General features: G+C 40.4%; 1 protein-coding gene across 1 annotated transcript; it reads left to right on the top strand.

Annotated features, from left to right (window-relative positions):
• The first annotated feature begins 23,235 nt into the window (after window positions 1-23,235).
• On the top strand, window positions 23,236-138,486 carry MAOB (monoamine oxidase B). The gene is made up of 15 exons (XM_020878856.2): window positions 23,236-23,393; window positions 66,148-66,242; window positions 67,865-68,002; window positions 108,288-108,392; window positions 109,085-109,176; window positions 115,763-115,904; window positions 117,336-117,485; window positions 118,486-118,645; window positions 123,889-123,985; window positions 125,138-125,191; window positions 128,428-128,485; window positions 131,817-131,914; window positions 135,294-135,405; window positions 136,191-136,253; window positions 137,466-138,486. Exons 1-15 carry the CDS (start codon window positions 23,348-23,350, stop codon window positions 137,616-137,618), a joined length of 1,563 nt encoding a protein of 520 aa, XP_020734515.1. The 5' UTR covers window positions 23,236-23,347; the 3' UTR covers window positions 137,619-138,486.
• The last annotated feature ends 5,693 nt before the right edge of the window (window positions 138,487-144,179 follow it).

Genomic DNA, 144,179 nt, shown 5'->3' with positions numbered 1-144,179 from the left:
TAACTGCAACCTGCTGTTACAGTTTTTTCAGAAAGAAACTTTTTTCCCCACATTCACATCCCAAGCTGAGATAAGTTCTTTTGCCTTTCATGCAGTTGGCTTGTTTTCAATGAATCCTTTCATTGAACCATTCTTTTCAGTGTTGTGGCTTCATCCAGTGGTCTCACCTGATGCAGCATGTATCCAAAGCACTGCCTCCTGCCTTGTGCTGCCCTTAAAAGTCCCCTTCTTCAGGAAAATCATATAGCCCCACTAGAGCTATAGTTTCATATGATCAGTTGCATTTCCATCTGCCTCTTAAGTTTTAGCCCCTCATGATTTCTACCACTTTATTATTAACCTGGCCACACATTTAAAAAGACGTTTGTTATGTCTCTCTCTGTTTTGTATTGAGAGAAATTCCACATAACATGAAATTAACTATTTTGAAGTGTTCAGTTTAGTGATATTTAGTACACTCACAGTGTTGTGCAATCACCACCTCTGTCTATTTCTACAAATTTTTATCACCCCCAAGGGAAACCCTGAACCCATCCAGCGGTTAATTCCCTGTTTTCCACCCCTCAGGCCCTGGCAATTGCTATACTGCCTTTTGTACTTATGGATTTACCTATTGCTTATATTTCATATAAATAGTATCATTCTATCTGTGACCTTTTGTATCAGCCTTCTTTTGTTTTGTATTATGTGATGTCTGTTATATTTTATCTGGCATTTTTTAGCTGTTTTGTATTGGAAAAAATTTCAGGGCATCTACTATATACATCATGTTGCTGGAAATAGAAGTCCTATATCCGATTATTATCATGAGTAGGAAATTAAGGGACTTTACTGAAAATCCCTTTGACTGATTATCTCTTGGAGTTCCAAAACTTTCACTCAGTGTTTTACTTTTTAAAGAAAGCAAGGATAAGAGAGTTTCTTCTAATATTTGGTCAATGATTCCCTAAAACAGTGTGCATTCAAAGTATACATTCATTTTATACATATCTTGAATCCATTAATCCATTGCACTTAATAAATTCCTAGAAAAAGTGATTTTTTTTCTAACTTCAATAAAGGGGAAATGTCTTGAATCAGGAAAAGTGTGCTATGAATACATCTTACTTATCTCTCCTATAGAGATCAATTCTTAATGAGCTTCCAAATAGCAGTGTGCTGTGTTGTTGTTTAGTTGCTAAGTCGTCTCTGACTCCTTCGCTACCCCAGGCTCTTCAGTCCATTGGATTCTCCAGGCAAGAATACTGGAGTGGGTAGCCATTCCCTTCTCCAGGGACTCTTCCTGACTCAGGGATCAAACTCATCTCCTGCGCTGGTAGGCAGATTTTTCAACACCGAGCCACCAGGGAAGCTCCAAATAGTAGTTAGAAGTAGCAATTGTTTCTCAGAGCGAAGAAATGAACTCTCTAGGATAAGATAGCCAGAGATGAACAATATGACAACTACCTGTTTTGGTAGGATAATTTTGAATATGCAAAATTTTCAAGCATTTTTGAATTAACAGAAGTGTTTATCAGCTAAAGAGATATGCCTCTTGGGAGGGCCTCCAGATTTTCAAGGGTTTTTCTTTTTTTCCTTTATCATGGGCAATTTTTCTTCTCCCCCCAAATTGTAGATATAGAAGAATTTATTAAAGGTAATCATCTCTATAATTAGCCAGTAATGATTTCCCTTTCATTTTCAAATACACTTATTTTAATGAGCAAGTCTGATGAGGTCAACCCAGGACCACTGAAGTCAAGATCTTTGAAGTGAATGTGTGTGATCTTAATGGATATGATTCATCATTTGCCTTTTCATCATAATGTATTCAAGTCTGGCAGCACCTTTATTCATCTTAGAAATGAGCTTTCCAAATGCATAGGCTTTATTTGCTCAAATTGTCCCTTATTTGTCTCAGCTGGATAGGAAAAGAATTATGTTAGAGACTGGTTAGACATCTAATTCAATCAGTACAAGGTGCTTTCATCTAGACCAATGGTTCTCAACGGGGGCTGCCCCCTCCCCCGCCCCACCAGGGGACATTTGGCAATGTCTAGAGGCATTTTTGTTTGTTGCATGCAAATGGTGGGGAAGGGGAGAGCAGTGGTGGTGCTACTGGTATCCAGTGGGTAGAAGCCTGGTGTATCATTTAGGGTTCTCCAGAGGAACAGAACCAGTAGGATGGAGATATATAGATGATGAGGAATTGGCTCACACCATTGTGAAGGGTGAGAAGTCCCACAGTCTGATCTGCCAGATTGCAAATCATCTTGATTTGCAAGATGGCAACCCAGGAAAGCCAAAAGATGTGATTCAGTCCAAATCGGAAAGCCTGAGAAACATAAGAATCAATCAATGGTTTAAATTCCAGTCTGAGGGCTGGTAAAGATCAGACGAGATGTTCAAAGTCAAGCAGGCAGGCAGGAAACAAGAGGGGAAAATTCCTCCTGCCTTCACCTTTTGTTCTATTAGGCCAATGGATTGCACGATGCCCACTTACATTGGAGAGAGCAATCTGCCTTACTGAGTCCAGAGATTCACATGCTAATCTCATTCAAAAACATTCTCATAGACACACCCAGAAATAATGTTTAATCTGGGCACTCTGTGGCCAGTCAGTTTGACACAGAACATTGACCATGACACCAGGAGTCCTGCCAAGCATCCTGCAATGCTCAGGACAGCCCCTATAACAAAGAATCTTTCTGGACAAAGGGTCAACTGGGCAGAGGTTGGGAAACCCTGATCTAGCCTGAAGCAATTTCAGAATTTAAATCATGTTCCTTTTTGGTCTCAGATGATTTTAAAAGACTTATAAAAATGCATTTGAAGTCTGCCAGGCCAGAGAGTATGCTGTTCTATTAACACTTTCATATCAAAATATTAGAGATCTAAGATTTAGTTTCTCACTTTTCAGTGTTCCAGCTCAAGAAACTTAACACCTATATTCTAGTTGGACATTTCCCAAAATACAATCCTTAAGCCACTAATGAGTGACAAGGGTTCCCTGCAAAGCTGTAAAAATACCTAAAAATGTAAAATTTTAGTGTTTCTGATCACATATAATCCCATAGACTTTTACTGAATCTTGTTGCACTAGTTCTTTTCCCACTGGAAAGTGCAATGAGTAGTTTCATCAACAGTTATGAAATGTTTTTCTCTGCTGAAATCTTTCTCAGTCAAAAAATGATTGAGAACCACTGCTATAAAAAATTTTCTTTTGAACAGCTCCTCCCACTCAGACTTCTGCCAAGGTTAGTTCACTCCTTCTCTCTGCTACTTTTTACCAATAGATCTTGGTCTTCCTTCAAGACCCACCTCAAGTCCCCTAACACTCATGGATGTATTCATTTACTTGCTCATTCATTACACACACTGAGAATCTAGTAAACACCTCTACCACTATGCCAAGGGCTGGAGACATCGAAAAACTCCCTAAAGACAGAGTTCCTTGAGTAACTCATTGCTGGAGGAATACTAACCTCTGCTAACACTTCCCTTTCATTACAACCCACAATTTAAGAATTATATCTTGCTATTTATTACCTTCAAATTGACTTTTTTGGTATTGATTTCTCCTTCTGAATCATAACAAAATATCTTTTTTGAGCTAGGGTTGCCAGATAAAGTATGGGCCATCCAGTTAAATTTGAATTTTGGATAAACACCGTCTAATGTTTTCAGTATGAGTATGTTACAAATGTCATATGGAACACCTTTGGGGGATTTTCCAGGCAAGAATACTGGTGTGGGTTGCCATGCCCTCCTCCAGGGGATCTTCCCAAACCAGAGATTGAATCCTGGTCTCCCACACTGTAGGCTCTTTACCCTGAGCCACCAGGGATGTTTTACCCTTATATTTTAAAAGTTTATTCAGACAACAAGGTTCTACTGTATAGCACAGGGAACTATATTCAATATCCTGTGATAAGCCATATTGCAAAAGAATATGAAGAGGAATTTATATATATATATGTATATATATATATATACACACATACACACACATTGTATATTGCTGTACAGTAGAAATTGACACAACATTGTAAATCAACTATACTTCAATAAAATAATTTTTTGAAAGACTGTTCAAATGTAACTGAACATCTTGTATTTTTATTTGCCAAATGTGGCAATCCCATTTACAGCAAGAGTTCTCTAGTATTTTTCCTACATCTCCAAGTATATATGAAAGAGGCCTGGAATGTGCAGTCAGGACTCAAATGAGCACTCCTATTAGCAGTTGTCTCATTCCTTTGAGGAACACAGAAGGTTAAAATATTTTTTCCTCAAAGGTAGGGACAGTGAGTAATTTGTTCTAGTTGATAGTGACATCATAGTTAAATCAGTTGTGATCTGAAGCAGGAGCAGGCTGCCAGGAAATCATGGGGTTTAGGATGTAACTTCTAAAATATCAAAGTAGGAGAGAAGAAAATTCAGGCTCTAAGGATTTTTTTTTCTCCCCCATAAGGATAGGGTGGGTGACAGTCTGTCTTTTAGTCCCATCCATTCCAGGGTGAGTTTCACACAGGGCATTGGTAATATTGATAATGCAGGGAAACAACTTGTTTCAGTCTCAATTATTTGGATAATCAATCATGGAAATTTAACCACAAATAGTATTTTTTTTTAATCTAACACTTTGAAGTCAAAGAACACTATGCTTTTTCTACAGTCAACATTGTAACTGAAAATACCCAGAGCTTCTCCTGAAATCTCAGCATCGATGAAATGACTTGACTTAAATGCCCAGAAGGCATAAACAGCCATTGCTAAACAGCATCTATTTTGAGCCCAGCAGGTTTCTATTTGCAATCCCAACTACAAGTATTGCTTTTTGGAGCCTGAAAATGCCCTGCTACATGGAGTGTGTTGGTAAGTGTCACACACACACAGATAGCCCAAGTATTATATAAACAGGAATTACTGTCACACAAAATTACTGCCACGACAACTTCACGATGTGAGCTCTTTAATACTTGATTTTCATCGCCAGGAGTCCTGCACTCTAATCTTGGCTACATAAACGGGTGCTGCTGTTTTTAGGAGAAAGGGGTGTCTGAGATGATATTGCTTCCTGTTCCTATTTAGAACCTTCTTTCTGTCCCACTTCCTCACTATTAGGGCCTACCTGACTCAGACCTTGGTCTGAGCCTTGGTCCCCAGGCTTACTTGTGGAGATGTAGACCAAATAACTCCAAATGTCTTTTCTAGCTCTGTGGCCCACATCATCAGTCCTCTTTAGTTGGAAAAGTATTAACTTATCTGTCTTGAGGAGATGAAAATTTCATCTGAATTTGTTTCACATTATTCCAGGTGGAAAAGCAAGTAACTGAATGATTTACAAGAGTAGGAAGTAAGGAGGTTGGAGAGGAAACTATTTCCTTTGAAATGCAGCAAATCCTCTATTATCCAACGTGACTGAGCAGCATTTTTCAGATTAACACAAATTTATCAACCAATTACCAGTTTTTAAATCTTTTGAGCATAATGAAATATGCTTAACAAAATATAGTCAACAGATTTTTAAAACACTTAATTCTGAAAGTTTTCATGAATGTACATAAGTAGAAATGTACACAAGTGAAGTAAGTCAGAGAAAGACAAATACCATATGACATCACTTATATGTGGAATGTAAAAAATGATACAAATGAACTTATTTACAAAGCACAAGCAGACTCACAGACATAGAAAACAAACTTGTGGTTACTAAAGGGGAAAGAGGGGGAGAGATAAATTAGGGGTTTGGGATTACCAGATACAAACTACTATATCTAAAATAGATAAGCAACAAGGACCTGCTGTATAGCACAGGGAACTATACTCAATAGTTTGCAATAAATTATATGGAAAAAGAATCTGAAAAGGGTATATATATTATATATATATATGCAGCTGAATCATTCTGCAGTATGCCTAGAATATTGTAAATCAACTATATTTCAACTTAAAAATATAGAAAATAGTATAACTTTTTCTTCATGCACCTATCACCTAATTTCAATATCTGTCACCACTTTGCCAGCCTTATTTTATTTACATCAGTCACTATCTTCTATTTTCTCCTAGTGTATTTTAAAGCAAATCTTAAATATTACATTGTTTTACATTCTAAATATTTAGTATACATCTCTAACTGATAAGGTATTTTTATATAACCACTGTGTCCTTATCGCGTACATCAAAATGAACAATAATTGCTTAATATAATCTAGCAGCCAATCCATAGTCAAATTTCTCCATCCATCCCCTAGATATAATTGGTTTACTCTAATTAAGATCCAAACAAGTTAACACATTGCATTTGGTTGAGTCTCTTAAGTTTCTTTTATAGTGAGCACAATTTAATCTCTTCACTGGACAATTTAGAAAACATTCCAGAATTTCAGAGACTTCTGGGATTCATAGTATAATAATAATTATAGTGCATTTGGCTGGATATCTGTGAGTAAGTGGTTAATAATATGCAGAATATGAGACTGTGCTTTAGGACTTTGGGATAGAGAGCTTCTTCCAAGTGATACACAAAGAACCAAAGAGAGATCATGGTCTTTGTCAAGTAGTTTCTTTCAGAAAATGTGTAAAGGACTTAGTTGAGCTTTGTTGGCTTTGTCATACAAATGCTTTAGCTAACATTTTCCAATTTAAAGCAAACACCCCCAAAATATCTACCTAAAGTCAAGCCTTTTTATTAGAGAAATCGCAGTATTAGTAAAATTTGAAGAAGTTTCTACTGCAAAGTTTTTTATGGGTGTAAGGTATGTCAAGGAAGAGCTAATGGGTCATTTGGTTTGCTGAAAGAGAAAATACACTGTGTCCAGTAGGATAAGAGACTTCATCAAAGCAGCTAGCTAGGTTCAGGAAATTGGGGAAACCACATGGCAGTGGACCAAGAGGGGAAAAAAATCAAGCAGCAGTAACACAGAAGGTACATGGGGCTTCAGCCAAATTACTCAGAAGAAGGTACCTGAAAAGGGCTAAGAGTAGAGGAGAAAGAAAAATCCTGACATTGTGCATTAATCTGCCATAACAAAGTATCATACACTCAGTGGCTAAAACAACAGAATTTTCTCATTTTTGGAGGCTTGGAAATCTGAGATCAGCATGCCAACCTGGTCGGGTTGTGGTGAGGCTTCTTGCCTTGTACTTGGCCACCTTCTCACTCCCTCTGCCTTCTCACTTGGCAAAGGGAGTGGGCAGAGGAGAGTGGGAGAGAGAGGAGAGGGAGAGAGCACTAGAGGGTTTTGGTGTCTCTTTCCAGTGAAGGCACTAATCCTATCATTAGGGCCCCACCCTCATGACCTCATCTAAACCTAAAGAAAGAAAGTGAAAGTGAAGTCGCTCAGTTGTGTCGACTCTTTGCATAACTACCTTCCAAAAACCCTACATTTAAATATCATCACAATGAAGAAAGGGCTTCAACATAGGACATTTTCCCATCTTTTCTCTTAATATTTCTGTATTTGAGTTATTGTTAGAAAAGTTTTCCCTACTCCTAGTTTGTAAAGTATTTCTTTGAGCACTTGTATAGTCTAATCTTCTACATTTAAATTGCTGATCTATTTAGAATGTATCCTGGTATATAATGTGAGATATGGATTCAATTTTATCTTTTGCTTTATGGCTATCTAGTTATTTAAGTGTCATTTATTAATAGCTCCATCTTTGGGGTGACATATCAGAAAGGCAAAGAAGTCAGCTTGAAGTGGCACCCCAATTCACAGACAATTTGAACATCAAAATAAATACAGTGTGGATTAGAATCTATTGAATAAAATAAGAATCCATGAGTTCATCCTGTTGTACATAATAAGGGAAATACATTGACTATTTGATGAGGAATAAGATACAGGGTTTCTCAGATGACTCAGTGGTAAAGAATCCTCCTGCCAATGCAGGAGATACAGGAGATGCAGGTTCAAATCCTTGGGCTGGAAAAAACCCCTGGAGGAGGGCATGGCAACCCACTCCAGTATTCTTGCCTGAAGAATCCCCATGGACAGAGGATCCTGGTGGGTTACAGTTCATGGGGTTGCAAAGAGTCAACTAAGCACAGCACATAGTAGAGGTGAGAGCTTCCCAGGCGGCTCAGTGGTAAAGAATCTGCCTGCTAGTGCAGGAGATGCAGGTTCAACCCCTGGGCTGGAAAGAACCCCTGGAGGAGGGCATGGCAACCCACTCCAGTATTCTTGCCTGGAGAATCTCATGGATGAGGAGCCTGGTGGGCTATAGTTCACGGGGTCTCAAAGAGTTGGACATGACTGAGCACACATGCATGCAAAATACAAGATATTTGTGTAGTCTCAAAGTAATTCTCCACTAAATAGTTATTAACTACAAAATAAAAAGTAACTTTATAAAAGAAGTCTGGAAGATACCACCTTAACCAAGAGACCAAAATTGACATCACTAGGAATGGGATCAATTGAAATTGTACCTGATAGGATGTAATTAGGAGAACACAGACAGGTTTCTGTGAAATTTCTGTCAAAGATGCATAAAATGAATCTAATCACAAGGGAATATTAGACAAATCCAAATTGAGGGACAGCCTACAAAATTCTTTGACTAGGGTCTTCTAAGGTGTCAAGGTCATGAATATCAAAGCAAGATTGAGAAGTGTTCCAAGTTAAAAGAGTCTAAAGAGACAGCACAACTAAATGCAATGTATGATTCAGGACTGGGTCATTTTTCTAGAAAGGACATTATTGGGACAACTGGAAAAATTTGAATGGAGTCTGAAGATTAGATTATAGTTGTGAGACAATATTAATTTTCTAATTTTGAGAGCTGTATTGTGGTTTTATAGGAGAATGACTTTGTTCCTAGGAAATACACACTAAAGTATTTGGGGGTTGTAGTAATGGAACATTGTGTCAACAGTTTATTCTCAAAAGCTTCAAGGAATAAAAGGATCTTTATACCATACTTGCAACTTTTCTGTAAGCTTAAGACTGTGTAAAACAACATAATTACAGGGAAAAAATAGTCTCCATCTTTTCCTGATGTGAGATTCACCCTTTTTTCACATATAAATTTCCATATACAACTAAATCAATTTCTACAATTCTATTACATGGAGCTGTCTACTCATGAATTAATGCCCTCTGTTTTAATCACTGAAGGTTTTCTGTTAAAAAAAAGCAAAATTCAACTAAGTTTTTAAAGATCAACTTGGCTTTATTCAATGATTTATGAATTGTACAGCATTTCATCTAGCAGGAAGGAGCTCTGTACAAAATAGAAGGCTTTTAAAGCCAGGAAGGGGGTGGGGCAAGTAACTCATGAACAAAAGAATGGGGTTATTTCAGGCAAGGTCATCTTCCTTTGAGTGAAGGCGGGTCTCTTAGGCAGATTATCTCTCTGGTGCTCCCAGAAAATTCTAGACTGACTAGTTATGGTTACCTTCCTGAAGAAGGTTGAAACTGCAATTAGGTAAGGTATTAATTCTTGATTTGGTGATATGGGTTAGCATATGTGACTCCATTTTGGGCATGTTGTTTCTTTTCTTTTTTTTTTTTTTACCAATACCTAGTAAGTTCAACCCTCTACTTCCCTTTTTCTTCCTTCTTTTTAAAAATTTTCCTAGCTATTCTAAGGTATTTGTCTCCATTTCACATCCTTTTTGCAAAGCTCAACTCAATAGGAAAAAACTGCAAATGAGAGATTCTTTTTACTACATATTTAAGTATAGTTGATTTACAATATCCTATTAGTTTTAGGTGTAGAACATAGTGATCTAATATTTTTATAGATTATACTTTCCTTAAAGTTATTATGAAATATTGGCTATATTTTTTGTACTATACAGTTTATCACTGTAGACAGATTTTAATAAAATAATAGGTTATAGAATAAATATACAAAAATGAGATTCCTCCATTTAAAATAAAGACATTATATTCAAAGATATAATGAGGACTTCCTAGGTGGCACTAATGGGAAAGAACCTGCATGACAATACAGGACACATAAGAGAGGTGAGTTCGATCCTTGGGTTGGGAAGATCCCCTGGAGTAGGGCATGGCAACCCACTCCAGTATTATTGCCTGGAGAATCCCACTGACAGAGGAGCCCGGCAGGCTACAGTCCATAGGGTCGCCAAGAGTCGGACATGACAAGCGACTTAGTACACATGCAAAAGCTCAATAATACAATAGAAATGGAATATTCAAAGATATAATAAAACCAAAGACCTCATTCACAGTAGAAAAAAATCTAGGCATAAAATTAACATCATACATTAAAAACCTATGTGAAAAAAATTACAAAACAGTTTGGAAATACTTGATTGAGTAGAAAAATATTTCATGTGCTTGGATAAAAAGAGTCAATGTCATGGAAACATTGGTTTTTCCCAAGTTAATTTTATAAATTTAACAGATCTCAGTAAAATCTGTCAGCCTCCTTTAGGGGTTGCCTCGGCTGTTAAAAGTCATGTCACCATCCCCAAGCAGCCCAAAACCAATGGAGGATCAAGGCAAGAGTTCAAAGGCCTAGCCCCTGCTCCAAGGAGACACAAGTCTATAGGGGCAGTCCAGTTCCAGAATTCCCTGTGCAGTTGGCCAAACCTTCCAGTGGGATTGAATTACAGGTCAACTTCTTCAGCTTCCTGCTCCCTTCCTTTCCTTTTGGGGATCCTAGATCCTGAGAGAACTCCCTAAAAAAATCTCCTGCTCACTAACCTCGGTCAAATTGATTAAACACTCTGATGCTTTGCTAGCCTATGTGTGCAAACTGATACCTAACCCAGTTCATGCACATGTATCTGAGAAATGGAAACTTAGAAAGAACCAGTCACAAACAGCCAACTAGGTTTTCCCAGATAGGCAACTGCTTAATCTCTAGCTAATTGAATGATTTCCTTGCTTTGCTTTCTTCTCTGCTGTGTAAAAAAGCCTTGCCTTTAGCACTGAATGCCTACAATCACTTTCAGTTTGGCTTCCCTGGTGGCTCAGATGGTAAAGAATCCGTCTGCAATCCAGGAGACCTGGGTTCGATCCCTGGGTCAGGAAGATCCCCCGGAGGAGGAAATGGCAACCCACTCCAGTATTCTGGCCTGGAGAATTTCCATGGACAGAGGAGCCTGGGGGGCTGCAGTCCACGGGGTCACAAAGAGACATGACTGAGTGACTAAGCACACCATTGGAAAAGATTTTTGCTCAAATAAACCCCTGAAACTTTAAATGTTCCTCAGTTTATCTTTGAACACCTCTATTTCAGAGTTTGTTTCCTTAGTAATCTAGGCCATGACCCAGGCTGTAGGATTTGACTTGGTCTGTGAGCACAGACTCCTCAATCCTGTGAGATTAGACATGGTACCCTCAGCCTCATGCTTTACTCTCTGTCCTTGAAGAAAATTATCTCGGTCTCAGTATGATACCATTATGTTCCTGAGGGACAGTAACTTCCTGCAGTGTCTCTTCCCTCTCATGTGGAATATTTTTCTTCCTTATGAACGTGGGTGCCTGAATTTAAAAACATGATGGTGTTATGTACATCTTCCAAAGAGCTCAGCTTTGCCTTCACATCCTCAGCTGCAGCTCTGCAGTCTGCCACAGACAAGAGGATTTTGTGAGCTGTCAAACACCCATTTTAATTACTTGTGTTATATCTACTTAAGATGTATTATTGTGTGTGAATAGTTATAATACATAATTAATTAATATAGACCACATTAACATGTATAAGTAATATATAGCTCTGGGCTTCCCAGGTGGCTCAGCAGTAAAGAATCTGCCTGCTAACACAGGAGACTCAAGGGATGTGAGTTTGATCCCTGGGTCAGGAAGACCCCCTGGAGATGGAACTGGCAACCCACTCCAGTATTCTTGCCTGGAGAAATCCCATGGACAGAGGAACCTGGTGGGCTACAGCCCATGGGGTTGCAAAAGAGTCAGACATGACTGAGCGACTAAAACAGCAATATGTAGTTCTATTATTATATTCAATATATTACTATAGGTTATATATCAGAGGTATGCTCAGGTTTTCTACCTTTTGTAATACATTTCAGGTTTTTGCAGTAGATTGCCCAATTCCTGCTTCACTTATTTTTGCAGTTATTAGTAGTTTAAATCCCTAAAAGTCACAACATCCATAGTGAAGAATAATTTTTTCCTTCTTTAATACCTTGATTTCAATCATTTCATACAAAGTGAATGTCTACTACTGAGAAGAGTTCAAGTCAATGTAAACTTCAGGTATTAACATCATTTTGTAATGTGTAACCCTCCCCACCAGGGACATGTCTTGCTGTGGTAGCCATTCATAAGGGGAGCTCCTCTTCTCATCTAATTACCATGGTTGCCAGACTTGATTGCAATCATCCTCTGGAGTCCATTTCTTATAAGTAACACAAACGTCTATTTATAAGAAAACATGGCGGAGTTTCCTGGTGGCCCAGTGGCTTATACTCTGCACTCCCAATGCAGGGGGCCTGGGTTCGATCCCTGGTCAGGGAGCTAGATCCCACATGCCACCCACAACTAAAGATCCCGTATGTTGCAACTAAGAGCTGGTGCGGTCAAATAAGTACATATTAAAAAAAAAGAAAAAGAAAAGAAAAGAAAGGATGGAGAGATTACTTAGTGCAGCACTACATAAAGATAGCCAAAGGGTTCATTCTGCATCCATGACCTCACAGTATGAAATGAGAATCATAGAAAGAATAATTAATTGAAAATAACTTTATTGAATAACCAATAGCTAGCATATATAACGGAGAAGGCAATGGCACGCCACTCCAGTAACTTGCCTGGAAAATCCCATGGAAGGGGGAAGCCTGGTGGGCTGCAGTCCATGGGGTCGCGAAGGGTCAGACACGACTGAGCGACTTCACTTACACTTTTCATTTTCATGCATTGGAAAAGGAAATGTCAACCCACTCCAGTGTTCTTGCCTGGAGAATCTCAGGGATGGGGGAGCCTGGTGGGCTGCCGTCTATGGGATTGCACAGAGTCGGACACGACTGAAGCGACTTAGCAGCAGCAGCTTCCCCCAAAGAATTGGCGAAAACGCTTAACACAGTGTTCTTGGGAAATGTTCTGAGCTTCTCTTCTTCTTGAGCTGGATATTTTGCAGTTTTTTCTTCATCTGTGGGTCCCCTACAATCCTTGTCTTCTGATAATCACCCTTGTTTAGGAAACTTTATTATGATTTCTGGAAATAGTCTCGACATACAGTCACTGTTAAAAAAAAAATCACTTTGGTCCAGTTGGTTTAGCACTTAGGTTGCAGATAAGAGTTGTTTTTCTTCGTCAGACTCTGTAACATGTCTAGGTATGGCCTCTGTCTTTCTGAAGCCTTGTTGCTTTGTAGTTTTGGCTTGAGGCCACATGTTCTGGGGCCTGCCTCTGTCTGTTGTGCCCCTTTGTCCCATCCTTCTCTGTTGTGGCACTAAGGTCATGGAGGAAAGAGCCATACTTCTGTTCTTTGAGCAGGAAGAGTCTTTTCTATTCCCTCTCAATCTTGTGTCAATGAGCCAGCTCAGAGCATCTATCTTGCTGCCAGCCTGTTAAGGGAAGTCATGCAGACCCACCTGTTTTCTGCCTTGTACCCTGCCAACTGTACTTTGATCCAGTTCATGACCAGTCCCTTGGCCTTTGGCATCTTAAACCAGTGTTTGGACTTTTGAGTTGGATCTCAAGCTTGTAGCCCAGTGCCCCATGAAGGGCTTTGATTTGGATTGCAGCTGGGCTCCCTCAACTCTCTGGCTGTTTGAGGATATGATTCCCTTCTAAAGTAAATCCTTGAAGCCAAAAGATCTTGGTCCAGTGAAAGTTCCCCTACTGCCTTTTTGTTGTCCCCAAGGAGAGGATTTGGACACTCTCAGATTAGGATCCAAACTGATGACAGATTTTTTACTGGGCAGAACCAGAGGTCCTATAACATTTAACCATTGCTAAAAGTTGTTAAAATTCATATTTAACTTTGTTACAGAGAAGGCATGACTGAGACCCTTTCATCATTTGATCCTTCCATCTATGTTTCAAAAAAAGATTAACAGAGAAGTTGGGGAAAAGAAACTGGTAGAGAATCTAATTTTTAAACAAATTTTCTATCCCCTGTCAAGCTTTCAGCATTCAAAAAAAAAAAAGTGAAATGTACAACTTAGATAACATCTGGTGAACTCTGTTCTGCAGTCTGCCTCTTTATTGAAACCTCCTGTAGTATCATAGGAGACTCACTGAGATATGTGTTAATGAAAAGTCAGACAGCAAGAAAGAAGTAATAAGGACAGTTTATCTCTTTGGCAGGCTTCTAATAAAAAAAATGAAAAGAAAGTAAGTTCATTTTAATTGATGAAAGAAACACGGATTTCATCAAGTTGGAAAAGGCAGATAAACACTGCTAAGGGCAAACAGCATTCCTCTGTGCTTCTTGGTTAAAGATGCTGAGCGTCGCTCTATTGGAACATGAATTAGTTTCATGGTAATTAAAATTACCATGGAAATTGAAATATGAAAATATTTGGTTTTGCCTAGGATTAGCATAGCTTCTTATTGATAAGGGCATATTTCCAATGATGAGCACAGTGACTGACAGAAAGTTGGTGCTCAACAAATCATTTTGGAATGGATGAATAAAAGATAATGCAATCTCTTCCTGCAGGAATTTATTATCTACTTGGGAAGAGAAACATGCTTGCACACACACATACACACAATGCTTCCCACAATTTTATTCCTTGTTAATATTTCACTGTTGTTATTGATGCTTTCAAACTGTGGTGCTGGAGAAGACTCTTGAGAGTCTCTTGGACAGCAAGGAGATCAAACCAGTCCATCCTAAAGGAAATCAACCCTGAATATTCATTCATATCAGAAAGGACTGATGCTGAAGTTGAAGCTCCAATACTTTAGCCACCTGATGTGAAGAGCTGACTCATTTAAAAAGACCCTGATGCTGGAAAGATTGAGGGCAGGAGGAGAAGGGGACGACAGAGGATGAGATGGCTGGATGGCATCACCAACTCAATGGACATAAGTTTGAGCAAACTCCGGGGGTTACTGAAAGACAGGGAAGCCTGGTGTGCTGGAGTCCATGGGGTCACAAAGAGACACACGACTGAGTGAATGAACAACAGCAAGTCTGAGGGCAGAAGAAACTCAGGGTTCTTTGGCAGCAAGTGGATATAGGGACTGGGGTGTGATAAGATGTGGGCTCACTTCAAGCTCTCATCAATTCACCAGACCTGGAGCCAGCCCCTTACCAGGTCCCCGGCTTCCCTATTTTGAACAGAAGAACTTTTGAATTAGTTCTTGAAAAGCCACCCTACATTGCTTCTTTCTGTTTTTGGTTCTGAGAGGTGGCTTTCCGAGTGGTCTGAAGAAATACACCTCTATTTTACTACTTCAGCTTAAACACCTGTCATCCTGCTGAATCAACCTACTTTGGCAAAGCCCATATCCCAGGCTTATAGCTAATTCCCCCTTGCTGCTTCAGGGTGGGCTCTGAATTCCACTCTGCCCCTCCAAAGTCTTGCCTGGACATCACCAGTTTCCTGGGCTCCTGTCTTAGCAGCTCCCAGAGGGGACACACTGGGTTGCTCCAGGGGCAATTGTCTGCTTTGATCACTTGCAAACATGAGACTTTTTAAGACAACTTTTAGGTGTTGCATTTGCAACACTAGGGAAGAGCCTGCTTGAGTTCACTGGGGGCTTCAGGGCAGGGAGAATGGGGACAGAGTGCGTATCCAAAAGGAGGATGAGCGGGGCTTGTGCCATGCTCAGTTGCTTCAGTTGTGTCCGACTCTTTGCAGCCCCATGGACTGTATCCCGCCAGACTCCTCTGTCCATGGGATTCTCCAGGAGAGAATGCTGGAGTGGGTTGCCATTTCCTTTTCCAGGGGATCTTCCCAACCCAGGGATCAAACCCACATCTCATGTGTCTCCTGCACTGGCAGGTGGATTCTTTTCCACTGAACCACCTGAGAAGCTCATGAGCGGGATTAAGGATCCCATTCAAGTACAGCTCAGTTCAGTTCTGTCACTCAGTCATGTCTGACTCTTTGCAACCCCCATGGAATGCAGCATTCCAGGCTTGCCTGTCTGTCACCAATTCCCGGAGCTTACTCAAACTCATGTCCATCCAGTTGGTGATGCCATCCAACCATCGCATTCTCTGTCATCCCCTTCTCCTCCTGCCCTCAATCTTTCCCAGCATCAGTGTCTTTTCCAGTGAGTCAGGTCTTTGCATCAGGTGGCCAAAGTACTGGAGTTTCAGCTTCAGCATTAGTCCTTCAAATGAATATTCAGGACTGATTTCCTTTAGGACGGACTGGTTGGCTCTCCTTGCAGTCCAAGGGACTCTCAAGAGTCTTCTCCAACACCACAGTTCAAAAGCATCAATTTGGGGCACTCTCTGTCCCCCTTCTGATGTCTATGTCAGAAGCTTTCTCTGTCCCTTTTTATACTTTAATAAAACTCTGCTACACAAAAGCTCTTGAGTGATCAAGCCTGGTCCCTTGTCCAGAAGTTAAATCTTCTTCTTCGGAAATCACAAATCTGAAACCATTCACTGTAAGCTATCTTGGGGGCTCATCTTGGGGGCTCATCTGGGATCTTCAGGACAAGGTAAGAACACTCAGAGCTCTAGCCTTTCTGCTTTCTCAGTATATGCATTTTTTCTGCTTTACTTTACTAACTCTACAGTGTGCTTGTATGAATGAATGACACGCCCTGCACGAAGCAAGTGATGAGTCCTGCTCTGTGGTTTTGCAGTGCCTCCTAATGACTAAAGGCAGTCCCAAAAAGGGGAGCCTTGTCAGGGGTTTATATGGACATGCCAATGCCAAGAGACACCAAACATCCCTGTGAGGGGAGCAGCCAGAAATGGGCAAAGCAAGTGGATTGAACTTTCCTTTCTTGGTCATTTTTTCCTGGTCTCTTTGACCATTTCATAATTATGTGGGGAATTAGAAGTACTAACTGAATCTGTCAGATCATAGATTTCTGAGGAACTTGTGATCCATGCCATTACTGTGTACTTTTTGTTAGACCCCAAGCTTGGAATAGTCATGTGACACCCAGACTTGCTAGGAGCACATTTGGGAATGAGGTGGAATTCTAGCTTCAGCAGCATCTCTCTTGGCTGCCTGCCTCAGGGGGCAGTGACCTGAAAGTGAGTCCTTGTCATAGCTGTGCCTCCAAACTATATGGATGGAAGCACTGTTAGCTAGCATGAGGTTTCTAAGAACATAGGTCAAGAATCCCAGCTTGGAAGTACAGCTGGCTTCTTCCTTTGGTAGTGCTCTTAGGGGTCAGAGGAGGCTGTCTGGTGGCTTTTGTCTCAACTCCTTAGATAACCCTTTTGTGGAATCTGTGGAATTGAACTGGAAGGATTAGCACTAATAATTTGAGGATGAAAAATCACTTTTTCCTCGCTGGGTGACCCTTCACTACCTCTTTTGCTATCACATATACTTGTGTGGCAACTCTCAGAGAAGGGACATCTTGGTTGTTGTTCATCTCCTTATGACTCACTGCTTCTACTGTGGCCAGGACTGTACTCAGAAATGTACACAGACACATGTAAAGATGGATGCTTCCCCTAGTAGGCCTAGTTCAGGAAACATTTCTGGGAAAGCTACTCTGTTACACTTTGGGTGGCATCAGAGAAAAGGACAAATCAAGTCAAAGGTCTTGGTGATATGAAACTAAATCAACTTGGGATGCCATCAGGTCTACCTCTGGTGCATCTTCACCTCGCCTTGATGGTAGAACCGAGAGGGACAAGTAAGACACCTGCATTGGTAAGGGACAGACTGAGTCCAACCAGGGAGGAAAGCTTCAGTGGAAAGTTTGTCTCCACCCCCATCTAAAGCAGGGAAGGATGTCTCCAGTGGAAAGAAGCCACATCTGTGGAGGCCACTTTTTTCTTTCTTACAGATGGGAGCTAACAGTCTCAGAACCACTCCTTTACAATGTATTTTTTAAAAACTGGGACAAGTTTGATCCCCAGAATTTAAAAAGACACACCTGATCTTCTGTGATACTGAATGGCCACAGTATCCTTTGGAAGATGGGGAATGCTGACCTGTTGAAGGATCTCAATTATTACTGTTTTACAACTGGACCAGTTCTTTAGAAAACAAGAGAAATGGGTAGAAGTGCCATATGTGTGGTTCTTTATTTCTCTGTGAGACATGCCAAACTTATGTCCTAAGGGTGAAGATTTGGGTGTAAAACCTTCAGCTGCCTCCTGTTCTCTTACTTTGTCCCTGTATCTGGGGCTCCTGACTGAAAAAACTGAGAATAAGGGCACTCTTCCAGGAGGAGTTGCCTCAGTCTCAGTAGAAATATTGCAGTTGAGACTATCGAGAGGATCCAAAAAGTACATAGAAGACTTTACGGTACTAACTTTACGTTATGACCTTACTTAGAGAGATACTTACTTGGGACAGACACTCACTCCTGACTCGAAAACTTGAGTTTTGGGAGAAGCTACTACTTTTGGAGATGAATGGCTTGAATGTGAGATACACGAAATAGCCCTCCTCACTACTGGGAGCCAAGCAGTTCCTATAACAGAGCCAATTTGTTGGGTGTAGTCTTGAAGGACTCAAGTGAGCACACATCCTGAGACTTTAGACTATGCTAAGTTGGTTAACATAAAACAGGGAGAGAAGAAACTTCTGGTAAATTCCTAGATAGACTACAGGAGGCTCTCTGCAAGTTTACTGATGCTGATCCTGAAAGTTCAGAGGGAGAAATGATCTTAAAAGATAGATCACTCAGTTGGCTCCAGATACTTGCTGTACATTACAAAAACAGGAGTTTGGACCAAATCAGTCTTTTAAAAAACTATTACAGCTGACTCAGACAGTATATTATGGTAGAGAATACAAGGAGAAAAAAAGAACCAGACAAAAGACTGAATCCCCAACAATGACAGTTAGATCTGCTCTGAAACAGCCTGAGGAAAAATGTCCAGAGGAACCCAGGTGAAAAGGGATGGACTTGTTATTACTGTGGAAAAAAGGGGCATCTCAAGCAAGATTGCCCTCAGGCATCTAAGCTGCCCCTGGCTCCATGTCCAGTCTGCAAAGGACCATACTGGAGAAGAGACTGCCCTCAAGGTGTAGGCCCCAGAGGTGGAATCTCAAAACAATTGGGACTGAAGGTGCCCAGGGGTCCCCACACAAGCCCATATTCTAATAACACCTGAGGAACTCCAGGTATTAATAACTGTGGAGGGCCTATCAGGGCCCTGTCGATATTCTTTTGGACACTGGGGCAATTTTCTGCTCACTAAAGCCCCTGGTCTGCTTTTCTCCTGATCCACTACTATAATGAGGCTGTCTGGACAACCCAAATGCTATTATTTCAGTCATCCTTTAACCTGAAACTGGGACTCTGTGCCATTTTCTCGAGTTTCTAACCTTGCTAGAGTCTCCCTCACCCCTTCTGGGTAGGGATATACTGAGCAAGGTCCCACCTCTGTTTTCATAAATATGGAACCTGCCCTTTTAATTGAACAAAATGTAAATCCTAAAGTGTGGGCTGATGGAAAAACTGTGGGTCGAGCACAAAATACTGTTTCTGTAGTCATCAAGCTCAATGACCCTAACCTATTTTCACATTAAAGCAGTATCCATTAAAGCCTGAGGTGTTAAGGAAAGGTTAAAACCCATCATTGAAGATTTAAAGGAACAGGGGTTATTAATTCCCTGTAACAGTCCATACAACACTCTTATTTTGGGTGTAAAAAAGTCAAATGATAAATGAACACTTGTTCAAGATATATAAATAATAAGTGTCAAATCCTTATACTTTATTGTCTGATATTCCTAAACAAGCCAAATATTTTTCAATCATTTATTTGAAGGATGCTTTCTAGAGTTAAACCTATATTAGATCATCCTCTACCTACGATTTTAAGCCAATTGAGAGGATTCTTAGGCACTATAGGCTACTGCCACATTTGGATTCTGGGTTATAGGGACTTAGCCTTTATATAAACTTATAACTGAGACTCAGCATGTGCAAACTTACCAGCTGGTTTGGTCCCCAGAGACTCAAAAGACTTTTAAGGCTCTTCAAACTGCTCTCTTGCAGGCTCCCATTTTGAGCTTGCCCACAGGATCAGAGTTTGTTTGTTACTGAAAAAAAAAAAATAGGCTATGGCCACATTGCTTAAGGGTAATTGTTACTATTGTTTTGCTAATGCCTAAAGCTCATAAGTTTACTAATGGGTGAAATTTTACTGTACTGACTTCTCATGATGTAAGTGGGATCTTGTTGTTGTTGTTGTTGTTGTTGTTCTTCATGGCTGTTTTTTTTAAATTATTTTTCCCAATTATTTTTATTAGTTGGAGGTTAATTACTTTACAATATTGTAGTGGGTTTTGTCATACATTGAAATGAATTAGCCATGGATTTACATGTATTCACCATCCTGATCCCCCCTTCCACCTCCCTCTTCACCTGATTCCTCTGGGTCTTCCCAGTGCACCAGGCCTGAGCACTTGTCTCATGCATCCAGCCTGGGCTGGTGATCTGTTTCACCCTAGATAATATACATGTTTCAGTGCTGTTCTCTCGAAACATCCCACCCTCGCCTTCTCCCACAGAGTCCAAAATTCTGTTCTGTACATCTGTGTCTCTTTTTCTGTTTTGCATATAGGGTTATCGTTACCATCTTTCTAAATTCCATATATATGCATTAGTATACTGTATTGGTCTTTATCTTTCTGGCTTACTTCACTCTGTATGATGGGCTCCAGTTTCATCCATCTCATTAGAACTGATTCAAATGAATTCTTTTTAATGACTGAGTAATATTCCATGGTGTATATGTACCACAGCTTCCTTATCCATTCGTCTGCTGATGGGCATCTAGGTTGTTTCCATGTCCTGGAAATAATAATAAACAGTGCTGTGATGAACACTGGGGTGCACGTGTCTCTTTCAGATCTAGTTTCCTTGGTGTGTATGCCCAGAAGTGGGATTGCTGGGTCATATGGCAGTTCTAATTCCAGTTTTTAAAGAAATCTCCACACTGTTCTCCATAGTGGCTGTATTAGTTTGCATTCCCACCATGTAAGTGGGATCTTAAACTCTAAAGTTCAGAGCAAAGATGCTCCACCTTTAAAGCTGCTGTAATTCAAGGGGTATCGAAAGCTCTAGGAATAGAATATCACTTACACTGTTCCTGGAAACCCCAATCTTCAGAAAAAGTTGAAAAGCCTAATGATATTATTAAAAGACATCCATGTAAGCTAATTCAGGAAACACAAGGCAGTTTAAAGCTTTACCCATAGCTTTAATGAGGGCTTGAACTGCCCCTAAGAAGAAGGGACTGTCCTAAAGCCTTAAAACTAACTATTTGACTCAGCTTTCAGCTTTTCAACCTCCTCATCAATTGAAGGCTTCCCATGGTGGGTTTCTCCACTTCAAGGAAAGGACTTTCTTCAACTCTGTGAATAACTTTACCAACAACAATCATATGTGACACCTCTTCTTGATCTGATGTCATCTAGCAATCCTAAGATGGACTGATGTAATATAGACATAATGTAGCTTTTAATTTTGATTAAGTTGTAACTTGATTTAATGATTATTTTGCCTTACATCTGAAACTACATAATGGGATTTGTTTCTAACCATGTGAAGGCTTTTATGGTTGTCCAGGCTCCTATGAGTGTCATAATCTCCTCCAACTCTTACTTGGGGCCTCTGGATCAGAAACCCTCAATATGAGGGTTAGGAGAAAATGTTGCCTCAACAATTTAGGGATGATGCCCTTCAACAGCAGGAAGTAGTTATGGAATGAGAATGATGCCCCTTTCCCTTTTCAACATAATTCTCTTAAAAGAAAAGGGGGAAATGAGAGAGTCAGTTCCTAGGCAGGTTGATAAGAAGTCCAGGGTCCTCAAGGAGAAAGGGGTCTGGGGCTCTCGAGGAGGAGATAGGGGTCTGGAATTCTCAAGGAGGAGGAAAGGACAATCTTTTTTTCCCCTCTACATTCCTTAGTCTTAGTCACATAAAATGTTTTTTTCCTTAAGCCCAGAACTGATGATTACACAATAAATAACTCAGTTTGAACTCTGTACTAAGGATTATATAACAACAACATAATCCTGCTTGAGGACAGTTTCTCCTCCTGAAAACCTCTGGCTAATCCTGTTATCTTAAAATGTAAATTATGAGAGTGGATCCAGTAAAGATCAAGATCTTTACAACTTTGAGACATTCTTTTGATTTATTGTAATAATTAATTAAAAAGTATATAACTCCCTTGCTAAAGACTAGCAGGGAGACACTCTCTGTCCCCCTTCTGATGTCTATGTCAGAAGCTTTCTCTGTCCATTTTTATACTTTAATAAAACTCTGCTATAGAAAAAAAAAGCATCAATTCTTCAGCACTCAGCTTTATGGTCTAACTCTTACATCCATACATGACTACTGGAAAAACCATAGCTTTGACTATATGGACCGTTGTCAGCAAAGTAATGTCTCTGCTTTTTAATATGCTGTCTAGGCTGATCATAGCTTTTCTTCCAAGGAGCAAGCATCTTTTAATCTCATGGCTTCAGTCACCATCTGCAGTGACTTTCAAGCCCAGGAAAATAAAGTCTGTCACTGTTTTCGTTGTCTCCCCATCTATTTCCCATTCAAGTACAGTGCCAAGATAATGGCAATCCTGGGTAGCAGATCAAGGTAGGGCTTGGAATTTTCCTGGCTCTCAGGAAATTGTTATTTCTGACTCTTTCTCTTGTCTTAGCCCCTCCTTAACGACTTTATCTCACTTACTTCATCCATAAAATGGGTTGTTGTAAGGTTTAACTGGAATTATGCGTGTAAAATGCCGAGTACGGTGCCTGGTAGCAGAAAAGCCTTCACACTAGTGAAGCAGGATATGTTGTTGTTATATAATCCTTAGTACAGAGTTCAAACTGAGTTATTTGTTGTAATTTGTTTGCCCTTCTCTACTGCTCCATTCCAGGGAGTAATTTGAGGTGCTGGAGGAGGACATCCCGATCTGCCATCCTCCCAGCCCCCGAGCTGAACAGTGCACCAGGAAAGCTGATGGGAAAATACCCTGCAGTGCATAAGGCCAACGGGGGAGTGGTGGCCCCAGGGATGGACTCTTGGAGGCCCTGGGTGACCTCTCTGCCCTGGCGTCCACCCTCCCCAGATTTAAGCTGCAGACCTCCGGGCGGAACGGGGGCGGTGCGCTCCAGCCCCGCCGGCGCGTAGGCGGGCGGGCGGGCGGGGCTCCGCAACCTGAAGCCCTGGGCCTCCAATATAGGCGCTCAGCGGAGGCGCTAGTACGCGGGGGCAGCGCTGCGGGCGGGGGCCGAGATCCAGACACCGAAGCAGCTGGCGCCCAGGTGGCCCGGAGAGAGGCGAGCAACATGAGCAACAAATGCGACGTGGTCGTGGTGGGGGGCGGCATTTCAGGTCAGTGGCGGCTGCGCGCCCTCCTTCCCCCTCCCCGGGCTCCGACAAGTGGCCGCCCCGGGAGGCACGCGGGGCGGCCGTGCGGCGGGGTGTCCCCTGGAGCCCCTAGACAATCCGTGCGCTGGAGGGGATCTAGACGGTCCCAAGCGTCGTACACGGAATCCTCCCTCGGGGGGAGAAGGATTTGGTGGCCCCCTTCCCTCCCCGGACAGAAGCCGGAGGATGTCTTTTGAAGGTCTGGGGCTAGACTTTGAAATTCTGCCCCGGACAGCTGCCAAGCCTGAGACTGCTGGAATTTTCAAAGCGCTGAGGGGCGGGGAGAGAGGGTGGTGGTGGCGAGAAAACGGGCAGGGGAGAGACTCTTACTAGGGGGTGGCATAAAGGTCAGTCCCTTGCCCCCAAGCAAAGGTCAGTCCTTTTGCTCCAGCCCGACCTGGACACTCTACACCTTCACTCCGAGCAGGCATGGACCACGACGTGTTGTTATTCTGGAACCAGGAAAACGACTTTGAACAGCTTCCTGTTCAAAAAGAAGGGATTGGACCCTGGGGCATCGACCTTCCTGACCCCGATTTTTTCTGATTCCACGATTGCCATGGGTCTACCTGCAGCTGCAGGGCCTTCTTGTCAAATGTCTCCTCTCCTTCTGCCCCTTCTTCTCCTCTCCCTCACACTCAGTGGAGGGTGGCCAAAAAGCTTAGAAGGGATGGGGGACAGAAAGTACCCTCATAGACACGGGGGAAGGAGGTGGGACTGGGCCTCAGGAAACAGATGCCAGAAGATGGATGGGGTCAGCGGGGGAACCCCCCCTGAAGAGAGTCAGGCAGATCCTATGAGGTGGGGTCAGTGGAATATTAATCGATGCTTCCAGAACAGCCTGTCTCACAGACCCCTGAGAATGCTTTGGTCCAACCCCCAGGACCTCGTGGTGCTTGAGCAATAATGAGGACACCTCCAAAATCCACCACTGTGTTGTCTAAGACGTGCCCTAATCAGACGTCAGGAGCCGGCCTCCAACTTGCTCCCTGGGGGGCAGGCAGGGCAGAAGCACTCAGATTCTCTTGTGGCAGGTGAAGAAAGCAAGGTGCTAGATGTTGGATGCCATGCCTCCATTCCAGCCTTCCTCACCTTTGAGTCAGATCTCAGGCTATCCCTTCTGTTTGCCTGGTCCCCCCACCCCCTCCCCGAGCTCACCCATGCCAGGCTCTGTGCATGGTGCTACAGATGCTTTAAGTACAGCAGCATGCTGTGGTGGACTCTGGCTATATAGATTTCATTTTCATTCAGTATTTTTGGCATCATCTCTCCTAGAGGAACTCAGTGTGTCCGTGCTGCCTTGCATAGCACTCGCATCTTATGGAAGAGGAAACCTCTCTTTCTAGGCCTTCAAAGTCATTTTCTTACCCAAACTATGTCTAACGTGTTCCAATTCTTCATCTCCCCCTTTATTTTGTTTTTTCTAATTCATTCTCCAAAACTTCACGCTCACTCGTTATTCATGTAAGACTTGTACTGGAAGGATAGATAAGGGTTTAGCTATTTTTAATAGCAGTGGTGAATCTCTGCTTTTGACTCCCAAACTCTCCAAACAAGGGACTGGTGAGTAGATCTACCTTTTCTCAAGAATGTCACATGGAATAGGCATTGTTCTAAAAACTGAGAAAGCAGGGTTCCAAGGCCTTACTCAATTGCTTTATCTGCTACGTGAAGATAACACCAACTAGTCATAGCTAGATTGCAAGGTCATTATAAAAGGTAGGTGAAGCAATGTGTGTGAAAATGGCTTTGCAAAGTCTGACATATGTATGACACAAGGGATTACAAGAGTTTTGTTCATTTATTCAAACAGTACACATTAGGGCAGGCTGTGGTTGAGGATGCAAAACTAGATCACGTTTTTCTTGCCCCGGAAGATTTGTCAGTCTAGGAAAAGAGACGAAGTATCCAGATAAAGGCAATACAAGGTAGAAAGTGGTAGGTGCCACAAGAGAGGTCTATTCATTAGTTCATTATCCATTCATTCAAGGAACATTTGCTTCCTGTCCCGCATCCTATCCCAAAGGGAAGGAAAGATGAATTAGGCAGAGCCATTGCCCCTGGGGTACTCACAAGCTGATGTGGGAGGCAGAGTCGTGAACGAGTGATACTAATGACCTATGATATATGCCTTTTCCTAGGACCTCCTACTGAAGGTTATAGGAAAGGTGAATGTTGAACTCTAGGTGAATGTTGAACTCCGCCTGAGACTATCCAGGCAGACTTCACAGGGGTGGTGAAGTAGATCTTAAGGAATGGATATGAATTCACCGGGAGACTGGATGAAGAAAGTATCTGAAGTTAAAGAATAGCTTAAATAAAATCACAAATATATGAGATATTCTCATGCTTAGGAAAGACAAGAACTTTAGCACAGGGACTTTCTTGGTGTTTCAATGGTTTAAGACTTGGCCTTCCAATGCAGGGGGTTGTGGGTTCAATCCCTGGTTGGGGAGCTAAGATCCCACATGCCTCAAGGCAAAAAAATCCCAAAACATAAAACAGAAGCAATGTTGTAACAAATTCAATTAAGACTTTAAAAATGGTCCATAGGAAAAAAAATCTTTAAAAAAAAAAGAACTTCAGTGTGGAGATCTGAAGGGGACTTGTGGGAGACCAAGCTACAAAGGTGGGTTGGGATGAGTTGTAGGTAGCCTTGTATGTCATCACCCAAAGATTTAGCTCCCTAGTGGCTCAGATGGTACAAAATCCACCTACAATGCAGGAGACCCAGGTTCAATCCCTGGGTCAGGAAGATCCCCCGGAGAAGGGAATGGCTTCCCTCTCTAGTATTCTTACCTAGGAAATCCTATGGACAGAGGAGCCTGGTGGGCTACAGTCCAGTTGGTCGCAAAGAGTTAGACATGACTGAGTGGCTAATTTGGGGGGCTTCCCAGGTAGCACTAGTGGTAAAGAACCCACCTGCCAATGCAGGAGACATAAGAGATGCTGGTTTGATCCCTGGGTTAGGAAGATCTCCTGGAGGAGAGCATGGCAACCCACTCCAGCATTCTTGCCTAGAGAATCCCATGGACAGAGAAGCCTGGTGAGCCACAGTCCATAGGGTCACAAAGAGTCAGACATGACTGAGTGACTTAGCACACACGTGGTCAATGAATAGCCACTAATGATTTTTTATTCACAAAGTGATATGTCAACTGACAGGAATATGATGATACAAAAAGAGGAATGTGCAGAAGAGCAGGTTTGAGGAAAGATGAAACATCTAGAGTTGAAGGTGCTGATAGAACACCCAAGGAGAGATGTCTAGCAGCTGGAAGTGCAAAGAACAGGTTGGGCTAACAGATTTGTGTGACAGAGACGTTTTAGTTGAAGCCCCTAAAGTCCGTGAAATGACCCAAACCAAGAGTGGAGAGAGAAGAGAAGATGCCTAGGACGGAACTGGTTGAGGGGGTGCTCACGTCCTCCACTGGGAGGAAGATATTTCAGTCTTTACAGTTTGATGAGAGAGATGAGGAAACTGGGAAACTGAAAAACACTTGGTTAATCTCAGATCTTAGCTCTTATGTCATTTACTGGGGGCAGCCTTCCCAAATCCCTCCAAATGGGTTGAGATGCCTTTGTTTAACTCTCTTCTGCCATCTTGTTCTTTTCCTTGAGTTTTTAATTGTTCACGTATTAGTGTCATTTCTTGTTCAATCACTTTCTCCTCCACTAGGCTGTAAGCCCCTGGAGCCCTGGGTAGTGTTTCTATGTCTCCTGGAGAACCCCCAAACTCCAGCTCCAGAGCTCTGCCTGGCCTAGTTAGGACTCAACAAATGTGTTGAGTTTAATATTATCCCCACAAAGCAGCAGTTGATTGCATCTGAAATTCACATCCACTTAACTCCTGACCCTTTTGCATGTCCTGCCAAATCTTATTGAGTAAGGGAAAAATGGTAAAATCAGAATTTTAGGATTAGTTGGTGACTGACGCAGTTAACTTTGTTAATTATTAAACTCGGGCCATTCTGGTAGTTCTCTGATAGTTTTTGAAGCTGTCAGCAAATTTTAATCACTCCCTTTGGCATAAGCAAAGATGGACTGGGGGTATGGATGGTTAATATATAACCTTCTTTTTTAATGTTTGAAAAATTCCAAGGCGACTGTAGAACAGCTTTTTGTTTTGGGAAATGCATGTGGTATATAAATGCGCACCTGCTGACATTTCTTTCACCCAAGGAGCAGGTCATCTCTGGGGACTTGGCAGAGTAATGGCATTTCCCACATGGAGCTGGACAACAGCATATGGCTTCTGTTCCGAGTCTCGATTTTAATGTTTGGTTTGGTAGAACCATGGAAACTATCTTTTGCAATTCTGGAATGACTCTTGCTCGAGCTTCAAAATAAAAGCTAAAAAAGGGAAACTTGAAACAGAAAGGAGAATTTTTTTTCCAGGCTTGAGAGAAGCGATCTGGCTATCTGAGGGTGGCAGGCACTCGGCTAACAGCCTGGAAGAGTCAAAGTCAGCCTTCCAAGTGGCAATCAACACCTGGAAGGTGACCTCTGCATCCAGGAGGGCCAGAGGGCAAGGCTGCTGCAGGCTGGAGGGACTGGCCCAGACAGGGTGCATCAAAGAGGGCCCACAGGGGATCATGAGTTGAGGGATGTGATAGGCAGACAAGGCCTGTGTGTTAATGGTAAAGCCCCCGCCTCACCTTTGATGAAGAAAGATGGAGAACTTCCCTGGACACCTATAGCCCACCTGAATGTTCTAAAAAATGGTAATTGGATGGAAGTGCTTGGAAATGTGTATATCCCAGTCAAAGACAGGATATAAAGAGGCAGTATGCAATGTTAAAAGTGCATACGTCAGACGTCAAACAGACTCGTTATGAATTCCATTTCCTATACTTAGCTATTGTGTCACCTTAAAATTTCCCTCACCTCTCTGTTCTTCAGCTGCCTTTTAAAATGAGACTCCCAGTGCCGTTATTGGCAGAGACCTTGTTGCTAGGATTAGAAAGAATGCACATAAAGGACTGTACACAGTGGCCATTATGGTGACAGCTTGTACCAAAAAGACAGCTTGTCTTTTTGGAAAAGACATCCTTTTTTTTAGCTTCTAGGGTTTTTTAATCTGTGGGAGCAGAGGCAGGCATCTCTGTAATCATGTCTTCCTCTTTACTGACCAATCATTTTTCTTGCTGTGAGGCATTTATAAGGTGACTACAGGATCCATACAGGCATCATTCCGACCTCATCCTGCCCCGCCCCCATCCCTTCAGTCCCTCCAGTGAGGAGCCTGAGAAGCTCAGGCTTACCCTGGGCTTCAGGGCCACCAAACCCATTGTGTTCCTTATCAGAAGAAATTTTCAAATTCCTTGATCTGTATTTCATCACTACCCCAGCCTGGCTGCTATTGCTCTTCTGATCTGGTCTCCATTTCAGCCACTTGACACCCATCTTAATTATAAGAAATAATAAATGGGACTATTATTTCTCTCTTGAATAATATTAATTATTTAACAAATAATAGAAGAATCAGCATTTTGAGTGCTGTCTATATGTTAAATTGAGTAACAGTGAGGTGATCTTAATATTAGCATCTTCCAGGCACCAAATGAATTCAAAATCTTAGTGTAGAAATCTGTTCTGTGTTTAGAACTCCTGACATATTTATCTCTTAACTATATACAAAAAATAATTAGAATTTCAGATTTTTCTTTCAGTTTAGCTGCTACGTTTCTTACATCATCTGTGTTGGTAAATCATATACAAGCCAAGAAAGTAGGTCTGTGAAACAGCAGCCCTGTTATAAGACAATATTCCATGAGTGTGTGTGTGTATGTGTGTGTGTGTGTGTTGGCACATGTACATGCACAGCCACTAAGCCACTAGCCACCTCCTCCAGCCAAAGTTTGACAGTGGAGTTGGCCGGCACACTGACGCTTCACATCCACTAGTGGTTAGAGGCCATTTTGTCGGCCTGATTAGCAATAATAGCAAGGTCTACTGTATGCTTGCTAGATCCTAAGCCCCATTCCAAGCATTTTACATGCATTTTCTCCTTTAACCCTCTAGACCACTTTATGAAGTAGATACCTTTATTAGCCCTACTCTCCAGATGAGAAAACTAAGGCACCGAAAGGTTACCATTTTTGCTTAAGGTGACACAGCTACTGAGTGGTGAAACCACAATAAATGCCATGCTCTTAACCTCTGTACTCTACCACTGCTGATTTCTTCTGTTCCCAGTGATAATGTCACTACAGGAAGAGTTCCTTCCAGTCTGTAGCAATAACTTAGGATTTGTTTTGATATAATTTGTTCACATTGGAACAGTGGAAAAGACATATATATTGAGTAATGTGAGTGTTATGTATGTCATCAGTTTGAAAAATCAGTTGTTTTACAGCTCATACACCTTTAATATAAAAAAAAGTCTCAGTCAAAAAATGGGCAGAAGAGCTAGATAGACTTTTCTCCAAAGATAGGTGACCAATATGCACATGAAAAATGCTGAATATGCTGATTGTTAGAGGAATGCAACAGAGAAGACAATGGCAACCCGCTCCAGTATTCTTGCCTGGAAAATCCCATGGATAGAGGAGCCTGGTGGGCTGCAGTCCATGGGGTTACTAAGAGTTGGACATGACTTAGCGCCTTCACTTTCACTTTTCACTTTCATGCATTGGAGAAGGAAATGGCAACCCACTCCAGTGTTCTTGCCTGGAGAATCCCAGGGATGGGGGAGCCTGGTGGGCTGCCGTCTCTGGGGTCGCACAGAGTTGGACACGACTGAAGTGACTTAGCAGCAGCAGCAGAGGAATGCAAATCAAAACCACAATGAGTAGTTGATCTTACACCAGCCAGAATGCCCATCATTAAAAAGTCTACGAATAATAAATGCTGGAGAGGGTGTGGAGAAAAAGGAACCCTCCTACACTGTTGGTGGGAATGTAAATTGGTGCAGCCACTATGGAGAACAGAATGGAGGTTCCTTAAAAAGCTAAAAATTGAGTTGCCATATCATCCTGAAATCCTGCTCCTATACCCAGAAAAACTCTAATTCAAAAAGATAAATGCACACCAATGTGCACAGCACTATTTACAATAGCCAAGACGTGGAAGTAACCTAAATGTCCATCAACAGATGAATGGATTTAAGATGTGGATTTAAGATATATATATATATATATATGGGCTCCCTTGATGGCTCAGTGGGTAAAGAATCCACCTGCCAATTCAGGAGATGTAAGAGACATGAGTTCAATCCCTGGGTCATGAAGATCCCTTGGAAATACTACCCACTCCAGTATTCTTGCCTGGAGAATCCCATGGACAGAGGCACCTGGAAGACTACAGTCCATAGGGTCACAAAGAGTTGGACACAAGTGAAGTGACTGAGCACACACATGTATATTCAGCCATAAAAAAAGAATAAAAATACCATTTGCAACAACCTGGATGGACCTAAGTATTATCATACTAAGTGAAGTAAGTCAGACAGAGAAAGAAAAATTTATGTGATGTCACTTATATGTGGAATATAAAAAATGATACAAGTGAATTTATTTACAAAACAGAAATAGACTCACAGACATAGAAAATAAATTTATGGTTACCAAAGGGGATAGTGATGGGGGAGAGATAAATTAGTTGTTTGGTATTAACAGATACACACTACTATATATAAAATAAATGAACAATAAGGACCTACTGTATAGCACAGGGAGCCATATTCAATATCTTGTAATAACCTGTAATGGAAAAGAATCTGAAAAAGAACATGTATATATATATATATATATATATACACACACATACATATCTGAATCACTTTGATGTACACCTAAAACTAACACAGCATTGTACATTAAATATACTTCAACTTTAAAATGGTTAAGAGATAAAGAAAGGAAGAATATACAGATTACTGGATTATCACTGGAAAAAAAAATCTGCTTTTAAATGCAACCAATAGGGCAAAAGAAAAAGAAAAAAGAAAAAATCAGCTGCTTTGTTGATTTCTACATTTTTGTCAATAAATATACAGATGGGCTCTGACTCAAATTTATCCTGTGAACTTGATGAGATAATTTAGTTTCTAACTTATTTCTCTAACATTTTGGGCTTCAGTGGCATTTTCATGCTCTAGTGATACAATAAAGTCAATAAAATGTTCCAGTATCAAGCATTTCTCCAGATATCAGTAATGACAACAAATGTTGCTATCACTGAATTCAAATGTTTGTACATTTCTTTATTCTTGTCAAGATTCAAAGTCTATATACACATGCCCTTAACTGATGTACACTGAATTAGAACTTCTGCATTTTAAATAACATTTAAAATTAGGTAATATTGAATTATTACAGGTGGCAAGGTTATATAGTATAATGTCACCTGGGACACCTGGGATGAATGAAATGTGTACAGTAGCATGTCACTCTGAATTGGGGCTCACACTAACTGTAGTTTCATCTTTGGATTTGATGACCATTATACATATAGTCTTAGCAGTGTTCCATGTGTGTGTTTATTACTGGATCTCACTTACCATGTTTAAATTACTTGTTTAACCATCCGTGAACCTTCACCTGATCATAGGCTGCTGAAAATCAAAGACTTCGTACAATGTATCTCCCTATCTCTGGTGTTTAGCAAAGAACCCAGCTCACCTTAGCCCTCAGAAATTGAATTAAATTGATAGAATCCCTTGATCAAAATTGTGGGTCTTCTCAGGCTTTGGGCTCAGAGAAGGTAAGCCTTACAACCAGAGATCTGTTGGAAGGATGGGACTAACCTTTTACCTCTTGGGGGAAGCAGGATAACACAGAAGTTAAATGCAAGAACCCTAGGAGCCTAACACTTGGGTTCAGATCCTACCTGTGTCCCTAACTGTATAGCTTCGGTTATTTACCTACTTCCTCAGCCTCCAGATATTCACTTATTAAGCGGAGTGATGTTTCTGGGGCTAACTTCTGGGATGCTCAATCAGTGTTAACTCTGCTATTTTTAGAAGTCAACAGGCAGTGCTTAACTGAGGGGATCTTGGAAATGTACAAGGTTGAATACACTTCTAGGTCCCCAAAACAGAGCCAAATGGAGAGGCCATATCCAGGATGAGGGTTTTTGTCCCTATAACAGAATACTTTGGAAATTTCCTCATGTGAAAAGTACAGCATTATCAGTTTGCAAGGACCCCAAGCTTCTTGGGCTTAGCTTTTTAGGGATGTCTTCAGTAGCTCAGCTGGTAAAGAATCCGCCTGCAGTGCAGGAGACCTGGGTTCGATCCCTGGATTGGGAAGATCCCCTGGAGAAAGGAATGGCTACCCATGCCAGTATTCTGGCTTGGAGAATTCCATGGACTATTCCATGGGGTCACAAAGAGTCAGACACGATTGAGTGACTTTCACTGACTAGAAGTCAGTAATTCCCTTGATAATGGTATAAAATTTTTTCTTGACTTTAACCATCCAAATCCCATAAATTTCTTCTACTAAAAACATATTCTAAGGAATTCCCTGGTAGCCCAGTGGTTAGGACTCTGTGCTTTCACTTCAGCAGGGCATGGCTCCAATCCCTGGTAGGGGAACAGAAATCCTGCCTGCCACATGGTGCAGAGAAAAGATTTTTGCTCTAATAGAGTCATTGGTGACTGAAGATGGAAGCATCTTTAGTTTTATCTACTAGTGACAGCACCTGGTTTTCCAGTGAATAAAGTCCCTGTTCTGGAGGATGAACCCTCAGCTTTAGGAGAAAGGGCAGTTGGAACAAGAACCTGACCAAATATTGCTATGTGGAAGATAAAAATGACTAACATTTCGAATGCACTGTTTTTACTTTCAAGTTTACAAAACGGATCCATGTTCAGTCTCTTTGGTTAATTCAGTAAACAAAGGTACTACAGAAAACGAAGAACAGTAAGCCATGATCTCAAGTCGTCATCTGTCAGCTTACTTAAGGGGGGTACAGAAAGTCTTCTGTAAGACCAAGTTCTTACTCTCAGAAAACTTAAAATGCAATTGGAGACGCAAGATCAGCACATATAGGCAATAAGAAATGACTAGAAATAATAAATAATTGAGTTCTGTACTGTGGGACCCAAGTAAATCACAGAAGACCCCAGGAATTGGAGAAGTTCTTCTTAGAGATGTGAAATTGGAACAGTTCCTGAAGAACAGTCAAAGTTTGGGGTTGGTAGAGAAGGAGAGGCTTTAAAGATGGGAAAGTGAAAGTGAAGTCATTCAGTAGTGTCCGACTCTTTGCGACCCCGTGGATTGTAGCCCACCAGGCTCCTCCATCCATGGGATTCTCCAGGCAAGAATACTGGAATGGGTTACCATTTCCTTCTCCAGGGGATCTTCCTGACCCAGGGATCGAACCCAGGTCTCCCGCATTGGAGGCAGACGCTTTAACCTTATAAGGCCATAGACTCCAGTTTGCAGGTGATATTTTTATTTATAGGAAGGTAGAAAGTGTAATAAGTCTAGGATAGTAGGATAGGGAGATATGGGTGATAAATTTGGAAGGAGGAGGGCAGGCAATGATCAAGCAATGAAATGTTGAAAAGCAAAGTGAGTTCGTTATGTTTTTCAGTGACTGGAACTAAAGAAGCATTGACAGTTTTTGCTAAAAAGATAAGATGGGCAGTTGTGAAAGTGGGCAATCCTAGAGCCAAAGAAACAAAGAGATGGGTAGTAATTCAGGAATAGGTTGAAAGGTGATTAGCTGATTATAATAGAGTTATCCTGAAGCTCAAAGCAGATTGCAAGAGAAAGTGAAGGGAGGCAAGAATGGGGAGAAGTTCTGTTTTACTGAGAAAACACCTAGAAAAGAGGTATCACAAAAAGTAATTAGTATTTTCCCCCTGAAGTTTTACAGTTGAAATGGAAGGACTTGATTGTATTTAAAATTTTCCTTTTTCGAAAAAATAAGATCAAAGAGATTTTCTCCCTAAGGGTTGTGACCCAGCTTACTAAATGACAAACACACATCTTGAGCAATCTCAAACACAAAGTGAATAGTTCATCCTATTTGTAATGTAAGAGTTTTCATTGAAACCTGTTGTTTTGTGAGAGAGAGGGCAAAATCAGAAAGTAGGGTCAAAGTTTGACCTTTCAAATGTTATGTTACCAGAGTCTCTGTTTAATGGCATCTTAAATGTCATATTCTGGTTAATTTCCATTTTAAGTCAGAAGTTTACATTCTTGATCTTATGTTAGTCATCTCTTACCTGGGTCATTTTTCACTCTAGACTCATCATCAGCATCAATATTTAATCTAAAAACAAGATGCAAATGAACATATTTATAAAGTGGAAGCAGACTCCCAAACTTAGAAAAGGAAACTAGTGGTGCTAGTGGTGAAGAATCCACTTGCTAATGCAGGAGATGCAAGAGAAACAGGTTTGATCCCTGGTTCGGGAAGATTCCCTGGAGTAGGGAATGGCAACTCACTCCAGTGATATTCCATGGAGAGAGGAGTCTGGTGGGCTATAGTCCGTGGGACCACAAAGAATTGGACACAACTGAGCGACTAAACACACACAGGGGAAAGTTTGGAGGAAAAGGATAGTTAGGGAGTTTGGGATTGACATGTATATACTGCTTTTAATATATATCATGATTTGTATGTTCATTCATTTTGAGAAGCATCCATTTGCACCTTGTACCTCAAGCAGTCTTAAAACCTTGTTATAAATTTAAAAAAACACATTTGTCAGAATTGTACAATGCTGAAAGTGTCCTTCTAGGTCCTTAGTTTTATTTGCTCTCTTTCCAACCCAAATAATACCCCCCTTTTTTATTTATCTTGCAGACATTTCCAGTGATTCATTTATAGTGAATTCAGAATCCTGACCTCATCTTTTGTTTTTTTTTTTTTTATTCCTGTGATCCCAGTTGTGTTTCTGTCTTAAATTGTGTCTATATGCTCATGTTTAATTCTATCTCACTTTTTTGGGTTATTCTCCAGTATTTTACATTAAAGCAACAAATTCTTTGGAAAAATTTTGTTATCCAACACAGCCCCCTTTCAGATAACTTCAGTTAAAGAGTTAATAATCAAATTAATAACCAAAGTTCCCTCGAAAATTTTTAGGAAGACAGGCCACTGATGTAAATGAAAGATGAAATCACATTCCTTCTTGGTTATTTACAGCTTAAGGAGTTTTTTTTGGAGAGGTAGGAATGTTTTTTAATAGGGTGAATTGAGGAATAATACATACTTATTGTGAAAATGTGTAAATTAAAGAAAGGAGCAGAAAGAAAATGAAAATAGTCTATAATTGATTCCTACAAAAAAGCCACTGTTACAATTGTCACCTGTATTTTCTCTTTGCAAACCATCTACTGGATTTACCATACCCACTGGTAGTCCTTTTAACATAAATAACAACATATTATGAATGTTTAACAATGTCTTAAATGCTCTTCTATACAATATTGATAACTTTATATTATTTCATCTGATTGTATTTATATACCAGTCTTCTATTACTGAACATTTGTGTTGTTTCCAAATTTCTATTTTAAACAAAGCTATTGTGAATATCCTATACCTAAACCTTTGTGCATAATTCTGATTTCTTCTTTAGGAAATTCCTAGACATAGTGTTGGGAATCATTTTAAGCCTTTTCTTAATGATTAAAAAATTGTTACTCTAAGAAAGTTTTGTCAGTTTAAGGTGGAATTTTAATAATGGGCTTCTTAGTTACTTCTCTAGGAAGCCAGTATTTTTCCGTTTTTGACGCAACACAAAGAAAATCAGGGATCTTCACCTGTTCAGAGTTGTAATTTAATGAAGTTGTAGGTACTAGTTTTTGTAAACGTTCTTTAGTTTTGTAAAATTTCAGTGGTGGCATATAATTCTTGCTCTTTTTGCTCTCTATAACGTGCAAAGCAAACCACTTTTGCAATTAATGCTTTACGCCTACCACTATTTACTAGGTATTTATATATTATACAGTGCTTTAAAATTTTTTGAATACTGTTATCCTGTGCTTCTACAAGTTTGATATCATTAATTAGATCATTCTGTGTGTTTCAGTGCAGAAAAGAAAAAAGAATAGTCCTGTGGCAAACCATTTTCTATGATTATTTTTGCCCATCTATATAAGACATGAATATTGCCTATGTCCACAGTCTGTTGTAAAAGCTGATCAAACAGCTGTTTCATGTTTTACATTTTAATTTCCTCTCCAGTTTGCATTCAAATCCTGTGATAGATTTTGGTTTGTTTAGGAGTCCTGTAAGATACAGTTGGCTGTTTCAGAATAGCCCTTTTATGCTATGCCAGTTAAAATGAAATAGCCCTTGTTAAGTAGTGATGATAAGCACCCATAAACGCATACGCTCAGATAAGTTATCCTCATTTCATCAAACATGTTTTATTTTGTTGTTTCTGCAGGGGAGGAAAAAAAGTCAAGTTTGTTCATTCAGTGATTCATCCATTCATCCAATAAACCCTTATCGAGGGCCCTATTTACCAAGCATGGGGCTAGACATGGAAATATACAGATGGGTAATCCATGTTTCTTTCTTCGAAGCATACACCAAGCAGAGGGAGGCACATTCAGCTACATACAGGTGAATTCTCTGAGCGGTGGTGGGCGCTGAGAAAGATAAATTCATCTGGTTCAGGTGATACAGAAGAGAGGAATATGGCAGCTTCACCTTGGGGCCTCAGAGGACCCAAAGGAAGATTTGGTGATAGGATTTATTGGAGAGATAGTTAGCCAATTCAAATATTCTTTCATCAAATAGAGTGTTATGTGCTTGACATTTAAATCTACATTGGCATCTACCTCTATTCTTCCCCTAATCTACAATCATTTTATGCAGCTTCCTGTAGGATTTCGCACAAGGAATCAGAGATACTGAAAGTGATTACAGAAATGGGTGATGGAATCCCAGATGAACAAGAGAGAAAGTGACACTGTGAGGGAAACATTGATAGGATTTAAGTGGAAAGGTTAATAGACTGAGGATCTTGGGTTAAAGGGCATTCATATTCGATGGATTTGAACAAGTGAACTAGAAAGATAGACGATCAGGATTGCAAGGGAGAGTGCTATAGTGTTTTAACAGACAACCTTTTGATTGTACTTCTCAGAAATGACCATTAATAGCATTTATATGAACTGCAACATTTTGAATCAGCATATCCAGAGATGGGATTCTCTGTGTGATTCAACAAATGGTTTAAAGGCCAGAAAAATGAGTGCTGTAAAAAAAGTAATTAATCTGATATTTTACAGTTGGGCAGAGGAGACAACTAGTCATTTAGTCTAAGTTTAGAGATGTCTGGAAGGCCCCTCTGCTGGACTGAGAAATGCAAGAATCTTGAAGATGATTGGAAAAGCATAGAAAAAGGCAAGGACTATATATAATTCAGCATTATGAAAAGTCCAGTAGGAGCAACCCATTGTCCCATTCCATGGCAAAACAGAGGAGAGAAAAAGAGAAAGTCCATTCTTGCCATGCCCCACCAGATCAGACATTTTAGAGCTAGACTATTAATATTATAATGACATGACAATTGGAGGATTCTGTTCTCTGATTGAAAAAGATGAAGCCCATGACTTATGGAAATGTCTGTAAGAGGAAATTGTGGTCTAGTTTTTAATCCTGTGATTAAGCCTCTTTTGTTTACAATCTATCAAAAAAATCTTAGCTGGCAGCATGCCAATCTGTCTCCATCCATCTGCTGCTAGTCTTCGATTGGGAAAACATTAAGTGAGAACCTTTTTCACTCTCCTCTTTCACTTTCATCAAGAGGCTTTTTAGTTCCTCTTCACTTTCTGCCATAAGGGTGGTGTCATCTGCATATCTGAGGTTATTGAAATTTCTCCCAGCAATCTTGATTCCAGCTTGTGCTTCCTCCAGCCCAGCATTTCGCATGATATAGTTTGCATATAAGTTGAATAAGCAGGGTGACAATGTACAGTCTTGACGTACTCCTTTCCTGATTTGGAACCAGTCTGTTGTTCCATGTCCAGTTCTAACTGTTGCTTCTTGACCTTCATACAAACTTCTCAGGAGGCAAGTAAGGTGGTCTGGTATTCCCATCTCTTGAAGAATTTTCCACAGTTTGTTGTGATAAACACAGTCAAAGGCTTTGGCATAGTCAATAAAGCAGAAGTAGATGTTTTTCTGAAACTCTCTTGCTTTTTTAATGATCCAGTGGATGCTGGCAGTTTGATCTCTGGTTCCTCTGCCTTTTCTAAATCCAGCTTGAACATCTGGAAGTTCACCGTTCATGTACTGTTGAAGCCTGGTTTGGAGAAATTTGAGCCTTACTTTGCTAGGGTGTGAGATGATTACAATTGTGCGGTAGTTTGAGCATTCTTTGGCATTTCCTTTCTTTGGGATTGGAATGAAAACTGACCTTTTCCAGTCCTGTGGCCACTGCTGAGTTTTCCAAATTTGCTGGCATATGGAGTGCAGCACTTTCACTGCATCATCTTTTAGGATTTGAAATAGCTCAACTGGTATTCCATCACCTCCACTAGCTTTGTTCATCGTGATGCTTCCTAAGGCCCACTTGACTTCACATTCCAGGATGTCTGGCTGTAGGTGAGTGATCACACCTTTGTGGTTATCTGGCTCATGAAGATCTTTTTTGTACAGTTCTTCTGTGTATTCTTGCCACCTCTTCTTAATATCTTCTGCTTCTGTCCTTTATTGTGGCCATCTTTTCATGAAATGTTCCCTTGGTATCTCTAATTTTCTTGAAGAAATCTCTAGTCTTTCCCATTCTATTGTTTTCCTCTATTTCTTTGCATTGATCGCTGAGGAAGACTTTCTTATCTCTCCTTGCTATTCTTTGGAACTCTGCATTCAAATGCGTTTATCTTTCCTTTTCTCTTTTGCCTTTTGCTTCTCTTCTTTTCTCAGCTATTTGTAAGGCATCCTCAGACAACCATTTTGCCTTTTGCATTTCTTTTTCTTAGGGATAGTCTTGATCACTGCCTCCTGTACAATGTCATGAACCTCCGTCCATAGTTCTTCAGGCACTCTATGAGATCTAATCCCTTGAATCTATTTGTCACTTCCACTGTATCAATAGTAAGGTATTTGATTTAGGTCATACCTGAATGGCCTAGTGGTTTTCCCTACTTTCTTCAATTTAAGTCTGAATTTGGCATAAGGAGTTGCCAAAATGATCTGAGCCACAGTCAGCTCCCAGTCTTGTTTTTACTGACTGCATAGAGCTTTTCCATCTTTGGCTACAAAGAATATAATGAATCTGATTTCAGTATTGACCATCTGGTGATGTCCATGTGTAGAGTCTTCTTTTGTGTTGTTGGAAGACGGTATTTGCTATGACCAGTGCATTCTCTTGGCAAAACTCTGTTAGCCTTTGCCTGCTTCATTTTGTACTCCAAGGCCAAATTTGCCTGTTACTCCAGCTATCTCTTGACTTCCTACTTTTGCATTCCAGTCCCCTGTAATGAAAAGGACATCTTTTTTGGGTATTAGTTCTAGAAGATCTTGTAGGTGTTTATAGAACCATTCATCTTCAGCCTCTTCAGCATTGCTGGCCAGGGCACAGACTTGGATTATTGTGATATTGAATGGTTTGCCTTGGAAATGAACAGAGATCATTCTGTCATTTTTGAGATTGCACCCAAGTACTGCATCTCGGACTCTTTTGTTTACTATGATGGCTACTCTATTTTTTGATAAAAGTGAAAGAGGAGAGTGAAAAAGTTGGCTTAAAACTCCACATTCAGAAAACGAAGATCATGGCATCTGGTCCCATCACTTTATGGCAAATACATGGGGAAACAATGGAAAGAGTAGGAGAGTTGTTTTTTTTTTTTTTTTTTTTTGTCTCCAAAGTCACCACAGATGGTGATTGTAGCCAGGAAATTAAAAGATGCTTACTCCTTGGAAGAAAAGTTAAGAGCAACCTAGACAGCATATTAAAAAGAAGAGACATTACTTCGCCAACAAAGGCCCATCTTGTCAAAGCTATGGCTTTTCCAGTGTCATGTATGATGTGAGAGTTAGACTATAAAGAAAACTGCTGAAGAACTGATGCTTTTGAACTGTTGTGTTGGAGAAGACTCTTGAGAGTCCCTTGGACTGCAAGGAGATCCAATCAGTCAATCCTAAAGAAAATCAGTCCTGAATATTCATTGAAATGACTGATGCTAAAGCTGAAACTCCAATATTTTGGCCTCCTGATGTGAAGACCTAACTCATTGGAAAAGACCCTGATGCCGGGAAAGATTGAAGGCAGGAGGAGAATGGACAGAGGATGAGATGGTTGGATGGCATCACCAACTTGATGGACATGAGTTTGAGTAAGCTCTGGGAGTTGGTGATGGACAGGGAAGCCTGGTGTGCTGCAGTCCATGGGGTCACAGAGTTGGACAGGGCTGGGTGACTGAACTGAACTGAAGTGAGAGCCTTCTACATGCCAGGTGCTAGGAACAAGCAGTCAAGAAACAGTTCCAGTTTAACACAGGTGCACACACAAGGAAAGATGTTAAGTTACATTTCTTGTGCCTATTTATTGTTATTGCATGCACCAAAATGTCCTTTTTTTTGGATGAAAGAAGCTTCTGGGTACCTTTCAAGAGATCACCCTTGGACCAAGTCAAAATAGGTACTAAGATAACTTGGGGTTGAGTTTCCAAGTATTATGCTGGCTTTTTAGTCTAACTCATAGATAGTGTGATATTTCTGGCCTCAGGAGGGGTAAGGAGAACATCACAAATGCCTTTTCTGTCATCAGAAATTGGGTTGCATGCAGGAACAGTCACAATTTGAAAGGAAATCACATGGTCCACCGTAGTTGATAAAAGGCAGAACATCCAAAATACACTGTCTGTTGTCTGCTTTTCTCCCCTTGGTCCTTTCTCTCTGATTTCATGAAGAATATGTCCAAAGGGAAATGAGTTTTCTGTAGATAAATCAGTCTGCTGGCCCACAATATTGCACTTCCAGTGGACAGGTCTGAGAAATGGGGAAAAGTACAAAAAGGTTGAGCTGACTGTTAGATAAGGGAGGCAAAAATATTTTATTTGCAAAAGAAAAATCTTTTGGGTTTATGCTTGCTTTATTTCTGGGTTTTAGTTTGTGAACAGAATAGCATGAGAAGCGATGGAAATGAGACGAGATCGGGCGCGTTCAGGGTGGTATGGCCGTAGACTAGAAGCGATGGAAATGAGAAGGCATTTTCTTCTCCTACTGCATTCTTTTAAAAGGTATATTTCAGTAAACAGGTATCTTTTATTTTTTTATTTTATTTTTTTTAAGAACAGGTATCTTTTAAATCTGGCTTCCTTTCCATTAGGTAAATTTACAGGTTTTAAGATTATGCAAGAGCAAGTTTAAAACCAATCTTTAAAATTCTAAGCATTAGTGAATTATAATTTCCAATCAATGTTTGTGTGTTAGGGATTTTAATTTTTTTCTTAGAAAAATAAGGATTTTAAACAGTATTAGCAACTAGAATTTAAATCAATATTCAAATCATGCATCCTATATATAAACTCTTAGCATTATTTTTCAGTGTTTTTTAGATACAGTGGATGAAGACCTCAATGACAATGAAAAATGATGTCTGCATTTTTCAAATTACAAGTAATTGGTAAAGTGAAAGCTTATTCCATCTTGTGAAACCGTTGGAACGAGATGTGAAGAACAAAGCACATGTGCAAAATATAGTAACAAAAATATCTGCCTGACATTGCTAAAGGACCTTGATTACATACTAATATAAGGACCTTCTGTACATATAAGAACATATAGATAAAAGCAAGTTTAGGATTTTTTTTCCTCCCCAAATACATCCTTCCTATAAGGTGGTATGTGCAATATATTGATTTGTATGATTTTACATATAGTGGAAGGTCAGAAAGAGGTGGAGTGTGGAACTGCATTGGAAGCTTTTATTTCACTCACTGTGGGTTGTCTGGTTGAATAGTGTTTCCTCCATGTTTGACATCTGAGTCTTGTGGTACAGCACAGGATAAGGGTGTTTATTTTATGTATTTAACTAATACTGTGTAGTTTATTTAACTATAACCTTTTATTAAACTAATAACTGTTTTCCAAAAGAGTTCCCACTGTCTGAAAAAAGATTTTTCAGCTTCTTATGCTTTGTATTAACCAAGCATTTTAAAACAGCACTTCTTCTCATCACTCCCACAATCCCACTGTTTCCTGCTTCCCTCCTCCTTCTCCAGCCGCTCCTTCCATCTCCTGTGGCAGCATTGACACCCTTTACCTCCAGTGTCCCCTGTTTTGGGAAACAGAATCACCTTCAGACCAGTTTTCCAGCCAAGACCCTTGACTTTGGTAGCAGACATTGGAGGGGTCCCACTGTCCCCCCTGCACTCCCCTATATGGGGACCTATGGCTTCTGAGTGCTGCAAGTCTTTGCCTGAGGGCTTCCTCTGACCACTGGAAACCATAAGGGGCTTCCATTCAGGACAGGCCAGCAGTGGGGTGGGGTTAATGCCCCCAGGAGTAGCCATCCCCCTAAGACTGACACGATGGCTCACCACTTAGTTGGAATCACGGAGGCATGTTCCACACAGTCTTCAGAGGTCCCAAGCATGATCAGTCATCAGTTGCCCACAGCGACAGTCTGCTGGATACTACACCTTTACTACCTCCCTTCCTTTCTTTGCCTCACCTCCCCTGAGCCCTACCTGGGTTTCCTGAGGTCTCCTTACAAATTAACTAGTGGCATCCAACTCCTTGTTTCACGGTCTGCTTTGGGATATTAGACATTTTCTTCTTTTCTCCTTCCTAAAGCCCTGTTAGTTGCAGTTTCAAAATATAACTTGTATCTGTCCATTTCACTGCCTCTGTGTCCCTGTGAATCTGGGGTTCTGCACGTGGACCGCTCTAGTTCTGAGTCTGCTCGTTTATGTCTGTCATTTGGTCCAGCCCTTCTCCAGGCCATTCTTTTTCTTTCTTTACAGTGATAAAAAATATATATATATAATGTAAAAAATACCATTTTAACCGTTTTAAGTGTACAATTCAGTAGTGTTATGTACATTCGCATTGTACAACCATCATCACCATCCATCTCCAGAATTTTGTCACCACCCTAAATTGAAACTCTGTCCCCGTTTAACACTAACTCCCCATTCCTCACTCCTTTCAGCCCCTGGTAACCTCCATATTACTTCCTGCCTCTATGCAGTCGACTACTCTGGGACTTCATGTAACTGAAGTCATGCAACATTTGTCCTTTTGTGCCTGGTTTATTTCACTTAGCATAATACCCTCAAGATTCCGCCATCCAGTCCATTCTTACACTGAAGGAAGAAGAATAATTTGTTTTTAGTGGGAAAGCACAATTTGATGTTTCTAAGTGACAAAAAAAAATATTTATTGTCAGAAGTGATGTAAACAAAGTTGTTCACAGACAAAGCTACTACCCGTTAGACTTTACCCCATCAGAAGTGACTTGTCTTGACAGTCTGGCATGTATCTTTCCAGACTTTTCCCCTGGAAGGATAATCTTTCTAAAATATAAATTTCATGAGGTTACCCATGTGCTTCAAACCCTTCAGTGGCCTTCCATTACACCCAAGATCAAGTCCAAAATGATGACTCTGGCCCAGACATGCTGCAAACCTGAGCCCTGCCTACAGTGGAAGCCTGATCTCCCATGACCTCTATGGTTCACTCTCTAGCCACATTAGTCCACTTTCAAGTTCTCAGTCTACCACAGTCTCTGGCCATTGCACTTGCTCTTCATGTGGATCTCTTCCTATCTCTTCTCCTTCCTACCTATCATTTTGGCAACTTGATTGTCTTTCAGAGTTTATTTTGAAACTTACTTTTTTGGGAGTCTCCTTATCTGATAACTTTCTGCACACTACCCTGCACCCCCTGCTTCTTCCTTCCTATAGCACCTTGTTTTATACCTTTCCTGCCTTCCCAGTAATCTACTTTCTGTCTCTAGATATTTGCTTGTTCTGGACATTGCATACAGATGCAATCATACCATAAATGGCTTTTGTGTCTGGCTTTTTTTCAGCATAAGGTTTTCAAGGTTCATCTACTTTGTAGCATGTATGAGTACTTGATTCCTTTTTATGACTGACTAATATTTCATTGTATGGATACACCACATTTTTTTTATCTGTTCATTAGTTGATGGGCATTTTGTTTGTTTCCACTTTGGAGTGGTCGTGGATAGTGATAGTGCTGCTATGAACATTCATGCATGTGTGGCCTTATGCTTTCATTTTTTGGGATGGTGGTTAGATGTCTAGACGTGGAATTGCTCTGTTGTATGGTAAATCTATGTGTAACCTTATGAGGATCATCTTCCTAAGATTTTTAAAAATTTTATTGAAGAATAGTTGATTTACAATGTTGTGTTAATTTCCTCTGTACAGCAAAGTGACTCAGTTTATATACATATATGTGTTATATTGTGGTTGTTTAGTTGCTCAGTCACGTCCGACTGTTTGCAACCCCATGAACTGGGGCCCACAAGGCCCCTCTGTCCATAGAATCTCCAGGCAAGAACACTGGAGTGAGTTGCCATTCTCTTCTCCAGGGGATCTTCCCAACACAGGGATAGAACCCACATCTCCTGCATTGCAGGCGGATTCCTTACCACCTAGCCACCTGGGAAGCCCCACATAGGTGTGTGTGTGTGTGTGTGTGTACTTTTCCTTTATGGTTTGTCACAGAATGTTGAATATAGTTCCCTGTGCTATATGGTAGGACCTTACTGTTTATCTGTCCTGTATATAATAGCTTGCCTCTGCTAATACCAAACTCCCGTTCCTTCCCTTGCCTATCCCCCGCCCCCCTCCTGGGAACCACAAATCTGTTTTCTATACCTAAGGTTTTTAAATGTCACCTTCAGTGGTTTTCTGGATACCACATTGTGTGGATGCACATAGAAAGTTGGTATGTTTTGTTGCCTTCTGGGAGTAGAAGTTGACTGTATTAATCCAGGAAATTGGAATGAGACAGAGGGAACTTTACCAGCCAAGCTGCCTGCTTCTCCTAAATGCTTTCCCCAGATGATTGGGACTGAAAGAGATCCTTGGGGAAAAATGTTCCAATATTCACATGAAAACCCTAACCAAAGAAAATACTTACCCATATATTTAAGTATATGCTTATATAGAGAATGTGTATATTTACAGGAGTATATTTATGTGTGTATTTAGATATTGTATTTAACATATAAGAAGTATTTTTCTTAGTTACAATTTTTCTATGAGCATTGGGGAATTTTAGCTGGCCTGTGAGCCTGGAATACAGATCATGATGCCAAATTCAGTCCTTTAATGAGTGAATGATAATTACATTGTATTCATCAGTTTAGAAAGCACAATATAAACAATATTACTAAGTTCCAAATTTTAGAGGGTAATCTAATAAAGATATATTGGTGGTGTTCAAAAAACAATTAAGGGAAGCAGCTCCTGAGCCTTGAAAAAATAATGTACATCCTTTGCTTTTTCCCCCCAATCCCATCATTAGGTTGTAATTGGAGTAAATTTCATAAAATATCAAGGAGTTGAGTTTATTAGATTTGACAGCTTTGGGTAAGCACGTCTATGAATTTACTTGCATGCAATTTTCTTCTGAAATAGGGAGGGTTGGTGTCAATATAAAGGCAGACTATGATTTACAGAGAAGTTTCACAACTATGGGACTCTAAGTGCTTAATTTTAAGTCTCTAAAAAGTATAAATTTATAACAAAAAGTCAATCATTTACACAGTGAATCCTGGAAATAGCCCTATAAACTAAACCACTCATTTGGCATCACAATAATTTTTTTCTTACTATTCCTGGATGAATTATTTTCATAAGTTCATTTTTGAGTCTTACCATCCAAAGACAACCACTCTTAACACTTGGGTGTGTTTTCTTTCAGTCTTTTTTCATGCATTTGTTTGTTTTTTCTGTGTGTGTGTGTGACACATTGATATTTATAGTCATAATCTTATATCTTTTCACCTGATATTAAAACATGAACATTTTCTACATTTTTACAGTCTTTATGAACACAATTTAATATCAAATAAGCTTACCATAGCTTACTTAACTAATACCAGATTATTGGACATTATTATTTTGCATGAGTGTTGTTATTATAAATGACATCAACCTAAAGATCTTTAGGAATAATATTTTTCCGCATTTGATATTATTTCGTGGAATTAAATCATAAAGTAACAATGTCTGATTTAAAGATATGGACAGTTTAAAGGTTTTGATAGATACTGCCAGATTGCTTTTCTCAAATGTTTTACCAATTACTATTCCAACCAGCTTTGTTTCATCACATTGTTGGCAGCCTTTAATACCATCCTTTTTTCCCCAAAATTTCTTAAATTGTGAGTGAAAATGGTATTTCCCTGTTTCTCAAATTGAGAGGTGAACTGGTTGTTTGTAATTTTTACTTACTAAAAAGTTGAACATTTTTCTTGTATCTATTAGTCAACTACATTTTCTGGAAGGGCTACTATAATTTCATTATTTTTCTTAATTTGTGATTAGAATATGGGGTGGAATCTATTCTTTTTTAATAAACCAGTATTTATGTATATGTTTTTGAACTGGTAAGTAACTAATACTAGAAACTTTTTAACCAGGATATTTAAATGCTCTTTGAGAGCCATTATGCATGCATGCATGCAGTCTTCTGTGAGCTTCTCAGCCCCTTTCAGGGTACAGATTTCACACCGATGTGTATGGCCATTAGCCATAAGATGGTTCTGATACTACAATTAAAGTGGTTTAATCCAATAAGTAAACATCCTTGAACATGTTTTCCTTGAGGTATTATTCTATGCAAAATTTGTGCTGTGATTCTCCTGCTTTCACAAAGCACTCCTAGGGGAAAGGAGTGATTTCAAACTTCACCTGTGCTAAGAAGGGTCCCAAATCGCTATGTATTTTCAGCCAAAGTCAACAAATGGGAAAACAAATAAGTAACTATTGGCTTTGTAGTTGGGTCAGTTATCAGAGACAGAAGGAACTGGGGAAGTATGGGATATAGATTGACATAGTAAGACAGAGCTAAGAATGTATCAAATATATGGAGCCTCACACACTTAGAGGAGCCCCAGAAATGGACTCACTAGATCTATAGAAACTCAGGAGGACAGAGGAGCACAGAAAAACAGAATATCACAGTGTAACTTTCCAGATTTAGAATTTTGTTACTGAAGGCTGTTAAATATAATTTTTGCAACTGTGGGTTATGAGTGGCAATGCTGGTATTTTCAGTTCCATTTGCCCCTTCATCTAGAAGGATTTTGTCAAAGATCACAGGATCCCCAGTTCTGGATTCTACCTCTTTTTAACAAGATGAAGTGGCCTTTCCCATTAGAAGTGGTTTCTCCTTTCAATTTGGAATGCAGATTGATATTACAATTTGGGGCTGTGCCCACAGCTTGGGAGTACAGAGAGTTTGTTTAAGGTACTTAAACACACACACACAATTTCAGCTAGAATATATTAAAACACATTTAATGTATAAGAAATTTCTGTAAGTAGGTAGTTCAACATAGGCCAGGTACCTTTCTGTCCCATAATCTCATGGTACAGGCTTAGGATTTAAATGCCCCAGAGGATTTAGTAATTAACAAAGCCTTTAAAATATCAGTAGCTCCAGTGATCTTGATTGAGCTTAGTTTTCTGACCAGTGCCCATATTGTGTTATTGACTAAAAGGAACTCTAAAGACTTTAGATGTGAGGAAGGCAGGCAGGCTATGGAGCTGACATTGTACTGTTAATATTTGGGGGCCTATTTGAATCCTTAACCAGATGGAAGGCTCCATTTCTATATTGATACTTTTTCCCTTGAAAAATTTTAAGTTTGTGATTAAAAAGATATTTGGAACAGGAAATTTGGGGTTGAATATTTTAAAGGGCAGTTGCGATCAAATGGTCACATTTACATTAAAATAAGTTTCATGATACATCAGATTTTGAGTAGAAACGCATTCTGATGAACCCACTAGAGTAAGTTCTTTGCAATATGAGCCCCTCTTCATCTTTCACAGCGGGGCTAACTAACTTGTCTGACTTGTTTCAAGCCAGCAACAAATATTGAGAATGTCTGCATGTCAGATACTCTCCATGGTGCTGGGAATAAAATAGGAAACAAAACAAGTAAGATCCATGCCTTCACAGAGCTTATGATCTAGTAAGGAAATCATACAATAGATAACCAATGAATCAACCAGATAAATTCCTATCTGCCTACATACATCTGTTGTTGTTGTTTAGTCACTCAGTCGTGTCCAACTCTTTTGCGACCCCATGGACTGTAGCCTGCCAGGCTCCTCTGTCCGTGGGATTTTTCCAGGCAAGAATACTGGAGTGAGTTGCTCTTTCCTTCTCTAGAGGATCTTCCCTACCCAGGGATCGAATTGCAGGCAGATTCTTTACTGCTGAGCCGCCTACATACATATATACAAAGTACTACCAGTGGCAAGTAATCCATGAAAAATAAAATAGATGGTGTGATGGAGCAGAGTCAGGGAATATGTCTTCCTTAGACTTGAAGTATAAGTTGAGATCAGAGATGCTTAACATGTAAATGTCAGGGGGGAAAAGTATCACAGGAGGTGGGAACAATTGATCCAAAGCCCCTATGGTGGGAAAACCTTGAAGTGTTCAAGGAAGAGAAGGAAAATCAACAAAGCTAGAGTGGAATAAAGTGGGTAGGAAGGCAGGATACATAGACAAGAGTTCATATGTGGCCCAGTAAGTTAAATAATGAGGTGGGGTTGTCTCTTTGCACCAGAAGTCTTTGGAAGATTTGAAACAGGGAAATGTCATAAATTTGATTTTGCTTTAAAAGATATTCTATGCTATGCAAATAGAAACTTTAGATACGTTAGAGTGGAAGCAGTTGCAAGGCTATTGCAATAGTCCAAAGGAGAGATTCTGTCCTCTTAGATCAAGGTGGTAGTAGTAGTATGTGTGCTAAGAAATGGTTGTATTCAGGTCAAGTTGACTTACTGATGTATTGATTGGAGGGTGGAGTGGCCAGGGAAAAAAGAATCAAAGACAAATTCTGGATTTTGGCCTGAACAACTGGGTGAAAAATGGTACCATTACTGAGATGGAAAAGCATGCACAAGAACTGATTTGGGGGAGGGGACTCACTCAAGACCTCTGTTTGGAATATGTTCAGTTTGAGGTGACTTTTTAAATAGCTGAAGGCATAATTAAGGATCACCCAGAAATGATTTTTTAAAAAGAGGTCCAAGAAACCTAGTCCCGGGATTCTCCAACATTTAGAAGCTGGAAAGGGGAGAAAATCCAGCAAAGGAGTCTGAGAAGGATCAGAGTTAGAGAGGAAGACTCTCAAGGAAGTGTGTAGCCCAAAAACCAGTGAAGACAGTGGGTCAAGAAAGAAGATAAGAGAGTTCCAGGTGGCCTAGTGGTTAGGATTCCAGCCTTTCACTGCCATGGTCTGGGTTTGATCCCCAGTCAGGGAAGTAAGATCCTGAAAGCTGCATGGTGCAGACTAAAAAATAAAGAAATAAATGCAGATCCTACAGATATTTAAAGAGAGAGGGAGAATAAAAAAGGAGGACAAGACCAGAAGCTGCTAAGAGGACAAATAATTTAAGGACCAAGACTGGACTGTGGGATTTGCACTATGAAAATCACTGGCATCCTTGACAAGAGTAGTCTAGGTGGAACAGTAAGGAAGAAAGTCTGATTGCAGTGAAGTGGGGAAGCAGAGGCAATGGCTGAAGATAACTCTTTGTAGTATTATGAAGAGATGCAGAGGGAAGGGATTTTAGCTAAAGGAGATATTGGGCCACAGTTAGGTCTTTTGAAGATGGGAGATACCAGAGCAGGTTTGTGTGCTGATGACAGTGATCCAAGAGAGAGGGAGAAATTGATGTTCAGGAGAGAAAGTATATGATTAGAGGATCAAAGCCCTGGGGGGAATAGGATCCAAAGAGAGTTGCAAAGGTTGACTTCCTTAAAGAAGCCACTTCAAATGAGTTGTAGGAGGTAAAGCAGCACATATAGGCACAGGTGAAGGTATATAGCTGGACTTATTATGAAAAGATGAAAGAGTTATTTTCTCAATAAAAAATGAAGCACAGTCATTAGTTGAAGAGGGCTGGCGTCAGGGGGTTAGTGTCATGGAAGTTTAAGAAGAAAAGGTATGAAATAGCCATTTTGGACAGTGGGATGTGTGAAGAGATCTGTCAAATAGGCTTCCCCAGTGGCTCAACAGTAAAGAATCCGCCTGCTAATGCAGGAGGTGCAGAGGAAGCCGGTTTGATCCTTGGGTCAGGAAGATCCCTGGAGAAGGAAATGGCAACCCATTCCAGTGTTCTTGCCTGGAGAATCCCATGGACAGAGGAGCCTGGTGGGCTACAGTCCATGGGGTCACAAAGAGTCAGACATGACTGAGCGATGAAACAACAATCTGTCAAATACGATGGTCTTAATTTTAGAAAAGAGATTGCAATATTCATTCCAAGAATGACTAATCAAAAGATATTGCTTAGATTGCCCCAAGTCCATGATAAAAATGTTACCAACAGAGAAAAAAATTGCTTTACCTCTTCTCTGCTATGGTCAGTGGGCATTCATACAGTCTATGATACAGTTTATCCATTTGTTTTATATAGGTTAAAAATAATGTGGCTTAAGATCCAGTCATATTTTTTGTTCTATCAACTCTGCCTGCAAGGGACATCCCTGTTTTACAGACTGGAATTACAAGGAGTTCGAAAGTTACTTGCCCAAGATTTCACAGGGCCTAAGGGGCAGAGTGGGATCGGAACCTTATTCTTCCAATTTCAAGGCCAAATACTTCCTAAGATGCTGGATTCGTTCATCCGTCAGTTATTTACTGAGTATACACCATGCAACAGGCAATGTGCTGACAGCCTTATATATTTGGCCTCAATTTCTTTTTACAACTACTTGACGAGGTAGGGAGTAAATAATGGGGTGACAGACGATGAGATGGTTGGATGGTATCACTGACTCAATTGAACATGAGTTTGAGCAAGATCTGGGAGAGAAGGACCTGGTGTGCTGCAGTCCATGGGGTCACAAAAAGTCAGATACAACTGAGCGACTAAACAACAACAAATACTTCCACTCCTTTACAGATCAGGGACTTGACGTTTAAATAAGGAGGATACATTTATTTAAACATCTAACCCTGGTAGACTGTGAATATGAGAGAGGCTGAATTTTTTAGGAAGAACATTTCCTTTTTGAAGTGATACAAAGGCAATTTCACACAAGGAATTAATGAAGAGAATTAGACTGGTAAAAGTTGGGGCCCACTGCTCATTAACCACTGCTTAATGCAGAGTTCCAAAGAATAGCAAGGAGAGATAAGAAAGCCTTCCTCAGTGATCAATGCAAAGAAATAGAGGAAAGCAACAGAGTGGGAAAGACTAGAGATCTCTTCAAGAAAATTAGAGATACCAAGGGAACATTTCATGCAAAGATGGGTTCAATAAAGGACAGAAATGGTATGGACCTAAAAGAAGCAGAAGATATTAAGAAGAGGGGGCAAGAATACACAGAAGAACTATACAAAAAAGATCTTCACGATCCAGATAATCACAATGGCGTGATCACTCACCTAGAGCCAGACATCCTGGAATGTGAAGTCAAGTGGGCCTTGGAAAGCATCACTACGAACAAAGCTAGTGGAGGTGTTGGAATTCCAGTTGAGCTATTTCAAATCCTAAAGGATGATGCTGTGAAAGTGCTGCACACAATATGCCAGCAAATTTGGAAAACTCGGCAGTGGCCACAGGACTGGAAAAGGTCCTTTTTCATTCCAATCCCAAAGAAAGGCAATCCCAAAGAATGCTCAAACTACTGCACAATTGCACTCATCTCACACACTAGTAAAGTAATGCTCAAAATTCTCCAAGCCAGGCTTCGGCAATACGTGAACCGTGAACTTCCAGATGTTCAAGTTGGTTTTAGAAAAGGCAGAGGAACCAGAGATCAAATTGCCAACATTCGATGGATCATCAAAAAAACAAGAGAGTTCCAGAAAAACACCTATTTCTGCTTTATTGACTATGCCAAAGCCTTTGACTGTGTGATCACAATAAACTGTGGAAAATTCTGAAAGAGATGGGCATACCAAACCATCTGACCTGCCTCTTGAGAAACCTATATGCAGGTCAGGAAGCAACAGTTAGAACTGGACATGGACCAACAGACTGGTTCCAAATAGGAAAAGGAGTACGTCAAGGCTGTATATTGTCACCCTGCTTATTTAACTTATATGCAGAGTACATCATGAGAAAAGCTGGGCTAGATGAAGCACAAGGTGGAATCAAGATTGCTGGGAGAAATATCAATAATCTCAGATATGCAGATGACACCACCCTTATGGCAGAAATTGAAGAGGAACTAAAAAGCCTCTTGATGAATGTGAAAGAGGCGAGTGAAAAAATTGGGTTAAAGCTCAACATTCAGAAAACTAAGATCATGGCATCTGGTCCCATCACTTCATAGGAAATAGATGGGGAAACAGTGGAAACAGTGTCAGACTTTATTTTTTGGGGCTCCAAAATCACTGCAGATGGTGATTGCAGCCATGAAATTAAAAGACGCTTACTCCTTGGAAGGAAAGTTATGACCAACCTAGAGAGCATATTAAAAAGCAGAGACATTACTTTGCCAACAAAGGTCTGTCTAGTCAAGGCTATGGTTTTTCCAGTGGTCATGTATAGATGTGAGAGTTGGACTGTGAAGAAAGCTGAGTGCCGAAGAATTGATGCTTTTGAACTGTGGTGTTGGAGAAGACTCTTGAGAGTCCCTTGGACTGCAAGGAGATCCAACCAGTCCATCCTAAGGCAGATCAGTCCTGGGTGTTCATTGGAAGGACTGATGCTGAAGCTGAAACTCCAATACTTTGGCCACCTCATGCAAAGAGTTGACTCATTGGAAAAGACCCTGATGCTGGGAGGGACTAGGGGCAGGAGGAAAAGGGGACGACAGAGGATGAGATGGCTGGATGGCATCACTGACTCAATGGACATGTGTTTGAGTAAACTCCGGGAGTTTGTGATGGACAGGGAGGCCTGGCGTGCTGCGATTCATGGGGTCGCAAGGAGTTGGACAGGACTGAGGGACTGAACTGAACTGAACTGAACTGAATGGTTACAATTAAGACCATTGTATTTGAATACAGTGTATCTAGAATACTAGATATTCTGGCTAAAAGCACCCAAATTTGTTTCTGATTTGGGATAACTGAGTAGATGTCCTAAGGTGAATGAAGAAACTAGATCCCAGCTACAGATACCCCTGAAATAATTTGCCCAGACAGCAGTAGCTACTGTTTTTACCTGTACATTTTGGCACTAATATTCATTTTTGTATGGCAGGCCCTCTTTTGATATTAACCTGACAACTGAGTCCAGGGCCTCTCACTGAGATTTAGAGATTTTTTTTTTTACTTTTTTTTTTTGAGGTATAATCTTCCTTAGGAAGAATTGAACCTAACAAACATGTAAGTAATTTCATCTGAGTTCCATTTGAGGCCTTGTCTTCACAGACATTGCCAGCTCATTTTGGCTTTCTGAAAGCCTTTTATCAAACCACAGGCTGAGTTTTGAACAGACATGGAGCGCTTTCAACCTATCTCTGAACTGTTGATATGAAATAACAGGAAAATCCTCTTTCCAAAAATAACTTGATTGAGAAGTTTAGAATTATAGGACCCTCAAAATAGTCTTGGGGATTTAGATGCAAATTATGCCTCAGCCCCAAATGGCCTCCTCATTCTTATTGTAAGTGATCTAAAAGGGGGTAACATATTCATTGTTATGAAAACCTCGACTCTGGGCTCCTAACCCATCTTGGGGTGGGAGGCTGGTTAGGGCAAATTGTCTAGAGTCTGAGCCAGATTTTTTTGGGGGGAGGAGATGAAACTAAGTGAAATCTTCCCAGTGTAACAAAGGCCTGGAAACACTAAATAGTGTGGGATATGGAAAGAATCATGGGGAGGGGGGTGGGTGGGGTAGGATTTCAATATTGCTGGAGTATAAGGTGCCAGGTAGGGAGCTGAAAGATAAGGATAGAAAAGTTGGCAGGGACGAAGTCATGCTGGATCTTTAGGGCATTAAGGGTAAGATGGGAGAACGGACCAGGAAAATTAAAAGATGAATTCCAGGTTTCATTCCATGGGCTCTTGGGCAAATGACTGGGCCCACATTATGAGTCAGAAAAAAAAATCTGGGAAAATGGATAGGAGTTGATCATTCACCAGTTTCAGGTTTGTCAGTCATCCCTACATTGTAAATATGCTGAAAACTAGGGATTTCCTTACTGATTTGATGAACAGCCCTGCTTTGTAGTTGGAGGGACTGCCATCTTTGAAGCCATGTGAGAAGCTAATGCATCAGTAAAACCCAAGAAAATGGTGTCCTTTGCTGAAGCCATGTCACTGTTAATGAGTTGAGGCCCAGATAGTAGTTTAGAGTAGAGGTTCTAAACTGGTAGCCCATGGGCCTTCCTACTGTAGTACATGTCTTGAAAGAGAAAGAAAGAGGGAAACTTCTAGTTTCATTCTTGGTAGAAGACTTTTTCCTTCTCGTTTCACTATTTTCCACTTGGTGGAACTAAATATACTTTCAGCCCCTCCAGGAAGCTCCTTTTCCAAATACATTACAGTCATCTTCTTCCCACTGCTCTGGTGCCTCTCTTGTTGGGCGTTGTTCTCATCTAGAGGCAAATCATGCTTGAGAATCAACTCCTTGACTATGTGTAGCTTAAGGACAATGGTGTGGTTGAGAATGTTTTACATGCAGTGGGGAAGAAAGGAGGACTCTTTCTGAGAGGGATTTCTGTGACCAATCTGTTGGGGTCCTTTAATGGACCGGAACCTGGTGGTACGGAGTCGACGATAAGAAAGTAAAAGAGAGAGAGAGACAAAAAAAGACCCAGGGACCTAAGCTCTGATGGAGCAAAGGTGCTTTAATGATTTTCCTATGAGTATATATAGGCTGTGGTACAAGAAACTTCTCTCGGGAATGATAGAGATCAGAAAACCAAACGTACAGCAACCGTTACCAAGGGAACAAGGGGTAATGTTAGTCACAAGGTCAGGAGGCAATCCATATCTCAAGAAAGGGGAACGAGACTAAGCAGTTTTGTCCTAAAGAGAATGTTTACTAAAGGAGAACCAAGCCTGCCTCACACAATGACCTCAGTCCCTGGGAGCAGCGTGCTTTTCCGCTTGAAGAGGGACAAAGGACTCATGAGAGACAGCACATAGGAATCCTCCCGTCAAACATTCCCTGACATCAATCTACCACCAGTTGTAGCCACATCGACCAAATGGACCAGTTACTTTAGGATAGTATTCCCCAAAATATATAAGAAGACATTTCTGCCTTTGAGAAAGTCACTTTCATCCCCAGTCACCCAATAGGTTATAGAGACTAAGAAATGATGTAAATAGTACATACAGCACCTGGGGCTTCCCAGGTAGCTCAGTAGATAAAGAATTTGCCTGCAATGCAGGAGATGCAGGAGACATGGGTTTGATCCCTGGGTAGGGAAGATCCCTTGAAGAAGGGCATGGTAACCCACTCCAGTATTCTTGCCTAGAGAATTCCATGGACAGAGGAGCCTGGCGGGCTACAGTCCATAAGGTCGCAAACAGTTAGACATGACTGGAACAACTGAGCATGCACACAAGCACGCATATATAGTATCTGCTGATACAGGTATGCATGTTAGTCACTGAGTCATGTCCAACTCTTTACGACCTCATGAGCTGTAGCCTGGCAAGCTCCTCTGTCCCTGGAATTCTCCAGGCAAGAAGAAGGGAATGGATAGCCATTCCCTTCTCCAGGGGATCTTCCTGATCCAGGGATGGAACCTGAGTCTCCTGAATTGCAGGCAGATTCTTTACTGTCTGAGCCACCAGGGAAACCCTGATGGAGATATGCAGTACATTAATTAAAGACTCTGAAAGTCCATCTGGATGGAAACCAGTTTAACTTGATGTGTGTGTGTGCGTGTGTGTTTATTTTACAGCAGCTTGGTAACATATTACTAACAGTCATTGTTGATACAGAAAATGTCAGCAAATATTTGAATGTTTGTACTTAAACAGCGCTTCACTCATCTTTAAGTTGGGCGAACCTTAAGTATTTTGCAATTAAAGATATACATATATATGTGTGTGTGTATATATGTGTATATATATATATATATATATTCTATGAAAATCCACCTATTTCACACTTTAAATAATCATCCTCATAATTTTGACTTTATAGCCAGTTTTAGCAAATAGAGATATAATTGACAGGTACCATTCATCATATCAGTTTCAGGTACACCACATAAAGTTTCAATATTTGTATATACTATGAAATGATCACCACAATATGTCTAGCTAACATCCATCACCACACAGGTGATGTGTGTGGATGTGTATGGAGAAGGAAATGGGAACCCACTCCAGTATTCTTGCCTGGAAAATCCCATGGATGGAGGAGCTTGGTGGGCTACAGTTCATGGGGTTGCAAAGAATCAGACATGACTGAGCGACTTCACTTTCACCACACAGGTACAAATTTTTTTCTTGTGATGAGGACTCTGAAGATCTACTTTCTTAGCAATTTTCATATGTAAGTGTAGTATTATTAATTATAGTCACCATATGATACATCACATCACAATGACTTAGTTTCTAACTGGAAGTTTGTACCTTTTGACTACTTGATTTAATGGTTTTTTCCCCCAGAATTTTCTTATTGTGAAAATTTTCAAGGAATTATACAGTCAACACTCATATACCTACCAACTAAATTCTGTGGTTAACATTTTTGCTATATTTGCCTTATTTCGTATTGTCTATCTATCCATCCTGCTCTTTATCCATCAATCCTTCTTATTTTGTGATGCATTTCGGAGGAAATCACAGCATCAGGACCTTTTACCTCTAATTACCTTAGCATGCCTATCCTCAACCAGCTTTGTTTGAATATGCATTTCCTTGTTCCAGCATAGCACAAAAATCTCATGTTTTTTATTAACACCTCTGGAGGTCACTCAATTTTCATTCTCCACAGGGCAGGCTTTGGGATAATGCTTTGGGGTTGTGAAGACACCACCTATATCATGAAATCTTGGATTATTTAAAATTGTTGTCTTGTCTCATGTAGTCTAATCACAGGATGGAAAGGGGGTTAATCTAATCATTTTATTCTATAGATGGGGAAAGTGAGGGCCAGACAGGCGAGGACTCATGTCCAAGGTCATACAGTTTATTAGGCCTGTTAGACATGGAGCTTTTCTATAGAATGCCTTGTCCTTGAACAAGGCTCTGTTTTCCCTTCACTCTAGTCCTTGCACACCACTGACTGCCTTGGTCTCTAGGTCACAAGAGTATTTCTGGGGCGAAGTAAAACTCCTGGGCCAGGCTCCAAACTAGACTCCCAAGTGACTGCCTTGTAACTTCATTTCTTCCAGTTACTTGTTAATCTCATCCAGATTTCTTTTCCATAACAATGCCCACATTTTATTCTGTTCTGGAATTCCAAGTTGATCATCTCAGTTTTGGTGAATGGAGCTGTTTAAATGAGAAGTGTTTAAAGTATTCTACAGCAGACTTCTGACCCTTTTCTGGGCATTTGTAACACCCAGCTCTTTCAGAGACTAGGGTGTAGAGAGTGGGTGAGCCGAAGTGGGAATGATATCTCTGCGATTTTATATTCCACCTTGTGATTCTAAAAACCATGTTGGTAAAAAAAAATTTTTTTAATCATGCTGGTAGTCCATAGGAGGGCTGCTATCATGGCAATGAGATATTTCACCTTTAAATCATAGTCAGGGAAATTATGGTGGAATCATATGATTGTTTTTGATACTTCAAAAACAGTATTGCTAAAGGAGTATGTTTATTTATTTATATATATTCCATTGAATTTCCAAAAGATTTCAAGGCAGGTGAATTAAATGATTATAGTTTTATGTGCCAATTTTAAAAATGAAGACTATACCACACATATTTGGGAAAGACCAAGCTGGAATTTCTGGGTTTACCTCCTTTTTTCTTAGGAGATCATATTGAGGTAAGACAAGAACAAATTTTGTCCACCACAATTGTAGAACACAAAAGATAACCCCACTCCTTTCATATAACAAAGACAAGAGCTTGGCTATGAAACAAGACTCATGATGATGGCTGACATTTTAGGAAAATGCAATAATTTACATATAAAGTATGATAAAATGATATGTATGGTTTTAGACATATTCTGAAAGGCCTTGGAAGGCAGTCTCATTATAGTATTTCAGAAGCAGCACATCTGGAGAAAGGTTTCTATGGCAACTCATGAAAGTTTGATTTTTTTTTCTCTCCTTTTCAAGAGCATAAATCATCCTACGGCCTAAGGCTTCAGTAAAGGTCTCCTGTATTTTAGCAGCTATTGCCATTTGTTTTGGGGGTTGTATATTTTGACTGTCTAAGAGAAAACAGAGCAAAGGGCTTCCAAGAAGACTTGGAGTCTTACATTTTTCGTATTTGGGAGCAAGATGTGAATAATCTTATTCTAGACTTTGCTTCTCCGTGATCAAAAGGACGGTGCACATTGGTACGTTTGGTTCATATCATGTGTTATTTCAGTTTTCAAGAAAGTTGTGGGACTTCCTTGGTGGTCCAGTGGTGAAGACTCGGCATTCCCAATGCAGGGGCATGGGTTCAATCCCCAGTCAGGTATCTAAGACCCCACGTGCCATGTGGCACTGCTCAAAAAAAGAAAGAAAGTTGTGATCAGTGTGTTCTCAGGAAAGAGGAGTCAGTCTGGACTTAAGAAGGAGGAACTCTTTGGCCAAAGCATCTCCTAATCAGTAGTTTAGTGGAGGTGTCCTACTGTCTTCACATCTGCCTGTAAATGACATGGTCCTGGGGTTTTGCACACTGATATGCTTAAGGTGGTTTTTTATCAATATATCCTTTCCAAGAAAGTCAATAAAGAAATATTCTATTTTTCTTTTTTGAGATTTATTTTTTTTCTTTTCTTTTTTATTGTAGTGGTTTTTGTCACATTGACATGAATCAGCCATGGATTTACATGTATTCCCCATCCCGATCCTCCATCCGAACACTTTGAGCAATTTTTTTAAACAACTTTGGCCTTTGTATGTTATAGGAAGTCACGTGACTAATGAAAAACACCCAGGACACAGAAACAGAACTAAACTTTAGACCGAGCTCTGTCATCGCTAATTGTGTCACACTGAGCAAGCCCTTGAGAATCTCTATGAGCCTCCATTTTCTAATCTGAAAAATAGGATAAACAATGCGAGTCTCAAAGGCTTATTGTTAAGAACTGAATGTGTGTGAGAATTGGAAACTATAGTGCTGTACCAATGTAAGGTGATTATTATAATTGATTGGCTGGCTTTCTTTCCAGCTCTTTTTCTTTGGTAAAGTCCCTTTACCATTTCTGGTGTGACAAGAAATCAGTTTCAATGTGCATAAAAATTTTAGTTTTCTTATACTATATTAAATATGGTTATATAGACACCACTCTGCAGCCAGTTGTTTATTTCTTGACTAAGTAATTAAATATCAACTTTACTGAAGGCTATTAAATGAATCCAGGTAAGTGCCAACTGTGTACTCACATTGAGGACACAAAGACTAGGTAATTAAATTCTTATCATTCAGGAAATAAGTTCTCTGAGTTTTGAGGCCACAGCATGAGCTATTTGGGCTGATGCAGAGAAAGAGGGGGAATGCAATCCAGCCCACACACTGCTAGCCAAGCATCAATGTGAGCTGTATTCACCTGAAGAAGGGATGCTTTTTTGAAACTTACCTGCCACGAGTGTAATTTCTTCTTTCTTCCTGTAATTTACATAAAGGCATGGAATGTGCTAGCAGTGGCTCTGGTATTTATATGGTTCGTGATGTTCTACAGAAGGCTTTCAGTGTTTCATCATTTAGTGTGAGGAAGACTGCTTTCCATGTTTGTTTTCTGGAGTTACACTGCCTAGATTTGAATACTGGCCCTGCTGGTCACCAGCTGTGTGACCTTGGGTATGTTACTTGACTTCTCTGTGCTTTGCTTTTTACATCTGCCAATGTCATAGAGCTGTTAGGAGAATAAATAAATTCTTATATGTAAAACATTTGGAATTGAAACTGGCCTGTAGTCAGTGCTCAAAATATTCCCATCTTTTGGGAACTAAACCACCAAACTATTCATTAAGAAATGCTTTGACCAAACAGTTACTTTTCCTTAAGTGCAGACTGATTCCTCTTTCCTGAGAACACACTGATCACAACTTTCTTTCTTCTTCTTCTTCTTTTTTTTTTTTTGGCACCACTGCAGGGCATGTGGGATCTTAGTTCCCTGACCAAGGATTGAACCCGTGTCCACCTGCCTCTCTACTCTGTGTTGAAGAGTTCAGCAATTAACGTCTGAATTGTACCTATAAATGCCACTTTCCTTTAATGAATTTAGTCTCACATTGGTGATATTTTTTCTTCTTACCCCAGCCTCTTTTGTGTGCATATGTGTTAAATAACTGAAAAGGCATTCTTTGTAGAGACATCAAAGAATTCCAGTTCTTTGATTAGAAGGTCACTTGGTTGTTTCTAGAATTTTCTCATAAAACTGTTGCTTTGTCAGAAGTGACAGAGGTGATGAGGGCTATTTGCATGTTTTTGGCTTTTTTCTTTCCTAAGAGCGTGCTTATAATGTTCACTAGGGTTATAAGTTTAGAGATGCTTTGCGGTACCGTGAATTTTTTTCTCTCAGTTTTGGTCAACACGATACTTTTTTGATAATTTTAAACTGAGAAAAAGTCCTTTGTAACATGGAAGTACTGATATTTGATAATGTTTTCAGAACAATTAGCCTTGCATTTCAAAATGCCGAAAAATTCTGTTAAATATCAGCTTTTGATAGGAAGGACATGAGACAGACTGACAAAGCTAAGAGTGAGGCAGATGGTGCTTTTGATTTTTATCTTCCTTCCAAATCCCAACTCCTTCACTGTTCTTAAGACTCGTAGAAGCCTTTTTGTTACTTGCACTGTGTACTTTTCAGCCTCCTACAGTCTCTAATTCTTAAGCCCTTTTCCATGGCACAAAACAGGAAGCATAGAATGTTAATAATGCTGCAATCTACTGATTTCTAGGTACTTAAAATAATTTGGGTGTCTAATACAGATTGAAATATCCAAATAATTGAGATAGTCATCACTTTGAGGAAATTTTCCAAGTGAACTACGTGGAAAGGGAGATGCAATATTTTGATTGTTTCATGGCATTAGGCTTTTGTCTACCATTTAGTCAGCTATGCCATACTATGCTTATTCATCCAAAGGAGACTCCCTGAGCCAAAATACCATAGATCCTGCACCATTTAGAACTAACAAGTGAGATGATCTTATCAGGGATCTGTCTAGGACACATAGGGGCTACTTCTGAACATGCCAAATAATCATTTGTTTGTGAAATTTTCATTGATCCTGCATATTAAATTCAAGTTTTTATTAGCTTTTTAAAAGTAGGCAACGATTATATACTTGTTTCTAAACTGGTTGCCTAAACAGTCTGCCATAATGTGGGAGATCTGGGTTTAATCCCTGGAGAAGGAAATGGCAACCCACTCCAGTATGCTTGCCTGGAAAATGCCATGGACGGAGGAGCCTGGCAGGCTGCATGCAGTCCATGGGGTCACAAAGAGTCAGATACAACTGAGAGACTTTATTTCCACTTTCACTTTCAAACTGTTTGCAAAAATTAAATATCTGTTTAAAAGAAAAACCAATATTTTAAGATTCTTCTGTTTAGATGGAAAGCAGAATGTTTTTAAGACACTGCACCAATCTGTGTATAGAGTTACTGCATTTTTAACTTTTGCTTTTTGGTCCAAGGGTGGTGGCTAAGAATTCCGGTTTGGGGCTGAACCCTCACCATTTACTAAATTGTATAGTCTATGGCAAGTCAGTGAATGTTTCTTAGCCTCCATTTTTTTTTTCTTTTTAAAATGAGGATAATAAAAAAATAATAAAAAATAAAATGAGGATAATAATACCTGTCAGTACTGTGGTGAAAATCAAATGGGTTTTCTATGTGAAACACTACTTCCCACAGAGCAAAGCAATGCTCAATGCTTTATGATGGTGTTTGTTATTATCGTGGATATTTTCTTTCTCCTTTTTTTTTTAGCTGTTACTGCATTGTGTCAGGAAATGATTGCCTAAGGGTTTCAACAGCACTGATTACTTTGTTTAGTGTTTCTACTTTATATTATTTTTCACAATAGTATTACATTTTAAAATTCTCAGATTTCCAAGAGAACACACCATCTCTCCTATTTTTGTTTTATGGCAAAATGTGTTAAAAGTTCCAAATTACTGACATAAACATGAACTCTTGGGAAACAACCTTGTTGTTAGCCCTGGGGGCTCTGGGTCCTTAGTTGTTTGCTTAACTTTTGATTAATCAAACCATTAATCCTTTTGCCAGTCATCAGTGAGGAATCCCTTGAGAGCTCAGTTGTGTAACACTGAACAACACCATGGACTATGGACTGTAGCCCACCAGTCTCCTCTGTCCATGGGATTTCCCAGGCAAGAATATTGGAGTGGGTTGCCATTTCCTCCTCCAGGGGATCTTCCCAAGCCAGGGATCAACCCTCATCTCCTTGTCTCCTATATTAGCAGGCGAATTCTTTACCACTGAGTCACTGGGGAAGCCCCTCCTTTGAGAGCTACATGTAAACAATCTTTTTAAATTTTCTTTATTAAAAAAATTTTATTGCCATGGCTAATTCATTTCAATGTATGACAAAAACCACTGCAATGATGTAAAGTAATTAGCCTCCAACTAATAAAAATAAATGGAAAAAAATTTTTATTGAAGTATGTAACTGGTTTACAATGTTTGGATTAATTTCTGCTGTATAGCACAGTGATTCTGTTATATCTATCTATCTATCTATACATACATACCTTCTTTTTTAAGTGTTTTTTCCATTGTGATTTATCAGAAGATATTTGATATAGTTCTCTGTGCTATACAGTAAGACCATGTTGTTTATACATCTTGACAATCTTAATAACCTCCAGACCAGACTCCAACTCCTCAGTTTCTTTGGTACCCTAAAATTCCTTCTTCCTAAAATGCAGAGGATGAGATGGTTGGATGGCATCACCGACTCAATGGACATGAGTTTGAGCAAACTCCAGGGGATAGTGAAGGACAGGGAAGCCTGGCGTGCTGCAGTCCATGGGGTTGCAAAGAGTCAGACACAACTTAGCGACTAAACAGAAACAAACTGCAAGGACTTTCTTAAGCCATTGTTATTTGGGTCAATTATTTTTCAAATCAGTCTTTGTCGGTTAATGTCCAACAAACATTTTGAATACCACCCCGCATGAGCATGAGTGAGACAAATTGTGAGGTATTTCCCACAACATATTTTTGCATTGCTCTATTTAAAGATACTTTTGTAATTTCTATTTATGCTTTTCTAAGGCACATGAACCTAGAGAACTCTAGTCAATGATTTGATAATGATTTGATGGCTTGTTCTAGTAAATGTTTCTGTATGGCATTAGGTACTTACTTAGTAATGTCTTTTGTGGACTATAAAATACTAGTGTATTTGAGTGATGTTGTGTTTCATTCTGAGCCCCTTTTTAAGCCTCAACATGCTTAGCAAGTCTATCTGAATTCTATGATAACTGCTGTTACTATGGCTGCATGTTATTTCATATTTCATTTGTTGAACTGATGCTTGATAAGAGAGATGGCATTGAATCGTGGGCAATTTTGACTCAATAGAAAGGTTTTCTTTTTTTTTTCTTTATGGAGGTAAAATTAGGAAACTGTAGTTAAAAATCCAAGCCTTGTATTTCTAAATTAGGGTTGTGCAATGCTTGTGCACACTGTGTGTGTGTAGGGGGGTGGACTTTGGCACCATCACCCCACCACCTGCTGGATGTTCTGGCCTTGTCTCCAGGGACAGTTATCAGAAGGTGGATTAACTCAAATAATGAAATGTCACATAAGCCTCTTTAAAAAAAATGGGTTTCCTCTTTTAGGACAGCTCACAGAGGGTGAATGGAGCCTCGTCTTTTCATTATGGCTTCCACGGTAGACTCATATCTTATGTTCCATGGATTCTTATCAAACCACAAGATACAAATGTGCTTTCAAAACATGGTTGACCCAAACAAAGTGAAAAACACTTTTGAAATGTAATTTCTCCTGAAGCAGAAATTGAGAGATGCGATTTATGAAAAGGATGGCTCTGAGGCCCCATGGAAACCAATGCTCATAGTGGTTATAGAAGCAGACACTGGCGTGAAACTGCCTGGCTTTGTTGCTGGCTCATTATGTGATCTTGGACACCTCTTTGTGCTTCAGTTTCCTCAGCCATAAAATGGGAATATCAATAGTACCTTTTTTTAAAATTGGATTGCTATGAAAATTCATTGAATTGATACATTAAAACACTCAGAATAGCATCTGAAATGTTGTATGCACTATAGGAATGTGAGCTATTTTCGTAGGGATTTTTGCTCAATCGTGTCTGACTCTTTGCGACCCCATGGACTGTAGCCCGCCAGGCTCCTCTGTCCACGGGATTTTCCGGTCAAGGATACTGGGATGGGTCACCATTTCCTCTTCCAGGGGATCTTCCCAACCCAGGGATTGAAACTACATCTCCTGTGTCTCCTGCATTGGCAGATGGATTCTTTACCACTAGTGGGATCTAAAAGTTCCAGAGCTATTATTTTTAAAAGACAAGGTAGAAACTGTTTCATTTCTCTGTAAGGCACAGCATTTTGGCATTTCCTTGATTTTGTTTGATTTCATAAAGCAAATGAGTAAGGTATTTGGAACTGAGTAAATTCAATTCATTGTGGTAAGGACACTAGAGTTATCTTGTCTGAAAAAACTCTTACTAAAATCTATAAGTCAAAGATGCAGAATTTGAAGATTTGTGAGTTCAAAAACTACATTCAGGATGTTCTTATACCAAAAATTACATATTTGAACTCTACACTAAGCTTTATACTTTATCAAAACTCACTGAACTCATTGGTTAAAGTTTATTGTATATAAATGTATCTCAGTAAACTGTTTTGTTATGTTGAATTCATGATGTTGGAATTGTAGTAGGCATACAGTATTTTTGACTACATTAGTAGATGAATAAATGGATGGAGTCATTTTATTCTTCAGTGACGGATCCTACAGGGAATGAGCACAATTAAATGAGTTGCATTTTATGTCTTTGGTTTTGTAAGTTTACATCAACTTCCCAAAGTTCAGTTTTAATAGTGAATTTTAGGTCCTTTCACATGCTTTGAAGATTGACTCACCCCTTCACTCCTTCACCTAAATTTATTGGATTTTCAGATTTGCCTTGAGAATGAAGTCAGTTGCCCCATTTGGTCTTGGGTTTGCTGGGGCTTATACATTTCTTTTTTGTGGGGCTTTGTGTTTTCTTTCATGTTGTCAGACACATAATCATGTAATTTAGTCTTTAAAGATAAACATTTTGATATAGTGACCAAAGAAGTTTTTTAAGGTTTGAGACTTTTACTAAACATGAAACCCTTTTTTATTCTTTCAAGAAATAGCAGTTGGTTTTGCAGACTTGGAATCTGGGTCTCTATTGAGAAACCCTAGACACCTGTTATGAGCCAACATAGACTTTTCTCATTGGCTGTTAGCACGGGGAGCTTATCTGGAGTTGAGTGTTTGGTTCTGATTTCTTCTTGTATTTTCTACCAGGTATGGCAGCAGCCAAACTTCTGCATGACTCTGGCCTGAATGTGATTGTTCTGGAAGCCCGGGACCGCGTGGGAGGCAGGACTTACACCCTTAGGGTAAGACAATAAGAATGGGCTGGAAAAATGTGACCCTGAAACTGAGTTTCCTTTTTTCTTTCTGAAAGTCTTGAACTTCACTTGACTCTTTTCAAGAGAGTGAAAATTACTTCAAAACACTCCAAAGCCTCTCAATTTGCTTTCTTTCCATGTCTTTCTTCTGTCCATTTTCTCTTCTTGCCTCATAACATTTGGCACTTTCCCCATATACAATTGCATCAATAATTAGATGTTTGAAATACATTAGTGAGTAAAACAAAGACTCCCTGCCCTTATGAAACATATATTCCCCCTTTTTTTAAGTGGGGGAGGTATAGTGACTCAGGTGATAAAGAATCCACCTGCCAATTCAAGAGACCCAAGTTCCATCCCTGGGTCAGGAAGATCCCCTGGAGAAGGAAGTGGCAACCCACACCAGTATTCTTGCCTGGAGAATCCCATGGACAGAGGAGCCTGGAGGGCTACAGTCCATGGGATCTCAGGAGTTGGATGCAACTTAGCAACTAAACCATACCATCATACAATAAACCAACAAAAACAGAAAAGAAGGACCTGCTCTGGTGCCCCTGACTATTAGGAATCCAGTTATGTTGGGATGTGTTCAAACATAGGGAGTTTTTCTAGTCACTCTTTTTCAAAGGTTGGTCCTTAGTCTTTGCAAAGGAAGCTAATTCAAAACCATATGAAAACCTTTCTACTGAACATAAGAGCAATTTCAAAGGTTTAAATTAGGACTCTAATGCTATCTTTCAAGTGTCTGGTTTAACAAACCACAAAAGAAATTGTCATTTCCTGGATGGATTTAGAGTTTATCATACTAGATGAAGAAAGTCACACAAAGAAAGGCAATTATCATATGATATCATTTATATGTAAATGCTTTAAAAATGATACAGATGAACTTACAAAACAGAAACTGACTCACATAGAAAACAAACATGGTTACCAAAGTGAATAGAGGGGAAGGGAGTTTGGGATTAAAATTAGGAGTTTGGGATTAACAGATACACACTACTATATATAAAATAAACAACAAGGAACTACTGTATAGCACAGGGAAGTATATAAAAAATTTCTAGTAACCTATAGTGGAAAAGAATCTGAAAAATAATATATATATATATATATATATACACACATATATATATACACACACACATAAAACTGAATCTTTTTGCTACACACCTGAAACATTGTAAATCAACTATACTTCAATAAAAAAGTGGTCTTTTCCTTTCTTGCTTTTCCTCTAGCATTAGGTGCCTCAAAATTAGCCAGAAATGCTAAGTAAAGAGAAATTCATCAATAATTCATAGTTTACAAATCTAAGTCAGTAAAACCCAGAGCACGTTGTGGTACGTAGTGAGAATGATGGGGTTCAGAAATCTCTTGCTTATTTCAAGTCCAATCAATTTTAGTTTAAAATTAAGAATGATTCAATAACCATTTAGTTGCATGAATGAGGTAGAGTTGAGAACAGAGTCCAATTTTCTATAGATATTCCTCAAGGTGTGTCTAAGAACCTGTGAAATGCCAATCTGCTTTTTTTAGGGCTGTCTTTTTTATCTTAAGAATAACAGTTTCACAAATATTTATTTTTATTTCTTCCCATGGGAAAACAGAACCAAAAAGTTAAATATGTGGACCTTGGAGGATCTTATGTTGGGCCAACTCAGAATCATATCTTAAGATTATCCAAGGAGCTAGGATTGGAGACCTACAAAGTGAATGAAGTAGAGCGTCTGATTCACCATACAAAGGTAAGCCTGGAACAACCTTTGAAGGATTTGGAGATTTTTCTATCGGTATTTCCATATATTAGTACAAATTCCAGATCCTCCCCTCAGACAATCTCCTTCGTCCTTGAATGACGCATATGTATTTTATAAGTATATGTCAACCATTCTAAGAATTTTTTTTACTGTTTTCAAAGACTAATTCTAAACCTATTTGGGAAGGTTATTGATGAAGTGGTATTAACCATTTGGTAACAAGTTGAACAAAACCAATAGAGAAAAAAACATATATGATTTATTAAATACCTCTATTAAAATAATTAGGGCTCTTTCATGTATGTAAAAACTTGCGTACAGTTTTACAAATGCTATCTTAAACATCACGTGATAGAGTATTTGCAATATGTGTAATGTAATTATTTTGAAATTTGGTTATTATGTTCTATATATAGGCTAAACTCACTCTCTTTTGGAGATTTACATAAAAATAGGTCAAGTCCAAAATTTCATCTTCTGTGGGAAAGCTCCGTTGATCTCCCTCAAATTTCTGTGAGTTTACTGGGTCTCACATTCTCATGATCATTTGTGGTCCATGGTTCTTGCTTCCATGACACATATGCTCATTCACATTCATGGCCTATGACTCTCTTCTTTCCTTTGCTCTATGTCAACCGGGGTTCGAATTCACCTCTTTGTCTTGACTTCTTTGGACCACCCCAGTTCAGTAGACTGGACTGAAATTTTGAACAGTGGGAGTGAGGGGTTCAATCACAGAAACGACTTAGAACTGAATATCGGACACTGTAATTCTAGGAAGCTCTTCAAACAGGGTGCCCTTGGTGATTTCTCACTGGCCACATTTTTCTGTGGATTCCAGTCTCCCACCATGTTTCTCCCTTTAGACTCTTCACACAATTCCCTGATCCTTGTTTTCCCAGCATCTCTGTCTTGGTCCAAAATATTACTGATGTTCTCTGACAAACAGTCAACTGTGCTGGACCCTACTCTGAAGTCCCACAGAAGGACTGGCAGAGATTTTTAATTTCAATCTTTCCTCTCTCTTCCTTACTTACCTCCTAAAATGGAATTGAGCAATATAGAGACAAGTTCCTCACTGGAAAAAATTACACCCTTAGGAGACAGAAGAAACTAGCAACGGTTAGTTTTGAATCACATAATAGTGTCAACGTGTATATTATTAGTGGATGATAATATTAAGAAGGACAAACAATAGACTATATGTTGTGAATTGTTTAATGAAACAGAAAATAAAAATCTATCTGATTTGGTATAATGTGGGTAACATTTATAATAAATGTTTTGTTTGATCTTCAGATTTTGTTTTATGAGCCTTTTCACCTTGCTTCCATGTGTCTAGTAGGAAAAGAGACACATGAATTAGAAATGAAAATGAAGCATGGTGATAGCATGATTTATTGAACATTCATCAGCAACTCCTTGTAAACATCATTCATTGTGTTCCTGGCTTTTATATGTAGATCATCTTGACTGATTTCTTCTGTCTTCATGTCCTAACATTTAAGACCTGCAGAGACTGAATTCCCAGAACATTAGGATCTCTTTTAGATTTCTCTGGACAAAGGAGATGATGACTAGAAATTAAATTCATTTTTCTGTCTTTGTGTGGGCAGGGTTTCTTGGCAGTCAGGAGCTATGTTCAGGACACTTCGTTTTTCTGGAAATCTTTCCGCCAACACTATGTTCCTTGTTTGAAAGAGATTGCTCACAGCCATCAATTGTGGCAAGGATGTTATACTTGAATTTTTCAGAATGATGACCAAATATGCTTCTTTCTTTAGCTATTTCATATAATCCACATGCAGCTAAGAAAATAATTAAACACTATGTCTGATTTGATAGAGAATAAATATATATGCCAACACTGGTCTTCATGAAATTCAAATGAATGTTATTGCTTTCTAATTATTACAAAAGGAAAGCAGGTTTATTGTAAAAATATAAGAAGAAAACTTGGGTAGAGAAAAACAATTAAAAAATCCCTTCAATAATCTCATCTAGAGAAAATCACTCTAAAATATTCGTTTGGTACATAGATTTTCGTGTTCCTGTGTTGCTATTTTCTGACCTCTGCTGGAGGAAATCAGAAATATCAGTACACTTAAAAATATTGTATTCATATGCATATGTGTATATGTTTGATATACTTACTCTTTAATTCTCATCCTGAGACAATTAAAGCACTAATGAATTTATGAAACAAAGATTTCAGTTTTTAGTCCACTGAAAACTGGTTGTATCCAGTGAAGTGTTACGTGATAATAAATAATAATAAAGATTTTAGAGCCAAGAAGTCCTCCCTAAACTAAATTTGTTCTCCACCATCATCACCTCCATGTCTTTGCTCATATGTCGTTATTCTTCTTTTGAATCTGTAAAAAGCATCTCAGATGCTTCCATCCATTTCTGGAATTATTGACCAGAGCTCTGACATCTGATCTCCGACAAAGAATGTAGTTCAGAAATTTGTTTCCTCTATAATGGTAGGAAGTACTTTAACCATTTGGATATTACCTATTACCTATTTCAACAACTACTGTTCCCAAATGCAATGATTCATGCAAATATCTAGTATATTTGTGCCTCGTTTCTTCAGTGGACCTGCATTGTATTTCTCAACGCAAAGCCTAAGAATGTCAAGAGTATCAAGTGTGTTACTTCTCATATTGTCAGATCCTGCTATTCAAATCAGCCTGCTCAAGGCCTCTGTTTTTTTCAATTTCTTACATGATTGTTAATGTAAGTCAGAGTTTTACATGCAGCCTTAATAACGTTAAGCTAAAGAGTTTGAAGATGGTGGTTGGAATTGAAACTGGTGAAATGGATGGAGCTACTCACATAGAGGGGTGAGGGGCTATAGCAGCCCGTGATAGGCTAGCTATCCAAAGGAAGGATGTTTTTTCCAAGAAACGAGGACCCCCAGTATCACCAGTTCTCTGATAGTACTAGAAGTGGTCTGTTGACAGTTGGGCTGTGCCCATGCTAGTCCCATAACAAGCATACATCAACTCCTGGTGTGTTGTGATATACAGGGCGTTTTGCTCTCTGCCTCTAATCTCCGAAATGTTTCTGTCTACTGAGTGGTACTCATTTTTAGTGCTACAGTAGATCTGTCTTACGTTGCTAAAAAGTGGCTTTCCAAACCCTTGTTTGTGAATTGAAGATGTGGTACCAAGCTATATGGGGATTTAATTATCAGTGGGAAAATGATCACTTCAGCTCAAAATTATATAATTTAGAAGGTGTTTTCCATACTTCTCAAATCAGTGATACAGTCCTTCATGCTTAACAATTATTGTGAAACATCTACTCAAGTTTATAATCTATTTCACAGATAGTCATGCTAATTTCTGCTAGGATGATTTAGAAGGTAGTTGTTTACATTCCTTGGAAGTGACTTGTGAAAAATGTCCCCTTTTAGGGACTAACTCATAATGAAAGAGAAAAATACAAGAAATATAAACCTCTTAAGGAATGTTGCTGCATTTTGCCTTGCGTTTCTTCCTCTTTTATCTAGTGTGTGTGTATGTGTGTGTGTGTTTGCATGCTCACATGTGTGGTTATTGTGTTGTTTGTGTTTTGTTCTTTCAGGTTCATACTTTGAAGGGGTTTTGTACAATGTAGGCTATTGACATTTAGTGTTTCTCTGTCTCAGGAGTTTTATAAGTCTGAAATTTAGAAGTAGTGTCAAGTGAAAGTATGCATGCAACTGCTTTAGGCCCAAAGGCTGAACTGTTAGGAGTCTGGTGAATGTAAAGATGTAGCATGACTTAAACTTAAGAGTCCAACTTCACACTGATAGTTGTGTGTTTCCAACCTTCAGCTCTTGCGATAAACTGAGAAAGAAAAAAAAAATATGCTCTGGTCTTAGTCTACTTCCCAATGAGCAGAAGCCAAGATCACTGTCAAAGTCGCTTTTGTGTTGTATGTGGTCAATATCAATGCTTGAAGGGGTGAGGAGCCATTTCTAAAACACTTTGCCTACGTGTTGCTGCTACAACTGCTATTGCTTAAACAACTTAGTGGAGGAGGCACCATTTGGCAGAACTTTTCCATTTGTTAAGAACGCTGAAAGCCGATAGAAAATACGGTACCCCCAGAGCACATGAAGGCATAGAGTAGAAACTAGATCTCTAGCGATCAGACCAGTTGGGTGAACTTCTTGGAAGAGATCACTGTCTCTCTGTGTTGGGGAACAACAATAGAATTAGAGGAGACATTGAAAAAGAAAATATTCAAATTTGAATTGCATTTGGAGAATGAAAACCATCGTAAGATGTAGGACCTCAGTATCTTGCAGAAATCAACAGACCAGGAGCGTCCAGTCTTCCTCAGACTCTTAGTATCCCCTTCAGCATGCCTCTCCCTCCAACATTATTAATCCAGAGAAGCCTGGATCAAAGTCGAGGGTGTACTTGCTTTTCTCACAATGACAGAAGGATCCAGGAACAGGTTGGACAAAATTTTGTATTTCACCCAGGAACAGCTGCCATTTTCCCATGAACTTCACACATGTCACCCAGAGCTCACTGGTTCTGAGATGGGCTTCCTGAACCTTCTCTTCCATACCCACCCCCACTCCACTTCATTTCTTATTTGTTGGAAACAGATATGTCTTATCATCACTGGAATATCCCTCCTCTAAATATGTAGAATAGTAATTTCCTCTTTAGCAGGCAAAACCTGTTTGTCTAGTGATCATTCTGAAGCTTATGTTAAGTTCTTCTGGAAATCAAAGTGCTAATTTGTGTTTATAAAAGACAGGCAGATTTTTGACATGTAATTTATGAGGATGATGCTTTCAGTGGCTGAATGTGGGGGAATATTTGGGTATACAAGAGGAATTTATTCTAAGCCTTCAAGATTCCTTTTTAGAATTTAAAATATGTTAAAATCAGTAAAGAAAGTGAAGTCGCTCAGTTGTGTCCTACTCTTTGCGACCCCATAAACTGTAGCCTTCCAGGATCTTCAGTTCATGGTATTTTCCAGGCAAGAATACTGGAATGGGTTGCCATTTCCTTCTCCAAAATCTGTAAACATAGTTTCTATGTAAAAACACACATGCACACACATCTGGATAAATTTAACAATGGTTAGAGTTGTGGGTAACACAGAGTTTTAAATTATAGTGGAGATAGAGGATAGAGAATGTATAGAATTCAGTTATGGTGGTGAAGTTCATGAAAGGAAACAAGCCTGTGGCTTAAAATCTTGTGGGAAACGTTTACAGCAGCTGTACCATATCATCATGGAGTATGGCCAAGTAGTCCAACTACTTGACTACGTGCGTGCTCAGTCGTGTCTGACTTTTTGCTACCCCATGCACTGTAGCCCGTCAGGCTCCTCTGTCCTTGGAATTCTCCAGGCATGAATACTGGAGTGGGTTGCCAGGGGATCTTTCTGACCCAGGAATCAAACCCTAGTCTCTTGTGTCTAGGGCATTGGCAGGTGGATTCTTTACCACTGTGCCACCTGGGAAGCCAAGTAGTCCAAAGGAGATGCATTGGCAGAGGCCCAACTCATCAAAGGATGGTGACTAACAAGGGTGATCATGTAATAAGTTAAAGCTTCAGCAGCCTGTAGGGATTGGCAAGAAGTAGAAGATGGCCTAAAATATGTTAGCCTACCTTGCCACACCCTCACAGAGCCCATGCCTTTCTATTGGCCTCTGCTTCAACTAGTAAATAATAACAATGGGAACGTTGCTATGGTATGGACATCTAGAACCTTCCAAGTGCTTTCACTCATGACCTCTTTTTTAATTATTATTATTTTTGACTGCTTGGTATGTGGGATCTTAATTCCCTGACCAGGGATGGAACCCACACCCCTATAGTGGAGTCCTCACCACTGGACCACCAAGGAAGTCCTTATGATATCTTATTTGGACCTCACAAATGTGAGTCTCAAATAGCTAGAAGTTTTGTTCCCATTTAACAGATGAGCATGTAAAGGCTAAAGAGATTAATTGCATATGGCAGGAAGCGATGCAGTCAGAGCATGAACTGAGATGCCAAGAATACACATTAAAGAGCTTGCTGTCCTCTGTATGGGAGACTTTCTGTCATTTCCATCTGAACCCCAGCACCTGTCTTTGTCCTCCTTCTTTCCTGCCAAACTTACACTCTAGCATCTAGGAAAAACCCTGTTGAAGATCCTCCCTTCTTTAAAATTATCTGCAATTGACTCCAGTTATTCCACTGACTTCTTCCCAAGTCCTGTATCCTCCTCACTTTCTTGATTACATTTTGTGAAAAGTGGTTTGGAAGTAGAAAGTGAAAGTCACTCAGTTATGTCCGACTCTTTGCGACCCCATGGGCTATACAGTCCATGGAATTCTCCAGGCCAGAATACTGGAGTGGGTAGCCTTTCCCTTCCCCAGGGGATCTTCCAAATCCGGGGATCGAACCCAGGTCTCCCACATTGCAGGCAGATTCTTTACCAACTGAGCTGTGAGGGAAGCCATTGGAAGTAGAAAGAAGTTGTTATTTGTACTTTAAGATTAAGCACCCTGCCCCCTACCTCCTCCACACACAGAGAACGTATTTTGTTTCATTTGACATTCTTGGATTCTTATTTTTGTATTTTCACATAAAATTTTTAGGTTTGCTTTTTTCACTTACAAATATTCACAGATATTTCCTAATGTCCTTAAAAGTTCTTTGTAGATACCATTTAAAATAGGTATACAATATTCTGTCCCAAGAACATTCTGCAATATAGTGGCTATTTTGCCAATTGGTTGCATTAATTAAGCTTCTCCACTCTATTCAAATGGTCTAACATGTAATACAGATCTAATATAGGTTACTACTATGCAAGGCACAGGACTAAATAATTGAGTTTGTGACAATTTGAGGTAAAGTTGTTGTGGGATTTGTGGAATCAAAATTTTTTTTAATATGAAAAGAAACAAAAAAAAGCACAGTGATTAAATAAAATAAAGCAGGGGAAAAATATTTCCATGGTGCAATTAAACCAGGAAAAGACTGCAGCCATAGATCATAAAATTTGAGAATTGATGGCAAGAAAATTGGTGGCTGATGGCAAAAAAAAATCATTCCTGACTCTTCAATCCCTGAACTACTCTTTTGCTGAAAGCAAACGTGTTACAAAGTAAAAAAATCACTAAGGACTCCCAGTTTCTCTTGGGGCTTCAAGGTCCTTAAGTTACTTGGTCTGCTTTCCCAATCATCCAGGTGACAGTTTTGCCAATGCCTTACCACTTTCTCTGGTGGCTTAGATGGTAAAGGACCTACCTATTAATGCAGGAGATCCAAGTTTGATCCCTGGGTCAGGAATATCACCTGCAGAAGGGAATGGCTACCAACTTCAGTACTCTTGCCTGGAGAATCCACACATGCCATGGACAGAGGAGCCTGGTGGGCCCCAGTCTATGCGGTCATGAAGAGTTGGATGCGACTAAGCTACTGCTTTCTCTACCTTTCAATCCTGTGCCATTTCTTTTCTGGGCACTTGCAACAGGTCCACTAAGCTAATGGTACACAATTTAAAATTTTGTCCTAGCAATGCTCCACTTCGAGTTGTCATCACATGGTGACTTCAAATAAAGAACTCTGGAATGGACCAGCTTGGATGAAATTGGCACTGAACATTAAATACATTTAAATAAAGATTTAAACATAAAGAATTAGAAGAATTATGATTGTAATACAAAATGTACTATAGTTTGTTTTTTTAAAAAAAAACCTTTATATGGTAAAACATTATGGAATCTATAAAATCAGAATGTGAGGAAGGTGAGAAAGGAAGTATAGAAAAGATGAGTGTTACTTGAAATTTTCCATCATAGCATGGAATCAGTATATACCAAAATTATACTTGTAGCTAATAAAAAAAAAGTGTCAAATCTCTTAATGATCTTTATGATCTTTTGACTTTATGCTACAGGGCTCTTTTTCTTGTTTTAGGCAACATGCATTTGAAGTTTAACCCTTTCTTCAGTTCCCTTCAGTTTGTGTTTCTTCTGACTGAAGCGACTAAGCACGCATGCATGTCATTAAAATAGCAAATACTATCTGATTTGATTCTCATATATTTGTATTTCTTTCTTTGCTCCTTCTTCTCTTCATTTCTTACTTTTCTGTTTCCTTCCTCTTTCTCTCAGTCATCCATTGGTTCACTTGTCCATCCATACCAACCATCCATCCATCCTTCTTTTGATGTTGTAGATGCATACACAGAGGTCTGGAATGTCATGTTTATAAGCTATTTTTTTTTAACCTGGATGGAGTAATACGATTTGAAGTAATTTGTGGCCTTCTTCATTGTATTTTTGAGAACTGCTCAAACTATTTATGACGAGCTCCTTTCATTTTTATTTTTAAAATGTAATTAGACAAATACTCTACTTTTTCATATTCTTTTCCATTATACTTTATGACAAGATACTGACTATAATTCCCTGTGCTATACAGTAGGAATTTGTTGGTTATTTATTTTGTATATAGTAGTATATATCTGCTAAATCCAAACTCCTAATTTATGCCTCCCCATACCTTTCCCCTTCAGTAACCATAATTTGTTTTCTACGTAAAGATGCTACTTTGAGAGTTCATGGTCTATGAGAAGAGATTAGGCCTAGTGTTTCTAGCAGATCTCTGTTATTCTCACATGCCCAGGCAGCAGTCTCTTGGGTGACATAACTATTAACAAGAACCAAACTGCTTCCAGCCAGGCTTAGCTACTGAGCTTTGACCCTTTGAGATTAGACAGTCTAGATCCCAAAGCAGCTGTTTGAATGCAGACCCTCCCTCAAAGATTCTGATCCTGGTATTAATGGGCTGCAGAATTTTCCCAGTGTATTCTACACACACACACACACACACACACACACACACGCTTCATCATTGACTTTTTTCGCGACCTTGGCCATTTTATTTCTGCTTTGTACTTTGATTTCCATTTGCAAAAGGTGGATATTTGTACCTGTCCTATTTAGTGTTTTGAGATTTTAAAGAAAAAAGAGAACAGAAGACACTGATTAACATTATTTTCACCAATAAGACTACTGTGGTACACTGAAGATACCAAGAATGTTTTGATAGAGCCTGTTTCCTTTCCTTTTGAAAACAAACTTTTCTAATAGGCTCTGAGGGTTCTTACTACCAAGTAAAAATTTAAATGGTGAAACACCAGATAGGATAAAGCTATACAAATTCTTTTCAAATGAAAACCAGGTCAGTAAACTCACCCTGAAAATATTTTCACAGGTGCCTTATACAGTGAAATATAACTTCTCTTACTGTAAAATCCAGTCTTCTTTATTTATTCCTCATATTAAAAAAAATTGTATTTATTTGGCTATACTGGGTCGTACTTGTGGCACACGGGATCTATTTCCCTGACCAGGGATCACACCCAGACCCCCCTGCATTAGGAGTGCACATGTTAGCCACTGGACCAACAATGTGTTGGCTGTTCAATTGTGTCTGACTCTGCAACCCCATGGACGGTAGCCTTCCAGGCTCCTCTGCCCATGGAATTCTCCAGGCAAGAATACTGGAGTGGGTTGCCATTCTCTTCTCCAGGGGATCTTCCCAACCCAGGGATCAAACCCGGGTCTCCTGCATTGCAGGCAGATTCTTTACCATCTGAGCCACCAAGGAAGCCCATTTGGACTATACCCATACTAAGTGCTCTAGTGGCTACTGTATGGGAACAGCAGAGGCCTAGAAAGTTAGCAGATTCTGTGTATTTTTCCAAATGTTTCCAATCCAGCTTCAATTTTTAAAGAAGTCTGTCTAAAACATGTCTAAATATTACAACAAAAACCCTGCATTGTGGCATAGATTAATTTTGCTTATTCTGGCAACTCCAAAATGTATGGCATCACAAAGAACTTGGAAATAAACAAAGAGTGAAATTCCTTATGTGCCTGTTGCTTCCTAAGAGCGAACCAGCTTAGAATCCCTTTTTAAAAACTCTCCTAGGTACCCAGAAAGAGGCCATGTCCCTGAGGTTTTCATGTATAAGACAGTGAGCAAGTTAGAATTAAACAGGATTGAGGTAGTCAGAGATGCTTCCGTAGAGAGCGCTTTGGACACTTCTCAAAACCTTGAAAGACACTGTTAAATAAATTTAAGGGACTAACTTTGTGGAGAGCATAAATACTTTTCCTATGGTGGCATTACTTTAATATTATTTTAATGAAGTTGTTAAACTGCCCCTGACTGTGACTGACTCTGGAGAAACCATGGAACTGGCCCAAAGTGTTATAAATTATTATTGTTTTAAAATAGAGTTAAGGAAAATTCCTACAAGTAATGAGCTGTAGAGAAGATAAGGCTATAGTTAAGTGAAAGATGTTTATTCATTTCATCTTTTGCTCCATGCAAAGCTTTGAGCAAAAGGGCTGCAGAGTGACCTGGAGCCTTTTACTGCTGACATTTACTGTTCCCTCTTTTTTAAGTTGGCAAATGTTAAGGGCAGCTGGTGCAGACAGTGTCTAGTCACATACAAACCAAGAAAAAAAAATTACAATTCACAATCACCTATAGTTTAGGTTCTCACGTGGAATCAAACACATATGTGCCTTGTGGTTCCTGGAAACTCAGTTCAAAATTGAATGTAATAATAGCCAACACCTTTTGAGATTCAAATATGTGCAAAGCACTATTCTAAGCATTTGATATGCATTATCTTAATCCTCAGTAAAGCCATATAGCTATTACTATCTCTTATTTACAAATGAGGGCATTTCAGCACAAGATGTCTGGGTGATTCGCTCAAGATCTCTCAATTGGTAAGTGATGATTTCCCCTCACTCCAGAGTTTGTGTAGTTGGCTCCATAGCTGCAGTGCTAATCCCAGAAATCCTCATGTAAGAGGAGCGGAAGTCTCAAGAAAAACAAAGAAAAGGGTAAAGGTGCTCAGAACTGAACTGCGGACTCAACCCTCCTCTTCTTTCTGCTCAGAGTCTTGCTCCTTAAGGCTACCTTTTTTCTGTTTTATTCCTCATTGCTGATTTTTTAAACCTCCATTTCACCTCCTGACGTCTCAGGAGGTGATCTCCTGGTGGCATTAGGAGCCCGTGGAGGCCACTGACACGAACTTTCCTTTTGGTTTAATCAGAGGCTCTCAGTATCTCTATCTCAGAGAGATATTGAACCATCTCATTTCACTCATATCCAGGAGTTTAAGAAAGTATTAAAGTTGCTCATTCTGGTAAGACTGCTGGAACTCTGTTATACCAGATCAGTCTGAGAGTAGACAACCATACATGTATCTCACATTTATTTCATTTTCCCACTGCAAATTGTAAACATAATATAATTAGAAGAAGAAGCATTGCTCTATGTCTAACTTGATGCTAAGGCAGAAAAGAAAAGGTAAAACTATATTTAAGGGTGACCTATGTAGGGTAGGTGTTCTGGCAGTTGAATGGGGTCATTATGATACCTAATGACATTGATCCTTTGGATTAGAAAAGATGAGAGTCCTTCTAAAAAACAACAGGTTGTTTTAAGCTCCTACCTCTCTTTTCTAAGGCCAGGGTGGTTGTAACGCTGCTATTTTAGGGACCTCATATTTCTCCATTATTACTTCCAGGCATTTTTCCCAGATCATTCTTGACATTTTGTCTATGAATACAGGCTTATTTCTTGACTGTAGAACCCTGGAAGAAAAACAGCAGTAAAAAATAAATTAGAATGAATGAAACTAAGTTTTTGTTATGGCTTACAACTACCTACATGCTATGCCCCTTCCATTGTCCTGACCCAGGTCACTCTAGTCTCCAGGCACTCTGGCTTCTAGTATGTCAAGTTTACTCCTATCCCAGGGCTTTTTCACTTTGAAGTAAATTAAATATGAAACAATGATACAAATGAATTTATTTACAAAAGAGAAACAGACTCACAGGCTTCAAAAACAAACACGGTTACCAAAGGGGAAAGGTGGGAGTGAGTGATAAATTAGGAGGTTGTAATTAACAGATAAACATCACTATATATAAAATAGATAAACAAAAAGAATTTAATGTATAACACAGAGAACTGTATGAATATCTTGTAATAGCTATAATGGAAAAGAATCTGAAAATAATATATATGTAGATATATGCATGTATATGAATCACTTTGCTATATACTTGGAACTAATATAATGTAAATTAACTATATTTCAATTTTTAAAACATTAAAAAAAGGTGACTAGATATTCTTTGACACCCCTCCCATGGGGAGGGGGAGGGGGATTCTATGACCTCCCCCCCGCCCCGCCCCCACCACTACTGAGAGGGCTCTGTTGCTGATTTGACAAGTAGAGTATGATGGAAGTGATGCGGTTCTAGTTTGGGGGCCCAGGACTTAAAAAACTGGCAAAACACTTCTCTCTTGAAACAGTCACTCTTGGAGCCTTTGAGTTACATCATATGTGAAGTCCAAATACCCTGAGACCGCTGTGCTGGAAGAAACCACATATGCATAGTTTCCTGTCCCAGCTGAATGTATAGTCTCTTGTCCCAGCTGAATGCTACCTTCCAGCCTTGCCTTTCAAGGCACTAAACTTGGCAGTGAAGCTGTCTTAGACGTCCAACACGGTCAAGCTTTCAAATGACTCCAGTCCCAGCCATTCTCTGACGTAAGACACACTAGTAACCTCAGGCGACAACTGCCCAGCTGAGCCCAGTCAATCCATAGAACTATAACAGATAGGAACAGGCTAATGCTTTCTGACATGGACTATTTCTTTATGCATCAATAGATAACCAACACATATTTGCTGTTTTTTCCATTTGAAATGTTCTGTCTCAGGTCTCAGCTCAAAGATCCCCTCCTGAGAAACCTTCTCTGATAACCTCACCTTAAGGAGTAGCCTCTCCCACCCCCACCTAATAGTCTCTATTCCTAATTTATCCCTTCCCTGCTTTATTGTTTTTCCAATGCATTTATACATGCTTAGCATCATTTATGTATGTATTCGTGTTTTTTTTTTAATATTTATTTATTTTTGGTTGCCTTAGATCTTGGCTGCGGGCATGTGGATCTTTCATTGTGGCCTGCAGGCTTCTCTCTAGTTGTGGTGTGGGCTCTGTAGTTTGTGGCACTCGGGCTCTCTAGTTGTGGCACACAGGCTTAGTGGCCCCACAGCATGTGGAATCTTAGTTCTGTGACCAGGGATCAAACCCACATCCCCTGCACTGGAAGGTGAATTCTTAACCACTGGACCAACAGGGAAATCCCCATGTATTCAGTTTCCATATGCTTTCTCCTAGTAGAATATAAGTTCCACGAGGGAAGAATTTTGTTTCTATTGTGTCCACTGAGATACCTCCAACACTTGGATAAGGACCTGGTGCATGTTAGGCTTTAGGTAAATGTTTTTGGCATGAATGACTGAAAGAATGGATCTTCGACCCCATGTGAACCTATCTTTTAGGATCACAATTGGGCGGACTTTGATTTGGTATTGCTCTTAGGAGCAAAGTGAAATATTTTAATCACAAGAAATCTAGTCTTATAAGATAACAAATGCCTACCTCATCTGATGTCAAGAAACCAGGAGACCCTACCCCCATCTCAATACATCCACCACCAGTTCCCACCAGAATTTCACAACTAAAGACTTGTTCACCATTAAGTTACAAAGAAACTTACAAATACAGAGGCAAACAAAACGTACAAAAATCCTTGTGTTCATGGAGTTTATGTGTTAACTGGGTAGGGCTTGTAGTAAACAAAATATATAGAAAACCCAATTTGTATACCTAAAATAGAATTAGGATTAACCATGTTTGGTTTTATATTACTTTTCAGGCACAATCAAGAAATATGAAAAAGTGCAAAATAAAAAAGGGTATAAAATATGGATTTTATTAAAAGTGAAGTTAATTCAGATGTACCAAAAATTCATATATTTCTTTGTCTGAAACTTTTTTTAAAAGTTCATTTATAATTTAACACTATCAACTCTAATAGGTATATGAGTTAATTTTCAAATATATTTTAGAGTTAAAAATCAGTTAACCACCAACTTGTGGAATTATGCAGAAAGCTTTGGCTTTTAAAACCTGTTACTTTCCCCATGTCAAGATTTAATTAAATTTTTATGAAGGGTTTAAACTTTTTAACCAGATCTGCTAAATCCCCTGTATACATTAAAGCAATGTGTAATAAAACATCTGCTCAACCATATTTGGATAAATATATATATATATATTTTTTTTTCAGAAAGTCCCAAGTGCTACAAATAATTGGAGGTATGGGAGTGTAAGAGAGTGGGATCAAATATCAAATAAAGTAGAGCCTCATCCAGGGGGTGACATTCCAACAAAAACCTAACTCTAATCAGTAGAGTTTGCATGATGTAAATACTTCACTGTGGCTCAGGTCAACCCACCAACATACTGTTAACTAATATAGACTTGGGAAGAGACGAGCATGGTGGGTTTTCCTGACTCAGTATGCACAAGCCCCAGCAACCCCACTGGAAGGTCAGTTCTTATAGGCAGTTATAAGAATACTGGTTTTTATTCTGGGTGTTATGAGAGCCCATAGGAAGATTTTTTTTTTTTTTTTTGTGGCCATCCCGTGGCATGTAGTTCCCTGACCAGGGATCAAACCCAAGGCCCTTGCATTGGAAGCACAGAGTCTTAACCACTGGACTGCCAAGGAAATCCACATTGGAAGATTTTAAGTAGAGAGGTAACATGATCTTAATTTTGTTTTAAAAGTTATATTCTACAGGAGTTTGCTCATGAGAAAATATATAGTCTGTGTGTGTGTAGGCACATATACATATATGCACATGACCACATGGTTATGTTTGTATTTCTTCTTCATAGATGTCAATTCCCCCCAGCCACCACTTTGCTTTTTCTTTGGGGCAGATACAAGAGAAGAACACACATCCTTTCCTGTGAATGGCTGATCCTTTTGCTTCATTGAGGCATTTAACCAAGAGCCTGCTGAAATAAAAAATGCCATATATTATCATAGCTTTTAAGAATATGTGGCTTATTCAACCCTAGAGCTTCTCATAAAAGCAAAATTCAGCATACATGGTGAAGCCTTAAGCTGTCATCACGATTAGTTATATTCATTTCATTAAAAATATTCTTAGGATCCTGCTCTGTCCTCCAGCTTGGAAGCTCATAGCATTCTATTTTATGTACATTTAGGAAACATAAGGGTTGTCAGCAGACATTCAATAACTTTGAAGGGGAGCGTTTTGAAACTATACTTTGACAGTCTGCATTTCTCATTGCTATGATCATCCTTTAAATCTAGTTTCAGTCAGAGTAAGTTAGCTAGCACCTTGTGGACTGTTTTGGAATTTAAAACAACCATATGAGACAGTATCCCTGAATGGAATTTTACAATTGAAGCTATGCATATGAATGGTGTTAGAGGTATTTTAGGAACCGTCTCAGTTAATAGCTTAATTTCAAGTGAGTCTAAATGATACAGATCAAAGAAAGAAAAAATACTTGTATGGTGACAGACTTCCTGAGTGTAAATACATAGACTTGGAGACAGAAAAAGTGAGATGGTTGAAAATAATGTCCAGAAGAAGAAAGAGGTAAATGCTTATAAATTTAACAGAGGCCATGAATATGTCTTAATTACAATAAATCTTAGATATAAGACATCTTAAAGAGTATCTCTCTTAACTATGAATGAAACAGCCTTTGTCTCAATGGTCTTTTGCTATGATCTTCCACCAGCTTGAAGATATGTTGGCAGTATCATATTAAGGTTCTCCATAGCCTTGAAAATACATTTTGGGGACAAAAATCAAAAGATAAAAACAAGTCTCCCATCTGTAATAATATAAAGATTGGGAACGAAATAGTGCCACTTGCAGCGACATTGATGGACCTAGAGATTGTCGTACAGAGTGAAGTAAGTCAGAAAGAAAAAGACAAATATCATATAACCTCACTTATATGTGGAATCTAGAAAAAATGGTACAGATGAACTTATTTGCAAGGTATAAAAATAGCATCACACACGTAGAAACCAAGCTTATGGCTACCAAGAGGGGAAAGGATGTGGGATGAACTGGGAGGTTGGGACATACACACACTACTCTGTATAAAATAAATAACTAATGAGAACCTACTGTACAGCACAGGGAACTCTACTCAATGATCTGTGGTGACCTAAATGGGAAGGAAATCTAAAAAAGAGGTGATACATGTATAACTGATCCACTTTGCTATACAGCAGAAACACAACATTGTAAAGAAACTACAATAAATATTAAAGATTAGGATCATAGGCTTAGAAGCCAGAGGATCTGAATTTGAATTTGAGTCACTACTTATTGGCTATGCAATTTGAGGCAAGTTTCTTAATCTTTCTGCAACTCTATTTCTTAATCTAAAATGAAGATAATGGTAACACCTTCCTTGTAGGGTTGTTGAGAGAAAAATGAATGAAACTTGTAAAATCCTTGGAAAAATGCCTGGTCCAGAATTCCTGGTCCAGAAAGTGTTATCCATGGTGATGATGGTAATTATGATGCTTGCCTATCACAATCCTTACTTCTCTTACCCACCTTCTTCTTGCTCATGACTTCTTTTCTGCAGTGGTGGGTTGTTGTTTTTTTTAAGCATATGGACATCCATCAGAAGTATCTCTTAAGTGAATTTCTTTGAAAACTCTTTGTTCCTGATAAGAATTTTTTTTCAAATGAACAGATACTTCTGGGATATTCCTTTCATCTCAGGCTGGTTGGTAAAGTTTGAATTCCCTTAAAGTGTCTACAGAGTGTATGTAAAATTCATGAGTGGCCTCTTTGCCAGATTTGCCTCGTTCTTCATCTGAATCTCACTCCAGGTTTTTCCTGCCATGACTCTTCTCTACCAGATTCCACCACAGGGATTAATGTCCATAGCAGCAATGTTCATTTTGGGGCCAAGGAAACCTTTCTATTTATGCATAAAATCTCTTTTGATTTATTCAAATGTGGAGTTCTTATTTCAAAGCAGTGCATTTGAAATCTTCAAATCTTCTGACTCATCTAAAGTGAATCATTGTTTTAGTCTGTACCGTTAGAGAAAGTAAACAATTGGCCCCAAACTATTTATGGAGTGAAAAGTTGAAATCTTTACTGGCGTTAATCAGTGGCTGATTTTGGAACTGGATGAGTTATTCAGTGGAAAGTAGAGTACATGTTGTGTTGGATACATTTAAGAATATGAATTTCCATCTCGGGAGAGGACCTCTCCATAGACGAAGGCAAACTAACTCTGGAGTCATGGCCCTTCGTTAAGTCCTGCGCTTTCAATAAATTCACTATGGACTCCAGATATATCACTTACTGTTTCTTAGAACCCTCAATTTCTAGTCTGTAAAGAGGGACTACTAGTTTCCACTCCCAGTGTTGTCATGAAAATTAAATATGATAAGATATAAAATGATGTTATAAATATCAGGTACTTTTACTATTTTATAAAATCTTATGAGGCAGAAAAACCTTTCAGGTGGGTTTTTTTTTATAATTTACTTTTTGGACACAATTTTTCCAGACATAGATCATCATATATCCTCAGATTTCAAAATGATAGTGTGGTAACCTAAAGAGGGTAATAATTGACATCTGAGGAAAAACCCATTGTGAGAAAAATTATTTCTTTTAGGAGACTTAATCTCTCTCTTTCTCCCCTTTGATGTTGTGTGTGCCCAAGTTACAAAGAGCTTTTTCATCTTCTCATTACTCTATATAGTTTAGGGACATCAAAAGCATTTGGATAATACCTTTGAAAGACTAGGGACGCACCTGTCGTCTGGCACCTGTGAGCCCAGTGAGGCTACAGTTGGACTAGGAAAGGGGTGCAGTTGTTTGGGATTAGTTGAGCTGCTCTCTGAGGCTGGAGTTCAGGGTCCAGGTCAGGAGGTTGAGAGAGTCCTTGACAGAGAAGGTGGCTGGATGAACACCTTCCCTGACAAGGGTGTTTTGGGGTGAGCAGTGGGGATTGATTGTTTTCTGCTGGTAAACCCCAGCATGCTGAGTGACGCCGTAAGGGCAGGAAGCTTTGCGCCTTCTGCTGCAAAGTCCTCCAGGGACTCACACCGTGGAATTCCCCTAGAGGACCCCAGGGCACTGTGTTTGTAAAGTTCAGTTCAGTTGCTCAGTCGTGTCCGATTCTTTGCAACCCCATGGACTGCAGCACGCCAGACTTCCCTGTCCATCACCAACTCCAGGAGCTTGCTCAAACTCATGTCCATCGAGTCAGTATGTGTTTGTAAAGAGATATTGTATTTACTAAAATAATAATACTAGTATCCTTCTTAAACTTTACATATAGTATCTCATGTAATCCTCTCTTCAGCCCTGGAGGTAGGTATTATTACACGCATTTTATAAATGATGTAAATGTTAGCGGTGTAGAGTAACTTACCTATGGTCGGTCAGAGAATCAGCCTCTTTCTGTGCAATCTGTTTCTTGCAGTCTCTTGGCCTCTAAATGACAGCTGGTAAATAAAAAAGAATGAAATAATGCCATTTGCAGCAACATGAGTACAACTAGAGATGATCATACTAAGTGAAGTCAGAAAGAGAAAGACAAATACCATATATCACTTATCTGTGGAATCTAAAACATGACACAAGTGAACCTATCTACAAAACAGAAACAGAATCAGGGAAGTAGAGAACTGACTGGTGGTTGCCAAAGGGGAGGGAGTTTGGGGAGAGATGGGGTGAAAGGTTGGGGTTAAGAGCTTTGAGCTATTATACACAGAATGGATAAACAACGACTTCCTACTGTATAGCACAGAGAACTATAGTCAGTATCCTATGGTAAACCAAAATGGAAAAGAATATATTTTAAAACATGTATATGTATGTATAACTGAGTCACTTTGCTGTGTAGCAGAAATTAACCCAACATTGTAAATCAACTATACTTTAATGAAAAAAAAAGGTTAATTGGTGATACTTTTTGTGGAAAGAAAAGTATAGGGACAGTGGTGATGATGTTAGTCAGTATTTACCCATTTGCTATAGACAAGGCACTCTGTTAAGAGATGTACTGCTTCCCAGCAACGACACCATGACATTGGTTCTATTTAAAGCCATATTATACAGAGATTAGACAGTGGAAGTTGCTTGCCCGAGTTCATATGGTTGCCTAGTGCTGGACATCACAAGCTGTGTTCTCATCTCTAATCGCGTGTAATTGGGCACAAAGTGACTTCTGATGTCTGAATATTCTAAAATAAGAGTTGGCCACACTTACTACTAAGCCAGTGTCCCTTTTTTGCCAGGACTAATTGTGTTTAATTTCTTTAATGTCATACAATTCAGTCACCTATGATCTATTTTTTACTCACAACCCCTCTGACACAAAATGTGTGGTTTTTTTCCCACACCAACCAATTCTTTAACTCTTTACACATTGACTGGGTAACCTACAGTTCAATTCAGTTCTGACACTAACTACTTGAAGTTCGCATAAACCCCACAAGTTAAGGGCTCAGTCTCACAAAACTGCTCCCTCTTCCAATGCCAGTTGAAATTTCCAGGCCTCACCTACTTCCGACTGACCAATAGAAATCAAAGGTTCCCAGGACACACTCTTCAGGTTTGAAAATTTGCTAGAACAGCCACTAGCAAATTCTAGAAAATTCTCTGAATTTTCTCAGAATTCAGAGAAAACAGTTTACTACTACTGGTTTTATTATAAAGGATACGGATGAATAACCAGATGAGAAGGTACACAGGATGAGGTCTGGAAGGGTCCTGAGTGCAGTAGCTTCTGTCCCCAAGGAATTGGCCTATACCACCCTCTAGGCGTATGGTTGCATTCTAGTTCACTGACCTGAGTTCTCTGAACTCCCTTCTTTGGGAGTTTTATAGAGTTTTCATTATGTAGGCATGATTGATTAAATCACTGGGCATTTGATTACATCAATAATCAGCAACCCCCTTACTCCCTGGAGGTTCTGGGGCAGGGCTGGAAGTTCCAACCCTCTCATCACGTGGTGGGTTCCCTTGGCAACCAGCTGCCATCCGGAAGCTATCTAAAGGCCCGTTAAGAGTCATCGTCATTAGCATAAACTCTGGTTTGGTTGAAGGGGGCTTGTTAGGAATAACAAAAGACACTCTTCTCACCCCTGTTGCTCAAGAATTCCTAAAGGTTTTAGAAGCTCTTGTGCCAGGAACTTGAGATAAAGACCAAATGTATATTATCACAATATCACTCTATTAAAGTAGCATTTTCCAAATATCTATATAAGCTCTTACAGCTCTTTAGTAATGGCTATTTTAATAAGCACTTGATCTATTTTTCCCTGTGAAAAGCCACATTGGATTTATTAATTAAACTCTAATATTAGAGCTGAGAAAACTATATTTCATGTAAATTATTTATGGAGGATTTTATAAAGTCTTTTAGTGAGACTACAATGATCTTTTCTCTAATTTAAGATTGTGTATAAGTTAATGCAGCTAACAGAGCATGTTAAAACTGCATGGAAGGGAAGATTTAAATATTTAGATTTGTTTAAAATTTATTGGAATTTGGAGACCGTGTGGATTTTAACTACCAGGTTCTTGCCTAAATAACTCAAAACATTCAATAGGAATTATTTTTTTTAAGTCCTTGGAGATACTTTTATGATAGCAAATTCACTCTTGCTCCTGGTGCAAACCTCTATGTGGCCTCAATGAGATTTTAAAATTATGACATATGATATAAAAGTGAGTTTTGCTTTGTAGGCCTTCAGTCACCTGAAAACTTGGTTTACTCATGGGTGTCAAGCCAATAGACACACCCAAGTCAGAGTGAAGGAGAATTTATTATTACTTGCAGCAAAGAAGAACAAATCAGTGTCTCCCCACAGCAAAATTGTGCTGGCTTAGTCACTCAGTTGTGTTCGACTCTTTGTGACCCCATGGAATGTATATATCCGGCCAGGCTCCTGTCCATGAGGATTCTCTAGGCAGAAATACTGGAGTGGATTGCCATGCCCTCCTCCAGGTTATCTTCCCAATCCAGGGTTCAAACCCAGGTCTCCCGCATTGGGGTGCATTCTTTACCATCTGAGCCACCAGGGAAGCCCCAGAATACTGGAGCAGGTAGACTATCCCTTCTCCAGGGAAACTTCCTGACCCAGAAATCGAAGTGGGATCTCCTGCATTACAGGCGAATTCTTTACCAGCTGAGCTACCAGGGAAGCCCCCAACAAAACTGAGGAAGTTTTAAGTTAAAGGTACATGCATATTCATGAAAGGGTTTGAGCAAAGGAGAATTCAGCATAGGATTGGGACAAAGGTCGACAGAGGCCAAGTTTTAGTTGACTGAAGTCTGGAGGGTCACAGGGGCCTTAATTCCTGCAGAAGACCTCAAAGATATTATGTATATTCCTTGAGCAGGAACCAGGACCCTGCTTTAATGGCCATGCTATTGTTTCTTATTCAGCTGAAAAGAGTTGGTTACTACTTAACCACTGAACAACAACAACAAATTGTTTCTTGATTGCTCTTCCTTTGTTTCTGCATTTCTTCCCTTCCTTGATCAGCACCTGTTTGAATCTGCCTTTTGGAACTCTGAAAAGGTCAGGGAGGCTGAATGAAGCCTATTTCCTGTGAACATGAAACATGCACGCATGCTTAGTCGTGTCCGACTCCTTGAGACCCCATGCACTGTACCCCACCAGGCTCCTCCATCCATGGGATTCTCCAGGCAAAATACTGGGGTGGGCTACCAATTCCTCCTCCAGAGGATCTTCCATACCCAGGGATCAAACCCGTGTATCCTGTGGCTTCTGCATTGGCAGGCAGACTCTACCACTGAGCCACCTGGGGGGCCCCACAAACAAGAAACAGGGACTGGGGGTGGGACTCCGAAAGGATTTGTACCTGGAAGTCCTGCAGGTTCCTGCTCAGTCTCACTTAGATTTGATTTACAGTCTTTCTCCTCTCAATTCCCCCTGTCAGTCTATTAACATATCTGAATATGTTTGTAACAGCTATGGCTGTATTTCTTATTTCCTTTAGCAAGTCTCTGGTCAGGATCACGGAGAAGAAGATTGGGACCGCCTCACTAATCCTCCCCAAAGAAAACCCGTATTCTCAAAGGGGGTCCCACTGCACCTGGTTCTATATATTTTCCTGAGATTTACCCCCTCCCCCACCCCCAGAGCCTGGAGATTGAGAGTCTTTAGACATTGTGTCTAAATTGTGTCTGTTGTGTCCATTCCATTGAATGGCTGTTATGAGGGAGTTTCCCAGGAAGCAGATCTCTGAGATGGAGAGGAGCATCGCTTCACTTCACTTCAGTCGCTAAGTCGTGTCCAACTCTTTGTGACCCCATGGACTGTAGCACAGCCAGGCATCCCTGTCAATCACCAACTCCCAGAGTTTACTCAAACTCAGGTCCATTGAATCAGTGATGCCATCCAGCCATCGCATCCTCTCTTGTCCCCTTCTCTTCCCGCCCTCAATCTTTCCCAGCGTCAGGGGCTTTTCAAATGAGTCAGCTCTTCACATCAGGTGGCCAAAGTACTGGAGTTTCAGCTTCAACATCTGTCCTTCCAATGAACATTCAGGACGAATTTCCTTTAGGATGGACTTGTTGGATCTCCTTGCAGTCCAAGGGACTCTCAAGAGTCTTCTCCAGCACCACAGTTCAAAAGAATCAATTCTTTGGCGCTCAGCTTTCTTTATAGTCCAACTCTCGCATCCATACATGACACTGGAAAAACCATAGCCTTGACTAGACGGACCTTTGTTGGCAAAGTAATGTTTATAGCATGCTGGAGGGTTATTGGGGCGTGCTCTGGGCATCAACAGCTGTGGATGGAAGGGGAAAGAGGCAGGACCTAGCAGAGGGAGAAGTCAAACTGTGATATATTTTCAGTGGAATCCTCAGCCCACCCTGCAAGGAATTCTGAAGATGGGATGACACTTCAGAGCTGTCCTGACTGGGGCAGGAGGACAAGACCTCTCTACCCTCACATCAGTCAGACACTGGAAGTGCGTTGCTCAGAGAAGGGAGCATGACCTTGGGTAAAGTGGTTTTTTCTGCAGCTAGGGTCATCTCTGAAGGAGGCTAAGAGTCAAGGGCTGCCTGCCAGGAACACTCTTAGCAGGTAAAGAAATAAAACCCTTACTTCTGGGTGGGGAGATGGGCAAGCTCATCACAGCATCCACCATATTGACCGTGTGGGTAGACCACTCTGCTCTTACGTAGTTCTAGACCAAGTTTTACTTATTGGAAATTTTGTAGACTTAGCCCCCTGGCTAACAGAATGGCTCTGGATGGATATGCATAGGGGTGTTTGGGATAAGATAGGTGCAGTCATGGGGCTTCCTTTGTGGCTCAGGGGTAAATAATCTGCGTGCAGTACAGGAGAGGCAGGAGACACAGGTTCGATCTCTGGGTCAGGAAGATCCCCTGGAGGAGGGCATGGCAACCCACTCCAGTGTTCTTGCCTGGAGAATCCCCATGGGCAGAGGAGCCTGGAGGGCTTCAGTCCATGGAGTGGCAAAGAGTTGACATGACTGAAGCAACTGAGCATGCATGCAGGCAGATGACCTCATGAATCCTGCTGACTGCACTCTGCAAAGCTCCCTTTATAGCCATGTAGCCAGGTGACACCATGAAGTCAACCATGTGCCATGTTGTAATTATGGTGCTGTAACTGTTTCCATGGACCTGCTCTCCAACTAGACTTTGAAGCTCTTTGAGCCTGGGATTGTGTCTTATTTCATTTCTGTGTCTTCAGAGGGTCACATGGTGCTTGTCTCATATCTGTGGTCAGTATGCTGTTAGTGATTGAAATAAATTGTCCTAATGTTCTTAGCACTTAAAAATATGATGCCTAGAGATTTTTTTTCTGGGCCTATCCAAGCCTATTATTAGGCTTCCCTGGTGGCTCAGATGGTAAAGAATCCACCTGCAATGCGGGAGACCTGGGTTCGATCACTGGGTTGGGAAGATCCCCTGGAGGAGAGCATGGCAACCCTCTCAGTGTTCTTGCCTAGAGAATCCCCATGGGCAGAGGAGCCTGGTGGGCTACAGTCCATGGGGTCTCAAAGAGTTGGACACGACTGAGTGACTAAGCACAGCAACATCCAAGCCTATCAGTAAAATGATCTTAATTCTCTTCATCATTTAGCTAAATATAGTCTCAGTTCTAATTTGGTAGTTATCCTTTGCTTGGGACTTTAAAAGTCACAAACACATTTAAGCAGACAGAGTGGAATGACAATGAGGTGGGCCACATTGGTGCCTGCTGTTGTTTATGCCCTTGTGACCATCCAGATCTTGGATCTCCTGCTGTTACCGAGTCCAAGCTCACTTTGCTTGCCACGTGACAGGCCAATGAATCCAAGAGATGAAAGGTGTTGAGGCAAAAAGAGACTTTAATTGGGGAGTCAGCAGACTGAGAAGATGGCAGGCTAGTGCCTCAAAATCACCATCTTATTGGGGTCCGGGTGCCAGCTTCTTTTATAGATCAGAGAGAAAGAAGCAATAAGTAACTAAAGTAAAAAGGCAGAATAGAGAGGGAAAGGCAGTGGGGAAGTAAAGTGAAAGGGTCTTCAGCCTTGCAAAACATCTCCAAAGCAGTGGTCAGCCTTTGGAAGGGGTGTGTTAATCTCTTCTATTCACAGGTGGGCAGGGACAAGCTATCTCTCCAGGAGCTGAACAAAGACCCTTTAGTTTACAGTCAAGCAGAGGGTTAGGGTTCTCCAGGGAAGCCATTAAGTATGATTATAATAACAAGAGCAACGAAAAACAAGTCAAAGAAACAGTTTCCAACTTGGAGTCAGAATTGGCTTTCTCCTTGCAACACTGCTGCATCATGAGAGGTGGCATGAAGTGGGGAAACCCGCTTGATTTTAAACATGGCTAAACTTGAACCCCTCTCATTAGCTGGGTGATCCTGGGGAAGTTGTTTATCCTAAGACTCACTCTCCTCCTCTGTAAAATGGGTCAATACACAAATGTTCATGGACATTTCACATTCTTGTGTAGGTGTTTGGGGGCCATTTTCTTGTGTGTTTACCTGGAAGTGAGTCAAAAACTGTGTGCATAAGCATCTTTAGTAGATACTGCCAAAGAGTTTTCCAAAGTGGTTATACTATGTTGCACCATCATTATCAGGACATGGCAGTTCTGGTTGCTTCTTAATTTCACCAACACTCGGTGTTGTCATCAAGCTTTCTCAACCTCAAATTCGTGACTCTTGAGAAAGGGCTTAAGTTTCAGTTATACTCTGGTTTTATATACAGAATTGTTTGTATGTGTGTGCTTTACTGGAGAGATTACGTGGTTTTCTACAGAGCTTCAGGGGGGCCCTTGTCCCAGAGAAGGGCAGGGACCACAGCTTCAAGTTGTTGGCTTTCTTATAATCCTTAACACTGTAATGGTACACGTAATGTTTATTCGAGCCAAGATTCCTCTTGGGAAAACTAAAACTGCTGGGTAGCTGTCTCTATTTTTGAAAAGCACATTATGGAAGGCCAAAGTACTCTGGCATTTTGCTAGGGCTGGCTGATGTCGGGCAGTGTGTTGGCAATGTTCAAAATTTCTTGCCGTAAAAAAGGAGATGATATTTATTGGGATATTTTAGGTGTCTGTGCTAATTTGATCAAATAAACACATGTCTACTAATTGAAGGAGTGAAAAAAATGGCTCAGGAAGATAGATTTTAGCTGTGGGCGTTACTCTGCTTTGGAAACAACCTCTTGACATCAGTGATGTGTCCTGATGGTTTGCAATGTGATACAGCTGGAAATGGCTAATACAAGTAGCAGAGGATTAGGGGCACAAAATCCTGCATCTTTCTCAATACACTCTTATTCTTTGAGGTAAATGTATGGGCTTATCTTGGGAACTATTTCCTGTGGAGGTCTCCATCTCCATCAGCAGGTGTATTTAGAAAAGATAAGGAAAGTAAAGAGAACAAAGATACTGATAAAGTTTTGGTGGGGGGGAAGATTACAATTTTCAGTTTCCCAGTTGAAACACTTTAAGTTTTTTTTCAGAAGATATTAAGTTTCATGGAGTTTAGAAAGCATTCAGTTGCTCTTCTGTTTCAGACGGTGAAGAATTCCTCTTCTTATTTTAAAACTATTTACCTTCGTCCATTTGGGTTGCTATAACAAAATACCACAGACCGGATGGCTTATAAACAACAGAAATTTGTTTCTTACAGTTCTGGAGGCCAGCAAGTCCAATATCAAGGTCACTGGCAGATCTGGTGATGCTGTCTGCTCGCTGTGTCCTTGCTTGGCAGAAGCTTCCAGACGTTCTTTTATAAGGGCGCTGATCTCATTCATGAGAATGAAGCCCTCATAACCATCTCCCAAAGACCCCCACCTTCACATACCATCACGGGGCGGGGTGGGGGGTGGTTAGGCTTCAACATACAAATTTGAGGGGGAAACAAATATTCAGTCTGTAGCACTATTCATCCAATCAATCATCTATCCATCCATCCAATCATCCCATTATCCAACAATTGTCAAACACCAGTCAAATATACATCACCCTTAAGCATTATCAGTCAGTCAATTTAGTCACTCAGTCGTGTCTGACTCTTTGAGACCCTATGGACTGCAGCACACCAGGCTTCCCTGTCCTTTACCATCTCCTGGAGTTTGTTTAAACTAACGTCCATCACAAAGGAGGCAAGGATATACAATAGAAAAAAGACAACCTCTTTAACAAGTGGTGCTGGGAAAACTGGTCAACCACCTGTAAAAGTATGAAACTAGAACACTTTCTAACACCATATACAAAAATAAACTCAAAATGGATTAAAGATCTAAATGTAAGACCAGAAACTATAAAACTCCTAGAGGAGAACATAGGCAAAACACTCTCCGACAGAAATCACAGTAGGATCCTCTATGACCCACCTCCCAGAATATTGGAAATAAAAGCAAACATAAACAAATGGGACCTAATGAAACTTAAAAGCTTTTGCACAACAAAGGAAACTATAAGCAAGATGAAAAGACAGCTCCCAGATTGGGAGAAAATAATAGCAAATGAAGCAACAGACAAAGGATTCATCTCAAAAATATACAAGCAGCTCCTGCAGCTCAATCCCAGAAAAATAAATGACCCAATCAAAAAATGGGCCAAAGAACTAAACAGACATTTCTCCAAAGAAGACATACAGATGACTAAAAAACACATGAAAAGATGCTCAACATCACTCATTATCAGAGAAATGCAAATCAAAACCACAACGAGGTACCATTACATGCCAGTCAGGATGGCTGCTATCCAAAAGTCTACAAGCAATAAATGCTGGAGAGGGTGTGGAGAAAAGGGAACCCTCTTACACTGTTGGTGGGAATGCAAACTAGTACAGCCACTATGGAGAACAGTGTGGAGATTTCTTAAGAAACTGGAAATAGAACTGCCATATGACCCAGCAATCCCACTTCTGGGCATACACAGAGGAAACCAGATCTGGAAGAGACACGTGCACCCCAATGTTCATCACAGCACTGTTTATAATAGCCAGGACATGGAAGCAACCTAGATGCCCATCAGCAGACGAATGGATAAGGAAGCTGTGGTACATATACACCATGGAATATTACTCAGCCATTAAAAAGAATTCATTTGAATCAGTTCTAATGAGATGGATGAAACTGGAGCCCATTATACAGAGTGAAGTAAGCCAGAAAGATAAAGACCAATACAGTATACTAATGCATATATATGGAATTTAAAAAGATGGTAATGATAACCCTATATGCAAAACACGAAAAGAGACACAGATGTACAGAACAGACTTTTGGACTCTGTGGGAGAAGGCGAGGGTGGGATGTTCTGAGAGAATAGCATTGAAACAAGTATACTATCAAGGGTGAAACAGATCACCAGCCCAGGTTGGATGCATGAGACAAGTGCTCAGGGCTGGTGCACTGGGAAGACCCAGAGGGATGGGATGGGGAGGGAGGTGGGAGGGGGGATCAGGATGGGGAACACATGTAAATCCATGGCTGATTCTTGTCAATGTATGGCAAAAACCACTACAATATTGTAAAGTAATTAGCCTCCAACTAATAAAAATAAATGAAAAATAAATGTTAAAAAAAAAATAAACTAACATCCATCAAATCGGTGATGCCATCCAACCATCTCATCTTCTGTTGTCCTCTTCTCCTTCTGCCTTCAATCTTTCCCAGCATCAGGGTCTTTTCCAGTGAGTCAGTTCTTCATATCAGGTGGCCAAAGTACTGCAGTTTCAGCTTCAGCATTAGTCCTTCCAATGAATATTCGGGATTGATTTCCTTTAGGATGGACTGGTTGGATCTCCTTGCAGTCCAAGGGACTCTCAAGAGTCTTCTCCAACACCACAGTTCAAAAGCATCATGGGAGGAGGTAAATGATTGATTCTTTTCCTTGAGTAGCTGGGTAAAGAAGACAAAATCACATGGAACACCTAGAGAATAATGTCGAGCTGACATGGGCAAATATTAATATAAGTTGCTATGGTAAGAATTCAAAATGGAGTGAACTTTATGTTTTGAACAGTAATGGGGGGTGAGGTGAATTTTTGGAAGGCTTCCTGAAGAAAGTGAGTCTTGAGCTGGGTGTAGAAAGTAGTTTAAACTTTGCACGGCCAGAACTCAGAAGGCAAAGGAACATTTGAGGGCACATGGAGCCATGATGCAGGGGTGAGGTTGTCCTGCAAAGATCAGAGCATGGAGGCCTCTCCTCGTCAACCACCTCATTCCAGCCTGGATTATTCCAGTGAGCAGAAGAAAGAGGATTAAACAGGCCTCCTTTCTGTTCTTTGTGCATCTGTTTCATCTCAGGATGCTTGCCGGGGCCTCTAACTAAAGCACTTTTTCCTCTCCTGCCCCACCACACTGAGAGTCACATGGTTCCCTCTTCTCTTCTTGTCTTTTCCTTCAAACAGTACCTTCTCAGTGAGGCCTTCCCTGACCACCTTATTTAAAATTACAATCAACCCCAAACCACTAACACTCCCTCTTTGCCTTTCCTACTCTCTTTTTCTTTCTGCTTTTTAATTAGAGTGTAATTGCTTTACCATGTTGCATTAGTTCCTGCTATACGATGAAGTGAATTAGTTATATGTATACAAATATCTCCTCCATCTTGGACCTCCCTCCCACCCGCATCCCCCATTGCACTCCTCTAGGTCACCACGGAGCACCCAGCAGCACTTCCTTCATAGCACTTATCATCTTTTAATATGCCACATGATTTTCTTCTTTATGTTTTTAGCCTCTGCCTTGTTTATTTTGTTTCAGTCTATTACAGTGCAAGCTCCCAGGAGAGCAGAGACTTTTATCTGTTGTCACTCAGTACTGTGCCCCCAGAGCCTGGAATAGGGGCTTAGGAGGTGGTCAAGAAATATTTGTTGACCTATGTAATTTTAAAATTTCTTTTTCAAAAAAATTTATCTATGTATTTTGATTGGAGGATAATTATTTACAAAAATGTGATGGTTTTTGCAATACATCTACATGAATCGACCATAGGTATACATGTGTCCCCTCCATCCTGAAACCCCCTCCCAGCTCCCTCCCACTCCATCCCTCTAGGTTGTCACAGACAACCAGCCTTGGGTGCCCTGCTTCATGCATCAAACTTGCAACTGGTTATCTATTTTACATGTGGTAATATATATGTTTCAATGCCATTCTCTCAAATCATCCCACCCTCTCTTTCTCTGAGTTCAAAAGTCTAAAATTCTGTTCTTTATGCCTGTGTCTTGTTTCACACCCAAAAAAAAGAAAGAAAGAAAAAGAAGTATCTGTGAGCTAATGAACTGGCATGGAAGTCATCTGAGGAGGGGGGTGGACTGGTCTTTGCCTGGAGAGTCACAGAGAAGATCTGGCAGGTTACTGAACCCATCATTAGCTTACACCTGGTTTGTAAGAATCTCAAGTGGTTCCTGAATCTAAATATCTTCCAGAGACCTTCTTGAGCAGCGGTTCACAGAGCAGAGATCTAAGTAAGTGCTTGAGCTCTAAATGCACAAACCTGAGGTTAAATTCTGTTCTACTTGCGTGCAAGCTGTGTAACCTTTGAACATATCACTCAACCTCTGTGTGCTTCAGAACGCATCTGTAAAGTGAAACATACAATTAGCAATTTACTCACTGGGTTGTTGTGAGAATTAATTTAAGTAAAACCATTAACCTAGTGTCTAGCAAATGGTATTCAATAATTATAATTAAAGGCTGGAAAGTTTCATGATCAAGAGCATTGGCTTTTGAATGTCTGAATTTCAATCCTGTTGCCACTTAGTAGTTGTGAGGCTTTGATAATTATTTTACCTCTCTGTGTCTCAGCTTCTCCATCTGAAAGGATGGCTGTGAAGGTTAATGAATTAATACATGCAAAGTATACAGAACAAGGCCCGAATGGGGTAAACATTCACTCTCAGTTGTTGCTGTTAATGTTTGTTATTATAATTCCTGCAGAACTTTGCCTAATGTCTCAGCCACTACCACAATCACCTTCCCTATTTCTCCCTACATGGACAGTTCTGTTGCAGGAAGGGGGACCCTTCAAGGGTCCAAGAGTGAGCTCCTGTCTATCACTTGGAAATGGATTGCCCGAGGAGATACATGTGCTGACAAAGTGAGAGCTTTATTGGGAAGGCATGCCCAGGAGGAGAGCAGGAGGGTAAGGGAACCCAGGAGAACTGCTCTGTCATGTAGATCGCAGTCTCTGGTTTTATGGTGACGATGTTAGCTTTCTGGATTGTCTCTAACCAGTCACCTTGCTTGGTCTGACTCAAGGTCCTTTCTGGTGGTGTACATCTCTCAGCCAAGATGGAATCCAACATGAGGATGTCTGGGAGGTTGCTCATCTCCTCCTTCTTTCAGTTCAGTTCAGTCACTCAGTCGTGTCCAACTCTTTGCAACCCCAGGAACCACAGCACACCAGGCCTCCCTGTCCATCACCAACTCCCAGAGTCCACCCAATCCCATGCCCATTGAGTCAGTGATGCCATCCAACCATCTCATCCTCTGTCATCCCCTTCTCCTCCTGCCCCCAATCTTTCCCAGCATCAGGGTCTTTTCCAATGAGTCAGCTCTTTGCATGAGGTGGCCCAAGTATTGGAGTTTCAGCTTCAATATCAGTCCTTCCAATGAACACCCAGGACTGATCTCCTTTAGGATGGACTGGTTGGATCTCCTTGCAGTCCAAGGGACTCTCAAGAATCTTCTCCAACACCACAGTTCAAAAGCGTCAATTCTTCTGCGCTCAGCTTTCTTTATAGTCCAATTCTCACATCCATACATGACTGCTGGAAAAACCATAGCCTTGACCCTCCCTCTTTTGGCACCTCCCAGATTCTCCTGGTTATTTTTTGGAAGTAGCATTCTATTCCTTATCAAGACCCCCTGTTGTGAGAAAGTCAGGCTGGCCTGGCCAAGGCAAGTGGCTTCAGTCAACAGTTACCTAACCTCTCCAGGCCTTTCCTGTACTAAGTGTCATTGTTGTCTGTGCCTCCCTCCAGCTTCACCCATGTGATGATGCAATCAGAACAGTGTTGACACCAGGCTCCAAGCACTTAGAAATGAGAACGCATTAACAGAGGAAGAAAACCATTTGCCTAAGTAGAGCTTCCTGCCCTCCTCCCCCATGGGGTAGATTAAATTTCTTTTCTTCCAAACTGGAAATATAGATCAAAAGTTAAGCTCGGTCCTCCTCCTATTTTATCTGTGACTTGATTGGAGTCCTTGCCAAGAGCTGTAAAAATGATTGAGTTCTAGAGGGGCTGGGTGGCTGGCTCTGGCTCCCAGCAGTGAGGAAGGCAAGATTTCCATGAACAGCAGAGGAGACACTGAGAAGGAATCTGTTTTGAATCTGTTGTTTGGTCTTTTAAAAGACATCCTGTACCCCTTCTCCTGTGGTTGTATTTCAGCCCTTCTCAGACTTTTTTCATTCTTGAAGATTACTGAGAACTGGAAGTAGCTTGGGCTCACCTGTTCTTACTGCAGAGACTGGGGTCAGCATGGGAAGTTCAGTTGATTCGCTTAGTTGTGTCCGACTCTTTGTGACCCCATGGACTGCAGCACGCCAGGCCTCCCTGTCCAACACCAACTCCTGGAGCTTGCTCAAACTCATGTCCATCGAGTCGGTGATGCCATTCAACCATCTCATCCTCTGTCGTCCCCTTCTCCTCCTGTCTTCAATCTTTTCCAGCATCAGGGTCTTTTCCAATGAGTCAGTTCTTTGCATCATTGTGGGAAATAAAATGGCAAAAGGGCGTCCCAGATGGGACTGAATTCAGGGTGGGCAGTCTTTGCCTCCAGAGAAGGAGAAGGGCGAGAACACCTGGAACATCAGGATTGTCGCTGTCGTTAGTGATGTGTGTGCCTGCCAAGCCAGCCCATCTCATTACGGGCTGAGAAGGCAGATTTCAGGTGTTTTCACTGGCTTGCATGGTTCAAAGGCTACAAAATAAGGCCATGTGATAATCAAGTTGGTTGCTGGTTGTCTGCAAGTTTCCTTTAAAATGTCACACATTAATCTCCGAGCCAGGTTTTCTGATTCTAGGAATTTACCCAAAGGAGATTAATTGATAAACTTGGATTTATGGGTAAGAAGTGGTTGTATAAATTACAGGGCATGCCTCACGATCCTAAAACCGTCAGCACCATCCATTTAGTGAGTGCATCCTATTTGCTATGTATCATTTGGGTTAATTCTTACAATACCCCTGTGAGATGGTACCATTATTCCAAATCTAAGGATAGGAGTACACAAATGTTGAGCAACTTGCCTGTAGTCACACAGCTATCAAGTTTCAGAGACTGTTTTGAATCCATTCTTTGGTCTTTAAAGCCACCCTTCATCCCTCTTCCTGTGCTTCTGTTTCAGGCCTTCTCAGACTTACATTCTTGAAAATTACTGAGAACTTCAAGTAACTTTGGCTCAAATGACTTCATCTGTTTGTATTTTCCATATTAGGAATCAAAACGAGAGTTTTAAACAATATCTATTAATTTACCTAAAGTGAAAGTGAAAGTTGCTCAGTCGTGTCCAACTATTTGCGACCCCATGGACTGCAGCACACCAGGCTTCCCTGTCCATCACCAACTCCCAGAGCTTGCTTAAACTCATGTCTATGGAGTTGGTGATGCCATCCAACCATCTCATCCTCTGTCATCCCCTTCTTCTCCTGCCTTCAATCTTTCCCAGCATCAGGGTCTTTTCTAATGTGTCAGTTCTTTGCATCAGGTGGCCTAAGTATTGGAGTTTCAGCTTTAGCATCAGTCCTTCCAATGAATATTCAGGACTGATTTTCTTTAGGAGGGACTTATTGGATCTCCTTGCAGTTTAAGGGACTCTCAAGAATCTTCTCCAACACCACAGTTCAGAAGCATCAATTCTTTGGTGCTCAACTTTCTTTATAGTCCAACTCTCACATCCATACATGACTACTGGAAAGACCATAGCTTTGACTAGACTATATATAGTCCATTTGACTAGACCATATATAGTCCACTAGACTATATAGTCCATGGGATTCTCCAGGCCAGAATACTAGAGTGGGTAACCTTTCCCTTCTCCAGGGGATCTTCCCAACCCAGGGACTGAACCCAGGTCTCCCGCAATACAGGTGGATTGTTTACCAGCTGAGCCACCAGGGAAGCCCAATTCACCTAAAGTAACAATAATACCCCTATGACAAGTTAACATAGTTTTATGGAAAAAAAAGATGTTTTCTAAAGCAAACACATGAGTGAGTGGCATTGATTTTCATTTTTGTGTATCTTTCCCATCTTGCTGAAGAGGAAATAGCTGGATTCTCCTATCTGCATTTGGCATTCAATCTGTTGTGATATGTTGCTTTGTCCCTGAGCTGGGGACTTACTCTGATATCTTCCCATGATTTCCTCAGATGAGACAGGCCTCCCTGGACAATATTCTAAATAGTAATAATCACTGGAATGGTTCTACAAAAGCCAAATCTGAGGCACAAAAGACTCGCAGTATCTTTGGTCATGTCAAATAAATTTAGACATTTTCCTACTTCCCCTACTTATTCCCTGAAGCTTGAAGACTTGAGTTTTTACGGCTCTAATAATAATTATTTCCTGGGTTTATCATAAGATTTCTGTAATTTTATACAACAATACAGTTGGCTCTCCATGTTTGCAGATTCAACCAACCACAGATCGTGTATTATATTTATGATCATGGTTGGTTGAATCCATGGATATAGAACTCATGGATACAGAGGGTCAGCCCTGGGACTTGAGAATTCATGGATTTGGGTGTCTGCTGTGGGTCTTGGAAACAGTACCCCGAAGACACTAAAATATGTAATCGCTTTTATAAACTTAGCTAAGGTGCTACTTGCTTGGATGTAAGACACCAAGGACTGTCAGGAAATGAGCACATAAAAAGGGTAAAGTGTTGTGTTCTTCTTCATCATGGTGATCTTTGTACGTTGTTTGGTTTCCATTTACTCACACAGAGCTCTTTGTGGTGGTCACTTCTCACTTTGATTTTGGCTTTAGAGTTCTGAACACACCTCCTATCTAAGAGCATTTCTGATTTAGGAGGGCTTTGGCAGCTGATCTCTGACCCCATCACGCTGCTGGAATGATTGCTGTTGGTGCAGCCCCCACTGTGTTTAGGACCCAGTTGAATGCCTGGCCTTCAGTGGGGGTGACGTCTCAACTGGGCTGCTAAGTTGGCATCTATCAAGTGCAGTCTTGGAAGCCACCCCCCCACCTCCGTCATATCCTTTCCATATGATATGTGCTGTACAAACGTGTTATCCTTGAGAAAGGAGGGAGGGATGGTGGAGAGGTACCCATCTCACAATGGGTTGAAGTTTAACCAGAAAGGAGAAATAGGTCACTGTTGTTGAATGGAGCTCTCTGTGCAGGTCATGGTAACTCTGCCCTCACCCAAAAGGTGTTCTTCACCTTTTCCTGGGCCAAACCACATGCACCGGTTGGAAGTTCCCAGTTTCTGAAGCCATTGCTCTTATGTTCCCAGGAGCTGCTGTGGCTGTTGGTGCAGACCTTGGCAGTGACAGAGCAGACACCAGTTAATCAAATCTGCTGGGTTCACATGCTTCTTCAAGTGATCTGCTGGTGATTTCTGGCAAAACCAGAGTGTTTGTGAAAACAAGCACACTCAAAGCACTGAATAAGCTAATTGTCTGTCTGATTACTAATTTCTTCCCCTCCATTCTTGGTCCTGGAGCATGGAACAACAGACTGGTTCCAAATAGGAAGAGGAGTACATCAAGGCTGTATATTGTCACCCTGCTTATTTAACTTATATGCAGAGTACATCATGAGAAACGCTGGCCTGGATGAAGCACAAGCTGGAATCAAGATTGCTGGGAGATATATCAATAACAGATATACAAATGACATAACTCTTATGGTAAAAAGTGAAGAAGAACTAAAGAGCCTCTGATGAAAGTGAAAGAGGAGAGTGAAAAAGTTGGCTTAAAGCTCAACATTCAGAAAACAAAGATCATGGCATCCGGTCCCATCACTTCATGGCAAATAGATGGAGAAACAGTGGAAACAGTGGCAGACTTTATTTTCTTGGGCTCCAAAATCACTGCAGATGGTGACTGCAACCATGAAATGAAAAGATGCTTGCTTCTTGGAAGAAAAGTTATGACCAACCTAGATAGCGTGTTAAAAAGCAGAGACATTACTTTGCCAACAAAGGTCCATCTAGTCAAAGCTATGGTTTTTCCAGTAGTCATATATGGATGTGAAAGTTGGACTCTGAGCACCGAAGAATTGATGCTTTTGAACTGTGGTGTTGGAGAAAACTCTTAACCAGTCCATCCTAAAGGAAATCAGTCCTGAATGTTCATTGGAAGGACTGATCTTGAAGCTGAAACTCCAGTACTTTGGCCACTTGATGTGAAGAACTGACTCATTTGAAAAGACCCTGATGCTAGGAAAGGTTGAGGGCAGGAGGAGAAGGGGATGACAGAGGATAAGATGGTTGGATGTCATCACCGACTCAATGGACATGAGTTTGAGTAAACTCCGGGAGTTGGTGATGGACAGGGAGGCCTGGCGTGCTGCAGTCCATGGGGTTGCAAAGAGTGAGCGACTGAACTAATTGAACTGATTCTTGGTCCTAAAGGTTTTTGCAGCAAAAATGGGCTGTTCTTCCCATTTAAGGGGTGATTTTTCAACCTGCTTGTGGTTTTATCTCTTTCTGATCTCCTTTACCTGTGGGCAGAAGGCCCAAAGAGTCCAGGGAGAGGTCTTCGAGTGCCAGCCTTGGGTGTACTCTGTCTTTGCAAGGTAGCCTGACCTGTTTCTTTATTGCGGGAGTTCTATCTCTCACCTCCTTTTATAAGTGCATCTCTGGGGTGTGGTGGGAAGGGGGACAAGGATTGATGGTGGGGAGCTGCAGGGGCCCGGGGAGGGAACTTAAAAGCAAAGAAGTTAATAATAGCATAGGAAACCTGTTGTAAACCAAATGTTTGTGCCCTCCCTCCAATTCATATATTGAAATCCTAACCTGCAATGAGATAGTATTAGAAGACAGAGCCTTTGAGAGGTGATTAGGTCATAAGGGCAAAGTCCTCATGAATGAGATTAGTGCCCTTATAAAGAGACCTAGAGAACACCCTTGTCTCTTCTACTATGTGATGATACAGCAGGAAGATGGTCATCTGTGAACCAGGAATTTGGTCCTCACTAGACACCACACTGCCAGTGTCTTGACCTTGAACTTCCCAACCTCCAGAACTTTGAGAAATAAGTTTCTGTTATTCATAAAAACCCAGTGTATTTTTTGGGGGGGGGTGTTTTTGTTAGAGCAGCCCAAAGAGACTAAGACCAAAGATCTTTCTTAGAATTTAGGAATTTCTTAGAATTTCTTAGAATTGTGTGTCAAAAAAGTAAGTTCAAGGTCACACACCTGAGATGATATCCAACATTTATTCTGAACTTACTGTGTGCCAGCAATCTATGCCCACAGGTCCTAGACATGCAAAAATAATAATTACAGCAGTGGTAACTGCTGCAGGAATAACAGCAACATTGTTTGTTGAGAGCTGACATAATGCCAGTTGTCAGAGTAACTCACGTTGAGTCATCTCACTTCATCTTTCCAGTACATCTATGAGGTAGTGACTGTCATCCCATTTTACACATGGATAAACTGAGGACAGAGAGCTTAAGCAGCTGAACACAGCTAGTGAGTGGCAGAGATATGACTTGATCATAAGATTGGCTCCAGAGTGTGTGATCTTGTAGCTTAGAGTCCAGTGGGTAACACAGAGTGGTAAATGCATGGCACTGGTACAGTGTAGTTAGTGTCAGGAGAGCTCTGGGACATGGAGAAGGCCCCCAACTCAGTTGTTTATGGTAATCTGGACATACTTCCTGGAGGAAGATGATGGGGCCAAGAGTTGTCGAGTTGGAAAGATTGATATATGGGGCCTAATGAGATCAAGCAACTTACTTGTTCCATGTCAATCAACTTTGGAGAGGCAGTGCTGGGGTGGGACCCACATGTCCTTTGCAACGAATGATCCTGTGGATCCAAGTTTTCAGAAATGTACAGTGGTAATGTACAATATTAGCATTAGGGAAAACTAGTTGAAAGGTATATAAGGACACTTTCTATACTGTCTCTGCAATTTCTCCATAAGTCTAATATTCTAAAATCAAAAGGGTACTTAAAGCATAAAAGTCAACCAAGTGTTGATCAGGCTTTGGAGCAAGTACAACTCTTGTACGTTTCTGGTGAGAATGTAAAGTGGTAGAATCACTTTGGGAAACAGTTAAACTTGAAAAGTTCAATGTTCAGCTACCATGCAGCTCAGCCATTCCGCTCCTAGGCATTTATTCAAGAGAAAAAAAATACATAATGTGTGTGTGACAAAAAGACCTGTAAAAAGATGTTCATAATAGCTTTATTCATAATGAATCAAAACTGGAAACAATCATCAGCAGAGGAATGGATTAACAAACCATGGTGCATCCATACAGTGAAACACTCAGCAATCAAAAGGGACCATTGCGGCATGGATGAGCCTGAAGAACACCATGTTGAGCAAAAGGCAGATAAAGGTGGAATCATACATACTGCATGATTCCATTTGTAAAAAAAAAAAAATTCTAGAACAGGCAAAGCCAATCTATAGTTACAAAAAAACTGATCAGTGGTTGTCTGGGGGCAGAAAGGGAATAGGAATTGCCTGGGAATGGGTAGGAGAGAACTTTCTGGGGTGATGGGAATGTTTTATATCTTGATTGTGAAAATGGTTACACAGGTACATACAGTGTATCAAAAACTTCCCAAATGGTTCATTTAAAATAGCTTCATTGTATGTGAATTATACCTTGTGAAAGTGTTAGTTACTCAGTCGTGTCCCACTCTTTGTGACCCCCTGGACTGTATCCTCTGTCCATGCAATTCTCCAGGCAAGAATACTGAAGTGGGTAGCCATTCCCTTTGCCAGGGGATCTTCCCGATCCTGGGATCGAACCAGGGTCTCATGCACTGCAGAAAGATTCTTTGCCGGCTGAAATGTGTAGTAGTTAATTTTATGTGTCAACTTGGCTAGGCCACAATACCCAGATATTTGATCAAACACTCTTCTAGATGCTTCTGTGCAGGTATTTTTCTAGATGAAATTATCATTTAAATTAGACTTTGAATAAAGCTGATTCCCCTCCATAATGTGAGTGGACCTCATCCAGTCAGTTAAAGGCCTTAAAAGAAAAACACTGAGGTTCCCCAAGGAAGAGGGAATTCTGCTAGCAGATGGTCTTTGGACTTGAACTGCAACTCTTCCCTGAGTTTCCAGCCAGCCAGCCTGCCCTGTAGATTATGGAGTTGCCAAGCCTCTACAATTGCCTGAGCCAATTCCTTAAATTAAATTAATCTCTCTCATCACTCCCATGTACACACACACACACACACACACACACACACACACATTCAATTGGCTTTGTTTGTCTGGAGAATCTTGACTAATAGAAGAAGAAATGTAAACCTATATGATAACTCTTCCCTGAGAACCTTAGGACCTTGTTGGAGAAAGAGCAATATGACCATAGAGTTTGTAATTAAAATTATTTCTGTGAGCACAAAATCAGTATGAGATGCAACTTTGCTGAATGACTGAGATTATTGTGAGATTTGGGTTGATTGTGGACCTTCAGTTACTCCAATTTGGTTGCAAGATGATGTCAGAATACACAACCTAACTTCTGACTCAGGTTTTCAAATCAACCAAAAGTGATTAATGATTGTTTTCTTCCAGCATTAACAAGTTAAGTTTCCCAGAGATGTCTTACATGCTGCCATATTAGTGATCCTTGCAGAAATATTAATATATGCCTTTTATCTCTGTGTTGAGGTATCCCTGCTCTCTTGGAAGCACCAGGTAGTGTAAGCATGTCACAAAGAGAGCCTTAAAGTCATCTCTTATTGTGTGTGTGACTGTACTCTGCTTGCAGGATCTTAGTTCCCCAACCAGGGATTGAACCTGGGGCCATGACAGTGAAAGTTAGGAGTCCTAACTGGACCACCAGGGAACTCCCTAACTTGTCTCTTCTTTTTGCTTTGACCTTGATCTTTGGGAACTCCTGTGTTGACCTAGTGTATCTGTTCCTGGGAAAAACTTGCTGGGCCCTCTTTTGTGACTCACCCTAGAGATATTTGCATTCCTGTGATTGGTTTTCCTTCCCCTTCTAAATTGTGTAACACTTATAGTTTCCATTTTCTGACCCTCCACCCTGCAGGGATGTCCTGGCTCTGAGATATTTGTAAGTACCATTGGCAAATGAGATTAGGTAACCTCACTTCTGTACTGGCATTTATATTTTGCATGGTAAGAGTTCCAGTTTCAGAAAGAAGCTTCTCTGTTGTGTTGGGTGTGGCACCAAATTTATTTAGTAACATAAAATTCTGCTGGAAATCTTTATGCTGAAAAGTGAAGTTCTCAGAACACAAGGAACTAAAACATTTGAGTGTCTCTCACAAACTGATAGAGGGCTTCCCAGGTGGTGCTAGTGTTTAAGAACTCGCCTGCTAATGCAGGAGATTTAGGAGAACTGGGTTCGATCCCTGGGTGGGGAAGATCCCCTGGAGGAGGAAATGGCAACCCACTCCAGTATTCTTGCCTGGAGAATCCCATGGACAGAGGAACCTGGAGGGCTACAGTACATAGGGTTGCAAAGAGTCCGACATTATTGAAGCGACTTAGCATGCACATACTGATAACATGATTTTGTTTACAGCTATTTAACAGCTTAACATATCCAACTACTCTTCCATCGAAGTAAATGTTTCCTTTGAAAAATATCTTGTATCTCACAGGGTAGATCCTACCCCTTCAGGGGCTCATTCCCATCTGTGTGGAATCCTATCGCCTACCTAGATCATAACAACCTCTGGAGGACGATGGATGACATGGGACGAGAGGTAAAACGTCCACAAACTTGTTTGATGACATTTGTATTCTTCATGATAAGTTTAGTCCTTGAAAGAAGGTGAAACATGTTACCAATGCCTAGCACATTGTGTAGCACAGTGACTCACAGTAAAGATTTGTGAGATGAATGAATGAACTTGTTTCTAACCCTTGAAAGAATGAGATGTCCAACAGGCTCCTATTTGCATACTACCAATGGTTGGGGGCAGATTTTATATCATCCAGCCTTCCTGTGATAATGTTTCTAATTTAGAATATCTTCAGAAATAGCAAATAGGATTTCTGGATCTTTGAGTCTTCACCATGCCCAAACCTGCATCTCCTAAGTAAGCACAGACAGAGTAAACACACCTGAAGGTCCAGTTTAAACATGATTTGGTGCAACTGACTGATCTTCGTTAAGGCATTGAATTTCTATATTGTTCTCTCTAAATTAGTAACTTAGTAGTTATTTGGAAACCGCCTGATTACAGCATTGCCTCCATTTATAGTAGAGGAAAGGTTAGCATAAATTAAATATGGATTGAGTGAATAGGAATAGGAAATGAATTGTGCAATAAAAACCACTATTGAAGGAATTTGGAATCTTGTTTAAGTTAGAGTTTTTAATACTATTGAAATAGTTATTTAAAATGGAAAATTGCATTTGTTTTTTCCCCTCTGAATCATCACCTGAATGTAGATTCCCAGTGATGCCCCGTGGAAGGCACCCCTTGCAGAACAGTGGGACCTGATGACAATGAAGGAGCTGCTAGACAAGATCTGCTGGACAGAGTAAGACTTGCCATCAGGCACAAGCATTGACTGTGACCCACTTTCAGATGTATTTAGCAATTCCATTCAGTAGCTCTGAGATAAAGAGCTGTTTTGTGTCTAAAACCACAGTTGGTCAAGTGGAGGGCAGAAAAATATTGGGATCATGTCCTAAAGGTGTCTATACATCAAACCTACTTCTTTGAAATAGTTTTGCATCACAAAGGTGATATTGCCCCATAAAGTCCTCAGGACAGTCTAGAATGCACCATCTTTTTTATTTAGAACAGCTTAAAGGGAGACTTCCTTGGCGGTCCGGTAGTTAGGACTCTGTGCTTCCAGTGCATGGAGCACGGTTTTAACCCCTGGTGGGGGAAACTAAGGTCCTGCAAGGCATGGCCAAAATAAATAAATAAATAAATAATAAATATGTTATGTGTTTTTAAAAAAAGGAACAGTTTAAAGATCTCATTTATCAAGCTGTTGAAGTAAAGATAGTTTTGTACTCCTTGCTAAAGGTCAGGTATGGAGATAGCGTATCAGGATATACATTTCAAATACCTATGGATCGGGATGCAACTATTTAAGGTTTTGAAGAGGAACTTCTAGAGAAGTTCTCTGGATCATTCACAAGTATCCAGGAAACATGGATGATTGGACTGACTACTCCCCATTAAGGAGATATAAGTAGCATTGAAAGAAAGTGCGCATGAGTCAAGTATTAAATTGCAGTTGGCAGAGTTGTGGAAGCTGTATAGACAGACAAGATGGAGAGGCCTCATTGATCTTGGACATCAGGGAAAAGGGAAAGGATTAAATCTCAAGCATGTGGTGAATTTGTGGTAAGCAAAGTAAGAAAATGGAATTGCAATGAGAGTATTTGCCCATGCTAAACAAAATTGGTTGGGAATATGACTCTGCGATTGATAGCTTCATCGTCTAGGCATTGGGGAGGGAAGTTGGAGCTCTGGCAACTAAAAGTGAAAAAAAAGATTTTAGGGATATCTGAATCTGAGATATGGAAATAATCAAAAGACATAAAATGTACATACTTTGTCATATGTAAATTCAACTTTAAAAATTTAGCTTAAAGAAGGAGAGAGAAAGGGAGATTCAAAGCATTATTATTATTCTTTTGGTCACATGGCTTGCAGGATCTTAGTTCCCTGAACAGTAATCAAACCCAGGCCCTTGACAGTAGAAGCACAGAGTCCTCACCACTGGATCACCAGGGAATTTCCTCAAAGCATTATTTTTAAAAGGAAAATCTAAAGGTCCTATAATTGAAGATTGGTTAAATCAATTATGCTTTGTCTGAAAATTGGAATACCTTAAAATCTTTAAAAATTTTGTTGTAGAAGACTATTTAATGGCTTGAAAAAATTGTATTATTAAACAAATAGAAAAGCAGGCTATAACCAAGTATGTACAGTGTGATCTCATTTCTAAAAAGAAAACAGTATATGCATTGCAAGCAATGGACACCCATCAGAATTTTTTTTAACATATATTACAATGCAAACATTTGTCCAAGTAATTAAAATTCTTCATCAAATACCATATTTCATGGTTGCAGGCTATTCCATGAAAAGTGAATATCATAATGTGTTTATCTATTATCATTAGACATTTTAGTTACTTCCAGTTTTTAGTCATTGCCATTATTATTATATAATAGTTTGTGATGAAAAGGTACTACTCTTATGTCTTCAGCCTTTGAAAGCAACCAATTTTGAAAGAGTAAAACCCTTTTATTGTCATGAAATCATGCCTATTATTAATTACATCATTTTAACACATGTGATTTACCACATTTTTTGAGAATGTAGCTTGTGATGCAAAGTATTTTTTTTTGGTAATAAAAGTGCAGTATTAAGTTTGAAATTTTATACATGAGATTTTCAAAATATAATGAGTATTTATTACCTGCATTTATTTTATAACTCCTGTTATAGAAAGCTTTTAATAAATTCATGAACTCTCCAGAGAGCCTTAAAGCTCATTGAAGATAAGACTAATTATATTTCTTTGGTCTCATAGAGATCTGAGTTTTTCTGTCATAGTCCTTGGCCTTGTCCTCCCGTTAGTGAATATTTCAGGTTGTTGGCTGACAAAATACTGCATTCTGAGATGTTAGGACTATATGAACACAAGCTAATTTTTAAATTTTTCCTAAGCAAGATAACTATGATATCATTTCCTAGTTTCAAAGGAAGTAACCCTTGGGACTTCTCTGGTGGTCCAGTGGCTACGACTCTGCTTTCCCAATGCAGGGGGCCCAGGTTTGATACCTGGTCAGGGAACTAGATCCCGCATGCTGCAACTAAGACCCGGTGTAGCCAAATATTTTAAAAATAAATAAAATAAAGGGAAGGGGACAACAGAGGGTGAGATGTTTGGATGGCATCACCGGCTCAATGGAGATGAGTTTGGGTAAACTCTGGGAGTTGGTGATGGACAGGGAGGCCTGGCTTGCTGCAGTCCATGGGGTCACAAAGAGTCAGACATGACTGAGTGACTGAACTGAACAGAACTGAACTAAATCCTCACCATATCCAACCTACTGTGATTCAAACTAAAGTACAATCATACATTCAAAGATTAATGTTGATCATTCTGTCTGTTATTATCATTTTATAATATGCTTTAAGAAACACATCAAATTTATGATATAGTCACAACTATGTAAATATACTTTTTAAAATCTATAACTAGAAAAAATGCACCAAAATGAGTCTAGGGATTATCTTTGGAGGAGGCAGAAATGTGGAAGATACTCATTCTCTCATCTTTTTATTTTTATGAATTTTCAAAATTTTATATAATATATATATATTTTTTCCATGTAGAAAATATAGTAACGTTTACCTTTTTAAAAGTCAACAGGGCAAGGAACACAAAAATATTATTGCACTCGCTTCCTTGACCTTCCATCCCTCAGATATTTTTCTTCTCATTTCTTTTCCCACTGAAGCTCCCAGAGTAAATCAAATAAAGCATTAGATATGGCCTGACCCTTCAGAGAGAATGACTTATACATCTCCCTTGATTTCAAACCAGTTATTTCTTTCTCACCAAAGTGGCAACAGCAACAATCACAGCACCATTTTTATGTTTGATATTGGTTATCTAGCTAGGGCAATATTAGATTTTAGTTATTTATGACTCCCTTTACTTTATATTGTCCGAATTCACCTATAAATTAAAGAATGAAGGAAAAAAGATGTCAGGAAACAGCAAAGGATATTTTTACTTTGAAGTAATATTTTAAACCATTCTTTGCTTTAGATAGATGACAAAAATTGCCTCTGCAAAGAAAGCATGAGTCAGCAATTTCCGTCCCTTCAATTATCATGAGGAATCTTGCAAAACTAACTTTAAGTCACTTCAAAATATATATTACACTATTTTCAGGCTTAATGATGGGGACTATCACAAAAGTGCTGCTGCTGCTAGGTCGCTTCAGTCGTGTCCGACTCTGTGCGACCGCATAGACGGCAGCCCACCAGGCCCCGCCGTCCCTGGGATTCTCCAGGCAAGAATACTGGAGTGGGCTGCCATTTCCTTCTCCACACAAAAGTGCTACCAGGTGGTTATGGTTGCAAACATTGTCACAAGTAACTGGTGTGTGTTATGTGATTCTACAAACTTCCAGAGCTAAAGTAGAGAGGTGTCCCTTGGTAAGTATTCGTCCCTTCGAGGTCAGCTGATTAATTATAAAAAGCATTTTGAGGTATTAAAAGCATGAGGTTTGAATCATGTATGATGTGGTTTACAGTGGTACCATTTAGTGAGCTCCCTGAGACACAGTTTTGGGGCTTATGAATTGGGGAAAAAATAATAACTGTAATTTTTATAGCAAATCAGTAAGACAGTGGGTTTAAAAAAAAAACCATGGAGTATGAAAGAGTTCAATAAGTAGAAGACGGTATTATTTATTCCATGCATTGTCAGCATTACCAGGTAGCAAATTCTGCCTCAGATGTAAAACAACATGCAAACTTTATGTCAAAGTCAAAAGCGGGGTTGGTCCTAATTAAAGATATCCCAGAGTACACATTACTCCTGGTGAATTTTAGGATCTGTTAGATGTAACTGAGTTGTTGGAATTGCATGAGATCTTTCACCTTCTGGTGTGGCTATAGGTAGGACATAACCTCTCATCATTTACCTGCCATCCTCAAGCAAAAATTCATCTATTTTTTGCCTCCTCCATTCTTTGGGCTAGTCTTCCATTAGCTGGTAAAATAACTGAATAGGTAACTGTGACTAATTCTGTACTTGGTACATCACCTAGCTTATCCTTTGAGCATTATCAGTTCAGTTCAGTCACTCAGTCGTGTCTGACTCTTTGAGACCCCATGGACTGCAGCATGCCACTCTTCCCTGTCCATCACCAACTCCTGGAGCTTGCTCAAACTCATGTCCATCAAGTCAGTGATGTCATCCAACCATCTCATCCTCTTTTGTCCCCTTCTCCTACTGCCTTCAGTCTTTCCCAGCGGCAGGGTCTTTTCCAATGAGTCAGTTCTTTGCATCAAGTGGCCAAAGTATTGGAGTTTCAGCTTCAACATCAGTCCTTCCAATGAATATTCAGGACTGATTTCCTTTAGGGTTGACTGGTTTGATCTCCTTGCTTATAAATCATTTAAAAATAATTTTTAGGGAGTTCCCCCTAGTGGCCTAGTAGTTAAGGATTCCAGGCTGTGGCACAGCTTCAATCCCTGGTTGGGAAACTGAGATCCCACAAGTTGTTTTGTTGTTTAATTGCTCAGTTGTGTCCAACTCTTTGCTACCCCATGGACTGTATCCCGCCAGGCTCCTCTACCCAGATTTCCTAGGCAAGAATACTGGAGTGAGTTGCCATTTCCTTCCCCATGGGATCTTCCCCACCCAGGGTTCGAACCTGGGTCTCCTGCATCTCCTGCACTGGCAGGTGGATTCTTTACTCCTGAGACATGAGTGAAGTTCTGCAAGTTGTGTGGCATGGCCAAAAAAAAAAAAAAAAATAAATAAATAAATAAAATGAAAGTAATGTTGAATTGATATTTCTCATCAATGTGTGTTCATTCAGTCATATAACAAGTAGTCTATTAAGTGCTTACTATGAGCCAGACACTATTTTATTAAAGAGGACACTATGGTGAGCAAAAAAGTTAAGATTCCCGTCTCACTGATGATATTCTAGTGTGGGAGACAGCAATAAAAAATAATAAACCAATAATTAAGATAAGACAGTGAAAAGAATTTAAATGATACTGTGGTAAAATGAAAGAGAATGCCAGTGTGCTGGGAATATAGAAGCTGGTGCTCACTTTCATGAACTTGTAAGAGTTCATTTGGGGCTTCCCTGGTGGTCCATGGGCCTGGTTGCTTTGTGGCATGTGGGATCCTCCTCGACCAGGGATCGAACCCATATCCCACATGCCACAGAACAACTAGGCCCATGTGCCACAGCTACTGAGCCTACACAGCCCTAGAGCCCGTGCTCCACAACAAGAGAACCCACCACAGTGAGAAACCTGCACACCGAAACTAGAGAGTAGTCTTTACCCACTGCAACTAGAGAAAAACCCACATGGCAATGGAGACCTAGCACAGCCGAAAGTAACTATATAATTAACTAAACAAAAAATTTTAAATTTAGTTTAAAAAGCTCATCTTTCTGAGGAGATATTAGAATAAGTAGAGAAGGTATTGGATGAAGTAGAAAACACAGAAATGGGTTAGACCACTTAGGGCTTTGAAGGCTGTGGTAAAAGATCTGAATCTTATTCTGGTTTTGAAAGGATGCCACTGGAGAGTTTTAAGCAGGGGGATGACATGACTTTACACTTTAAAAAGAGCATCACAGAGGCAAAGGCAATAAAAAGATTTTGGTTCAAGCATGGTAAATAGATACTAGGTGAGGACAAGTGGAACCTTGTCCAGGAACCAGTCTGGAGGAAATAATTGTGATAATCTTGGCAAGAGAGGTTGCCAAATTGGTAGTGATGAAGATGGAGTGATGTGGTGAGAAACAATAGGACTTCCCAATGGATTGGATGGGGGGGGATGATGGAAAGAGAAATTAAAGTTGATTTCTCTAGTGTTGGCCTTAGCAAGTGGATGAATGGTGATGCCTTTTACTGAGATGGGGATGACTGGAAGAGTAGCAAGTGTGTAGAGAGAAATCATGTGTGTATTAGTTGCTCAGTCGTATCCGACTCTTTGTGACCCCATGGACTATAGCCCACTGGGCTCCTCTGTCCATGGGATTCTCCAGGCAAGAATACTGGAGTGGGTAGCCATTTCCTTCTCCAGGGGAATCTTCCTGACCCAGGGATCGAACCTGGGTCTTCTGCATTGCAGGCAGATTCTTTACTACCTGAGCCACCAGAGAAGCCTGATTCTGAGTTAGGTCTTTTGATGAAGGGGAAAATATCTCTCTTATTCCCCAAATCTCTGATGTCATGTTTTATAATATTTGATTCTAGTGATGAATTTCTGCAACTTGCCAAATTGCATTCCACTTAGCCAAGTAAATTTGCTGTTTGAATAATTTCCAGACAATGAAGAAGATGCTCCCCTGCATTTGCCAATATTGCCCTTATTTCTTCCTGAGCAGATCTTCGAAGCAGCTTGCAATTCTCTTTGTGAACCTTTGCGTTGCTGCAGAGATCCATGAGGTCTCCGCTCTCTGGTTCCTGTGGTATGTGAAGCAGTGTGGGGGCACGACCAGGATCTTCTCAACATCCAATGGAGGGCAGGTACCCATTCATACCTGGACCATTCCAACAGAAAACGACCACTGCCTAATTGAAAGATTCCCATCATCCATCCTTCAGTCATGAACAGGTGGAGCTGGAGGCACACTTGTGGCTTTTGGAATTTAAGTATAGCAGGTCAAAGTGACTTTTGAAAGGGGGAGTCTGTTGTTAGGTATCAAATGTGACAACCCAGTGGCCAATAGCATTTAAAAATTAGGCTTTTTAATGTACTTTTGCAATCTTCCATTTGGATATACATCCAATGATAGTTTAATAAGTTTGTAAGAGACCGGCTGATGAACTGGGTACTTCTTAGAAAGCTCAACGGAGAAAATCAGAAATACATTTTCAATTAAAAACACATGCACCAAGTGGAATTCATTCATTTACTCATTCTTATTCATTTACTCATGCTTATTTCCTGAACCCCAGCCTTGTATAAGGGGCTGTGCTGGGCACTGTAGGAAATGGATTAGAGTTCTTAGATAATCTGATTGACAGCCACTTTCCTTTTCTCTCCTTACTCTTCCTCCCCCTTCCTTCCTCTCATCTCCCTTCTCCTTCTCCCCCTCTGTTCTCTTTCTCTTTCACCTTCTTCTTCCGAGAACTATTTGAAATAGTCTTTTTAAAATTCAGCTGAACTGAACATGTAGGAGGAGGTGGTCAGTTCAACTGTGTGTACAATCACACGGAACATTTTGAAGTGTTTTCCTGGGCTCAGGACAAGGGGGTGCAGGGAGGTGAAATGACCTCAGTGACCACAAAAACAGCAGGTACCTGACCCAGGGTGACACAGACAGACTGTATGTAACAGGGAGTAAGCTGGCAAGGTTCTAAGACTGAGTGACAAGGAGAGGGGAAACAGGCCTACGCAGGCTCAGGCAAGTGGTTGGCCCAGCCACCCAATCAAAGGATGCAGGTAGGACACAGAGTGGGGGCAGCGGCCAGGCAGGTGGGACTTGGGAGTCAGGCTGAGGATGTCCACCTGAGTTTGGAGCCTAGGAGCCCATCAGAACATAGTATGAAATGTGACTGTTAGAAAACCTGTGATTTTGTTGAAAGCAGCTCCCAGGTGGCGCTAGTGGTAAAGAATCCACCTGCAATGCAGGAGACCCAAGTTGGATCCTTGGGTTGGGAAGATCCCCTGGAGGAGGGAATGGCTTCCCACTTCAGTATTCTTGCCTGGAGAATCCCATGGACAGAGGAGCCTGGTGGGCTACAGGCCATGGGGTCTCAAAGAGTAGGACACGACTGAGGTGACTGAGGACAGATGCATCCATCATTAGTTAGACAACAATGGTGAAAAAAGCAGCCACGAGAGCAACAGGAAGCTAAATAAAATAAAACCTCACACAGTAAAGATGTGTGAGGAAAACTAGCAATTTGTCTCTATTCTTATATTTCCTACTCACTTTTTTTTTTCCTTTCCAGGAGAGGAAAATTGTGGGTGGATCTGGTCAAGTGAGTGAGCGGATAATGGACCTCCTGGGGGATCGAGTGAAGCTGGAGAGGCCTGTGATCCACATTGACCAGACAGGAGAAAATGTCCTTGTGGAGACCCTAAACCATGAATTGTACGAGGTAACCAAGAGCCTTAAACCAGGTGGAGGAGACCAGAGTCCCATAGGTAACCAGAGCGTAAATAAAGCTAAGAACATTCCAGACTTCACAGACAATGTCTTTGCCCAAAGTGAAAAAGCTACCTCTATCTGAAAGAAAGGAAAAGGGAACCACAATATTTGGGGCTAAGTCGGAAGATTTATAAAATATATACTATCAATCCTCTGTATTGGGCTCCTGCAGAATTAGAAAGCCAAAGAAAGCAATGATTTGATACATATTAAGTGCTTCCTATGTGCCTGGCATTCTTCTTGGAGTTGGAAACATAGCAGTGAACAAAACAGGTAAAATTGCTTGCTTTCATGTGACTTATGTTCTAGTAAGGAGAAAAGCTGTAATCAAATATATAGTTAAAACATAGACAATGCCAGATAGTGATGAGTACTGTGGGAAAAACCAAACAGGGAAGGGACGGGGGGTGGGGGGGTGGTGCCAGAGGCGGGGTGGGTCACTGGTTACGCAATTTGAAACAAGGTCATCAAGGATGGTCTCACTCAGAAGGTGATGTTTGAGGGCAGAACCCAAAGAGATGACAGATTGAGCCAGGTGGCTCTCTGGAGAATAATTTTTCAGATAGACTGAACATCAGTGCAAAAGCTCTGAGGTAGGAGCAAGCCTGGCATAATGAAGTAACAGTAAGGTAGTAAAAATGGTGATATCAAGAGGATTGTGGGGAAGAGTAACAGAAGATGAGATCAGAGATGTGACAGGGGCTCCTCTCATGTATGGCTTTGAAAGTGACTGTGAGGAACTTGGCTTTGACTCCAAGTGTGATGCGAAGTCATTGGAGGTTTTGAACTAAGGAACAGTCAGAGCTCATTTTGATTTTAACAGGGCCCTTCTAGTTTCTCTCTTAAGAAGAGCTTGACTGGGGGACAAAGGTAAAATGAGGCAGAAACATTAAAAAAAGAGTAAAAACAACCCACCAACAATGTTTAATCACACCATTTTTTTTTTCCAGGCTAAGTATGTGATTAGCGCTGTTCCTCCTGTTCTGGGCATGAAGATTCACTTCAATCCCCCTCTGCCAATGATGAGAAATCAGCTGATCACTCGTGTGCCTTTGGGTTCAGTCATCAAGAGTATAGTTTATTATAAAGAGCCCTTCTGGAGGAATATGGGTGAGTACTTTTCTTTGGTAGAAGGTCCAAAAAACTTGATGCGAAGTTACACATTTGTGTATAACTGTTTTTCTTAGCATGCTGGCATAAAACATTCATCCAGGTTCTAAGGTCAGTTCCATCAAGTAAAGTACATTGGCACAAACTCATGGTATTAACTTTCCTTAGAATATGATTAACTCTTTTTATGATTCAATATGGGCTTCCCAGGTGGTTCTAGTGGTAAAGAACCTGCTTGCCAATGTAAGAGACTCTGGTTCGATCCCTGGGTTGGGAAGGTCCCCTGGAGGAGGAAATGGCAACCCACTCCAGTATTCTTGCCTGGAGAATCCACATGGACAGAGGGGCCTGGTGGGCTACAGTCCATGGGGTCTCAAAGAGTCATACACGACTGAGGCAACTTAGCACAGCACATCACAATTCAATATAATGTTTACTTAATCCTTTCACATAATTTTGTGAAAATAGATTATTTACACTTTCTGATACAGTTTTTTTTAACGTACGAGTTTATAGAGCCATTCACAAAGATGGGGATTCTGAAAATTTCCAGGCAATTTCTCGCTTGTGTCAGGATTCTACTGTGTAAAATAGATATTCAATAAGTGTGTTGCTCTGCTGGATAGAACATTACAGAGATGCCCATTAAAATACTAGATTCTACAATGATGGAAATGTTCCAGAGTGGTTCTCTCCAGTATACTGGTCACTTGTGTTGAGAACTGAATACTTGAAATGTAGCTAATGAGACTGAGGACCTGAATTTTTCAATTTTGTTTCATTTTAATTGCTTCGAAGTCAAATATAAGAAACCACACATGGCTACTTCATTTTAATTGCTTTAAATTTAAAAAATATTATGCAGCCATTAAAAAGAAATAATGCCATTTGTAGCAGCGTGGATGGACCTAGAGATTATCACACTGAGTGAAGTAAGCCAGACAAAGACAAATGCCATATGATATCACTTATATGTAGAATCTAAAAAGAAAAAAAATACAAATGAACTTATTTACAAAATAGAAACAGACTCACAGGCTTAGAGAATGAATTTATGGTTACCCTGTGGGGAAAGGTTATGGGGAGGGATAGTTAGGGAGTTTGGGATTGACATGTACATACTGCTCTATTTAAAATGGATAACCAACAAGGTCTTAAATGTATAGCACAGAGAACTTGGCTCAATATTCTATAATAACCTAAATGGGAAAAGAATCTGAAAAAGAGTAGATATGTGTATATATATTAATGTATTAACTGAGTCACTTTGTTATACCCTTAAAAATATCACAACACTCTTAATCAACTTTACTCCAATATGAAATTTAAAAGCTTAAAAAAAGAAAAAAAATTCAAATGTAAAAAAGCCATACATGCGTACTGTATTGAACAGCACAATGCTAGAGTCTTCTCACATTTACCCTCATCACAGCTCCTTTTCTTCCAAGAGGAGGCCGGGTAAGAACAGTCAGTACCTGAGACTGAGGACAAAGGGAAGGGTGGACTGAAATGAGGACCTAGATTACAGAAGATGAGAGGAAGGTTGTGCTGCAGGCGAAGGGGGAAAGTTCCACATTTTTCTCTTAGGACAGTTCTTATTGTATCTACCCCTTTCCACCATATTGCAGCCTCCTAATCCTCCACCTTTGCAGGACATTATATTTAGGACTGTTACTGGGTTGGTGCATCACTTGAGCAAGTAATCTATGTTTTCCAAAGAACCGGACGTGACCCACCATGGAAAGCTTGCTGGTGCTAAGCTGCTTCCCTCCATGACCACAGACATTTCTCCACATCTTGGCATTTAAATCTACTTTATTTCAACAAGTGAATAAATAATAATTCCTTTTATGGCTCTATAAAAATGTGTCCAGTATTTATGCTGATAATAGGCATTTCCATTGTTTCCAAGTTTTTGCTATTATATACGATGCTGCAATAAACAGCTTCTTCTGTATCGCTCTGAAGATTTGAATAGGAGCATTTCTTTTTGATAAAATTTGTAAGTTTTATCATTAATAAGAGTTCAGAACTATGTAAAATCATTTTGTCAATTATCTTTTTATCCTGTGCTCATTAATTTTTTTCTGCATCTGTTGCAAATATTTTCTTCCAGTGTATCATTTTTAAAAACGTGTTTATGATGGTTTCATCCTACTACAAAATATATCTACATGGGGCTTTTCTGGACCAACCATTCTTCTTCTCTGATCTTTGTCACTGGGTTCCAAATGTTTTTTTGTAGCACGCTATATAAAAAGGGCTTCCCCAGTGGCTCAGCAGTAAAGAATCCGCCTGCAGTGCAGGAAATGCAGATTGGATCCCTGGGTCAGGAAGATCCTCTGGAGGAGGGCATGGAGACCCACTCCAGTATTGGTGCCTGGGAAATCCCGTGGACAGAGGAGCCTGGTGGTTTACGATGCATGGGGGTCGCAAAAGAATCGGGCATAGCTTAGCAGCTAAACAGAAAACCACTGAATATATTATTTCTAAATTATGTCAGAAAAAAGATATCTTTATTATAAGATATACAAAAGTAGTCAAAACAGTTAAAATTGAAAATAAGAATTTTCTCCCCTACCAGATGTGTGATCTAGGTGTGCACATTCCACTTTAGAGAACATAGATTTCCATTATCTAGTCCTTTGGCAGCACTTGTACTATTGTAATCCCTGTGACTTTATAATATATATGTTTGATATCTGGTACCAGAGTCTCTCTTTGGCTTCCCAGGTGGTGCTAGTGGTAAAGAGTCACACACCACTGAAGCAGCTTAGTACACACACACACATTCTCTCTTCATTATTTTTCCTATAATTTTGTCCTTGGTAAATATCAGTTATTCTTCCAGATGAATGTGATCATCTGCTCAGCAGTCCTTCCACACTCCCACATTAAAAAAAAGCTGCTCACGTGTTATTTTATTCTGAATAGTCCTCTTTGCATGCGTGTACTAAGTCATTTCAGTCGTGTCTGAATCTGTGCGACCCTATAGACTGTAGCCCGCCAGACTCCTCTGTCCATGGGATTCTCCAGGCAACAATACTGGAGTGGTTGCCATGCCCTCCTCCAGGTCATTTTCCTGACCCAGTGTTCGAACCCACATCTCTTATGTCTTCTGTGTTGGCAGGCAGGTTTGTTGTTGTTGTTTTTTTTTTAATAAACCACTAGCACCACCTGGGAATAGTCCTGTTTGTCAACGACCATAGGTACGATATCTTCTTTTTTCCCTGAGGCCTGAGGATGTTACTTGCCACTTTACTGTCTTTTTTTCCTGAGGATTCCTTCTTGTTTGTTAGTTTGTTTCTGCTTTTGTCTGCTTCTTTTGTTAAAGGACTTTGTTAAATGTCTAGATGTCTTTGAATGCCCCTTTTTAAGAGTAAGGCTGGAGCAAGTTAATCAGAAGTCCCCATGCATGGGCAGAGCTCCTCAGCTTTCTACCTACAAATGACAGAAATACTACTGTTGTCACCTGATTTGTCCTGGCATGAACAGGACTCTTCTCTCTGCCCCTTGGTCCTTTGCTTCCTCCCAGCACACCTGGGTGGTGCCGAGGCCAAGCAGCGTCTCTGCCCAGGAAGCAGGGCCTCCACCCCAGCCAGTTCAGCTGACTATGTGACCAGTGTGCCCTTGCTCTTTCCTCTTATCACATCCTCTCTTCTTCCTTGTCTTCTTATAACATGGTGATTCCTTACCTATTTCTCTTGTAGTCTTAAATCTTCTTAAATTCTCGGACATACTTTAAACATTTCTTCTCCCTGTAGTTCAGTTTTTCTCAATGTTTTTCCTAGCCCCAAAACACCTGCTGCTGCTGCTAAGTCACTTCAGTCGTGTCCGACTCTGTGCGACCACATAGACGGCAGCCCACCAGGCTCCCCCGTCCCTGGGATTCTCCAGGCAAGAACACTGGAGTGGGTTGCCATTTCCTTCTCCAATGCATGAAAGTGAAAAGTGAAAGTGAAGATGCTCAGTCGTGTCTGACTCTTCGCGACCCCATGGACTGCAGCCTACCAGGCTCCTCCATCCATGGGATTTTCCAGGCAAGAGTACTGGAATGGGGTGCCATTGCCTTCTCTGCCAAAACACCTTAGGGACATGCAAATGCCCCTCAATCCAGTGACCGACTAGGACACTGATTCTCACAGATGCCAAGTGGGGAGGGTCAGGAAGGGAGACAGAGAAGCAAATGCAGGTTAAAAGGTCTACAGGTGTGCCTGCTCACACACAAGTTGGGGGCATTGCATATCCTCCAAGTTCTTTCTCTAGTTTTTATTCCTCATTTTGAAGCCCTCTCATTGGATTTTCTATGCAACCTTTGTTCCAAAGTGTCCCACCATAATTTTGTTCAAACAATCTCAATTTCCTAGTAAATGATGGAGCAGGAAGAGTGGTACCCTGTAGTGGGATCTTGTTCTAACATTTAAAATTCTGCCCTGACATTTTCACCATTGCCCTGTTGTATTCTTTTGTTAAAATTACATATCTTTTTTGTTCAGGATGGGAATCAGATAAGCACTTTGTCCAGAATGAGCTGAAATTGTTTCCCAAGTTGTTCTGGAGGTGCTGTGTGAAATGCTTTCTGCCCTGTCTACAGATAATCAAGAATTAGTTAGCATAAGTACATGTGTGCTATGTCACTTCAGTCATATCTGACTCTTTGCGGCCCTTTGGACTATAACCTCCCAGGCTCCTCTGTCCATGGGATCCTCCAGGCAGGAATATTGGAGTGGGTTGCCATACCCTCCTCCAGGGGATCTTCCTGACCCAGGGATCGAACCCTCATCTCTTATGTCTCCTACATTGACAGATGGGTTCTTTACTTCTAGCGCCATCCAAGTGGCCCCTCATAAAATGTGAATGTTCATACAAAATGTTCCTATTTTACAGGAATAGAATAGCATGTCTTTGACACATCTTTGGTTTTATGTGATTTCTTGTGAAAAAAGAAATGGGGACACGTGGTAACGATAAGGGAAACAAGATTGTGTTTAATGGTGGTCTGGATTAATTCATGATATCACATTGCTTCTTTGCAGAGAGGAACTTAGCATTTGAGTTTTTCACCAAATGTTGGCTCCTTCGCTTTTCAAACATTAGTTTGATTTGCCTTCATATATTTAGAGTATAAGGTCTTATTTTCATCCTTTGGGCTTCTCAAATTGAAAACTGTATGCTTCATTGTAACTGCTACAGGTAGTTTGATAGGGTGATGAATGTCTTTTTCCATTTTGTTCTTCTCCAAGATTACTGTGGAAGCATGATTATTGAAGGAGAGGAAGCTCCAGTTGCCTATGCATTGGATGACACTAAACCTGATGGCAGCTATCCTGCCATAATAGGGTAAGGCATGCTTGTGGTGGTGTGATGGTCTTCCGTATTGATAATGTATTCCTATACTATCAATAATTGTGTCCCAAACTTTGTTCAATAATTTTTTACCCAATGTCACTTTTCTCCAAATCCAGCAGTAAGAAAGATCTTATTGATTTTTTACAAATAATGTCGTCTGGGAATTCTCTGGTAGTCCACTGGTTAGGACTCCACGCTTTCATTATAGGGGACACAGGTTTGGTCTCTGCTCAGGTCCTGCAAGCCACATGGCAAGGCCACAAAAATTAAAAATAATGTCTTTCAAGGAATAAAAATTTATAAAGGAATTAGAATATCAATAACATTTTAAAATGTGTTATACTAGTTTTCTTCTTCATGTTTAGCACTGGGAGTTGATATATTATGGTAAGCTATCTTTTGTGAAAGTATGATATGAAGATTTGACTTAGGGTGTTCCACTAAGAAGGCTTCTTGTGGAGGTTACATGAGCATCGATGGTACTTATGTGGGATGCTGAGATTTCCCATAAGAGAGAAGCCAAGACCAGCCCAGTCCTCAGTTTAGTAGGGAAGAGCAACACGGATGCGGATGTCATGGGGATGGAGAGGTGGTGATTACCTGGAGTAGCCAAAACTGAGATGGGTCTTAGGATATGTATGAGTTTATTTCAGAGAGAGCCAAAGGTCAAAAGAGGAAGATCAAAACCATTTGGAGGCAATCATAGGGCTGGAAATGAAGGCAGATTCTAGAAGGCTTGTCACTAGGGAGAAGCATATTGAAGACAGAACCAAAGAACAAGGACTGGATGGAACTGTAACTTCTCAGGCACATCTTAGATAGGCATTTGAGACCCAGAGTGTATTCCTATTGACCGCCAGTCATATATGGGGAGATGGCTTAGTCATGGTAAACCCCTAGGCAAAAATTATGGCCAGTGATCTGTTTTTAGTCCCTTGAATTCCTAAAACTAGAAGGTATCTTTTAATGTCAGGAATGTAACACCTAAATAGTAAAATATGGAACATAAAATAAGACAGTGTGTTGTTTGTTTCTTCTGGTTTACTCTTAACTTGTACACTAGACACATGTGTAGCTATAGAAATAAGGCCAAGATGATAGCATCCATTGATTTTCCCCCATTTTCTTATTTGTATGTTTTAGATTTATCCTTGCTCACAAAGCCAGAAAACTGGCCCGTCTTACCAAGGAGGAAAGGTAAGGAAAAAAGTATCTGTTCTTTCTTCCCTCCCTCTTTGCCTCCCTCCCTTCCTTCCTTTCCCCCTCTCTCCCTTCCTGCGCTGCCCCATACTCCTCTCCTTTTCCCCCTCTGTTTCTTCTTTCTACCTACTTTCAACTTCACTTAACTTTTTAACTTAAAGACTGCTTAATGTGTGTTCCTAACATGACATATCTGTTATGTTTCATCATGAGGGTCTTGTAGAGAGTCACAATGCTGATAACTGAAGAACCAAGTGTTCAAAATTCAAATTTGTTGAGTTTATCATGCATAAGATACCATGCAAGGAGCTATGGAGAATACAAAAATGGATGTAGCCCAGGAGTTGAAAACTTACTGGGGGAGGAGATAACCAGGTAAACCAATGACCCCTTGCAGGGCACTCTGCCATACATCCTGCATGAAGGATGCATAACAATGAAAAAGTATAGTTACAGATGGACTAGGTTCCCTGGAGGTGGCAGTTTCTTTCAGCAATTTGTATTCACCACTACCAACTATTTATTCCCATACCACCCCTGATACCATGGTGTGCTTCTGGCATGGTGTGCATGCTTAGTCATGTCGGACTGTGCAAGTTCAAAGACTATAGCCTGCCAGGCTCTTCTGTCCATGGGGTTTCCCAGGCAAGAATACTGGAGCAGGTTGCCATTTCCTTCTTCAGGGCACATTCCCAACCCAGGGATCAAAGCCATGTCTCCTGTGTCTCCTGCATTGTCAGGCAAATTCTTTACCACTGCACCACCTTGGGAGCCTCCTTGATAACATATTTACCAACTAAGAGACCCTGGAGGGCTTTCCAGGTGGCACTAGTGGTATAGAACCCACCTGCCAATGCAGGAGATGCAGGAGACGTGGGTTTGATCCCTGGGTTGGGAAGGTCCCCTGGAGAAGGAAATGGCAACCTACCTCAGTATTCTTTCCTGGGAAATACTATGGACAGAGGAGCCTGGTGGGCTACAGTCCATGGGGTCACAAAGAGTCAGACATGATGAGCATGCACACACAAGAGCCCATGAATGCATTATGGCCCATCCTCCCCTGCCTCCATCCTTAGCTTGCTGCTTTATGACTATTGCCACCACTGTGCTTGGCCAGGACTATGGAGGTCTGATTGGGCCACTTACCTAAAAAATGTCCCCACTAGAATATTAAGATCCAAAAAGGGATGGATTGGGAGTTTGGAATTAGCAGATGCAAACTCTTATACATAGAATGGATAGACAGCAAGGTCCTGCTGTATAGCACAGGGAACTATTTTCAATACCTGGTGATAAACCATAATGGAAAAGAATATGAAAAAAAGAATGTACAAAAATTACATATAATAAAACATATTATAAACCAATAAGAAAATAGTATTATTTGTAAATATTAATAATTACAGTATTAAGTAAAATAAAATGTTACAAAACAGTAAAAAAAAAAAAAAATCCGTGAAAGTAGGAAGTTTTGTCTGGTTGGTTCACTGCTGAATCTCCAGTGCCTGGAACAGATCTTTTCCCAATATGTCTTTTGATCATATTTATGGGTTATTCATTTTATACTATAATAAAGATTTAGCTTTTTATGAAGTTAGGTTGATCTGTTTTTAAAACCATTGCTTCTGAATGGTCTATCATGCATAGAAAAGACTTTTCCATTTCAAGATCGTTTTAAATTACTCATTTTCAGTGCTTTTCTGTTTTCATCTATTCTGTGTAAATCTTTGATCCTTCTGAAATATATTTTGGTGTAAGAAGTCACATAGGAGTCCAATTTTGCTTCTTTCATGGGTAGCTATTTGTCCCAGCGTCATAATCTATCTTTTCTTCATGAGTTTAAAATGCCCGCCTTTATGATTCTATATTCCCTTATATATTTGGTTCTATTTAATTTTCTTCGTTCTGTCTGACTATTCCTCTGCTTCTGCCAAATTAGTCCATTTATGTAAAAAGAAATTAGAGAGAAAAAATGAAAGAGAGAGAGATGGCAGGGTAGAAAGAAGGGAGGAAGGAGGGATGGAAGAGAGGGAAGAAGGGAGGGGAAATTAGGAATTTTCTTTTTTAATTTATTTTATTGAAATATAGTTAATTTACAATGTTATGTTAATTTCTTCTGCACAGCAAGGTGACTCAATTATACATACATATACTAGGCATTTTCATATATTTTTATTTGTAGAAAGAGTTCCTGTGTTTAAAATAATAATAATGATAATACTAATAATACTTTCGAAAGTCATTGGCCTAACTATATCACCTGTAAGATCCCGTTTAACACTATTATTCTATAAAAATCAGAATGGAAATAAGTCTAATCTTATACCTTAATTGACTAATTATAACTTTTGGCTTATATCCGATTCCCCCATAAGACTAAATCTCTTAAGAGCTATCATTTATCAAGCATTATTATGTATGTAGCAGTTGTTGTGGAGATGGTGAGAGACAGGGAAGCCTGGAGTGCTGCATGAAGTCCATGGGGTCAAAAAGAGTCGGACACGACTGAGCAACTGAACGGCAATAACCAGTTATTCAACTGGAAACTTTATATGCTTTCTACCCATGGTTCTCAAACTTAATCACCTAGAAGGTTTGTGAAAACACAGATGCTGCCACTGCTGTTTCTGAGTCGGCAGGTCTGGGATGAGATCTGAGAGTCTGCATTTCTGACAAGCTCCCAAATGATTCAGTTGCTACTGGTCCTGGGGCCACACTGTTTTACCGTGATTAGTGACAAAATCAGACGAGTTTGTGGACAAAACTAAAGGTCAGAGAGCTTAAGTAACCTGCTTAAGACTTCACAGCATGGAAGAGACAGAAGCAGAATTCAAAGTTGTTCTTGCTCCACTTTGCCCATTTCCTCTTAGTGGGATGAAGAGAGAAGGAAGGTAGCAGGAATCCTATCTTGGTCCTCCCAGAATCTCCAGTGCTTAGGAAATTGACAACAGGTACACAAGTTTTCCTTCAATGAATGAATAAATTGCCCTGTGCCCCTGGTGATGCAGGCAATGCATCCCTTTCTTTTCATTATAACTTTTTGTGACCTCATAGATTTCAGATACTGGAACTAAAATAAAGTGCCTTGCTTTGAAAAGTTAAAATCAAATGTCAAGTGGAAGCAAAAGTTCAGAGGCTCAGAATCTTTTTGAATGATGAGAATCATAGACACCTCTTCCACTTTTGCTTCCTTCTTCATTTTCATTTATTTTTTTCCTCCCCTCTTCCCATAGGTTGAAGAAACTCTGTGACCTCTATGCAAAGGTTCTGGGCTCACAAGAAGCTTTGCACGTAAGGCTTCCCAACCCTTCCCTATGGGAGAGAGATCTTGCTTTTCTTTTTCTTTCTTTCTTTCTTTTTTTTTTCAACTTTGGCAGCACTGTGCAGCATGTGGGATCTTAGTTCCCTGACCAGGGATTGAACCTGTGCACCCTTCTGTGGAAGCTGGGAATCTTAACCACTGGAACACCAGGGAACCCGAGAGATCTTTCTTTGTTATCTTGGGCCTAGCAGTGATGGGATTATGCAAGTCAGGTCCTAGAGTTCATGTTTTCCTTGATCTATTCTTGGTGGGGTGTGCACAACAGGGTTGGTCAACTTATGAGTTGTCCTGGAGGGCATGGGCCCTGGCTAGTGGCAGCTTGAAAAGTGAAAGTGAAGTCGTTCAGTCACGTCTGACTCTTTGTGGCCCCATGGACTATAGCCTACCAGGCCACTCCATCCATGGGATTTTCCAGGCAAGAGTACTGGAGTGAGTTGTCATTTCCTTCTCCAAGTGGCAGCTTAGGGACCCTGCAAACTAATGTGTTTTACGTGATGCTACCCTTGTCCCTGAGTTCAGAGCTCTTCCTGGAGCAGGGAAGACATGCTGATTGGCTCAAGGTGAGCCTTGTCAGCTGAGCTTCCTAGACATCTTTGCAGGTAGTTCTCCTCCCCTCTGCATGGCTAAAGGCGGGATGATATGGGAGGCAGGGTGGTAGGGGCATTTGGTGATAGTCAAAGGACCCAATGTGTCCATAACCAGTAGCCATAACCACCACCCCCATCAATATTTAAAACAAGCCAATGTTTCCTTCCATTCACCAGACTGCTGGGTTTTTAATATTTTGACACAGATTACATCACCTTTTGGAAGTTATTATTAAATCCAGTTATCCATGAAGCATTTGAAGACAATGGAAAACAATGTATGAATGAGCGGTTAAAGCATAAGGAAAATCTAATGAAGGGGCTAAGAATGTTTAACTTGTTAAGCCTCTTAAATCTAAATCTCTGCACCACACATCATGACCTAGTTGAACAGCTCCATGGCTTCATCTAATCCCTTGAACATTTATTTTGCTCAACTTTGCAATGCCTGACTTCCTCCTAGTCAAGTTGTTGTGGTTTTTGAATTTGTCATTTTTGTTCATCTTTTTAAAGCAAGAGTTACTTGTTATAGGTGAAACACATGCTCCTGAAGCTTCGAAGAATTCGTCCTCAGCAAATGAACAAGAATGACAAATTGATTGGTTTGGAGAGAAACATAATAATGAAGAATGGGTTTTGTTTCATTTTTCATTGTCATACACCATTTAACAAGATTAAGTATAAGCATAGCCTCTGGACACAAGTATACTATGAGTGAAGTAGCAAAACCCAAACTATACGCACATTAAAAATTAATCCTGTCACAGCTGCTGAAATTGGCTGGTCTTTCTATTTAAAAAATACATTTCAAGATATTTCTCCCTGGCAGATACTCAAGTTTTTTTGAAGTTACGTTCTGAGACACCCTCAGGCTGAGGCAATGCAGAGCTGAGAATCCTCCAACCACCTGTGAGATGGTTGTTTGGGGAACCCCAGTGGGAGGGGAAAGCAGTTCTCAAATTCCCAAAAAGCTGATCATTTTTAACAGGGGGACAGTCTCTTTTTCTTAGAAAAATATGGATAATTAATTTCTGATGATAAAAATGAGTTGTTTGTTCTTGGCATAGAGAGTGGCACTTGCTTTGGCATTTGTCCTGGGAGTAGGGAAAGGTGAAACGTGAAATCCAAACTTTCTTCTGATTGGCTGACTGGATATAGGCAGAGAAGATGCTTATGAGGTGGTTATCACACTCAGATGCAGAGAGGGAAGAGGGCTGGGCCAGAGGCATCGGAGCCACTTATACCTAGCATAAAGGGCCTTATGCTTTGTTCATTGTTACAAATAGCTATTCAAAGTCCCATGTGTGACTGCAGTTGTTTTAAATGAAACAACTTTTCCAAATCTCTTTTTATAACTAACATTTTTCCCTTAAGACTTGCCAGGTTGATTTTATTAATAACTTTTCAAAATAATGCTTAATGATAACACTTAGGTTTACTTTTTTTTTAAAATAAAACTTGCACTTCACAAAACCTCAGCTAATGTTTTGCCTGTTCATGGCAAAAACACATTTTTCAGGCTGATCATTGCCTGCATGTATTGCCATCAATGGGCTTCAGCTGGTAAAGAATCTGCCTGCAATGCAAGAGACCCCAGTTCGATTCCTGGGTCAGGAAGTTCCCCTGGAGAAGGGATAGGCCACCCACTTCAGTATTCTTGGGCTTCCCTGATGGCTCAGCTGGTAAAGAATCTGCCTGCAATGCAGGAGACCTGGGTTTGATCCCTGGGTTGGGAAGATCCCCTGCAAGATCCCCTGCAAGAGGGCATGGCAACCTATTCCAGTATTCTTGCCTGGAGAATCCCCATGGGCAAAGGAGCCTGGCGGACTACAGTCCATAGGGTCTCAAAGAGTCAGACATGTCTGAGCGACCAAACACAGCACAGCACCGCACATTGCCATCAACAGAATTGCCTACATCCCATGAAAACATTAATTTGTCTGTCCTAGCTTCTCTTAACAAAGTTGACTTGAACCAAAAACGTGAATCTGGTCATTCTTTTTACTTAACAGTCAGTCTTTCTACTTTTTTTCCTCCTCCTTACTCCAGTAAGCATAAATCCTTTTTCAAACTTGTCCTGAAACTATTAGGCACTAAAAGCTTCTTAATACCTAAGACCACTTTAAACATGGAGCTAGACAGTTGCAATTTATGAATGGTACCTGGGACATGAATGAAGCAAGTGTGAAAACTTTCTAAGTCAGAATTTCTTAGAAGTTTATAACCAAGGACATTTACATGTTCAAAGTCATACCTCTAAAAACATTAGAACAATAAGGCTTTATTTTAGACATAGGGCTTCCCTGATAGCTTAATTGGTAAAGAATCTGCCTGCAATGCAGGAGACCCCCGTTCGATTCCTGGGTCAGGAAGATCCACTGGAGAAGGGATAGGCTACCCACTCCAGTATTCTTGGGCTTCCATTGTGGCTCAGCTGGTAAAGAATCTGCCTGCAATACAGGAAACCTGGATTCGATCCCTGGGTAAGGAAGATCCCCTGGAGTAGGGAATGGTTACCCACTCCAGTATTCTGACCTGGAGAATTCCATGGACTGTATAGTCCATGGGGTCGCAAAGGTTTGGACACAACTGAGTGATACTTTCGATATATGTTGGTTCTCCAGTATGAAGCCTACCATGATGTGTTTGATTTATTCTGGCTGAGATCACTTCCTTTGATTCTTCTCTGAGTTTTCATCACTCTGCCTTGCAGCCGGTGCACTATGAAGAGAAGAACTGGTGTGAGGAGCAGTACTCAGCAGGTTGCTACACTTCTTACTTTCCTCCTGGGATCATGACTCAATATGGAAGGTAGAGTAAAAGTGGGCTCAGTTCTAACAGAAATTCCCTGAACCTGAATCCATAACTCTAAGAAGGTTCATGTAGCTCTTCTCTCTTGTTTCTTGTAAATGCTTGGAAAAAATCCCCAAATCCCTGGGTTCCTTTGTATCTTGTCAATCTCACTACTGAAGTCTTTGCAATGCCACATCATGGTGGCGCTTTGGACTCTGATTTCCTCTGAAGGAGCAATCCCAGTCAATAGAACCAAAGAAGATCGCAGCCTAAGATTAGGAATTTAGATAGGGGGTTCATGTATATTGTCAGAAGAACTGTCTCTATAGCAAGTGTAGGGCTCAGTGAAACTTCCTCAAATGGCACCACATAAGTGCCAACATGGGTACAGCATTATAAAAACAAATTGAGTTCTAGACTGGGGATAAAGGGACTTGGGTTCCACTCCTGATTCTACCAATAACCAACTTTTCCATCCTGGACAGGCCATTTCTCTCTGAACCTTATTTTCCTTATCAGGTGTATGAGAAAACACAAGGTAGCATATAGTAGACAAGAATCAGTATATTAATGAGAGCATACTCTTTAAAACATCTTTATTGGGATATAATTCACATACCATTACTTTGTCAACAAAGTCTGTCTAGTCAAAGCTATGGTTTTTCCAGTAGTCATGTATGGATGTGAGAGTTGGACTATAAAGAAAGCTGAGCACTGAAGATTTTTGAACTGTGGTGTTGGAGAAGACTCTTGAGAGTCCCTTGGACTGCAAGGAGATCCGACCAGTCCATCCTAAAGAAAATCAGTCCTGAATATTCATTGGAAGGACTGATGCTGAAGCTGAAACTCCAATACTTTGGCCACATGATGGGAAGAACTGATTCACTGGAAAAGACCCTGATGCTGGTAAAGATTGAAGGCAGGAGGAGAGGGCGATGACAGAGGATGAGATGGTTGGATGGCATCACTGACTCGATGGACATGAGTTTGAGTAAGCCCTGGGAGTTGGTGATGGACAAGGAAGCCTGGCGTGCTGCAATCCATGAGGTCCCAAAGAGTTGGACACAACTGAGCGACTGAACTGAATTCACGTACCATAAAATCCACCCATTCAAAATGCATAATTCAATGGCTTTAGCATTTTATAGTGTTGTGCAGACAAGTATGAATCATTAGTGTTTAGTTTATTGTAGTTAACAAGGTATGAATTAATAATACAGCAGTAATTATTATGACCTTTAGAGCAATACTAAACCAAGGAATCGTTTGGTACCAAGAGCTCAATCTAAACAGAATAGGAAATGTAGAGTGATGAGTAAAAGACTGAGTATGCAACAGAAAAAAAAGGGTGTGAGTAAATGTAAATGGCTAATCAATATGTTCGTGAAAACCAGTCAAAGAAGGATTAAAACCTGCTTGTGAGAAGATACATGGATGCACTGTCTGCATCTTCCTGAAGATGGCAAAATATCATCTACGAGATCATTCAGGGGTAAAAGGGCACCACCTGATTCGTTAGTGGGTCAATAAGCTAATTTTTGTATATGCTGATTGTAGCCTATGTCAGTAATAATTATTTCATTCATCACTTATTACCTGTGTGCCAACTATTTGCCAAGCATTCTGCTGCAAACTTCAGTATAGGCAGACCTCGAAGATATTGGGGGTTCAGTTCCAGACCACTACAATAAAGTGAGTCACACAATTTTTGTTTTTTGGTTTCCTAGTGCATAGTTTCCTTGTTAGTACAGTGATGAGTATCCCCGCCTGTCAGGTGGGAGACTGGGGTTACATTCCCCGAAGCGGAGGTGAGCTCTTTTGGAGCTTCCCAGGTGGCACTGTGGTAAAGAGTCTGCTTGCAATGCAGGAGACTCGGGTTCGATCCCTGGGTTGGGAAGATCCCCTGGAGGAGGGCCTGGCAACCCACTCCAGTATTCTTGCTTGGAGAACCCTTCCTGAAGACCCTTAGGCTCTGCAACCCATGCTGGCTATGGGTAATTCCAGATGATGCTGTGTATTGTTATCAGCATTCTAGTCTTTTATAATATCTTCTATTCTCCTTTTTTTTTTCTTGATGGCTGCAATAAGGGTAGGTGAAAGAAAACCCACCAGTTCAAACCAGTTCATTTTGTTTTCTCTGAAAAGTTCAGTGATGTACAGTGGTGGCTAAGAGTCAGGGTATTAGCTCTGGACATCCACATCCATTATCTGGAATATAATGGAAACAGACTAGGATGAATAATGCCATATCGATGGTGCCTCCCTTATGGTATTTTTGTCAAGGTAACAGCAAACTATCCCTCTTATAAACCAAATGCTGTGACCTTCTGTACTATTATATAGCATATGGGCTTCTTCTTGTTGCTGTTGTTTAGTCACTCAATCATATCCGACTCTTTGCAACCCCACACACTATAGCCCACCAGGCTCCTCTGTCCAAGGGGATTCTCCAGACAAGAATACTGGAGTGGGTTGCCATTTCCTCCTACGGGGGATCTTCCTGACCCAGGGATCAAACCTGCATCTCTTACGTTTCCTGCATTGCAGGGGAATTCTTTACCACTAAGCCACCAGGAAGCCTGGGGCAATTTTCTTTAGTGGAGGCAATAGCCAAACAGTGCTGACATCAGAAGACTACCTTTCAGCAGCTAGGAGTAAGTCCTTCATTCTTGAAGGAAGGTCTAGATGGACCTAATGTCCACCATAGTTCCTGTACCTCCATATTCTCATCTGCAAAATGAGGATAATGATAGTATTGACCTCTTAGGGTTGTGGTAAAGATTAATGCACTTAGAGGAGCGCTTGGTGACCCCAAAATGTTAACTGTTATCATTTAATGCAATAAAACTCTTCACACTGATAAACTGCTCAATGAATGGCTATTGTGGAGCCATAGTGATATGCACAGGTTTGTTGAATGTTGCTGGTAAGAAAGGTTTTAAAAATCATTGGATTATGCCCCTTAAGGGATGAGGAAGCTGGAGCTCAGTGAGAGAACACTTTGCCAAATTCACTGGTGGAATGACCAGGTGGGAAACTGGGGGCATGGGTCTCCTTGCTCAAACCTGGTGAATCATAAAAGGAGCTATCCATGACCGGGCACATATAGTTCCTCACTTCATGTACTGGAAGCAAATGCTTCTTTTACCTCGGTTGATGACAGCCCCTTTACCTGTAAGTTTCTTGGTACAGGAGTGAAGTTTGGCTTTTATTCCACTTTTGTCTGTGACAGAGATCATGCAAGAACTGAAGGAAACTATGAACTTCATTCCAAAATTGCCATTGGACCTCCTGACATTTAGAATCTGAGGAAAGTGACCAGCCTTGGTCTCTGTAGGAAGGCTCTCCTCTGGCTCTCTGAGACTGACCACTGTTATCTCTTTGCTTTCATTTCAAGGGTTCTACGCCAGCCAGTGGGCAGGATTTACTTTGCCGGCACAGAGACTGCTACACACTGGAGTGGCTACATGGAGGGGGCTGTGGAGGCTGGCGAGAGAGCAGCCCGAGAGGTAGGGCCTGAGGTCACATGCTGTGGAGAAGGAAGTAACTCAGGGTCCTGACAAGCAGGTTAAAGATGTCTGAGATCCTGGAGGCCAACTCCCCATTAACCCCCATCTGAAAAACCACAGAACACCCTTTTAACAGTAGTCTTGGGTGAAACGAACACCTTAACCCCAAAGTAATGAGTCCAAGGTAAAAAGACTCCATGGGGCAAAATATCACCATGGCTATACTTGAGAGAGAACTTCGGTCTAATATTATGAAACCAAACATGTTTACCCTAGGACGCAGAATTCATTTATATATTTCCTGACAGTTCCTCTGGTCTCATCCCTATTAAGGCGTGTTTGCGGCTGCTAAAATTTATTGTGAGTCTAATGATTGTGCTTAGTCGCTCAGTCATGTCTGACTCTGTGCAACCCTATGGACTGTAGCCCACCAGGCTCCTCTGTCTTTGGAATTCTCCAGACAAGAATATTGGAGTGGGTTGCCATTCCCTCCTCCAGGGCATCTTCCCAACCCAGAGATTTAACCTGTCTCCTGCTTGCAGGCAGATTCCTTACCACTGAGCCACCAGGGAAGCCCAAGATGTCACAGATGAAAGATCTTTTGGATCTTTTTTGAAGGTTCAGTGGACTACACTGGCTTTTACGCTGGGGCGTTTAATGGATATCCCAAAAGACATTGTTAATCTCTATTTAAAGAGCAGATTAGGAGATTAAGAGAAAGATTAGTAGATTAGGAGGAAGACAGTGTTGATTTTGTTATTCACCAAGATGCTCTTTCTTTTCAGATCCTGCATGCCATGGGCAAGATCCCAGAGGATGAAATCTGGCTGCCTGAACCGGAGTCTGTGGTAGGTTCTATTTTATTTCATGAATTTAAATCTCTTTCCTTTGAGAACAGTTATTTGCAAATAGAACACACTTGCATATATTCACAGACCCTCCCCATAGTGATTCAACTCATGGATGTTTAAAGGGATGTCATGGGTTAGGGCAGAGGTGAGGGATTTAGAAGAACTTTGATAAATTTGTAGCTGCCACATGCCTTGCAGATTATTAGGAAAAAATATTTTTGTGTCGGGTAAGATTACTCAGAGAATTCTAGGCTTATTAAGAACTCGATAAAGGTCTCTTGAATAACTGTCTAACCTGGTGATAGGGTGGAGGAAATGAAGGGAAGATAAGTCAGTATCCTCTGTTCAGAGGGCAAAGAAGTGGAATGAAACAGGGCCGATTTAAATTAAAAATGCATTTTCAATATGCCTATCATTTTGTAATAAGACCCCAGGAGATTTTCCTGAATGGAAGGAAGGATACATAGGGGGATAGAGTGAAATGCATTGTAGAGGACAAGTGTCTGAAAGGTCAGAGTTACTCGTCTATCAGGTAGAAGGTCAAAGGCAATAGCCTGGTCACTCCAAAGTCTTTCTCTTAGTGCTTCTGTCAGAGATGGGATTGAGGACTGAGTGGACCACAGATCCATTCACTCAACATATATTTATTGTGCAACCCACCACTGGCACAATACTTATTGTGTCATCAGCCACTGGGATAATGGTACAACCATATTTTCAGAGCTCAGCACGTGGTGGAGAAAAGAGATGACAACCAAAAATCCCCATGTGGATGAAGATGACATGCTGAGAATGTAAACAGAGAGAGTCAACTTAGCTTGGGGACACTGGAAAGGCTCCTGGAGGAAGTGAGGGGGAAACTGAGGCTTGAAGTTAGTGGTCAGAGTTAACTAATTCAAGGGCCCCGTGGTTGGAGAGCATCACTGACTCAATGGATGTGAACTTGGGCAAACTCTGGGAGTTGGTGAGGGACAGGGAGGCCTGGCATGCTGCAGTCCATGGGGTCGCAGAGAGTTGGACGTGACCAAGCAACTGAACAATAACAACTGGTGGGGAATGGAGGTGAATGTTCTGAGCAAAGGGAATGTGATGTTTCGTGGCCTGGAGGTTGGCAAATGTGAGCCACATTCAGAGAACTGGGGGAAATACAGACCTTCTGGAGCAAGGTGTACAAGCCCTGTACTGACACCAAGTATTCTCTGACCCCAGGATGTTCCTGCAAAGCCCATCACCACCACCTTCTTGCAAAGGCATTTGCCCTCTGTGCCTGGCCTGCTGAAGCTGTTTGGATTGACCACCATCTTTTCAGCAACTGCTCTCGGCTACCTGGCCCACAAGAGGGGGCTCCTGGTGCGAATCTAAAGAAAGGGCATCTGTAACCACATCCTGGTGTGTGGGTTTGGGGGAAGGCATTGTAATAAAGTTCCACAAAGATGCAAAGAATGTAGAGTGAGGGGGGGAGCATGACGATCAGTCAGACTTTCTGACCACAGGATACACAGTCTCTCTTTCTCCATTTTGACACCTGTGTATTGTCTAGTACCTAGCTTAGCACTCTCTCTCACCCACTTCCAAGTTCACTGGCTCCAGAATCTTTACAGTAGTTAAATTGGCTTGTGAAAGGTCCTTGCTATCCTACTATACATTGCCCAGGCACACACACACACACACACACACATAAAACACTACTTTTTTCTTACCTCTATGGCTCTGTGCTTGTCCTTCCTCTTTCCTGTAATGTCCACAACCTTCCAGGCTCTCTGCATTTGTCTTTAGAATCCCATATTGTTACAGCTGGAAGAACTTAGACACCATCAAATCCTTACTTTCTATTTTAGAGTTGAGCAAACTGAAATGGAGAGAGGAGGAACTTAATGGCTTAATGTCCACAATAAGCCACTGATGTTTTGGTGACTAGGACACAGGTCCATTGCTTTATCCCGTCTCTCAGGATGGATTGCCCAATCACCCTTCTCTATTCCCTGCCAAGGTCACTGATGGTGTCCCCTTGGGTGGGTTTACTCTGTACTAAGTTGTTTTGTGCTACTCAGATGCTACTGCTCAGTATATATCCTTAAGTCTTACTGTCTTGGGCAGTGTGTCTTCAGCTCATTTTACTTTTTTTTCATGGTAAGAGTTCTTGTCTTTTCTTCCTTTTGTATCCTCCACTGAATCTGGATACAAAGGTTGGTGCACATTTGGGTAATTCAAATAAAGTTGATTGACCAGATGTCTGTTGTCTTTTCTTTTTGGGTAATGACTTTCAGGGTTTTGATTGATCAAATCAAGATTCAGTATTAGGCATATAATTGGGGCTTAAAAGCATTTAGTCAAAATTTCCTTGAAGCTCAGATGATGCATGCATTTGGATTGTGTGATCCATCATGGGTGGTGTCTATGTGAGCACTTGGCAAGTGATTTATAATGATATGATAAGGATGCTAAAAGACAGAGTTCCTTGTTTCTGCCCCCCAAAAGGCTGTCAAAATAATTGACATATTAATAAGCAAGATGCTTTAACAATTAAGATAATTGTAATATTTCAGTTGGCCTTTCATATGCCTGTTAGTGCAAAGCTTTTTACTAGGTACACTCATTAATTTAAAACCACAGTTCCACAGTCCATTAATCCTATTTGAACTACTTTTTAAATGAGATATTCATTTCAAAGTACTCATACATCTCAACTCCCAAGGTCAGCTTTTATCAGGATATATTTTAAATCCATAAATGACAATTCTCACATGCTCCTTTAGAAAATGAACGTTATTATTCTTAGCATAAATGACATTTAAGAAATCTCCCAGGATTAATCAATAGTAATATAGTTTCTGATTTTACAGTGACATTTACACTTGTGAATTTGTAGGAACTTTAGAGACTAAATGAGGAGATGAAAAAACCAACTAAGACTTCTGAAGTGATGTCTCTGGCAGTCTGGTGGTTGGGACTCCGAGTTTCTACTGCAAGAGGTACAGTTTGGATCCCTAGTCAGGGTACTGAGGTTCCCACATGCTGTGTGGCACGGCCAAAATAAAAAGACTTCTGCAACAATTTTGGTTTTTGGATCTGTCTAGAAATATAATGTATTTGTCCTAGGAGTGTCTCCTTGAGCATGTTGCCCTTTAAAACAGCCCCACCCACCCTGAGTGTAGTCATACTACTCAACTCCAGCATATCCATTAAGTGAAAAATGTTTGTTGCTCACCAGGCTCCTCTGTCCATGGAATTCTCCAGGCAAGGATTCTGGAGTGGGTTGCCATTCCCTTCTCTGGGTCATCTACCTGATCCAGGGATCAAACCTGGGTCTCTCGCATATACAGGCAGGTTCTTTACCATCTGAGCCACCAGAGTAGCACTTAAACTGTGATACTGCAATTATGACATCTTGTTAAATTACATGATTTGAGGTGCCAAGTTACATTTGGTATTAATTACCAAGGTAAATCCTGAGATAGATGAAAATGGGAAACTTTAAATGAAAGACCTAAAAACCAATTTCTTGTCTGATGAAACCTCTCACCAGTTTTGAGTGTATGAAAAGAATGGGAATTAAAAAAATTTTTTTTCTTGAAATATAGTTGGTTTACAATATTCTGTTTAGCTTCAGGTGTAAAGCAAAGTTATTCAGTTACACATATATACATACATATATGTACATATATTCTTTTCGTTCTCTTCTGTTATAGGTTTTTTTCAAGAAAATGAATATATGTGGGATCTAAAAAATGATACAAATGAACTGTTTTACAAAACAGAAATAGACTCACATAGTACACAAACTTATGGTTACTAAAGGGGAAAGGGGGGAGGGATAAATTAGGAGTTTGAGATGAAAATATGCACACTACTGTATATAAAATGGGATTCCCAGGTGGCACTAGTGATAAGGAATCTGCCTGTCAATGCAGGAAAATTAAGAGATGCAGTTTCAATCCTTGGATCATAAGATCCCCTGAAGGAGCGCGTGGAAACCCAGTCCAGTATTCTTGCCTGGAGAATCCCATGGACAGAGGAGCCTGGCAGGCTACAGTCCATGGGGTTGCAAAGGATTGGATACAACTGAAGTGACTTAGCATACATGCATGAGAATATAAAATAAATAAGAAGGCCCTGCTGTCTAGCACACGGAGGGGATTTGAAGGGGTAGATTCGTGAAGAGATCTCTTTAGAGAGAGTTACCATTCTTGAGTCCAACCCACCCCAAAAGGGAAGGCCGGGGTTTTACCTTCTCATCTGAAGCCTTGTGAGAAGGGCTTCAAGGATACCCTTTTGACCACTTGAAACACCCCAGAAGAATTGAAAGTCTTGGCTTTTGTTCAAGACACTTCTGACTAGAGAGTGAGGGTATGTCTCCGAGACTGCCAGAAAACAGAAGCTGCGTGGGGATCAACATTGAGGGACAAAGGAGAGGTCTTCCTGTGTTATGGTAGTCAGAGTCAGAAAAGGCCAGCGCAAAATTCCCTGAAAAAAAGTCTGTAAGTGTCCCCACAAGAAAAAGTCAGTTCTCATAACAGCCGGGCCCAGAGCATATAAAACTATCTTAGAAGAGGACGGGTCAAGTAGGAATGTTCAGGAGCCCTTTTCCCTCCTCACTTTCCACACTCAACCCATGAAGTCCCAGAAATCACAGTTGGCAAGATCAGCAAGGAGAGGAAAAGCTAACCACAGCTCCTGCAAGATCCTAAATCAAGTTTAGAGGTTTGCTTCTTCCACAATATTAGATAGGCTTCCCTGGTGGCTCTGATGGTAAAAAAAAAAAAAAAAAAAAAAAGTCTGCCTGCAATGCAGGAGACGCTGGTTCGATACCTGGGTTAGAAAGATCCTCTGGAGAAGGGAATGGCAACCTACTCCAGTATTCTTGCCTGGATAATACTATGAACAGAGGAGCCTGGCTGGCTACAGTCCCTAGGGTCACAAAGAGTAGGACACGACTGAGGGACTAACACTTTCACACTTTCAATATTAGACATTCAAATTATTGAATTGAAGTTGTGCTTTGTGATTTAAAGAAACCTTAGGATTGCCTCTAATTTAAGAGTGATTGGTAAAATCATAGACCTGCCCAGGTTTTTAGCAAGAAGGGAAGACACTTCTCTCACTGTTCAGGTTTAAATGAACAACAGAAGATAAACTTGTGATTTCTATGCATCCTATTCAATGCACTGGTGTTATTGTCATCTATTCATGAGAGCAGAGACTGTCTTGTATTCATCTTTTCATCTTCCTTATCACTATGGTGTATAAGCCATCAAAATTTCTCAAAAATAAATGGATTCCTGTAATTTTCATTATAATTTTGGATTTGATGATCCTATCATACCTACTCTTTTTAAAGAGAATGTATCAGTGAGAGCTAATTTTCATATTTCCTCATATTCATTTTGAAAGTATCAACTGCCTTGATCATGTTTTAGTTGAGGTAGCTCTAATAAGTGGTTGGATCTGATTTTCTTCTTGAGTAGGTGATGAGTCTAAAGCAATGATTCTCAACTGAGGGTACACACCAAAATTAGTGGAGTGCTTTGGAAAGACCCACATGTCTTCATGCTTTACATGAGAAGTTTAATTTAGCAGATTGAGAAGAAGGCAAGTATCTTCATAGAACTTTGTGAAGGTTTTGCGTGAATACTAAGTCACTTCAGTCATGTCTGACTCTTTGCAACTCCATGGACTGTAGCCCACCAGGCTCCTTTGTCCATGGGATTCTCCTGGCAAGAATACTGGAGCGGGTTGCCATGTCCTCCTCCAGGGGATCTTCCCTGACCCAGGGATCAAACCCAGGTCTCTTACATCTTCTGCATTGACAAGTGGGTTCTTTACCACTAGTGCTACCTGGGAAGCCAGCACATACACATCACTAAAACTAAAACTGAAAATTTAAAAAAAATTTTTAAGTGGTCAGAAGTGGATCCTTTCAGGTAGGACACTTTCTTTTGTGATCCTACTACTCTGGACACAACAGATTGGACTAGGGTTGATTCCTGAGTCAAAGATAGAACTCTATGAGTGGGCAGTGGCCCATGAGTTGGCCTGACCCAAAGTCTTTCTGTGGCAGTGGTGAAGGTAAAATGGACACAAGGAGGGGCAGACTAAGGCATAGGAATGGAGAAATGTTGGCTGGTTCCAAGGGAGTGACAGTAGAGTGGTTTCTGTGTCACTCGGCCTATTGACGCATCTCAGCAGCAATGGCCAATGCTCTAGGACATTAGAAGTGTCCTGAACCCTAGTGGCCTAATCTCCCCGACTTCTTTACTTCCTCTAGTTTTTCTATAGAAACTCAATGTATCTAACAGAGATGTCTGTTTTCCTGCCAACATTCACCTCCCTCCTATCTGCTTCCTCTCGAACTTCAACTTCTGCTTGTCCCCAATGACCCCTGTCACTGTATACCTTTTAGGGTCTTGTCCCCTGGATAATCTGGTAGGATCCATTAACTTCCATCTTAGCCTTGGCTCCAACCTAAGAAGAGTGGGTTCCCATTTTCACAATAAATTACATCTTGTAACCAAATAGAGGACTTCCCAGGTGGTACAAGTGGTAAAGACTCTGCCTGCCAATGCAGGAGACATAAGAGATGGGAAAAATCTAGAATGCTCTGTACTCTAAGTGAATGTAAAGACAGCTTGGTAGAATGTGGTGGTGGGTTTGTCATTTGTTTTCTGTTAGTTTGCTTTTTATGGAGAAGGCAATGGCACCCCACTCCAGTACTTTTGCCTGGAAAATCCCATGGACGGAGGAGCCTAGTGGGCTGCAGTCCATGGAGTCGCTATGAGTTGGACACGACTTCACTTTCACTTTCACTTTCATGCATTGGAGGAGGAAATGGCAACCCACTCCAATATTCTTGCCTGGAGAATCCCAGGGACGGGGGAGCCTGGTGGGCTAACGTCTGTGGGGTTGTACAGAGTCGGCCATGACTGAAGTGACTTAGCAACAGCAGCAGTTTGCTTTTTTAAGTGCTGAGCAAGGTTCATCCGAGTGGAAACTTCTTCTGGAGAGTGATCTTAATGACATTTCAGCCTGTGGACAGTGGAAGCCAAGCCCCTATATTAGAAACAGCTGATCTAATCAGACCCTGCACTTAGCCTGGGCTGCTCCTTTCTGATGTGATTGTTCTTGGCGTTTCTGCTGAGATCTCACAGTGAGTCACTGACAAGACATATACCACTCCGGCAGAAAGACATTTTAGCCTCTGGCCTCCATCCATGATCACTTTGACCTCTTCTTTCACCCTTCTTTACATCTCTAATCCTCAGCCATTTCTTCCTCAAGCATCGTGGTTCAGTTTATTCTCCTCAAAAATCCGTTTCTATGCAAGGCAGAATGCTCAGTGGCGCTGAGCTTTTTGCTCTTGAGTTTGACATATTTAACTGTCTTACCTCTAGGCTATCTTCATTGCATTACAGTTTCTTTTCCCTAACCTGCTGTCAAAAATCTTTTCATGGCAACCCATTCCAGTATTCCTGCCTGGAGAATTTCATGGACAGAGGAGCCTGGTGGGCTACAGACCATGGGATCGCAAAGGGTTGGACACAACTGAAGTGACTTAGCACATACAGGCATGCATGTAGAAGACACTGTACATCATCTCATTTTATCATGAAATCATCCCCATCTACATTTTGCAGATGAGGAGTCTGACTCTCAGAGATGTTATGAGCCTAAGGTCTCATAATTAGTTAAGCATGGACATGCTTTCTAAGCCACACTATTACAGCTTTTCAATGAATATTATAACCTGATGTTAAAAAGTGAGTAGTTATTTTTTTAAAAAATGTCCTTTCAACATTTGTGTTATATATTTCTGAAGCTCAGACACCTAGTTAAACAATCTGCTGCTGTATTTAGGTGTTTGTTTATTGTCTGCTACCTCCCAAAGAATTTGAGACAACATCCAGCAGTACATGAACATATAAACTT

The sequence above is a fragment of the Odocoileus virginianus genome, chromosome X, assembly GCF_023699985.2.
Source record: "Odocoileus virginianus isolate 20LAN1187 ecotype Illinois chromosome X, Ovbor_1.2, whole genome shotgun sequence".
NCBI classification, from domain to species: domain Eukaryota; kingdom Metazoa; phylum Chordata; class Mammalia; order Artiodactyla; family Cervidae; genus Odocoileus; species Odocoileus virginianus.
Note: the sequence above shows the minus strand (reverse complement) of the source record. Positions and strands in the feature narration are given on the sequence as shown.

Coding starts and splice junctions, on each gene's coding strand:
- MAOB (XM_020878856.2), top strand. CDS start 23,348: ATGAGCAACAAATGCGACGTGGTCGTGGTGGGGGGCGGCATTTCAG. Junction 109,177..115,762: donor GACAAGATCTGCTGGACAGA/GTAAGACTTGCC, acceptor CTTCCTGAGCAG/ATCTTCGAAGCAGCTTGCAA. Junction 128,486..131,816: donor GCTCACAAGAAGCTTTGCAC/GTAAGGCTTCCC, acceptor TCTGCCTTGCAG/CCGGTGCACTATGAAGAGAA.